The 141,512-nt window shown below is 37.3% G+C and overlaps 8 protein-coding genes across 11 annotated transcripts in view; 2 read left to right on the top strand and 6 right to left on the bottom strand.

Moving 5' to 3' along the window:
- Nucleotides 1-4,456: 4,456 nt before the first annotated feature.
- Nucleotides 4,457-20,866, bottom strand: LOC132118119 (H(+)/Cl(-) exchange transporter 5-like). The gene is made up of 13 exons (XM_059527677.1): nucleotides 20,549-20,866; nucleotides 19,345-19,477; nucleotides 15,694-15,842; nucleotides 15,522-15,621; nucleotides 14,313-14,500; nucleotides 13,028-13,150; nucleotides 12,207-12,413; nucleotides 11,753-11,833; nucleotides 10,061-10,624; nucleotides 8,933-9,119; nucleotides 8,235-8,633; nucleotides 5,964-6,180; nucleotides 4,457-4,590 (listed from the first exon to the last, which is right to left on the bottom strand). Exons 2-13 carry the CDS (start codon nucleotides 19,472-19,474, stop codon nucleotides 4,500-4,502), a joined length of 2,436 nt encoding a protein of 811 aa, XP_059383660.1. The 5' UTR covers nucleotides 19,475-19,477; nucleotides 20,549-20,866; the 3' UTR covers nucleotides 4,457-4,499.
- A 2,272-nt stretch (nucleotides 20,867-23,138) lies between these two features.
- Nucleotides 23,139-33,641, bottom strand: LOC132118111 (glycogen phosphorylase, muscle form-like). The gene is made up of 20 exons (XM_059527666.1): nucleotides 33,299-33,641; nucleotides 31,754-31,855; nucleotides 30,677-30,755; nucleotides 30,487-30,590; nucleotides 30,283-30,414; nucleotides 29,995-30,106; nucleotides 29,319-29,401; nucleotides 29,086-29,229; nucleotides 28,853-28,945; nucleotides 28,156-28,302; nucleotides 27,719-27,882; nucleotides 26,917-27,031; nucleotides 26,653-26,754; nucleotides 26,407-26,554; nucleotides 26,139-26,197; nucleotides 25,915-26,056; nucleotides 25,617-25,824; nucleotides 25,259-25,393; nucleotides 25,072-25,138; nucleotides 23,139-24,492 (listed from the first exon to the last, which is right to left on the bottom strand). The coding sequence occupies exons 1-20, from the start codon at nucleotides 33,539-33,541 to the stop codon at nucleotides 24,343-24,345; spliced, it is 2,529 nt and encodes an 842-aa protein (XP_059383649.1). The 5' UTR covers nucleotides 33,542-33,641; the 3' UTR covers nucleotides 23,139-24,342.
- Nucleotides 33,642-36,254: 2,613 nt separating this feature from the next.
- On the bottom strand, nucleotides 36,255-44,961 carry LOC132118099 (splicing factor 1-like). Of its 2 annotated transcripts, XM_059527643.1 has the most exons (12): nucleotides 44,576-44,961; nucleotides 43,678-43,806; nucleotides 41,845-41,920; nucleotides 39,778-39,930; nucleotides 39,585-39,674; nucleotides 39,296-39,479; nucleotides 39,048-39,163; nucleotides 38,848-38,955; nucleotides 38,536-38,722; nucleotides 37,729-37,942; nucleotides 37,347-37,505; nucleotides 36,255-37,262 (listed from the first exon to the last, which is right to left on the bottom strand). In XM_059527643.1, exons 1-12 carry the CDS (start codon nucleotides 44,826-44,828, stop codon nucleotides 36,940-36,942), a joined length of 1,992 nt encoding a protein of 663 aa, XP_059383626.1. In that variant the 5' UTR covers nucleotides 44,829-44,961; the 3' UTR covers nucleotides 36,255-36,939. The 2 variants fall into 2 exon arrangements, with proteins under 2 accessions (XP_059383626.1, XP_059383635.1); XM_059527652.1 differs by lacking the exon at nucleotides 41,845-41,920 and having other exon boundaries at nucleotides 44,576-44,753.
- Nucleotides 44,962-49,701: 4,740 nt separating this feature from the next.
- On the bottom strand, nucleotides 49,702-53,730 carry LOC132118076 (RNA-binding protein 4.1-like). Of its 2 annotated transcripts, XM_059527600.1 has the most exons (4): nucleotides 53,560-53,717; nucleotides 52,175-52,615; nucleotides 50,392-51,225; nucleotides 49,702-49,895 (listed from the first exon to the last, which is right to left on the bottom strand). In XM_059527600.1, exons 2-3 carry the CDS (start codon nucleotides 52,584-52,586, stop codon nucleotides 50,414-50,416), a joined length of 1,224 nt encoding a protein of 407 aa, XP_059383583.1. In that variant the 5' UTR covers nucleotides 52,587-52,615; nucleotides 53,560-53,717; the 3' UTR covers nucleotides 49,702-49,895; nucleotides 50,392-50,413. The 2 variants fall into 2 exon arrangements, with proteins under 2 accessions (XP_059383583.1, XP_059383592.1); XM_059527609.1 differs by lacking the exon at nucleotides 50,392-51,225 and having other exon boundaries at nucleotides 53,560-53,730.
- A 136-nt stretch (nucleotides 53,731-53,866) lies between these two features.
- Nucleotides 53,867-57,898, bottom strand: LOC132118085 (RNA-binding protein 4.1-like). 2 transcript variants are annotated; one of them, XM_059527623.1, is made up of 4 exons: nucleotides 57,756-57,898; nucleotides 56,716-57,145; nucleotides 55,250-56,010; nucleotides 53,867-55,058 (listed from the first exon to the last, which is right to left on the bottom strand). In XM_059527623.1, exons 2-3 carry the CDS (start codon nucleotides 57,125-57,127, stop codon nucleotides 55,268-55,270), a joined length of 1,155 nt encoding a protein of 384 aa, XP_059383606.1. In that variant the 5' UTR covers nucleotides 57,128-57,145; nucleotides 57,756-57,898; the 3' UTR covers nucleotides 53,867-55,058; nucleotides 55,250-55,267. The 2 variants fall into 2 exon arrangements, with proteins under 2 accessions (XP_059383606.1, XP_059383613.1); XM_059527630.1 differs by lacking the exon at nucleotides 57,756-57,898 and adding an exon at nucleotides 57,285-57,745.
- Nucleotides 57,899-59,341: 1,443 nt separating this feature from the next.
- On the bottom strand, nucleotides 59,342-61,569 carry LOC132118068 (RNA-binding protein 4.1-like). Its single transcript, XM_059527587.1, has 3 exons — nucleotides 61,110-61,569; nucleotides 60,375-61,023; nucleotides 59,342-60,028 (listed from the first exon to the last, which is right to left on the bottom strand). The coding sequence occupies exons 1-2, from the start codon at nucleotides 61,516-61,518 to the stop codon at nucleotides 60,404-60,406; spliced, it is 1,029 nt and encodes a 342-aa protein (XP_059383570.1). The 5' UTR covers nucleotides 61,519-61,569; the 3' UTR covers nucleotides 59,342-60,028; nucleotides 60,375-60,403.
- Nucleotides 61,570-65,750: 4,181 nt separating this feature from the next.
- Nucleotides 65,751-67,429, top strand: LOC132113969 (TRAF-interacting protein with FHA domain-containing protein A-like). Its single transcript, XM_059522068.1, has 2 exons — nucleotides 65,751-66,112; nucleotides 66,307-67,429. Exon 2 carries the CDS (start codon nucleotides 66,367-66,369, stop codon nucleotides 66,949-66,951), a length of 585 nt encoding a protein of 194 aa, XP_059378051.1. The 5' UTR covers nucleotides 65,751-66,112; nucleotides 66,307-66,366; the 3' UTR covers nucleotides 66,952-67,429.
- Nucleotides 67,430-94,502: 27,073 nt separating this feature from the next.
- LOC132118148 (proprotein convertase subtilisin/kexin type 6-like) overlaps nucleotides 94,503-141,512 on the top strand; it is a 75,963-nt gene continuing 28,953 nt past the window's right edge. The window contains exons 1-11 of the mRNA XM_059527751.1: nucleotides 94,503-95,036; nucleotides 100,546-100,650; nucleotides 105,733-105,843; nucleotides 109,713-109,856; nucleotides 112,321-112,397; nucleotides 115,377-115,465; nucleotides 120,550-120,722; nucleotides 122,166-122,378; nucleotides 125,533-125,633; nucleotides 129,625-129,728; nucleotides 131,512-131,629. Coding sequence (XP_059383734.1) covers nucleotides 94,881-95,036; nucleotides 100,546-100,650; nucleotides 105,733-105,843; nucleotides 109,713-109,856; nucleotides 112,321-112,397; nucleotides 115,377-115,465; nucleotides 120,550-120,722; nucleotides 122,166-122,378; nucleotides 125,533-125,633; nucleotides 129,625-129,728; nucleotides 131,512-131,629 — 1,391 coding nt within the window. The 5' untranslated portion in view covers nucleotides 94,503-94,880. The remainder of the gene's footprint in view (nucleotides 95,037-100,545; nucleotides 100,651-105,732; nucleotides 105,844-109,712; nucleotides 109,857-112,320; nucleotides 112,398-115,376; nucleotides 115,466-120,549; nucleotides 120,723-122,165; nucleotides 122,379-125,532; nucleotides 125,634-129,624; nucleotides 129,729-131,511; nucleotides 131,630-141,512) is intronic.

Genomic DNA, 141,512 nt, shown 5'->3' with positions numbered 1-141,512 from the left:
AGTAAACACAAATAAACAAACAGGACAGTTGGCACGGTGGAAAGCAGTGGCGGGATCAGCCCCCTTCTGTGAGACACTGAAGCTCCGCAATCATCCCTCAGGCCCATATCCTGTCTGAGACGCAGAAATTAGGCCAGTTTGTCACAATTTTTACATTTTATAAAAACAATTGCCCCCCCCCCCCCCCCCCCCAAAAAAAAAACATTTTGTTAGTGTGTAGTGTATTTGCATAGGCATTTACCTCAACTAAACAGCTGTTTACACAGGTGTTTGCACAACATCATGGTGTTGTTATATGGTTGCCAAGATGTTCTAAGTGGTTGCCATGTGGTTGCTAAATAGTTTTAGGTGGTTAGTGGCCCAAGCCAATTGAACTTTGTGTGTGTGAAGCTAGATCTCATATATAGAAGTATTATTTTAGTATCATTTCTAATCTATAATATAATTTATTAATATTTTAAATAGATTTTTGTATTTTAATTTTAAGTTTTAGCAACATTGTCATGTGCTGAAAATTTGATAAGGTTTTTAAGCTTTCTTTTTAATTTTATTTGTATTGAATTTCCCCCCCCTTGTTTGTAATTATGGAACTTGTATGAAAATTAGACATGTTGCCTTTTTACGCCTTTAACTGAAAGGAATAAAAAGATTTGAAGTTTAACTTTTGCATCTAATATTTATATTTTATTTAAATGAATGTAACAAATTGACACAGTTTTTGCTGATTGTTAACACTAACAACACTGCTCTGGAAGCCTGCTTGTGCCTAATATTTATTTAAAAAATAATACATAAATACATACAGACAGACAGACAAAGGTTCAAATCAGACCAAATAAAAGAAAAGGTTTAAAATAAAAGATAATGTGATATATAGGTGCAAATGTGATATTAAGTCACAGGTGCAGTTCTCTCACATTTCAAGATATAGTATCAGATTTTGAGAAAAATAAGGCTGAATTTGTTAAATATAAAGTTGCAATTACCTTTTTATTTCTACTCTGATGCAGAAACGGCTTCCATGTGTTACCCATCTCAAAGCATTAATGGCAGGGTAAGTAATGTGCTGAAGTTTAATATTTGAGGTTAGAAGTTTAGAACAAACTAAGTACACAACAGCGATCCTTGTTTTAAATGAACCTGAACTGAAGAATTAAGGGTGTTTTGTTCAAAGATCCATGTAAAATTCTTCTCTAAATCATCTGTGAACAACTTAAAAAAAAAGACATTATTATACACTGTTGCAACTTTAAGAAGCATTTGTGCTTTTTCAAAAGACAATATTGCTAATACAGTTACAAAGTAATAGTTAATAAAACATTGGCCTTCAAAAGGTGTGAGAAAGTCAAGAGTTCAGAAGCAATATCAAATAAGATGCGCCTCACAATCCTGTGGTGTTTTAAGAGACCCTCAGCAATTTCCTTGAAATACCACATTTAACACGAATCAGCGTGGGTCTGTTTCTACAACCAGAGCAATTTGGGATTCGAGGGAATAAAAATGCTCCAATTTCTGGAATTTTAATGTCCTGGAGTCTTTGATTATGCAAGATAAACCAAAACTTAAAACCACATTGATTCTTTATATATATCTGAAGCATAAACACATACTTTTTGACCTCAGGATGAATGCAGTCTGCGTGGAATGCATCATTCAGATTTATTCAGATGGACAAAAGTTAATTTGACAACATGATATAAATCACAGTCATGTAAAAATACTGCATTAGAAAACACTTTTGTGCAAATAAATACATATTAAAGTTAACAATAAAACACAACAGGTACTTCATCTCTAAAAAAAAGAGTTTTGGAATAAATTATGCATATTTCTTTTCCTTCCAAGCAATTTGGTAATAAACGTATTGCCTTTTTTACGAGCGAAATCACAGGTTTCTTTGGATATACCTCGTAAACATGCTCACTGATGCCTGTAAAAGCAGTTTACTCAGGTTTAACATTTGTCTTCGGCACTAAACAGTGTTTGAACAGAGAAAGGCATCTAAACAGCTGTTTACTTGCTGCTTCCTGAGTTGAAAAGTTAGAAGCGGCCTATGTTCTGTAGATAAGAAGATAGGAGGTCTCCTGTTTTACATTACAACATTTAATTTGGTCCCGGTCCTGGCCCAGCTCCTTCTGCACCAATCGAGTGTTGGATTACAGCGCAAAGAGGCTCAGCTCACAGATCCCTGCACTGACCAGTGAACACTGTTTAATTAACCTTTTCTCCTCTCCCTCCTCCCATATTCCCATGTTTTCCAAGGAAGCATAATCTCTCCTTCCCAACACCCTTACGGCCCCCCGCACAAATACACACACACACACACACACACACACCTTTTCTTTAATCAGGGCGCAAGAATTTCTTTTTTTTTTCCCCGCTCTATTATAACTGTTCAGAATTGGTCGTTGTTTAAAGACTGGACCGGAAATTGTCTTTCTAAGAGTGGAAGGCGGTCTGGGCTGCGTGACGGTGCTTGAGGAAAGCGGTCAGGGGACATCCTGGCGACCGGGAGCCCAGACGAGCAGGAGCGATTAGGAACAATAGCCCTCCACAACCTCCATGCTCCGAATCCAGCTCACGGGAATTACGGCGAGCAGGGAAAGAGAGTGCTATGAACAGGCATGAAGGAACTAAATGCCTTCAATAGGTCATAAACAACCTAAATTTCAATGCATTAAAAAAAAAAAAAAAATAACGAAAAAAAAAAAGGGAGGGTGGAGGTTTTAAAACACGGAGAGACAAAAAGTCAAACAAGTATGCAAAGGAAATGGACTTGAGTATGAGTTTAGCCCTTTCATTACAGGGAGGATCTCATTATGTCATGATCGGATCCTCGTGGACAAACGAGGGAGTTGCCTGGAGATGCTTCGCTGAGGTTGTCTGAGGACGTCAGTGCGGTTACAGGAGAAAGACAGCGAGTGTGATGGACGGAGGAATGGATTTGCATCTCCAAAGACAGCATGGAGGGACCCAGGTGCTCAATATGAGCATAAAGGTGTTGGGCGAATGTAAAGAGTCCCAAAGGTAATGACATGAAAGCATGCCGCAACACACCCAGCAAGCGAACCGGGCCAGCAATCAATCAGATGGCTCACAATGTCCAGAATGGCCAGTCTGTGAGATAGTGCCTCCTGGTGGTGCCAAGCGGGATCTGCAGTTTGGGAAGCTGAATGGAAATTGGTTGTTTGGCAGTCACTACAAACTTTTTGGAAAACATATGCCACTGGTAAGACCAAATAGCTTGTTGTAATAGCAGAACGACAGAGGGAGAACATAAGTATTGAAGGCTTAGTTCAAACAAGAATGAAAATTCTGTCATTTTTTATTCAGCCTCGTGAACACAAAAGAAGAGACTTTGAAGAATGTTAGTAACCAAGCAGTTGTAGTTGCTAATGGTTTTCATCGTATCAACAAAAATGCCACTAAGACACTCTCAAAACATCTTATTTTATGTTTCAAAGAAGAAAAGGGAGCCATACAGGTTTGGAAGGTCAAAATGGTGAGTAAATTACAGTATTTATGGACGAGCCATCCTTTTAATGCCCCATAAAAATCAACACTGGCTTCTGTCCGGTTGAAGTCAAATGCACATATAAACTTTTCAAAAGTGGCATGTTGTCTTCAAAGCCTCCTTCTCAAAGAGTGAGAAACCGAGGAACTGCACTACTGAAGGAGTTTTGCTAGTATGTTTAAAATGAGAAAGAGTAAGTGCATCTATGTGACTTCAACATGATACACCAAATCTCACTGCACTTCTACAAAAGAAGGCACATCTTCCCACAGGGATCGTTCGACACACGCAGGTTCTGACAAGACACCCTTAACGCACGTTTCCCAGATCATCTCAGGAATGTTCTCACCCTTCTGAAGTTCCTTTCGAGGTCAAACGTCACTCCAGGGATGGAAACCCTGCTAAAAAAAAATAGCTTAAACTACTATTAGATTGTTGGCTGGCTTAAAACGGTCTCATTCATACAGATAAATGCCCAAAACCAGTAACCCAGATCAGCCTGGGAGACTAGCAACCATCTCAAGCTAGTTCAAGCTATTTTTTAAGTAGAATAAAGCACTGTTAATGAAAAAAAAAAAAAAAAAGTACAAAGTCGTTGATCCCCATATATATAGGCAGGAAAAAGCATTTGGTCCACATACAGCAAGTCCTGATGGCAACCAATCAGATCAGGCCTGATGAGGTTCACAGGTGTGAGAGGACAGCTTTTTTTTGGTCTCTGTAGCCTCCAGACAGGCTAATCAGCTCCTGTTTGAACAGGTCCAGTGGTGGAAGGGTGAAAATCTGCCTTAGGCCACTCTCACACCACTGTATAATAGCAGTACCTCAGCGACACACACAGTCCTACCACCACCATCATCATCACCACCACAGGATGATTCAGCCCTCTGTGTGTGTGTGTGTGTGTGTGTGTGTGTGTGTGTGTGTGTGTGTGTGTGTGTGTGTGTGTGTTTGTGCAGGAGTGTCTATTCAGTCTTGAGAGTCTTCAGTTGAAGAGGATTGAATCCGGGTCTCTGTTGGCCATCTGCGCCATGTGTTTAAGGATGTCCTTTTTAGTGATGATTCCCAGCAAACGCCTGAAAAGAGAGGGAGAAAAAGGATTCTTGTTTTTAATTAATACAAATCACTGAGCTGTCAAGTCACACAAATCAAACAGACAATTATTGAACAGATGGTCCTTGTTAACATATGCATGAGAGAGACTGTGTTTGCATAGAAGTTCAAGGCCACATGTTCAAAGTGTGCGTGTGTGTTTCCAGTCTTCTTGCTTTTTATATTATGTCATTTCCTTTTATTGTGCTAGATAGACTTGAAGGGTGGATCACAGGAATCCGAGAAAGACCAACAGCCACGTTGATCTGCTTGACATCGGGACCTGATTAAAACACACACTTTAAAAGGCAAAACAACTCTAGCAAGAATCAGCTTCAGATGTTTTGGACAAATATGGTAGGGAGCGCGCTTATAAGAAAGGACATTTGTGAAAAGAAAAAAAAAGAAGAAAAAAAACAAACTCAAAATGGACTTTTATAAATGCCCTCATCTCAGAAGTGCTGAGATTATTTTATTTAATCAGTGCTACACTGGATATTTGCAGTGTATTTCTGAGGTCAATGTATTTGTATAGCGCTATTCACAATGCAGACCGTTTCAAAGCAGCTAGTGAGCAATCCAATGGCAAGAGTGCAGAGGAAAAACTCTCCAAGATGTTTATGTAGTTGTGGATGCAGAAGAAATCTTGGAGGAACAAAGACTTGGATGAGAAAGCCCTCCTGCTTGGGCTGGCGCATATTTAAACAAAGTTTAACAAACAGTCTACCTGCAAATTGTAGACAACAGCTCTGTTTCTTAAACCTAGTGAGCTAACTGTTGACACTGCGACATGAAAAGTCCTCAAGGCAGCATCGGAACTGAGCTAGAGCCTCATACAACAACACACAAATATGAGTTCATCACAACTGATTCCAGTAGAGAGTGACATTAGCATGTTGCTAAGCAAACATATATTGTTGTACCACAAAAGCGGTCCCTCAGTGTCATAAAATATACTCAACGTTTCTCTCAACTCTTGAAGTTTTGAAAGAACCTTAGCTCTTTGTAAGCTATTCTAGGTTTGCCTTATCACACTGTGATGCTGTTTTGTCCAAATTAGGTTATCTTAGAAGTTTGCGCACTGTGGCTGCCACATGTTTTGCCCTTAATGCATGGTAGCTCACCAGTTTTTGAACCAGAGCTAACATGTAACTTTAGGGGTGAGATCAAAATTGTTCAATCTGACCTGCGTTCCTAAATTGCGGTTTATTTCTTGGTGTCCTCGTCAAATCTAAAAAACATGAAAGCCTAAGTCTGCTTCTCATGGGAGAAAACAAATATCTGCTACACTTGTATCTCAGCTACTGCTTCAGACAGACCACACAGCTGTGCACATCACCCATGTCCACAGACTCACCCGTTATGAATGACGAGGCACTGCCGCAGGCCGAGCTTGCGGAAGATGTCCACTACGATTTCCATGGGCGTGTGCACAGTGACCGTAAAGGGGCTGAGGTCTAAGATGCTGCGCAGTTTGACTGCAGGAGGAGCACTGGGTGACAGGGGTGGATCACATTCAGTGAACAGGACGGGAGACATGCTGACCACACCCTCCTGATGCCGTCGGGCATTTTCTAAGATGAAAAAACAAAAACAGGGAAGTTAGCTGGATAAACTTCACACTTACACATCAGTTAAAACAAGGGTTAATTAGCAAAATTCTGTGGCAGCCCATGGACCGTTCAGAAACCATCATATTCCACACAAAACTAGAAAGAACTGGCTGAAATCACTGCGTCCAATCTGATTGGCTGGCCGCTCTAAAACGTCTTGGATTCAGTGTACACCAGTTTTAAATCAGTCATCCAGGAAACAAAGTTGCACTTACAAGGCGCCAGGCTGACAAAATCTCTGTGGTATCAACTCTTGGACTGATAATCAAGGGTTTTATTTGAAACATTTAGACGTAAGAAAATAAGACATCCTCAGGCACAACTTGATCTCCCTAAATATCAGGAGAAAAAAAAAAAACTACTTTGAGACTGTAGTCGGTTGCATCAGTAAGTTGGCTGGTTTGTAAGACTCTGGCAGTCAAACTGCAAGCAATTTCTACAGAAACAACGAGCAATATATGGACTAGAAATAATGTAAGAGTAGGGTTGTTTTTTTTTTTAAATCATACTTAACCCAAACATTTGAAGATAATGTATCACAATATCCACAAAAAATATTAAGCAGCACAATGATTTTCAACACTGATAACAGAAATAAATGTTTATTTGGGCAGCCCATCAGCATATTCAAATGCATTTCTGAAGGATCATGTGAAACTAAAGACTAGAATGAATTCATTTATCAATATTACAGTTTTAAAATAAATGCATCCTTGGTGACCATACGTTTCTTATTTTAACCTCATAATTTTTTTTATATTATATATATATATATATATATATACATACATACCCATACATACACACACACACAGTAACATTTTCATTTGTTTTACATTATCATTTATTCCAGTAATCTCAAAGCTGGCTTTTTAGCAGCTACCGCTCCAGTGTCACATGATTCTTCAGAAATCATTTCTAATATGCTGATTTGGGGCTCAAAAAATATGTATTACAATTAATGAGGAAAGTAGTAGATTTTGTAAATCTTATAGATGAAGTGAAGCAGTCAAGTTTACATTATTTAGTAAACTGATTTCCACTTTAATTAAAAAATATAAACACTATTCAATGTAACCATTTTAAAGAAAAAAGGTGTTTGATGTCACAGGGTTGGTTTGCTCCCTTGGCCAGTGAAGTAAATAAGCATTTCTTTACTTATTCAACATGCTTGTTTTGAAATGGAGGAAGACTAACTTTGGAGCCAAAGGTTGAACCCATAATAAGTGCAAATGATTATGCATTTGAGCAGAGCAATAATACCGTTATGGGTAGAAGTCATGAACCTTCTGGTTTGGGGTGAAGAGCTGGTCACAAACATTAAATGTTAACCTAGATGCTCATCCAAACACCCCTTCTGACATAATTGTGTGTGCATTTACTCAAGCCGGCATGAAAGATAACTATTTGATACTCACGCGCTGTCTGAGCTGCAGGTTGTTGCATGCACGTGCACAGAAATGATCCATCACAGTGCACAAGTACTGCATTGAACTCTCTTTTGCATTGTCTTGCACTTGAATGGCTTAAAAGACTTAACTGCTTAAACTGACAAGACTTAAAACATGTGAGAATGATAAGCTTTCTTGAAGAAGCAGCTCTAGCCCGATCGCTCCGATAGGTGATTAGATTTGGCGTCCTGTTAACAGCAGATGAGCTAATTGTATTCGCAAGTGAACATAAAATGTGTTGCATACCACTACTGGTGAGCGAGTCTCTGCAATGCAAATACTTATGAAAGGTCTCACATAACTATAAGATGGGACATGAACGATATTGTATTGAGCTTTTCTCTATGCCAAAACTTTGACATTTTGACGTTGGATATTCATTAAAATTATGGTGAAAACCAAAAACATTTAAAGTAGAAATCAGTTTACTAAAATGTAAACTTGACTGACTGCTTTACTTCCTCCTTAACTGTGACTTTTGTTCATACACCACTTGTTTTCTCTGACTGAGAAAACCCTGTAAATAGCATAAATAGGTGGAGTGACCAATAAAAAGACTCTCACCTAAAGATATGACCAGATCCCTCCTCAACACAAAGCCCACCAATCTGGGAGACTGCTGGGAGATCACCACAGGAAAGCCGCTGTAGGTGGTGTCTGCGATGAGTCTCTCCACCTCCTCTACAGTCATTTCACTCTCCGTCAGCACAGACAGCGGTGGGTCGCCCCGCCGTGGACGCATCACATCTGTGGCAAGAGTCTTGTGACGGAATTCTTCTTTGGCCTCCAGGAAAGGGTAACCGTTGAGGCGTATGTGGGCCTCGTAGATGCTCTCACGACCCAGAGCGTCTGCGACCCATTTGCTGGTCATGGCGGCAGCCATGAGGGGCACGATGTACTCTAAACCTCCCGTCAGCTCGAACATAATGACCACCAGAGAGACAGTCATACGGGTCACACCACCTAGAGTAGAAATGAGAAAAGAAAAAAAAGCTCTTGCTTGCTAATTTGGCAAGGAAGCATATAGCCTAATGTAGTGACTTAATAGTCTCTAATGCAAATTATAAAACTAAGAACACTCCATTAAAAATGCGACAGAATCAATGACTCTGCAAGGTCAAGCAATATTCCTGAAAGGCACCATTAAATGCTTCTGCATGAAAGACTGCACAAGGCAATTTAGTTGCGAGGTGAAAAATAAATCATCTGGAAAATTAATGTTCAAGAAATTTTCGCAGAGTTGCAGAAGATTCACCCCTCACCCAGACAGGCTGCTGCGCCCACCATGGCGTACAGACCCGGCGTGATGCAGTCGGCCCCTGGAGAGCACCAGCCTCTGAAAATGTCCTGTTCGTGGTGACGTATGGCCAGCTGCTCCATGCACACTCCAAGAAGTCGGCCTGCTATGGCCCCCACCGCCATACTGGGTATGAATAAACCTGAGGGCACCTGGAGAGAGAACAAGAGCAAGACAGAATTAAAAGACAGAGATGACAGAGCTCACTTGATATGCTTTGCCAACTTCTCAAAACATTTTTTAAGTTCTGTTGTGACTGGGCTGAATCAATACCACATTGTTGCCTTTCTTTCTTATGATGCCAACCTCTGGTACTGCGAGTATTAATAATAAATAGATAACCCAAGACAACAAACAAATAAATCTCAGACGATGATAAATAATAAATAATAATATTAATAAAATAAAATAATATAATATTTTAGAAATGCATAATTCTATACAGTATTGTTAATAAAATTGAAAACCATTAATAATGATTGTTTTCACTAATTGAAATAAAGTAAAAATATTAGATAAATAATTTATATATATATATATATATATATATATATATATATATATATATATATATATATATATATATATATATATATATATATATATATATATATATATATATATATATATATAATTTAAAAGTCTTGAATATTAAATTATACATAAACTTATTTATTAATTTACTTATTTAATACTATTTTAATAAATAAGAAATCGTGCCTCGCAATCAAATACAATTTTGAAGTTGAAGAACTACATTAACTCAAAATAAACCTGAACAGAAATATATTTACTAATTCTAAAACAAATAAAAACGACAAGTCACACAACAAAATGACTAAAGCTAAAGTGAAAAAATAAATAAAAACCAATTCTAAATATTTTAAATACTATAATAGTGTATAACAGTAAAACCACTCAGAAACTCTTGTCATGTGATAAAGCCAAGAAACAGAAAACTTTCCAAAATAATTTTGTACCATGATAAATCTGTGGTATTAAACTATTATTTATATTATATTGACTCATTTACTGGTTTTATCCTGATATTTGAATCTGTTTTGCCTTCAGAAAATACATCTGGGTCTTTTACCTTCATGCCAAATGTAACCACAGTGAAGACCATCTTTAAGACCAGAGCAAGAACTAGCTGCCACATAGCTGTATAGAGACCTGGCCCCGCCAGCCGAGCCCCCAGACCATTAGCGGCAGTGGCGTTAACGCTTCCTGATGTGCTTCCACCGTTGCTGGTGTAGCCGCAGAGTTTCGATGAGTCCAGCAGACCACAGTCATTAAACAGCTCTGAGATCAGTTCGCTGCTGCTCATCTTGGTGTACTCGATCGGGAACGCTAGCAATGCTGTTAACAGGGCGACCACCACAACCTCAAGGACAGGGTAGCGTCCAAGGCTGGTGTTCTTTCGGAGACGGCACCAGGCAATGTTAGCACGAATAAAGAATGCCCCCCAAAGGCCACCGAAGATGCCCAAAAGCACAAAAGGTATGAGTTCCAGAAGATGCCAGGGAGTGTGGAACTCCACATAGAAAAGGACCAATCGGCTGTTGCCGAAGGGATTAATGGAGCGAAGGGTGAATGCTGCGACCAGAGCAGCGAAGAACGAACGCCACAGAGTCTTCAGAGGAAAGTAGTAGCTGACCTGTCAAAGAAATGCAGGAGAAATATGTTCACTGGCTGATGTTAAAACAACATTCAGCAGATGTTTTCACAATTTAAGATTTCGATATTTAGTTTGGGGTCAGTGAACAGTCAACAGTCATTTATTCAGCAAGGACACATTACATCAAATTACACATTACTTCAGTTTATTACACATTAAATCAAAATATGAAATATTCTATTCATCAAAGAATCATGAAAAGAAGCGTGACGATTTCCTCAGACTGCTTTCAACATCGATAACATGCTGACACTTAACTTAAAACCTTTATGTGTAATGCATTATAACATTAGTTATCATACATTAATTATGCCTTGTAATGCACCTTATGCATAGTCATGAATAATCCTAACCACAGTTTAACACATAACACTTATCAATTTGTTGTTACACTATGTATTTTAAATTTGGTTATAATTATTTACAACAAGATATAATAGATTAAAACACACATTAATATAATAATTATAATGCATTATAATAAATATGCATTAGAGCCTTTAAAAACCCTTAATAATGAATAACACATCAAGGCTTTGAGGTAAGTTACCAATGTTTCTTGATGGATCCCTGATGGATCATGTGGCACTGGAGACTATATTTTAAACTATATTAAAAAACGCTTGAACAGTAATGTATATGTGAATTTTTGTGTCAATGGTTTCTTTGTCAGATTTTTTTGTCTTTCAAAATGACATTAACAATGCAAAACAAAGAAATTCAAAGGACAATCATAATGAGAATATATGATAAACATTTTTAATAAATAACGTTATATTAGGGAATTATAACCATGTTGAGTTCATAGTGAAAAGGCTTTTATTTGTTTATTAATTTCTAAAGTGAAGCAGCTTTGTTATTATAATTATGTTGGCCAAATAAAATCATATCATCATGACATGTATGCACACTGACTCACAGAGTCTCTCAGTTGGTCATGATTATTAAAAAAAACACTCAAAAAGCAGCCTATCTGGATTTATATTGGTTTCTTAAGCTGATTGTATAATAACCCCTCCAAAAGAAAAACAAATCAGAAACACAAGTCAGAAATATACATCTCTTTGTTTATGTATGTATATAACAGCTTAAATATAAAATGCTTACCTCTTCCAGACTGAAAAGCACTCCTCCAATAGGAGCACCGAACGCTACAGACACTCCCACTGCAGATGCTGCAGACAACACCTGATACACACACATTTATATTGACTTCTTTACATTCCAGTGCATTCTTATTTCCTAACTAAAATGCACAATAAAGATTATATTCACCCTACTAAACTCGTGAACAACGAATTACACAATAAAAGCCTAGAAAGTTTAGAAAAAGCCTCGTCTGTTGCTATTTCCATTACCAAATTGGCACTGGCAACTTCCAGCACATCAGTTAACAGAGACCAAGCCAAGAGGCTTATATCAATGTATTACATTACAAGTTTTGATCCAAGACACAAAATACTTTGTTACTTTTCCGTCAGTCTATCCCACACTCCCCTCTCCCTTATCTCTCCATCACTCCATTCCTCCTCTCCTTATCTCCCGCCCCAGTTCCTCTCACCTCTCGTTTCTTGGCCTCATTTCGACGGTATTTGGTGAAGAAATGGCACAGGATGTTTGCGCAGCAGCAGGCTACGTGAACCAGCGGACCCTCTTTCCCCAGACTGAGGCCGGACGAGACGGCCAGCACCAGTGTGATGGTCTTGATGATCAACGTCCACTTCCCCAGGTAACCCCGAATTATAAAGCCACTCAGGATGGTCTTAATCTGCAAGAATTCAGGATTCAAAATCATTCAAAAACTGTCCATTTTTCCAGACCATAAGTTGAAGAACGGTTTTTATTCACTTAAGCAGTTATTCTTGGCACATGGACATGTCTTAATGGATCATTTTAAAAAACAGCCATTTAAAATGTCCTTAAATCTCCTCTGACGACTCTTCCACATGAATTTAAATCAGCACTACAAATACAATAATCTAACATGGGGTTTTGTCAGACAGACAGTGTGACTTGTGTCAGAAAGCCCCTCATTGTTCTTTCTGCCAAGGTTAGAGAGCAGAAGCAATTGTGGTTGAACATCTGAAAACATTTTAAACATCTGAAAACAGTACAGAAAATTGTAGAACTGTCGAAAACTATAATAAACAGATATAATCTGTATCCACTTTACTCAGACAGCTTGGAATAGAAAACTGAAAGAAGGTATAAAACAGCTATTAAAGCCTGACTCACTACTGTGCACTTAACAAAGGGGTGTTTTTTTTAAATCCCATTTCAAGTGAAGCTGAAGAGACAATGTGATTGTACGGCTGGAGAAAAGCTCTACAATGAGTGGTTTGTCGGGAAAGAACTTGTAGGAGTGTTTGAGGAGCATCTCACCTCTGGTATTCCTGAGCCGCAGGCATAAGGGGCAAAGGCTCGCACCAGAATCACTGCGAGGAAGGCGAAGAGAAGAGCCCAGCACATATACATGAAATAATTCACCACATACAATCCGGGCCCCTGCAGGACACACACAAGATACAAGTGAAACAAAAGGATCTTAGACACCGGCACCCTCTACAGGACAAATTCATAGTTAGGCCACAATTATTTTTACATGCTAGTACATAGTATTTACTCACATTCTAAAGTCTATGAACCTTGATTTATCATTTTGAGTCTTAAAAAAAAAAGGAGGATTGTTCATCGATGAGGTGTGGGTTTATGAGTCTTTAAAATAATCAATCAAAATTTAAGAGACAGCATCCTAAAAATGATCTAAATTCAGATGTGAATAAATGTTTAAATTAAAAAAAAAACGCACGCTACCTTGTATTAACAAAAGTAAAAATATAATTAAATCTAAGATTAAAATGCATGTTTTATTGTCATTTCTTCAAAAACAATATTGTAGCATAGTCTTCATACCACAAGGGGGTGATATACACTAGAATTCAGAGGTTTGGGGTTAGAAATTAGGGGATAGAAAAGATTTTTATTTCAATTGAAACAAAAAGTATCACTTTCCACAAGATTAAGCTGCTTGATTGTCTTCAACATCGAAAAGATTCAATATTTCCTGAGCACCAAATCAGCAGATTAGAATGATTTCTGAAGGATCTTGTAACTTAAGACTGGGGTTTTTAAATCAGTGACACATTACATTTTAAAACATGTTAAAGTCAATCAGTCAGTTTCAATATTCAGTTGTTAATATATATTTCTTCAAATAAATTCATCATTGTTGATCGCAAAAGACTTGCTTTTTCAAAACGTTTTTCAAAATGTTACTGACCCCAAACTTCTGACTCTAAACCACAGTGAAGAAAGACACCTGGAACTCATTTCATTAGCCTTTGCAAAACACTTTGCCATACACTTATTTGGAAATCTTTGCGCTAAATAGGCCTGTAGAGCTTGGATTCTGCTAAACTGGAAACACTTATTACAACAGCTTACATCCTTCATCTGTCAACATGTCAGTAAAAATGGGATATTTTATGAAAAACATAACCACGAATGTTTGCGTTCTCTCATGTCACTGGAAAAATGAATGCAACATTTGATTCAAAGCAGTAGACAGCAACATAATGATGAAATGATTACAGATGTATTATTCACATCCTGGTATTACGGATCTCTGTCACACAATGGGAATGTCTGGGACAAATACAGAACTCACCTCACTGACTCCAATCATGAGTTCTGCCCAGCTTTTCCACTGAGGACACTTGTCTCTTTCCTGGAAAGTGGTCTCATTGGAAGCCCAGCAGCAGTGCTCATGATTAAACCAAAACCCGTTCAGACACACACCCTCTTTAAGGTCTGTCATCCAATGAGCAGCAATGTCTATACCTCCAGCCAAGGCCCCTGGGAGACACGGGACACAAAAGACCTTCATTTTTTTTTTTTTATACAATAATGATTTACCACTATTTTTACAATTATCTAAAGAGAATGTGAGTGGTGTTTGCTAATGCAGACTTGCCACCATAATGCTACGATGTTTTGGGAGTTTGTCAGATCATTGCTGTGTGGTTTCTACAGTGCAGTTTTAGCACATTGCTAGGTGTTTGCTTTTTGGCCCAAATCAAACAAGCTCATCCTCAAGTTTATACAATATTCTAGATATGATCCTAGTACTCTCTTCAATGCAGGCTTGTGTTTTTTTGTTTTAAATTTTTATGTTGTCCATCAGGCTAAAATCTTGTGATGAAAGTGATTAGTGATAGCACATCTCTTGTCAACATCTGAGGTATCATTGCTCTCCCTGTGTCACAAATAGTTGTGAGGAGTTGTGTACATTTCTTCATATGGAAGCCCATTTCTGACACACACACACAAACATGCTTTGGTAAATCATAATTATTAAGTCATAAAAAGTCAAAATTCTGAGATACTAAGACAAAAATGAGACAAAATTATTTTATAAAAAATGTATTATTGACAGTCAAAATGTTGGTCGTAACTGAATTATCTTATTATTACGACTTAATATTTCATAGATACAACATTTTTGTTATAATTATGATTTCCCAAAGCATGCTTTATCCTTAGATGATAGAAATATGCTTCTATGTAATATTTCCGACATGAGAAAAACAAACAAACACAATTATGAGCTAAAAAGTCAAAGTGATGATGTCATAATTATAAGAAAACGAAACCTAAAAAATATTTTCAATACAAAGTTATTATTATTTTTTGCTTATGAGGCAGAAATGGGTTTCTATACCTTAATGATGAACACAGCAAGTGCTGTAAAATTAAAAAAGCATTCAGCAGGGGCCATTAAGCAGGTGATATTTAGTAGGGAAAAAAGTTGTCTGTCAGCTATTAAGATATGCACGAGAAAACAGGAAGTAGGGAATCAAACAGGAAGTGGGCTGACCTGACATGAGTCCAATGAGAAGCATCAGAAGCCAGCCGGAAAAGGCATCACTGATGCTGAAGAGCAAGGCTACTGTGGACTGCTTACTCTTATTGGCGATCTGAAAGAACAATGAGGTGTTAAAGCAGGAACTGAAGGGTGAGGTTTCAGAAGCAGTTTTATTCCCGCTCACCTCTCTATGCCGATCTCGGTCTTTAGACTTCTCCCTAACCCAGTCGATGGTGTTGAAGTCCTCATAAGTGCCAATGCCAGAAACAGTGTCATCCAGTAGATCCATCAGCTTGGGACTGTTGTTTGGCCTCCATTCTGCTTTACAGTGGCCTACAGGGACAAAACAAACAAATTCTCATGGGAAACCAGCAGACACTCTGAATATTTGTCTGCAGCAGTGCATGCCTATGCCATTTTTCTATTGTGCAAACAGAATGCAAAGAAAATGGCAATTAATCATAGACAATCCCCATTGTGGTTTGAGAGGAATTACAGATAACAATCGGTTCACGAATGCATTGTCAGTCAGAGCTGTTAGCGTGTGTGATATCACTGGCAGGTCAAAAGTAATGCACTTTGACAGAGCCAGATAGAAAAGGGCTGAAGTTGACCTCAAAACGCTGACCACAAATAACACTGGATGATGTCAAAGTCAAAATACAAGCCAGTAAGAACAGTATACACAGTGAATGTTACACGTGTTGTTTACACAACACATAAAGCACTTTTATGTTGCTTCTACCGTGTTTACTCAGAAACAAGGACTAACCTTGAAAATGCTAAATCCTTCATTCCAAGAAGAACTATAATTTAAGTAACTGAATGCTACATTTCAGAGTCAATACTATGTGATCGGACTAGACGGGAATTGATAACTAGACAAGTTGCTTTGGGCACGGTCGTAAAAGAATAAGCTTTATTGCCTAGTATGTTCACAGAAGGCTGGGTGATGTGGCCAAAAAAAAAACCTTTCTCTGTATTTTGTACACTTTCTATTTAAATACAAAAAAAAAAAAAAAAAACATCCCGCACAATGTTGTCAGACAAATGAAATGCATATTAAAGGCTATGAATACAAATACAGTGAATGTAACCATGTAGGTTATGCTATATATTATGGGCAAAAAAGGGTTAAAATTACATTACATCATAGCATTGTTAACACTACAATCTAAACAGTTAAATAAGTTAAATTAAATTAAGTTAAATAACCAAAATTAAAATTTTTCCATGACTTGCTAACATTTATAGATGGAATATATACCTGTAAAATATAAGATATGCACACCACATCTCTGTCGGCAAATGGGGCTAACTGCTTTAAACTACACGTTAACTATATATAACAAGCTATTTTATCAGATGCGCTCGTATAAAATTAAGGTATATCGATATAAACGGTATTGCCTCCTCAGACCATACCAAACTTCATATACTGACCAGCCCTAATACACACAATGAATCTGTACTGATGACTAAGTGAAGTGAAACACGCGTCAAATGTTTCAGATCAAACAAGTTTAGCCGGTCTTAACACAAAGACACCAGGCCTTCAGACTGGTTCTGAAAAAATGTGATACAAATTCAAAGAATCAGGTTCAACTTGAAACAAGGCCTCTGAAAGCACAAAGCAAAAATTTGCAAAAAAGGCCAGCAAACATTTAAACCGACAACAGAATCTTTTTCAGTGCTTAATTATAGGTGCAAGAGTCATCTTAAATTGTAATTAGGTGGTGAACAAGTCATGTTGCAATCAAAACATTTGACATTCCTCAGCAAAGCTTTGTTTGGTTTTGTTTTTTAATCTTGCACTTGCATTTTTGGTTGTCTTTTTTCATGTTTGAATGTCTAAATCATACTCAAATAGGCTGGGTTAACGGGAAATTGAAGTGCTCAAAATAGATCTATGGGAAAATAAGGTTAAGGGAACAGCGTGGACATTGACCCATAAAGCTTTATTCAAGCCTGATGTACTTTGGAAAAACATTAAGGAGGAAAAGATGTTTAAAGCATGGGGGTTTAAGAGGAACCAGCAGCTCTGTAAAACAAGTCTGTGTGCTTCTATTATTATTCTATTCTTTACAGTCTCCTTCAGTTCACTTTGGTCTCATATGTTGGGTCTTTTTCTTATGATCCAGTTAAGGAAGAAAAACATTAATAGAAGGAGTAAAGACCGAGTAAAAGAAGGAAAGAGAATAGACATTTACCATGAAAACAGCAGCTCAACCTAAAAATAACTTTCCTTGTACTTCCTCTTAGTTCTTAAAATCTTAAAATCATTCTTAAGACATTCAATTATGCAAATGTTGATGGTATCTTTAAAGTATAACTGTGGATAATGTGACTTGATCTGTAAAAAGTATCATACTTCAACAATTGGTCAAATGCACATGAAGGCTGGAACTACTTTTCCTGGAAAAAGTGACTCATGAGTGTCTCGTACATTTATCAGTACAACCGTGTCATGCTTACTGTAAACCTCAGACAGAATAGAGTGCACACAGTTCGGTCTCCACGAGCTAGATTCTCCAAAATACTTGTCATTGATCTCTCCCCTCCTCCCTCTCTTTGTTTTCTCTTTATCCCTCAGTGTATGAATGAAAACAAAGCTGAAACACACAGAGTGCATGATGTTGCCCTAGGCGCACACACACAACTCATTAATATTTTGCCATTGTTTGGTCAAACATTGGAAAAATAAAGGATTTTCATGCTGAACACGCACACAAAACACATGCACACATAAAGAAAATTACACTAACATAATAGTACCATAAACGACCATGGTGCTCATTTAAGTTCCTTGGAACAGCACACATCAAGGCCGGAGCTTCAGCCTACCAGGAGGAAAAGACCGACAGAAAACATGAAGTAGACTGTGTACACCAGGAAAGTTTCCCTGCAAAATTTAAACAGTTTTTTAGTAAAATTCTTAAATATAAATCCAAATATATTGCACTTCAGGATGTGGCACATGTGTCTATTTGCTGTGAAATCTACACTGACTTTTGTATAGAAATTTTGAATGACTTTTGTATAGAAATTTTGAATGACTTTTGTATAGAAATTTTTAATGACTTTTGTATAGAAATTTTTAATAACTTTTAATTATTTTTTCAAAACTAACAATTTCAAAATAACCACACCTCGTTGTTTCCACCATGGGATCAAAGAAAAAATAAAAATAAAATAATAAAGGGAATTTGCAAATCACAAACTCAGAATTTTGAAGGAAAAACAAATCACTGAGAATTGTGAGATGTAAACATGAAAAGTTTATGCCGAGTATCTCACAATTCATACTTTTTTTTCTTGCAGTTCAGAGTAATTTTTGGATTCTGAATTCATTCTTAGATTGCAAGAAAATGTATGAATTGTGAGATAAAAAGCCAAATTTTCCTATTTTTTAATCCTTTTTGACTATCATTTCATAAATCAGGCATCACGAGGTTATGGTCAAACAGTCAAGAAGTAAGAGTGAAATGAGGAAGGTGGTGTAAATTGTGAAACGGACATGAAAAAGGAACTTCCTGGTATGATAACAGTCTGTCAGTGACATGACACACAGCATCATCAGTATCTGCACAGAGAAGGGAGTGATCTGATCCCACCGACACAAAACAAATGTGTGATACTCCATTCAAACTGTAGTCTATGCTTTATCCATCAGATATTGTTTGTAAAAACAAAATCTAAACATCAAAAAAGGGTTAATCTTAATCAGTTAATCTTGCCAAAGCATAAAGTACTTTGATAAAAACTAAATAAAATAAAAAAAAAGTACAGTGTCTAATTTTAGAGGTTAGTATCTTCTGCAGTGTGTGCGTCTTACCCGCGCTGTAATCTCGATCCAGAGGCGGGACATCCTCACTGAAGTCCACTGTAACTTCGGAAATATCCACCAGCTCATCATCACTGCTCCCACTATGATAATTAACGTCGCAAAACCCTCCGCTGTCCATCACCTTTGTCAGAGAGGAGAGAATATAAGGTCATAGTGGACTGAGGGGGAGTTAACAAAAAATGTTATTCTTCGTCCACTTGTCGTCTTCAGCAGACTGTTGCGAAATTACGACATCATTTCAGCAGAGCAGATATGAGCAATCATTAATAAACATGATACAAATCCAGTAAATTGTGTGTTTAACAAGATTTTAATGACTATACTGGACAAGCTGAGCGTTATTAATAAACTAAGAAAAAGTGATTTATACGAGTCTAGTGTCAGGAATCGGGGTACGCTGGTGGCGCTGTGTGTTTCTGATTCACTACAAAGAATCGGCTCATACGAGTCATTCGTTCAAGAATCGGACTACGCTGGTCGCGCTGTGTGTTTCTGATTCATTTCATAGAAGCGGCTCATACGAGTCTTTCGTTCAAGAATCGGGACTACGCTAGTCGCGCTGTATGTTTTGATCCCCTAAAAACCGGCAGATGAATCATTTGTTCGTGAATCGCTCTACACTGCAAAGCCAATGGCGGTGTAAGTATTAGTAGCCTTTAAGTCGAGTAAGTAGTGTAGGAATTTCATAAGAAGTTTCCAACCTACCGCAAAGTGGGGCATCGGTCACCCACATTTTGACTACATTAGGTTTCTGAAATGATGATAAAACTCACTCAGGTTTCAAACTCCACCACTTCCTTTATCTGGCTCCGCGAACATTCAACAAACCAACCAATATAATATTTCACAATTTCCAAAAGCACAACATCAACGTGTAAAGGCTTCTGAGTAAGTTACGTTAGTTAATACTGATTTTATTGACCACTTTTAAAGTCATCAGATAGTTTGTCAATTATTGCAGAGCTAGAGCAATAAAGTGACCTTGTTATTGATGATGTCCTCTATTTGAGTAAGTTAGTTAAAGTAGTTGATAACACTTTGCCCTTTGGAAGTGATAGTTACCACATCTAAACAACACAACTGTCATTTATCTAGCTATCTGTCACGCGACTCTTCTATCGTTCTTTTGAATGATTCGATCAGTCCAATTGACTCAGTTGGCTGGATCTAAGCAAAAAAGTTTGATACATACCACTGTGGGTCTTCAGGTAGTGGTCGCTATTAGTACTAGACTTTACGGAGGCGCCAAGTCTTGTGATCTGGATTTTAAAGTCCTTCGATGAAGCAATGCCGACGTAATCTTCCACAGCTGTCTGCCAGTTCCGTGCACTGGTGCGTCACACTTCACCCGGCTAAAGCATCTCACAGCCTCTCCAGCACAGATGCCTTCAGTCCGCCCTCACAGACCTGTAGCATGTGATAAAGTTGAAAGAGGAAGGTCTCCGTGCACCGATGCATCGTTGTGCATTCTGCAAGGTGGGGTTTAATTCAATACTGTTCCCTTCCTCAAAAACGTGAACGGCCGAACTTGACGTATTTGGAGGTCAATAGCGCCATCCAACGTTTTGGGGAGTTACTGAAATTAATCATTTTCTTCTCTAGAAGCACTCATGTTATGAAGTAGTGTGACAACGTCCTTCAGACACACAGTTTTAAGCATTTTTTTCTATTTATTTTATACAAATTAAACGATTAGTTGTTGACCTCATATTAATTGAAAGACGTTGAAAATCTTAGTATAAAAATAGTAGGTAAAGGTATCAAATGCAGAGGTGGGTAGTAACGAGTTACATTTACTTCGTTACATTTACTTGAGTAATTTTTTGGGGTAACGAATACTTTTCGGAGTATATTTAAAGATGGGTACTTTATACTCTTACTTGAGTAAATTTTTGGGGAAAAATCTGTACTTTTACTTCGTTACTGTGGGCGACGCTCCTCTCGTTACTTTATCTTAATGCAATAAATGTTATAATGCTTCAGTTTATTCCAAACGCGCCGTCTACTTTTCTCTGGGCAATGAGCGATGCCCATTCGTGAATGATTCATTCTTTTGAGTCAATTCTGTTCAAAGGCTTGATCAAACCAATTGGCAAACGAGTGAATTGGTTCATGAATCAGTTTGAATGAGTCGTTCAGTTCCCTGCCGCACGCGCTGAGCGTCTGAAGTGGTTCACTCGGAGTTGTAACGTTTAAGAACAGAAAGAGCGTTGAAAACGTGGCTGGAACTGCACTGAATTGAAATCTGCAAATGTTATTATTTGCTAGCGATGGAGATCCTTATTAGATGAACACCGCGTGTGCTGTCTACTGTTTAACAGGTAATAACTTGGGCTACATTCGATTACAGTACACGATACCACTGTGACATTAGTTTGTTGTACGTTTGTGGCTTATAACAGAGGGGAGTCAAGTTGAATGCAGCTTCCAAAAGACAAAAAATAGCCGATTAAGATTTTATTAATTTTAATACAATCACACTGGTGCAAGTACGTTCAGCGAGTCATATTATCAGCTGCTAAATTCAGATCTGTGATTGCTTGCTGGCGCTGAGCCAGAGATAGATGCGTTTATACAGCACTGCCCATTATAACAAATCACAAATGATTCTTTCAGATGAGTCATCGCTAAAATGCCGGTGCTTCCTTCACTCGCTCCTGACTGAATACCTCTTTCTGGCGAATTCTCTCGCAGGAACAACAAAGTGCAGATGTGTGTACGAATCTTTAATTAAGATATTGATTTCACAGTGTTAACAGTTTCAGTGATTTTAATGGGAGTTTCTGAGAGTGATTGAAATCTAGACTGTCAGTGAAAATTATCTTTAATAATGTAAATGTTATTTGCTCTCTTTCTGAACAATGAAAGATTAGTAGCAATATTTATATCACATTAACTTTCAATGTTAAATTCACATTTAATATAAAGTCAGTCATATTAAAAATATGTTATGGCATGACACCTATATCTGTTACTTAAGTAAACAGACAGGGTTTTATAATAAATTACATAAATTGGAGTAAAGGCTGATGAAATATATACATTTATACACGCACACATACATTACATACATTTTATCTATATATCTAAATAAAAATAGGCTCAGTATATATGACCCAAAGTAACTAGTAACTAACTACTTGAGTAGATTTTTTATCCGATACTCTTTTACTCTTACTCAAGTAACTATTCAAGACTAGTACTTTTACTTTTACTTGAGTAAATATTTCTAGAAGTACTTTTACTTTTACTTGAGTACAGTTTTTGGGTACTCTACCCACCTCTGATCAAATGTGATTACAATGCTAACTTGTTATTGACGTGTTAAACTTTCAGTTGTTGACTACGGGGAAAATTTATATATATATATATATATATTTCATTAACATTTGAAAAAAAAAAAGATTAAAATGCTAACTGGTTACAGTACACACATCCATTACATTTAGCATATTTCAAATATATATACCGGTAAGTATATATAATTTTTTAATAAGTTTTTTTATTCAGCAAGGATAAAAAATAAATTTAAAACGTATTTTTTTTTAAGATTTTAACATTGTTAAATCTGTTCTGAACATTCTATTCTAATTCTAAGAATTGTTTTCTATTTTGATAATAATCAATGTTTCTTGAGCACCAAATAAGCATGTTATTAGAATGATTTCTAAATCTTCTTTTGGATCTTCTTTCAAAAACTTTTTTTTAAAAATCCAAACTTTTGAGAGATTGTATTGTGGCATGTAAGAACAACATAATACTTGCAAAAAGCCGAAACAGCATCACTCTTAATAGCTTTATTTCATTTTGTCACTCTTCAAGGGCATCAGCAGGACTGTTTGGTGTGTGCTGTTTCCCAAAATATGGGCAAAACATTCAGAGAGAACAAAATACTCGACCACTGGAGGGGATGGTGGCGGCTGGAGCTGCTAACTTAATAAGTTGAAGGTTAGGTTGCAAGTCCATGTAGGGGTGGCATAAATAAACCACCATCCATTACCACTAAACCAGCAATTTATGCCTAGTTTAATTGCATATTTGCAATTCCAAAAGCACTGCACCATACATTCATTTTCTATTCTAAATATATAAGTCTAACACAATATAATATATCAGAGTAAATACATATCAGGGTCTTGAACACAGCCTGGTCATTAAAGATAATCACACTTCAGCGCTATATTAGTTTTGCTACCTCACTGGATTCAAGCAAAGTGTTCTGCAGGGCCCCATCATTCCTGCAGGTATTATTTTATGTGGTGTGAAAACCAGTCCAGAGTTACAACAATATATATGTGGAAAGAATTACAGTACAACACTTCATGAGGACAAAGGTGACAGATCATGCCTAAAGTGCTGAAGTGAGGAGCTCTGCGGGTGAAAGAGCAAGTCATGAGAATCAAGAGGCCAATGAAAGAGGTTTAGACCTAAACATACACAAACAACACTTGTATGGTTAAGCCCAAACTGTTCACGTAATAACTGCTTGTCAAAATTAAAATAGAGTATAAGTGATTCAAAACGCAAACATTTTGTCACAACACACACAAAAAAAGAAAAACTGGTATTTTCTGAAATTGTTTCCTTTAACAGTCATCATCATGCTGTGACGTGTGGCCAAATAAAAGTTTTTGTTATACTTTGCCCTCACAGTGTATATTCGGTTCTCCAAGATGAGACTGTGCTGTCCATCGGGCATGGATAGATGAATACTACTTCATAACTTTTCATAATATTTATAACATTCTTACACCAACACATACTGTATATTAACATGCCACAAAGCTAGATGCGCTGACAGCTCGTCACTAGAGCAGGGATGCAGAGAAGTTGTGAGGTATTCTGGCTGTCTGACGGCAAGATGGAGAAACATCTCCTATGACATGTCAACATTAAAAATCACATTTATACATCGTCACAATGGTAAATAAAACTGAATGTGGGAACAGCTACAACAAATGGGAGATTTTGATGCTGTGGAAGAACTTAGCGGGGGTCGTCTGGGGCTGCGATCTTCTCCAGACTGGGCTCCATGCCCCAGATCTCACGAGCGTACTGGCCGATGGTGCGGTCGCTGGAGAATTTGCCGCAACCAGCAATGTTATGGATGACCATTTTGGTCCATTCTTTAGTGTTCTGTTTGAGAATGAGGAAAAGGAACATGTTTGTGTGTTAAAGCTCTTTAAAGCATTACATTAAATCAGAAGGGAATTATATGACATGTTTCCAAATACACACTGATGGAACGGTCATCTTGATTTTAAAGCCCCACAACCTTTTTTTTTTTTTTACCCTCAGATTCCAGATTTTCAAATAGACCAAATCCTATCTTAACAAATTCTGCATCAACGGAAAGCTTATTAATTCAGCTTTCAAATTATGTCACATATAAACATTAAAATGTACAGTCTCCTTTAGGCAAAATGGACCAAATAAATGAATAACTCATCTTGTTCGCATACACTATGCCGATTTGGAACATGTATTATCAACTAAAACAGTGCTAAATTTGTGATACATTTTCTCAGAATGTTTTTAATAGATTTCTTTCAAAAACAATATGTATTACTGACCCCAAACTTTTGCACAAATGTATTTTCCTATTAATTATGTGGAAAACAAAAGCTTAGCCAGGCTGTGATTAAACTAAAGGCTTTTGGCTAGAAACTCTTCCTGAAATACGTTGAACCATTAAATGTTTTTTGTAATACAAACCTTAAACAGGGCACTGACTTTCTCCTGGCATTTAATGTAGTCTTCATAATCAGCAAACACCTTGAACCTGCAATCACATCAGACAACCAAAATAATTAACAATTTATATGATCACTGTTAAACTGTGGCTATGTAAGAAATGGAATGAAAAAGGTTGGAGTTATCCAAATATATTTGCTGTTCTTACCTGTCATGTTGCATCAGCATCTTAACAATATCTTTAAACTGATCAGGTTCTCCAGGGCTGAAGAATCCTCCAGAGATCTGATCCATGACTTGCTTCAGCTCTGGAATGCGGTTATAATACTCCATGGCATCATATCTGGAAATAAACCAACTTCAGCTAAGTCAAGCAGAGCTGTATTTGCAACCTTTCCTTCAGTGCAATAAAACAGAACATTTGAATTGTATTACTGTTACAAATTACTCTGTTTAAACAGATGAATGTTTGATCAAATAAATTGCTTTCTTAATCAAGAATGAATGCACTAAAACAAACAAATAAAATGCTATTCAGTAAATGGTTCATTGAAGCTTGCTGTCACCCTTTCTTGTCCAAAGCTTCCACATCCTTCACTCTCATGCCGAATATAAAGAGGTTCTCTTCTCCCGCCTCTTCTGCCATCTCCACGTTAGCCCCATCCATGGTGCCGATGGTCAGAGCGCCATTCAGCATGAACTTCATGTTGCCTGTTCCAGAAGCTTCTGTTCCAGCTGTGGAGATCTGCTCGGACAGGTCAGATGCAGGGATGACTGAAAAAGAGAGAAAGTAGCAGGCAGAGCAAGTTATGTAAATGAATTAATAAGACAGGAAGCTGATCCAATGATAAGTTTGCATCCTACCTTTCTCTGCCAGTGTAACCTTGTAGTTCTCAAGGTAGATGACTTTCAGACGGTCTCCCACCACAATATCATTATTTACCACTTCTCCAATTGCTGTGATAAGTTTGATGATCATCTTAGCTGTGTGATACCCAGGAGCGGCCTTGAAGATGCATGATTTAGCCAATTAGCATTTAAACTTAAGTAGAACAGAACTGATTGGTCAGAGAAGTGATCAGTCTAACCTTTCCTCCAATCATAATGGTCCTAGGAGTCCAGGCCTTGTTAGGCTCCTTCTTGATGCCTGATCACAAAAAACAGTAAAGTTAAAGTAGACTATCTTTAAAAAAGAGAATAAAAGTTAGCTGTTTAGTGCATAACGAACAGTACATACCTACTGAAATAAAAGTATTATATGTATCATACTAGATATGCGTGACTTGGTTTCACCATTAAATGGGAAGTTTGTAAAGCTGGAAAAATATTGAAAAACCTGAATTATTATTGACTTACGGTTGTAAAGGGTGACAATGTGCAGACAGTTCAACAGCTGTCTTTTGTATTCATGGATCCTCTTCACTTGAACATCAAACATGGAGTTTGAGTTAATCTTCACCTTGTATTGTTCTTCTAGATACACCGCAAATTTCATCTTATTCTCCTGAAACAGACAAAGCAATATAGAATATATATGGAAATCATGTTTATGTAGAGCATGCACTCGATTTCACTTTGACTGTGGGATATTTTCTGTCTCACCTGTTTGACCTTGGCAATGTCTCGAATTAAAGCATCATCATCCACATACTTTAGGAGGTTCTTCAGCTGGCTCAGGTCACGGATGTAGTCCTCTCCAATTCTCTAATGTTTAATATAAGACATTATGACTTAAAATGACTGACTTGGACTAAAATCAACTACGGTTATTGTACTTTTTGTTTGTTTTCTCAATAGTGCCCCTACCTGTTCATACATGTACTGCTAACTTTATTTATTTATTTTTTTATCAGCAATGTTCTTTACCTCAGCGATAACCTCAGCCAGTCCAGGGTTACACATGACAAGCCAGCGACGAGGAGTGATACCATTGGTCTTGTTCTGAAACTTCTGTGGGTCCACATCATAGAAGTCCTTAAAACTGAACACAGAATCAACCCAACCAAATGAGATAGAGCTGTTTTTAACCAGGGCTAAACACTACATGAAAATACTGTAATACCAACCACATTATGTTGATATAAACAGTGGCTTTTAAAAGTATTTGGACATGTAAGATATGCCATTGCTGTGGACAAGTATGCTTATGTTGTCTTTCCTCAAAATAAATATTCATATTCAAATGTTTGGGCTTTTTTAAAAGAAATTATACTTTTGTTAGATTTATTAAACTGATCAAACGTGACAGAAAAGACCTTTTTAACTTCTCAAAGTATTTCTATTTTCAGGCTGTCCACAAAAATATGGAGCAGCACAACTGTTTTCAACAATGATAATAATAATAATAAGAAATGTTTCTTGAGCACTAAATCAGCATATTAGAATGATTTCTGACACTGAAGACTGGAGTAAAGGATAGCAAAAAATTAACTTTGCCGCCACAGGAATAAATTTAAAATAAATAACAATAAAAAAAGGTTCGATTGAAATAATATTTTATAGTATTTCTGTTTATACAGAATTTTTAATCAAATAAATGCAGTCTAGGTGAGAGACTAAAAATCTTCCTGAACTTTTTAAATAGTAGAATACATTTTTAAATGTGATTTAGGTGTCCGAATACTTTTGGGGCCACTGAGCTGTAATATAAACACATTAAAAAACATACACAGTATCCTTAATAATGTTCGAGTGGATTTGTGCCACGCCATTAACTGCGTGAGACCCAACGATGCAGAGATGAGCCATGTTGATCTTCTTCTGTCCATACTCCTCAACAAGAGACATGCGTCTCAAACGATCACCATCACCAGGGTACAGAGCAGAGATCCGCTGAGAAACAAGACAGAAGATGGAAGGTCAAAACAGAGCATAACGGGCAATAAAGTACATGGGAAGTTTCTTGAGAATTTACTTTTCTTCATCTGCAATTTACTGGATGCTGAGTCATGTAGAGCAGATAAGGTTGTTTATATAACCTTACTGTGCAGTTTACTCCTTATTTGGAGTGGACACAGTCCTACAGTCCTAATGCAGTTACTGATCTCCCAACCCCTTCAAAATTTCAAATGCATTGTGCCATGAAGAGAACATCTGTTCCCAGACCTCCAGGTGACGTCGGTTAATTTCGTAGATGATCTCTAGGTGACGGGGCAGGAGGTTTTGGAACAGGTCAACAGGCCAGCGTTCCAGAGCTTCTGGTAACACAGTGTGGTTAGTATATGCGCATGTACGCACAGTGATGTCCCAAGCCTGAGAATAAAAAGAGAATGACAGAAAGTCAGGTAGTGGCAGAGTGAGAGAAAAACAGAAATTAGTACAATGTTATGGTGTTGGTCCACATGGGCAAAATTTAATGGGCACTTTTCACATTTCTGGGCTTCACAGAAGAGAAAGTCATAGTTGAGTAAACTTCTATGGTGGTGAAAGGAAACTACAAGAAATATTTTTTTGCGTTTCCACAAGAGTAAAAAGTGAAGTTAAGAGGTTGATAATGGTGGTAAAAAGACCAAATATCAATTTTGTCACCATCAAGGTAACACAATAAAAAGTATAGTATAGTTTTATAAATGTACATTAAAAGTAAAAAATTTAATTATAAAAAAAATGCAGAAATTATTTTATCAATGTAAAAATGTCATCACATTCATGTTATGTCCTTATATTATCCCTAATAATCAATTCAATAGTCCTGTCACATATATATATATATATATATATATATATATATATATATATTTCTTTTTTTTTTTCTTTTTTTGAGCATCATAAATGACAAAATGATGAGGATTTTTCAGCTCACCATGTCCCAGGACAGTTTCTCATCATCCACCAGTATTCTCATCAGTTCAGGGATGGCCATTGCAGGATGAGTGTCATTCAGTTGTATAGCAACCTAAACAAAACAGACAAAGGAAGGACCTCTTTAACAGTTTTTTAATGCATTCGGTTTTATTATTCATATGAATAAATCACCTCAGATATGACACAAATTGGATGTGTAACATGAAACAAAGAGCTCCCAGGCTATCTTACCTTATCTGGCAGTGTGGTCAGATCCATGCGCACCACCTCAGTTGAGCCAAACTTGGAGGCTTTGAACCTGCGGATAATGTCCTGGAGAGTCGCAGCCACCACAAAATACTCCTGCTTCAGACGCAACTCCTTCCCCTCAAAGAACTGACATATACAAACAGGAGGATCTGTTTACATTTAGGCTTGTTTGCTTCTTAACATGAATCACTTGAGTGGACTTGAGTTGCACTCACATTGTCATTAGGGTAAAGCACACGGGAGATGTTCTCAGCGAGATTCTTGTCCAGAACGGCCTGGATGTAACCACCAACATTAACTGTTTTGGGAGAAAGATCTAAGGCTCAAAGATACATTTCACACTTCCATTCAACAGTTTGGGGTCAATTAGGTATCTTTTTTATATATAAATTACATTTACATTTGAGAAACTGGCCACAAAAACAAAACCATGGGTTGATTTTTTTTGTTGAATTGGCTTGTTACGATAGGACAATATTTGGACGAGATACAACTATTTGAAAATCTGGAATCTGAGGATGCAAAACATATTGATATTGATAAATATTGAGAAAATTGCTTTTAAAGTTGTTCAGACTAAGTCCTTAGCAACGCATGGTTTTGTGGTCCAGAGTCACATGTACATGTAATGCTAGATATTTACAGAATGATAAATGAATGATAAGGCTTATAATGAATAGCTTCTAATCCATAATAAAGCTTATAGTGCTGGAACATTTATTGATTGAGTGGTTGATTGATTTGTTGGTTGATTGGTTGATTGGTTGATTGATTGATTGATTGATTGATTGATTGATTGATTGATTGATTGGTTGATTGATTGGTTGGTTGATTGATTGATTGATTGATTGGTTGATTGGTTGGTTGGTTGATTGGTTGATGAGAACTCACAGTCTTTGAGGTGGAATTCACATGGAGCTTTGGCAGACCAGAGCCTCATTGTGTTAACAATGTTGTTTCTGTATCCTGGGACAGGTGTGTCATAGGGAAGGGCAAGGACTACCTGGTGAGACAACAGGTACAGATTTAATGAGAAGATGTACACACACATATTTGTACAAATTTCACAATCTGGGTCATGCTTTGCATATTGGTTATTCTGCTTTAGGCTTTACCGACCTTCCTGATGTACACTACTGTTCAAAACATTGGGGAGGGGTCAGTAAGATTTTATCTCACCTGTGTGTCCACCCATTTCACTCCATCAGGGTGGTGTTCCACTCGACCATAGAAATGCACAGGACGCATGTATTCAGGCCGGGCTTTTTCCCAAGGATTGCCATAACGCAGCCAATCATCCGCTTCCTCCACCTGTCAGATGATGTCAATCATTTACTAAGACCCAAATGCACCAAGAGAGGTACTGTTGCAAGTATGCTTTACCTGCCAGCCATTCACGATTTTCTGATTAAAAATTCCAAACTCATAGCGGATTCCATATCCATACGCTGCCAGGCCCAAGGTTGCCATGGAGTCCAGGAAGCAAGCTGCAGAAAAAGATAAATTAAGCTCTCTATTACAACTAGCCCTCTATTAATCTTACAATCAGCATATTTAAAGAGACCAAGTTCACCTGCGAGTCGACCAAGTCCTCCGTTGCCCAGGCCAGCATCCTCCTCCATGTCCTGCAGCTCCTCCATATCCAGACCCAGCTGAGAAGAAACAGAACATGAGAGCAAGAGGGGCCAAAGAAGGTATGTAACCTCTGAGAACACAAAACATGCTTTGTTGCCTGGTTTCATCTTTCATCAAACACCTATTTACAATGCATACAGCTCTAGATCTCATCCATAAACTCTTTATTTATTATTATGCTATGACTGGTTGTGATGATGACTGAAAATGACCTCTTTAAAAGCGACGTGACATTTAGCCAAGTATGGTGACCCATACTCAGAATTCGTGCTCTGCATTTAACCCATCCAAAGTGCACACACACACAGAGCAGTGTTTAATTATGGTTGGAGCTACACACACACTGTGAACACACACCCGGAGCAGTGGGCAGCCATTTATGCTGCGGCACCCGGGGAGCAATTGGGGGTTTGGTGCCTTGCTCAAGGGCACATAAGTTGTGTTATTGCCAGCCCACGATTCGAACCCACAACCCTAGGGTTAGGAGTCAAACTCTCTAGCCACTAGGCCACGACTTCCCCAAAGGTTAAGTCAGCATAAAGGTTAAAGCATTGGGATGAATGGAATACTAACTGATAATGTCCCTCCTTGGAAAAATGAATAGTCCCACACCAAACACACACATCACTGGCTGAGCCAATGTTGTTATGTAGAACACAGTAGGACAGGGGTGTCTAAACCTGTTCCTGGAGGGCCAGCATCCTGCAGAGTTTAGCTCCAACCATAATTAAACACACCTGAACCAGTTAATCCAGATCTTCAGACTAACTAGAAACTTCCAGGCAAGTGTGTTGGAGCTGGTTAGAGCTAAACTCTAGGACGTTGGCAGGAAGTGGAACAGGTTTAATCACCCCTGCAGTACAGTAGGACCATTCACCAGATTGCAATTGTTTTTTGCGCCACTAGGGGTGCAGACATTTCAATTCATTCACATTTACTTGTTTGCAGATACTGCAAGGCTGACATATTCCTATAGGCCTTAACTCACATAAAATGTTTGTAAATATATCCTCACCTGATAGATGGCCTCGTCACAGGCATTCTCCAATGCTAAGTTTACCATGGTGTTTTGAAGTGTCCGTCCCATGTAGAATTCCAGAGAGAGATAGTACACACGCTGGAGGTGAGCCAAACAAGGAGAAATGTGAAAAAAAAATAACACCAACAGCTGAGAGCCATTTTGAGCAACAGTGAAGTAGGAGCCATAAAAGCCCCTGCTGCTGAGCAGGCTAGCCTATCTAGTGACATGCATTATTGTGACAGGTGCACAACACAAGCCTAATCTGTAATGGACGTCTGAGACCTCACCGACCGCCACTGCAAAGCATTTAGTCATTGAAGGTTGCACAATGACAACCATCATGGAGGATTTGCTAGTGCACAAAACTAGCTTGTAAAATTTGGTCTCTTGTCTATAAATGATAACAAAGGTTAGGACAGAAGCATGTCTGTGCAGTGTCTCTGATAGTTGCTCATGTAAAAATAGCAGCATTAGCTGTCAGCATTTAAGGTTTAACACTGTGCCAGGATGCCAGACAAATTCCGAATACACCTAAACAATATCCTAACCTTCAATTATTTTTTACTTTAAAACTGCACGTGTTTTAGCACTATTTTAGAATGAAAAAACAAACAAAACAGAAAATAGAATTTCACATTTCTTTCCTTTTTATAATAGGTTTTTAAAATAGTATTTTGGGATTTATGGGGAAAAATCAAATCTGCAGTTAACATTATTTCAAATTTAAGGGCTATAATTATGATGTAATATGTCAAGGATGTAAACTAGCTTCCTTGTGACAACTGGAGGCCTTCTCTCTCCGGTTTTAGGACTGAACCAATAACATTTCTTTATGCAAATAAACAAGAAAGAAAACCAATCACAACAATCCATGCAGAAATTAGGATGACAACAACATATTCCGTCAATTGAAGATTTGTAAACTTAAATCTAAACGTGTAACGGTGATGAAAATAAGAACCGCATCAAATTATGTAGAAAACATGTTTTTGCTGTTGTTGTTGTTTTGTAAATTCAACGGTTCAGTGCAGTAATTTTATTGATGTTTCCAGTTGTGCATAAGAGAAAGCTATTAGGTCTGCTTGTTTTAACATCCACAAAGATGTGCATATATTAATATTTTAATCGAACTTGCACCGTCGACAATTATAAAATAACAATTTGACCTGTGGATACAGTTGTCAAGGGCACACAGTGCAGCACTTTTCATACATTCGTGGAGTGCAGGATTCGTGTTTGATCTGCAGGAACATGAATGCAGTCGCTACTGACATCAGTCATGAAAAAATTATGTAATAGGTGAAAAAGGCATTGCCATCTGCCGAGCCATTAGCATTAAGCGGCATTTCCTGGTGCAATATAAATACCACAGTATTACACTTGCAAGAAAGATAAAAATGTTTCTTTTTGTATTATGCAGCTCTAGCCTGTACTGCGCAACATGTCGCCGGTTGTGCGGTTTGACCCTCCTCCCGTCTGTCGGTGGTGTACGTGCAGCACCGGACGGAAGGATGAAACTGCGGCATTTGAGTTTCTTACTTTAGGGTCTTTCTCGTAGTAATGCTGCTGCGTCCGGATCCATCTTCCCACCAAATGGTCGCGGACTGTGTGCGCCAGGGCGAAGTAGTAGTCGCGCTTCGTTGCAACATTACGGTCCTTAACCAACGTGAAGTGCAGATGGCGATTAAAATTGGTCTTGAGGTCTGCGACGTTTTCAACCCCGGCGAGACCTCGCACGGAAATTTGCTTCCTTTTCTCTTGGTCCGTCAGTGGCTTGGACATCGTGTAGACTGTTATATTAAATATTGTAAAAGTAGGTATGGCGCACCAGGGATACAGTGTACGTGATGCCTTCTGCGTGTGTTGCGACGCGCGTCACTGTGATCTCCAGCGGATGCTTCAGGGTCAAGCGCGCTCATTGGCGCTCACATTTGCTCACACTCCCCTCTATATATAAAGGGCTACTATATATTTGCAGGCTTGACGGGTCATAATTTATTAAACACTAGTTAGTATTGGTTAAGATTAAGTTGCAGTGGGATAACATAAGCCAGTTGCGTGACTGCTTACACAAAATAATGCATAAAAAATTCTTACAGAATGTTGATCACTCTGAAGGTCACTGAATGATTCTCACACTGCTAAGTGAGATTACAGTAGCTAGAACATTGTTCTTGACAATAGTCAGTAGTCAAGCAAAATGTGACAAGTTTGAGGGTACCAGTATCACGTGACACACAAAACGGTAAAGCCTATTTAAAGGCAGCTGCATATACAGGTGCATCTCAAAAAATTATAATATCGTGAATTACAAAATGTTATATTTTCATATATATTATATATTCGTCACATTTAAAGTAAAACATTTCAAAAGTTTATTTTTTATTTTATTTTTTACATAAATCCAGTATCTTAAAATATTTCAATACTGCCTAATATCAATCAAAAAAAAAAGTATTTGTAAAACAGAAAAGTTCAAGTGTTCTTTTATGCACTCAGTGCTTGGTTGTGTCTACTTTAGCACAAATGAAAGCCTCAGTGAAGTTTTGCATGGAAGCAATCAGACTGTGGCACTGCTGAGGCACTTGACAAGGCTCTTTCTCTTGAAAAATATCTCATACATTCCATATGGAGTTCAGATCAGGCATGTTGGCTGGCCAGTCAAGCACAGTATGGTCAGCAAACCACTTGGAAGTGGTTTTGGCTCTGTGGGCAGCGCTAAAGTCCTGCTGGAAAATGAAATCAGCATCTCCACAAAGATTGTCAGCAGATGGAAGCATAAAGTGCTCCAAAATCGCCTGGAAGATGGGTGCATTGACTTCGGACGTAATAAAACACAATGGACTTAGACCAGCAGACATCACGTCACCCCAAATCATCACTGACTTAAGAAATTTCACACTGGACTTTGGATTCTGTGCCTCTCCAGTCTTCCTCCAGACTCCAGACCTTGATTTCCAAATTAAATGCAAAATGTACTTTTATCTGAAAACAGGACTTTGGACCACTGAGCAACAGTCCATTTTTTTCTCTTTAGCCCAGGTAAGATGCTTCTGACGTTGTTTCTGTTTAAGAAGTAGCTTGGAAGCCCTTTTCCTGAAGACGTCCGAGTGTTGACTTTTGATACACTGACTCCAGCTTCAGTCCACTCCTTGTGAAGCTCTCCCAAGTGTTTGAATCGGCTTTGCTTGACTGTACTCTCAAGCTTGCGGTCAACCCTGTTGCTTGTGCACCATTTCCTGCCCAATTTCTTCTTTGCAGTCAATTTTGCATTTAATATGCTCTGATACACCACTCTGTGAACAGCAACCCCTTTCAGAAATGACCTTCTGTGACTTACTCTCTTTGTCATTGATCTTCTTCTGGTCCACTGCCAAGTCAGCAGTTTTCCGTTATTGTGGTTTCAAAGAACAAGAGATACCTGGAATGTATACCATAGGGATGGTCATTTAATGAAACTCAAATGTAAATATTCTAATATTTTGAGACACTGGATTTCTGATTTTTATGAGCTGTAAGCTCTAATCATCAAAATAAAAGAAAAAAATGTAAACAATTGAAATGTTTTACTTTACATGTAATGAATCAAGAATATGACATTTTCACTTTTTTTTTTTAAATGTTACAAAAATAACTTCACGATATATATTTTTAGATGCACCTGTACATGCATTAAAATCCTCAAATTCTGCATTGTAAATACATTTGTACAACAATTAACTCCTGTAATGAACCAATTTGATGTCGGTGTCCATCAAAAATCAAATTACTAGCTTACAATGTTTCCAGAGGAACCTTCTATGAGCTACCATGTAACTTGAGGTTCTTGTTTTTGTGGCCTCATATTTGCTTGTTCAGCTGCAATCCACATTCTCAGACTGTACTTTTATCTTATATACACTGTGCACAACATGAATATAAATTGACAAAGTAAATAGAAGCAACATCTGCTTCAAATTAAGTTAAAGCACCCATTCTTTTGTTTTGCAGCATGACATCATTTACATTTACATTTAATCATTTAGCAGACGCTTTTATCCAAAGCAACTTACAAATGAGAACAATAGAAGCAGTCAGGTCAACAAGAGAACAACAACAGTGTACAAGTGCCATGACAAGTCTCAGTTAGTCTAGTATAGAACGCATAGTTAGGTTGTCAAACTTGTATCAAACTTGTATTTTTAAGCACTGTGTTAAGCACAAGTAAACACCATGTACAACAAGCTATACAGTTAGTAAAAACCAAGGCAACTACCTGGGGAAAAAAAAGATGAAGAAGACCGCAAACATTCATGCGGTGGTGACCAGGAAAACAGGCCCTAAATCCAAAGAGAATTGTGAAAACTGCATAGGTAACTTACATTTTGAATCAACAACAAAACTGCTTCTATTTGAAAAGTTTAACAGTCTTTCAGAAGGGAAAGAACCCTCACCATCAACCACTGAATCGGAGTTAAGACTTGATGTTAGTATAACAAATGTGAGAGATGACAACTCAACACCATGCCAACTTTTATTTAGTTGAATGCTTCATTACAAAAATATTGAAATACATTTGGTGGAAGGTAATTACTGAAAAGTTATTTTAAATAAAAACCATTTTGAGAGGGATGGGATACCAGGTGAGCACAAATTATACTGACCACCTAATAGAGTAAGCAAATCATCTACAACATCTTAAAGACAAATGTCTTTTTGTACTATGCAGCAACAAATGCACAGCTGGTTAAGAGTGTAAATGGTTGTTTATACATGTGTTGGAATGTTGCTAACTGAATCTTAAGCAGACGTTACTTTTACTCACTGGAGAGAGGGTAAAAAAAACAAACAACAACAACATGAGAGCAGGCTGGTAGAAACAAAAAAAACACACACATTCCCTGTACGTCACCATTTTGAACAAATATTAAACCAACAGATCAGATACTACAGTTAAAAACCATTACAATTGAAGCAAATTACAAATTTACCACGATCTCGGTCTCTCTCACTAGCTCGATTTCTATGTCCAAGCATGGGAAACATATTTAAACCGAGGCCAATCAACAGAAAATAAACCTTTAGCAACTAAACAGCTAATCACATCAAGCTGTTGAATTAACAGAACTAGGTACAGTCCTGTGATGTATATTTTAGGCATTATTGCATGGTCACAGGGCCATAGAGACTAAATGGAGCCTTTAACTCTGGGGCGGAGGTGGTGGAGGTGCAGGGGGCATCCCGTAAGGTGGCATACCAGGAATTCCCATCATGGTCACATAGTTAGGGTCCATAGGTGGGGGTGGGGGAGGAGGTGCATACATCATGCCTGCTGAGCCAGGAGGAGGGGGTGGTGGAGGAGGTGGTGCACCAGGTGGAAGTGGGGGTTGGACCCCAGGTGGAGGCGGCACCATAGAGGGGGTGCCCATGGGTGGAGGGGGCTGAGTGGCTGAGGTGGCCGTCTGCTGAGGCTGTTGCCAGGGTGGCAGGTTTCCTGTAACTGGGGTGGATGTGGTGGTTGTATCTGGAAAAACAAAAAACAAGTCAGTCTGAGGCAAAAGGAAACCCTTTAAATGGCATCAACTGTGCACTACTCTAATGCACTCACTCTGTTGCCAAGGCAGTGGAGCGCTGGTTGCCATGCTGCTGGTGGGTGGTGGGGGAGGTGCCTGCTGTTGCCAAGGTGGCAGAGGTCCTGAGGGTGGAGGTTGGTTGTTGGGGGGAGGTGGAGGCGGGGGCATAATACCCATGGGTGGTGGCAATAAACCTGATCACAAGACAAGAGAAGGGAACAGCTTTAGCGTTCTGGAACAGTATGACAGCATTGAATATTTTTATACTCCAAAATCTGGATTTTTATGGGAAATGTTCCCAATATAAATGGAAGAAAATATCCAGTTATTTACCTCTATCCTTCCAGAGAAAAGTTATATGCTCCGTTAAGGAGAAATTATAGAACTGAAATCCTGAACATCACAGGTTATACTCACCCATGGGGTGTCCGGGTGGGGCTGGGCCTTGGGTCATTGGAGGAGGCGGCGGCTGCATCCAGGGTGGAGGCATACCATTGGGGTTTGGCGGCATAGGAGGGCCACCCATGTTTGGCATTGGTGGAGGAAAGTTGTGAGGTCCACCAGGACCCTGGTGCATGCCATGGTAATTCCTGTTATCAGTAGGGCCTGAATTCATCCAAGGAGGACGATTCTGAAAGGTATTTGAGAGAGGTTGATCTTGGGTTCCAAACACTAGTAAAACTTTTATTCAGTAAGGATGCATTAATCAATTAACAGTAAAGATGTGTACACTTGAAATAAAAGCTGCTCTTTTGAACATTCCATACAAAGAATCCTGAAAAACACATGGTTTTCATCATTAACATCATAATTTCATCACATCATGCATAATATATATATATATATTTTTACTTTAACAAAAAAAAAAGTGTCTTGATCAATAAATCAGCATATTAGCATGATTTCTGAACAATCATGTGACACTTAAGACTGGCTGCTGAAAATTCAGCTTTGCTATTCATGTGAATAAATCATATATTAAAAAAAAAAAAGTAAAAAGTAAAGAAATAATTTCTTTTTTGTTAAATTGCAATTACACTGCACAATATTGCTGTTTTAACTGCATTTTTAAACAAATAAACATAGCCTTGGTGAGCATAAGAGACTTCTTTCCCCCCAAAATAAATACTTTTTCCAACCCAAAATATTTGAACGGTAGGGTATGTGTGTACATTATGACGAAACTGGCTTCCAATAAGGAAAAATTGATGTGTTTGGGCTTACTGGTGGTGGCTGGTTATTGTTGGGTCCTGCAGGACGAGGTCCACTAGAGGCAGGATTGTTGTGGCCCCCACTGGAGGCAGGGATTGGAGCCTCTCCTAGCTCTGCCATGAGAGACAAGTACTCTTTATCCATACGGGCCTTATCCTGAGCAGACTGGGGTGGTTCACCAGGTCGTTGTGCAAAGGAACTGAGGAGCAAAGAAATACAATAAAGCTTACTGTGCTGTCTGAACTTTATTTGATAACCAGAAGGTGGTAAACTACTTGGTAGAAAAAAAAAATATCACTGCTGATCAATGGTGGCTGGGCTTACCTGGTAAACTTGCAATCTGATGAGATGTGACCTGCTCCACCACATTTTGTACACACAGTTGTGTTTGTGATGCTGTGAGGCTCAGTGCTCTGCCACGGGCGCAAGATTCTGAGAGGGAAAAAATGTACACATTGATGAGTATCAAACATCTACAACATTTACTCGCCTGCTGCTCAAGAAATTTGCATCTAGTTTCTCACCTGTTATCATCTTCTCTCAGAGTGCCATTGAGTCGTGCCAGCTCCCTTAGCTGCATCTTTCTCAGGTCGTTCTGGTCTTCAGGGGTCTCAATGCCCTGCTTGAGGATATTACGAATCTGTGGACAAAAAGAAAGCACTTAAGAGGCAATATAATGTTTTTTGAGTCTGACAGGTATTCATTTTCATTAAATGGAATTCTGAAAACCTGATTCGACTTCCAAACACAAGAATATCTGAAATGGACTCACCTGCTCTACAGCTTTCTTGACATTCTCCATGGTGTTAGCAGTGACCAGTGCATGAAGAGGTTCATCTTCTCCGGGAAGCATCTGTCCATCCTTACGGCCCACCTTTCCCTCCTTTACTGAGCCTTTACCACGAATCATGATCTTAGCACAGCACTCCTTCTCAATGTTTTTCAGAGTGTTTCCACTAAGAAAAAAAAAAACAACAGAACAAGAGAAAAGTTACTTTGACGTAGAGACTCAAATCGGCCAAAAATGAATAATAAATTGAGAGCTCAGCCTTTCAACTCACCGTGGCCCAATCAAAAGCCCAACAAAGTTGATCTCAGGATACTCATCCTGAGGAATCATTACCTTGTCACTGACACGAGTAGCTGGTGGTCTGAGAAAGAAGAAAAACAAAGAAACATTTGACAAATAAATATCTGACTCCACAACCAGAGAGAAGGTAAAAAGCAAAAAGTGTTCATTTGTGGAAGACACACTTGTAGTCAGCAGGGGGTTTGAATTCAGGGTTCAGTCCCACCATCTCTGTAATGAGAGAATGCCTCTCTTCCTCCAGTTTCTTACGTGTCCGATATTCACGTGTATTAAGCCTCTTTCCCTCACTGTTGTAGATGGGCTCAGGAGATGGAGATCTGTGAAAAAGAATGAACAACAGAAACATTTTAAAGCAGTACTTACAGCCTCAACAGTTTAACATTCAAATGCTTGCCTACTCTTGGCTGGCACTATTTTGAATAGTTCTGTGGTCATTTAAAAAGTGCATGGGATGCCCCAGAGTGCTCATGTTCTAATGGGAGAGAAGCTCACTAGGAAAACATATTAAACTGAATGTAAATGAAATGAAATGTAAATGAAAAAAAAGCGGAACAGACTCAGAATAAGAACATAAGCAGCTTCTAAAAATGACTTCAAAACTTGGCGCCAGAGAGTCCACTGAGTTTTCAAACGTTAATAAAATGAGTCTTTCTCTCAATATGTTGGAGATGGAAAAATAGGACAAGTATCGGAGACAAACGGGGCAACCAACACACTTGAAAAGCTGATCTAAACCTTCACAGGTTCTCAAAGAGCACTCCAACTGTTACCTTCCCCTTGGATGGTGCTGAAAACCTGTTAACCTGCACAATGAGGCTCTGTGCTTGAAAAAAGTTACGAGAGGGGGAATTTGGGTTAGAGAAAAAAATTTGGATTACATATTAAACTTCAACAGCTCTCAAACAAGACAGCCACACAAGAGTGACAGGTTCATGAGTGGCAACCCGAAGAGGAGAAAAGTGGGGGGAAAAAAGAGGGAAGAGTTTTCTGCTGGTTTTCTTTTGGACTGATATCTCCAGCGCTGACCTGAAGCACCCCCCCCAGCTTTCTTTTGCGAGCTGGAAGTTGATGAGCGATCGTTCCTAAATCCTGGAGTGGACAGACCTTTGAGAAGAACCTTTTTAGAGTTGGCGGTGTATAAACGTCAGATTAAAGATTCTGCTGGAGAACCTAAGGCTGTTCAGAGAGCAAGGGGAGTGGCTACTAGAAAGACACGCTCACGTCAGAAACATGACATTTTCTGCTATGTTGGATGCTTATGAAGTCTATGAGTGGCCAAAGTGATCAGTAATAAGGTTATGGTTATTCAAAAAAGAAAAGGTCAGAGGAGTCTCCTCCGAGCGGACTTCCAGTGCAGAAATCTGGAATACTGTGGAAGTTCCTGAACAAAATGGTTGTAGCCCCATTATGGAAAACGATTAATAACCATCTAATTAACCAACATTCAGATTTAGGGATTAAGGATTTGATTGTTTTCGTCACCACTGCATTTTAGAGGTTAGAAAGAAGGGGCATTAAAAATGCAACGTATAATCTAATAAAATTCAAAATGCATTTAAATGGATTAAATAACGGCTGAATCGAAACTGCTAACTTAGACTACACTGGAATCTTCACAAAAAAATTTATATACCAGCCTTTGATACAATTTTTTCATATAAAATTCATGCAATAATAATTTAAAAAAAAACTTTACAAGAACAGCACAGAATAAAATAAAATCTACTTGAGACAATCAAGAGTTCCGCTGCTTATATGATTGCACATTAGGCTTTGGTAGTTAGGTGCTATGTCATATGATACGTTCTGCAAAACAATTAATTTCAGAGTATGTAGCATTGACAAGTTACCTGCCAGCACTAACTGAATTACATGAAAGTCTAATCTTTGATATGACAATATCGTACCATAATAGCCTTCAGTCATAACTTTGCCTCTTTCTATAGAACCGATCCAAACGCCTCTCTAAAACTAACTAAGCATTTCAAAAACTAGTTAGGCATTTAACAAAGCCAATTTCATAATCAAGGCATTTAGTTTATTCTCCAACTAAAGAAAGGCAAAGATATGAGGTCATTTCAGAGCAAGGCATTTAGACTTTCTTCATTTAACAATCACTTACCCCTACATACACATTTGTACACTTACTTACGAACTGGCCTCACATAAAATGACGCATTAAAAAGGTAAAAGAAATGTTACTGTTGGTGGGTTCAAATTGTTATTCCGACCTGTCCTCAGGGTTAACAGGGATTCCCAGGTCTCCTGTACGCAGTTTACGTGTCAGGTCTTCGATCTGCAGTTGGACTGGAAGAAATCAGGTTAGGAAGAAAAAAAAACAAGGATGGAGAGAATTGTGGTTAACAACAAAAAAAAAAACCCACAAAAGCAGAAACTGTACACTGTAAAACTCAACATGACTAAAGTTCAACAATGACTAGAACACAATTAGCATGGCAATTGTCAGTTCACTAAGAATCAAGGTAAACTGAAGACTTTTGATCCAAATTTCCTGAATTATCGAAATCCCACCCAGAATTCTGGAAAACGCATTAATTTGTATAAGCCCATACAGATTTCCCCAAACATCTACAAAATTTGAAGGTCCAGAAAGCTGGAGGCATTTCAATAATTAACAATTTCAGAAAAAGGTTCATTGCAACAGGCTTTCTGTTTTATGCCACCAACCTCGAGAAGTGAAACTACTAAAATTCACATTTAAAGAATACATTTAAAATGTTTACTTCACATACCATAGTAATTTCAAGCTAAATAGGTGGCAAAACATGAAGGCCTGCCAGGAAGAAAAAAAGTTGGGTTTAAGAAAATAAAAAATCATATTGGCTAAGTGGCTTAAGTAACTGCATCCTCAATGAGATTGAAATGAAGTTATTTAGAGGATAACAGCAGTATAATTACATGACGGGACTGTAAATAATTTTAGCAACACTAACAAACCTCATCAGTATTATTCAACACTCATCAAGTCACCACAGCCACTTACCAGATGTTACAAATACTAATCAATTAGAACAACTGAGGTGCAGTATTTAGAAATAATCAAACAGATCAGCCTTTAGTGGATTGTGTTTTCTCTTTCATGCAAAAGACTAGATTTACATCAAAAACTGACCTGTAATCAAATTAAGTTTTGCATCACTCATGGAAGCATTTAATGGGTTTCCACATGCATTTCTCTATGACATGCTTAAGAGAATCAGACCCCATTGGTCACACGTTGAATGGTGCAGGTTGATGGTCAGTAAGAGACATGAGGTGTCGATAAAGGACTAGTTAAGCAGATGTAGGTCTAGGTCACATTATAGTTGAACAAACACTACACCACATGCCATTGCAAAACAAGTGCCTGACAGCAATGAGAAAGCAATTTACTACACACTGCTTTCAGAGACTGGGGATGGAGATGACTTTCGCAGTTCAATGTTGGACCTGCAGTGCTTTGCAGGCAAATTAGACTTAAGACATTTTGCATAGAAAACATGAGCAGTGATGGAGTCCTGCAGCTGGAGACAGATCACAGCAAGCAGCAACATCAGAAAAACACTGTGGGTTCTTGCTAATGGACATCAGATGGTACGCAGACAGTGCTACTAATACCTCAGTGCTTCCTAGACAAAAGAATCGTCCTCACTTTGCACATCAATGGAGTTAGTGCATTCTAGTGAACACGGGGGCAAAGTGCTGAATTTCGGTTGATTGACTTCTTTGAGAAAACCATCCCTATAAGGAGTCATTGGAGACATACAGAGATGGCCATTTTGCACTGAGACTTCAGATTAATGGTAAGCAAAGAACCAAACAGTTATCCCATTAACTGACCTAAATGATATCACCAAAGAAGTCAGACTAATGAAATTCAGCAATTACATCCTGCATGTGATGTGCAAACTGTGAGGAAATAATAAACCAACAGGTTTTGGGACAAAAAAAGTGAGCTGTCAGGGTGTAAAAAAGAAAAACCCTCATTTACAAACACAATGTTCTGCAACTTAAACTATATGACTTAGACACACATTTGAATAAGAGTAAAATTAGATATTCACCTATATAAGCTCGCTCCTGGTCCCGAGTCAGACCGGGAGGGATCACGGTGGGCATGCCTGGGATAATGGTCTTCTGATCCGGGGTCTCGCTGCTCCAGCGACTCCTTTTCCGTTTCTTCTGGCCAAAATCTAAGAGGGATGGAATAAGTGAGATGTGATTACATGCAAAGTCTATAGCTCTTTGTGTTTAACCCTATAAAGTCTTCAATAGCTTATCATACTTGATTAAAAAAAGAAAAAAGAAAGAAATCCTGGGGGAAATTTTTTTATAATTATTTACTGCAGTTTACTGGATAAGTAGCAGTAAGTTAAACTAATAACTTTTATAGGATTACTTGATTATCCATTAATCAGTTTTTTCTTATATGTCCAATAATTAAAAAATAAATAAATACCTGATATTTACACTCATTTTATGTTATTGTTAGAGAAAAAATATAAACCGATAATACTGCAAACTATCACAACTTCGCCTTACTTTTGGCCATAGTAGTAACAGCCACTGCATATTTTTGCTTAGTTTGCAAAAATGGGTCTAAAATGTGTTTTCCCCCCTCATTGAGTATGAACAAAAAATAAAATCACTTATTATATTTGAAGTACCTTACTTGATTATTATAAATAATTTGTCTACAATTTCAATAACTTCTTTCGTTTACAAAAAGGTAACCGTTATATGAATAAAAGACTAATCTAACCAGTGAATTGTTCTTGCGAATGCATGCAAATAGTATATTAAGTATACAAGTGCACTACACAACCTAAAGTTTTTATTACACAATACTCTTGAAAAAACAATAGGTCAAAGTGAGCCAAATTAAGGCAGCTCCAACTAAGGTTAACGTTATAAAGGGCCAGGCCGTTTGTCCCGAGTCTCAGGGCAGTCCACGCTGTTTACCTCCACTCCCCGCCTGAGACGGTAACGGTAGTCCTACTCCGACTTGGTTTGTCAGCGCAGAACTCACGGCTCCGGGGAACTGACAGAAACTTGGGTTTGATAATTGCGGTTGCTGTAAATTCTGCAGCGGGAAAGAAACCGCAGGCCCGGGCGGTGCCATTAACCCCGCGCCGGGACCAGACTCAAAGCCTCGCTTAGCGCCGATACTCGGGTGCAGCTTCCCCAGCGGGGTTGCGTTGGCTCCCGTTGCCATTTCTGGGCGTCAGGGTAGCGTATGCACAAAAAGTGTGTTTTCCTTTCTAAATAATATGAACGTACGTATCCTAACACGCAACCTTCTTCTATTACCCGCTGACTAAGATGGCGTACATTGAGATCGACAAAGAAGATATCATGTGCATTTAGAACTGTCTGATTGGTCGATTATTATGTCAATCTATGTATGGGTTACAGTCATTGGATCATCAAAGGTCTGTCGAAACATTTTAATGGCCTATCATTGGTCGTTCCATTGATATTCAGCAAGAGGCCCAACCTCCTAGCAGGGTAGGTTGGTTTTTTACAGCTACCATTCAAATGGTGAGATGCCAGGTCAAGACGAAAATGGATGGCAGCAGGATTTAATAAAAAAAATAACCTAACGAGAAATAACTTCTGTAAACACATTTTTAATAAAGTGTGCTACTAATGAGAACCTTAAGATGTACCTAACTTTGTATCTCAATTCTAAAGTAAATTGTATAGCTCCCTTAATCAACCCACTAATACAGATTTATTTATTAGTAGCTTATCAGACAATACTAATAAGATCACAGATTTCAGAAATTCATGTGATAAAGCATTAAATATTCAAGAGGTTATAGATTGCATAAACAGTCTTAAAGAAAATAAGTCTCCTGGAAGCGACGGGTTGACAATGGATTTTTAAAACTTTTTGTAATGTACTTGCACCCTTTTTACTTGCGGTTTTTAAAGATTCGGTTGATTTTAGAGAATTTCCTGCATCAATAAAACAAGGAGTAAGTTAATTACACTTACACCAAAACCTAACAAAGATAAATTATATAAAAATGTATTCACATATATTAGCAAAAAGACTTAATAAAAAAAAAAAGATAATTGATGAAGAATAATCAGGTTTTCTGAAAGGACGCTATATCTGAAATAATATTATATTAATTATTGATCTAATTGACTATAGATATTTTATTTCAGCTGAAAGTTTAATATTATTTACCCACTTTTATAAACCATGTGATACTATTGAACATTCTTTTATATTTACATTCTATGTTCAAAGTTTTATATATATATATATATATATATATATATATATATATATATATATATATATATATATATATAATATATATTATATATATACATACAGGGGGAACTTCGTCCCCCGCACTTTCTCGGGCAAGTGTGTTCGTACAGAGGTTTTCAAGAGCTGGTGTGAATAAATATAGATTTAAACTCAAAGAGACAGGATAGTCTGCGCATGACCTGATGTTTTTTTTCGGACCGAGAAGGCGAAATGAACATCACGGGTCGCTAAACTCTCCTTCAGTGTGTGTTTCATTCATCCTCGAAGCCGGAGGGCGCTCTCACGCAGAAAGTCCTATCAGGAAACTCCTAATATGAACAGCATCCAGCTATCGCTGGTTGAAACCATAGACATGTATAGAAAGGCTAGATAGCTTACCGGCGCTGAGAGCCAATGGGACCCGACGACGTCACACGGCGGCCATCTTAGGACAGGACCGCTCGTCCAGTTATAACATTAAAGTCTATTGTGCATGTAGTGCTGAAATAACTATATTTTGCTCAATTTTCAAACGGCTTGGTGTGTCATAAACTTCAGGGATGCGGCTATTTAACTGCATACTTGTGAAAAATTATAGCCACGGAGTTTATTAAGAAAATAGTATATTAAGTAGACTAGACAGGTAAAGTACTAGGTATACCCATACACACACACAGTAATGATGTCAATATTTATAAGGTACATGAAACATGAAAATAGTGCAATTTAGTTTATTACTAATATTTACATTATTAAATACATGTGTAAATTTATGTATAATATAAATCTGTCTCAAGTTGCCATTCTGTAAAATAAAGAGAAAAGAGATGGGTATTTGTTTTTTGTTTTTTTACTTAGGTCCAAAGGCACACAATTAGAAAAAACTTACAAAAAAAATATACAAAATATACAAAAAAAAAAAAAAACATTAAGACACAATTGGACACAAAACTCTTTCCATCAATACAATATAATCAATACAGCTCCCTCCCTCTCCTCCTCTCATTTTCCACAAGCATAATCAGAAGTTCTGTAAACAAAAAACCAACAAAGTAATCCAAATGTAAAGATGTTTTTACGAAACCAAACCACTTGGAAATCATGTGTAACTCAAAGCTATGTTGAAACGAAAGACTAACCCTGCCTCTCCCACCAATTTACAATTGCTTGGTGACTCACTTACGACCTCTTCACTGCTAGCCAGCAAATAAATACAACCACATCCACAAAATGACATTTAGACAAAAGATTAGGTTGTCAAGAAACGTTGTTGGTCTCAGGAAACCTGTTAATAATTGAAAATGTCGACTGTGGTATCACTTTAGAGTAGAGGGCAGCCATGAAACACACAGCTACGCTGCAATGTTAAGCGTTTCTCAAAACGTGAAGCTACAATTTAAACATCGGCATCAGCACAAATCATAGCCACGTTAATAAGGTTTGTAATAAACCAAACCGTTTGTAAATCCGTCAAGAATTCAGCAAGTTACGAGCATTTTAGTTGGCGTATGTCACTCACCTTCCGTCCACAGCAGCAGGGAGCAGCAGCGCAGTCTCCTGACCTAAGATGGCCGCCAAGTGACGACACAGCTGACTCCGCCTTGAGCCATCTAGCCTTTCTATACATGTCTATGGTTGAAACAGTTGTTTTCGTTTTTTTCAAGTCCAAAAAAATCTCCAGCAGGTGATAAATAAAGTATAAGAACAATGCAGTGCTAATTGACATAGCATTTATTACAGTATAGAAACGATTCTGCCTTATTAGGAGATAAAACGTGTTTGTAGTATATTAACTAATCATTATTATTTGTTATTGTCCAGCAGTTATAGATTTCTAAGCCAATTAAAAGCTAGAAATTAGAAAAAAATCACAGTTGCCTATAGTATCCACGTCCAGTCAAAAGTTTTTGAACAGTAAGCTTGTTAATGTTTTTTAAAGAAGTCTCGCCTGCATTTATTTGATCCAAGTACTGCAAATCAGTGAAATTTTGAAATATATTTGCTAGCCTATTTAAAATAGCTGCTATTTCAAAATGTTATTTATTGAGATTCCAAAGCTGAATTTTTTTGCATCATTACTCCAGTCACACAATCCTTCAGAAATAATTCTGATATTCTGATTTGCTTTTTGACAGAGCTCATAAATCTCACTATATATATATATATATATATATATATATATATATATATATATATACACTAAGCCTTTGAATGATATAGTGTCTAATGTAGCGAAAGCTTTTTATTTCACATTAATGCAGATTTTTGGATCCTTCTATTCATCAAAGAATGCTGAAAAAAATTTACTCGTCTGTTTTAAATATTGATAATCAGCATTTCTGATTAATGTGACACTAAAGACTGGAGGAATGATGCTGAAAATTCACCTTTGATCACAGGAATACATTACATTTAAAATATATTCAAATAGAAAACAGTTATTTTAAATAGTATTAATATTTCACAATATTACTGCTTTTGCTGTACTTTGGATCAAATAAAGGCAGACTTGGTGAGCAGAAGAGACTTACTGTTGACTAATAGGCTATGTAGATTACAGAAATGTTATATCGTAATGGTATATATATATATATATATATATATATATGTGTGTGTGTGTGTGTAATTTCTGTCCCCCTCACTTCTGAAAAGATGGCTACGCCCCTGTATATATATATATATATATATATATATATATACAGGGGCGTAGCCATCTTTTCAGAAGTGAGGGGGATATATATATATATATATATATATATAGTATGTTTTTCAAGAAGCAATTCAAACTCTTCATAATGGTTGTAATAGCTCAGTCCAGTTATCTCATGGTACTTGTCCTTTCCTTTTTTTTATTAGTTGCACAATTTTTGAATTTTCTGAGGTCTGTATCAATGTCAGCGGAAGTTCCAAAGAATGTTGTTAAGCATTTGGATAAGATTCTCTATGATTTCATTTGGGAAGAAAAGCTCACTACTTATGAAAATGTTTTAAATAATATTAAAGAATTTGGGGGCCTTGAAGTGTTACATTTTACAGACCTCAAAGAAGTATTTAAGATAAAATGGATAATTGAGTACATTAAAAAAAGACACTAAATTCCCCAATTTTATATTGAGTTCCTTAGGTGGTATTAATTTTCTTTTAAAATGAAAAATTTCTGTTAATAAAATCGCCAATTAAATTGCTTTTGTCACATTAAGAATTCCTTAAAACTTCCTGTGAAATCAAAGACTATGCTGTTATTATGGTACTACTTTGCACAATATTAGAAATGGAAAAGGTAAAATACATTATGGACCATTGTGTCACTTTAGTTTGGTTTAATGTTTACATTTTTTTATCCCTGGCATATTTATTTATTTTTTCACTTCTATGTAAATTTCACCCCCTTAACTGTTGTGAGATGTTTGTACTCAAATATGCACAGTTGCATAAAGAGACCGCATGTTTTACAACACATTTGTATCTGAACAGTAGTTTTAAAATACTCTTTTAGTTTGTATAAATGTAATAAATTGTAATCATAAAACTGTGGAGGAAATGTTGAAGAGGAGTAAGAGGAAATGGTTAGCATTAAGTCAAATGTGCTAAATCACAGGAAACAGGGTCAAAAGATGGTTAGAAAAGGTAAGGAAAACAAGTGAAATATTACTGCCAAGAGCTCTTCCTGCCATAGTGAGTGAACTAATAGTCAGTAAATGTTATTGTGCAAACATTTTCATGGAGGAAAAAAAAATGAATATTCAATTTTCCATACTGCACATCCAGAGCAACTGCAATACAAAAACCATTGCTATGATTTACACAAAAGAATAAGAGATTTGGTTTTAACTTTTATTAACGAGAAGAACATATTTACATATCAAAAAAAAAAAAAAAAAAAACAGCTACATAAAGATTAAGATGACAAAAGGAGTTTAGTGCCAGGAAGTGGGCCATGTGTACGGTCCTTGACCCAGGCAACGCAGGATGCATCACAACCTCTAAAATGATCCATGAGCAACCAAGAAACACCTGCAAAAAGAAAAGAATCATAAAATCATCTCAGTCATTCAGTTGTCTATTCTGTGGACTTTCATGTGCCCAAATCTGACAACATGAATTGGGATAAGACATTTTTTTAGGTAATAGGATGTAACCAAGTGCTTCAAATTGACAAATCTGGCTAACAATATCAATGTCAATCTTTGTCTGCTTGTATTTATGTATATTGGATGTGTAACCAAAATATCTATGATATAATATTGAAGATATGTTCAGCAGGACCTTACAAAATATGCAGATCCTCAATTAAATTAAACATTGTTAACAATACTTCACTGCCGTATGAAAGAACTTTAAAGGCATAGTTCACCCAAAAATGAAAATTCGGTCATCATTTACTCACCCTCATGTTGTTCCAAACGGTTATCGGAGAGGAACCAATATCCCTTTAAAAATAATTCCCCAAAAACTGCTTTCCGTTTGATCAAACTTAGCTCTAATCTTTATAATCCTAAAAAGATCTCACCTGAGTGCACACATGTATTAGGCTAGTAAGCATAGCGCGTAGCGGCATATGGATCCCGCGGTACGTCATACGCAGAGCTCCTGGAAAGCGAAGAGACAGGAGAGAGGCGCGACCGCTCATACGCATATCCCTCCGCCTCTAGGGGAGCTCGCCGGATCGGGCTCCGCTCACGGACATAGTATGAAGAGGTGGGAGCCTGAGGAGGGGGAAGGGGATGGCGCTCATATCTCACGACCGCCGAGGAGGAAGGGGTAGGAGGAACAGGAGGTGGGACCGCGCGTCTATCTTCAAAATAACTTGCTCCATACGGACGTGCCCGATATTTCTCGTAGAAGTCCACCACCCCGTACGGATCTCGTTCCTCATAGGGCGGTCGCCGTATTGGGTATGCAGGCATCGCACCACCATAGGCCACGCCACTGCTCCCATACACAGCCTCACTGCCGTATGTGGGGGCCATGCTATTATCCGCGCCAATGCTGTAGCCCGCTGGCATACCGTAACTCACTGCGCTCTCAAAACCCGCGCCCCTTCCATACCCTGGGACGCCGTACCCTGCTCCCCTGGAGAAGCCATGTGAAAAGTTGCCACCGAAGGCCGGTTCCCCACTGTAGCTGCGATGAAACCCCCGGCCACCACATTCGCCACCCTCATCGAACCTGAGGGGCCCATATCCTGCCGAGCCTGGGCCCTCTCTGTAGCAGCCGTTCTGGTCAATTGGGCATTCTTTGGACCAGTGGCCTTCCTGCCCGCACCGATAACAACCCGCTCTCTCTCCCATTCCCGGCGCGGTACGCAGGCGGCTAGTCGAAAGCTTCACGCTCATCAGTTTGCCTTAAGGAAAAGAAAGAATTTGCCATGATATTTCGATTTAAATTTTTAGCATGCACACGGATTAAATGTTCAGAAGGTCAAAGCAGCCATAGACTTCACGCTTCGTTTTAACAGTTATCGAGAAAAACACGGCCAGAATTAGAGTTAAATTATAAATGAATGTCAGTGTCAAACACTGTTCGCAACCCGCTTATTTTTTTTAATTTTTTTTTATGGCTGATAATTGATAAAAGGAAGTCGTAATACATTCTACTAAATTACTTAAAAACACTAAAATCTAAAATCAACTAAATTCATTTTTTGTACACTATGAGTGCATTTAGGATCATAACTTTATAATGTAAAAGTTTGAAAGAAAGATGGATAAATATAAATGTGGTTTGAATTAGAAAAATTAGGTCATCCTAATAATACAGTTCTCAAAGAGTTGCCAATAGACTTTGAATATTTACTATGCCACTATAAAACACTTTGTATTTTGTACAGCATATTCATTTGTTGAACTGAAGTAACAAAGGTTGTTGTACTTTAAGAAATTAATTTACTATTTTTAATGCACACAGCACAGCACCTTATGCAGACATTCACAAAAAAAGATTGATAACTAATATGGTGCTAATATTTTGTGCATAAAATATGTTGTTTAGCAAATAGGGTCCGTTTGGATTTCATGTTGACTTGAATTACACAAATTTATGCTCATTGCTCAAAAGAACTTGTATGATTTCCCTTGCTTTTTTGGATGAAAATAATTTCAATGAAGAACTGATCAGCTTTGTGGACATCCTCTATTGACCTCCATATAACAAATTAACCGTAGAAATCGAATTGTCAATTTTGCTCCACTTATCACTTACCAATTTTTCTACTTACCAAACTGAAATGAGGCTCACTTTTTGGAACAAACATGACAAGATAAAATTGAGCTAAAAGGACCATACTGGTTCACCTTGAAAGGCTGTGTTGTCCAAACCACTGATGGCCTCCATAGCATCTTCCACTCGCTCCATGTGAACAAATGCATAGTCTTTCACTATGTCACACTCAACCACAGGTCCATACTCCTCAAACTTGGCCCGGAGTTCTTGGTTGGTGCAACTACTGCTGATGTTTCCGACATGAAGTTTTGTAGAGGTCTTGGGCTTCCCTTTGCTCATCTCCACATTCATGGCCAAACCATTCAGCATGTAATGGTGAAGATTTCGTATGGCTTCATCTGCCTCTGCTTTGTCATCCATGTGCACAAAGCCAAAGTTTTTCACAATGTCACACTCAGATATTTTGCCATACTGAGAGAATAGAGAGCGGATCTCCTCAGCCGTAGTGTTCGGCGAAAGGTTCCCAACAAAGATTTTCACCATTTTAATAATGTAAATTCAACGCTCAAGCCCTGTTGTGAAGAGAGAAAAGAAAAAACACATAACATATGCAGCATATTTCTAATAAGAGAGGTAAGCTATGATGCCAAAACAAAGATACTACATATATATACCTACATCCATACATACATAAATACACACACACATATATATATATTCCTCCTGCTCATATTAGACAATAAAACACATGAAGGAGAAAAAAAACCGTGTGCATTCTTATCGCAAAACAGGGCAACTGTAATGTCTCATTTTTAAATAAGTCTTCTTTTGAATCGAACCTTCAAATGAATCGAAATAAAAAGTCCGAGTAGTTCGAATTAACATTGCAATGACTCATCGAACCTGATCGTATCTGAGCAAAAAAAAAAAAAAAAAAAAAAGCTGATTTTGGGGGGCAAAAAGTAACAAGATAAGCCAGAAATAAAACTAACTGAATGCCTGCGCCCAGAATATTTATCCTAAATTCTATGTTATATTAGGAACTGTCGATGCTATTTAGGGTAGTCAGGATGCACTTTGAAAAGAAAAAAAAACATGTTATTTAAACATCTTAGAGCATGTACAATCATGCCACATGGAACTGTATTATTCGAAAGAATCGACTCGCGAAGCAAGGCGGGCTTCCCATCACCAATAGAGGACAATGGGTAAAAAAAAAAAACACTTGCTATGCATTGATTTAGGAGCCGCGTGCCAGCAACACCTCGACGATCGATAGGAGTCGTATCAATAACTAAATAATCCAAAGCATTCATACTGCGTATATTTTAATAATCACGTTATCTTACAGTCAATCTAGCCCTGCAACAGCTAGCTAACTGGGAGTACGGGCAGAAACGCTGGTGAACGAATGAGACATCAATAAAAAATATAGGAAATGTAAGATTAGACATTAACCGTTCAGTTAAGAAAACACTGGGCCATTTTGATGCAGCACAAAGGATGTTTTCCTTACCTTATCACGATGCTTGCAGGAGCCGGTGCTAGATGAAATGGCGTCACTCTTGCGTCGCATAAAGCGAGGCTGGCTGGAGAATAGCGTTGCATGGTGTTAACGCTGCCCGTCCCCTTTTCTTTTCTCCAATCTCAAAGCCTGCTGCAATAGCTTGCAACTGGAGTTTTCGGAGATTTCAAAGCACCACGTGGCCAGATAGATCCGTTACGTAATCAAGCATTAAAATACCAAAAGCAACTTAGAAGATCAATTTAATTGAATGATAATCATGTATACACAGAGGATTCTATTATTAAAGACAGATAGATTTTTGTCACCAAAATACTGGTTTATTACAAAAGATAATTCATAAAACACACTCCTGACTTCTGTAGGAAATATACAAACTACAGAAAATCAAATTTATAAACATTCTCACAGATCTTCCCAAGGCACCCATAAAGAAGAATCGCCCATAAACACTAGCGGTCTCAAAAGGTGAATAAAGCCCTGAGTGAGAGTTGGTCAGCACATCTAATGCAAATGTCCAATTCACTCACATGTACAGTCCACCTTTCCATCTAGCTGAATCTTCTTACAATGTAACGATCTCCTGCCATAAACAGTCATTGGGGTGTACAGAACAGAAAACAGTTTGCATCTCACTGAAAGCTGGCCAACTATTTAGGTTGTATATCAAATCATATTTTAAGGACTATAACATCAGTTAGAGGGAGTAAAATCAAAACGAACTCAAAATTCATATCCAAACTTCCAAAACACAAAAACTCAAAAACATTGGTAATAGAAACAAGCTGGCCATCCTTGTTGAACATACCTATCAGATACAACACAATTCAACAGGCAAGTACTATTCACATCTGAAGAGTCTGTATATACCAATCACCTGTAGCAAATAATAAAAAGAATGTTGGAATGTTGAATTTTAGATTTTTTTTCCTGTAGAGCTTTTTGCTGGCCACAGGATTAATTTCAGATTCCCACTCTCCCCTAAAAACAAAACGCTGGCATTATTATCGCCATAAAAAACATAACCGGATTGTCCTCACGGAACTTTAAAAAAATTAAGTGGCAAGCCAACCCGACAGCTTCAGAAAAGGAGCATCAATTAAAAAAAACAAAAAAAACAAAAAACAAATAGTGATCAAATTTGACTGGGAGAAATTAGAGACAAAAGTACAATTCAGAATCTAACAAAGTGTCTGTTTAATTGCAGTTAATAGTTAAAATTATGCTGACATTACCCATCCTATCTTACCTCTGGAAGTAAGCGAAAAGCAAAGCAAAAACCAAAATTACAACCACTTCTTGAAATCATACAACGATGTCTCCATTGGAAAGGGAAATTAAACAGCAGTTTGTGCATTATTATAACACGAAGATCTAATAAGCATTGTGATCAATGTGCCCATCCAATCCTGCATCTTTAAAATCTGATGGAGCATCTGATTGAGGCAAAGTCATATAGATGGAGGGGAAGTCTCTTCACTTGACAACACCTAAAAGAAAAAAAAAACAGGAACAAATATTCTGTGAGATGAAACATTCGACAGGCATCACCTTCTGACTTTTGTACTTTTTAACCCGAGCAAAGCGGCTCCGCTACTGTACTCGAAACGCTTACGCTTTAGAACAGATCACGCTGACATCTCATCTGAGTCATCAAAGTTAACGACCCGCTATCGCTCACCTTAGCATGTGTGTGGGCTTAGTATGCGTATCGAACCCGCTCGGTGTAGCTCTCTCTGGCCCGCGGCACGGTGTAAGTCGATGAGCTCCTTGAGATCGGGGAAAGTCGCGAGCGCTCGTACGAGTATCCTTCCGAACCGGCGCCCACACGTCTGATTGGGCTACGGTCCCGCGAGAAGTACGCCGATGCCGTGGGAGGTGGAGGCGCCAGAGGGCGTCGCTCATAGGGATCAAGGCTGGGAGGAGCCAACCGCATCCTTGAGAAAGAAGAAGAAGAGGGAGGTGGGGGAGGAGGAGGGGGAATAGAGAGAGGCCTGCTATTGTCAAAGAAGCTAGAGCCAGCCGGACGAGCCCGATACTTCTCGTAATAGTCAATGCTTCCGTAGCGTTCTCGCTCATATGTGGACGACCTCTCGGGATAGGCGCTCGGCGGCCTGCTTAGGTACCGTTCTCGAGCATCCGCGCCATACTCGCCGTAGCTGGGACGCCGGCTCATGGGGGGGGGAGGGGGAAGCGGCCCTGCTGGGTAACCTCTACTAGGAAGACCTCCAGGGCCGCCCATGCCGTAACTTGGGGCGCTCCTTGGGGGGCCTCTACCGCCGGGGAATCCCCCCATGCCTCCACCATAGCTACCATTTTGGCCACGTCCGCAATCTTTGGACCAATGGCCCGGTTCTCCGCAGATGTAACAGCCAGTTTGGTCTCCCATGCCGGGCGCTGTACGGAGGCGACTTGTGGACAGTTGTACTTTGATCAGCTTGCCTTGTGGGAGGAAGAGAACACACGCAAAACAATGTAAAACTTTCTTCCGCTCATTTAAACTGTCATTTTAAAAGAGAATTATTGAATCATGATAGCCACAGAACACTTAAAGGGTCAGGTTGCCCAAAAATACTTGCCGTCATGTTGTTCCAAACCCATAAAACTTCTGTTTGTCTTGAAACACAAATTACGCTATTTTTAAAGAATCCTCTGAGATTTTAGTTCCTCCACTGAAAGCCTGTTAACTATATTAAATATCATCTATGTATGTGTGTGTACAATGTTTATCATCAACTTTCTGAATCAGCAAGGTTTGGTTACTTGAACTTTCAATGGAGGGGCAGAAATCTCTGAAGTTTTATTAAAATTTAATAAGATTATTAAAAAACAATTCTTTAAGAAAATAATATTAAAAAGGGCCTCTAAGACTAGCCTTCTCTATTCTTTTTCTATTCTCTGTACCCGTTTTATATACATCTAAAAATCTTGAGTTTTGGAACAACATGAGGGTGAACACAGATTTTTGGATGAACTATTCTTTAAATATATTAATATATCTGTTTACTGCCAATTATCTAGAAAATTAAATATCTTTAGCAATTACAAAGAACTGAAAAAGGAGTAGATTCAAATTCTAAAAAATCTAAGGAGTAAAATGCAACTCTTGGTAACCATGGATTTCGTCGTTTCGAGGTTAATGTTCACCTTGGAAGTTAGTGTTTTCCAGCCCACTGATGGCCTCCATGGCATCCTCCATTCGCTCCATGTGAACAAAGGCATAGTCCTTCACTATGTCGCACTCAACCACAGATCCATACTCCTCAAACTTGGCCCGGAGCTCCTGATTGGTGCAGCCACTGCTTATGTTGCTCACATGCAGTTTGGTGGAGCCCCTGGGCTTCCCTTTGCTCATCTCCACATTTATGGCTTGCCCGTTGAGCTCGTGATGGTGGAGTTTGCGGATGGCCTCTTCGGCCTCCTGCTTACCTTCCATGTGCACAAAGCCATAATTTTTCAGGACGTCACACTCTTTTACTTTGCCGTATTCAGAAAAAAGAGAGCGCAGATCTTCTGCGGTCGTGCCTGAGGATAGGTTGCCAACAAAGATCTTAACCATCTTTATTGTCGTTTTTTCCTGGACAGAGGGAGCATAGTTGCGAAATGCACGTTATATCAACAGATGATTCCCTACATTACTGCTGTGTTGGCTTACAAAACCATAGACAAAGTAATTCTATCAGAGATTTTAGTTTCGATTTAAATGATTTACGCACAACTCAGTATTAAATATGCGGTGTATGACACTCTCCAATCGGATGGAAGTGCTCGAGTGCGTAAAGTAGACGACCAGCTTCAGTTGTCGGACTTCATGGCGCAGATAAATTATCTCACGTTGTTAGGCCACGTATCCGCGTGACCACCACACCCAATGTATTAATTCCCTTAAGTTTTATTTGTCATCATTCAAGTGTTTGTTTTTAATGCCCGATACACGATTAAGAACGACCGATGAGCGTCGGTGGAGTTTTCAGAGCTGTAACGTTAGGCCAATGGTTTCGACTGTGTAATGCTGAGCTAAGTTAGCACGACTACATAAAGTTACACAAGGTAAACGTCGCCTTATTAAGAAACTATGCTAGTATACTACAGTACTACGAAATACTGCATTACCTTAATGTAAAATCTAAACCGTGGCACTCATTTAAAGTAATTAAAAGAGTTATGCAGGGACAGCATTGCCTTACCGTAGCGAGCACGTAATCTCACTGGCTGCGAAGATGAATGAAGCCTAAAATGGAGTCGCGCGCCGTCACCGACAGCACTTCCTGTCCACGAAAAAACTAAAAACCCAACACGCTTTCATTGGTCATTTAGACAGTGTATAAATCATTAGCATATTTCAAATAAGATAAAAAATGTACTCACAATCATTATTATTGAGGCACAAATCGAACTAAATACCGTATTTAATTATTTACAACAAATTATGTAGTGATGAATTATACTAGTAACAGTACAACGCAACGTTACATAACGAAACATTCAGTTAGTTTTAATCCTTTTATTTAAAAAAACACAACAATCTATGGATATTGCTGTTTATTGAAACTTTACATTCATCAGACCAAATGGATTTACTCAAAACATAACTTTGCTCCTTGTCACACACACCCATCGAAGTTCACCATCTTTTTTTACGAAATTTCTGTTAAATTAATTTACCTCATGTCTGTGATACCCTTCGATTTGAACTTCTCGCTTTTTTAAAAAAAATTCAGTCCGTTTGTCCTCACAATTTTTTTTAATCTCCTGACGATACATTTTATTATTTTTGGCAAGCTCAATAGGAAAAAAACTGGACGATTTTTATGTAAGGCCAGGAATTATTGATCCAGTAGGTGTTCAAATTACTTGTAGCTTTAAATGTAGTCTCCATTTGGGAGTGTAACCCTCTATTATAAAGATTAAGTAATGTAAATGTTTTTAAACATTTTATAAATATATTTATAATTATATATGATAAAAACAAAGCTTGTAAATACATACACATTTGTATTAAATGTTTTACTTGTATACATGCATAAAACCTTAGCCATATTCTTAAACATAACAAAGACGTTTGAATAGGAGGGGGTAAAGTTTTATTCGTTTATTGAACGTGCATTCACCTTAAATGGAAAATAAAACTTTTAATGCTTAGATCAATGCCAGAAGCAGCACATGCATTTGGTGTCCCACAAGTAAATGAACAAACAGCCATAAATGCACATTTTATTGTAAAATAAAAGACATAAATAAGAGATTTGGGGGGGGGGGTCATAAGTTAACCTAAAACTTACCCTCAGGTATGAGTTCATCCTAAAGTACATCACTTGCATGAGGAAAACATTTGGACCCAAATACATTTCACTGAGACACATCAGTCGGTGTATTAAAGCTATACCTTGAAACAATTAAGTAGTGAAAGGCATGCTGAGTAAAGAAACTAAATGCATATTAAAGTGACTTACCTGGCATAATCAAACTTAAAAAGGACCACTGATTGCAGTCTATTGGCTTAATGAATTAGAATGATAGGATTATTTGGACACCTACCAGAATATTAAGATGCCAATGGCTTAGGGCAAAAGAATAGCCTTGAAGACGAAGTGATGGAATAATCGCTTTAATTTCGCCGCAGAAGCAGTTCCATTCTCCGTTTAACTCTTAAACTAGGAAGCATGAGGTTATGGGTTTTAATTCGAATAAATGTATAAAATATATAGTTACTTTTATGCCTATTTAGGCATGTTGAGTTTAAAAGGTTGCCAAGAAAAGCAAAACGACGGACCATGTTCCAGTCTTTTTATTTAAACTTTCAAGTGTTCCTATGAAAGAAAAATTATACCAAGTCCTTTAACTTCGATACTCTGCAATTAAAATCCACACTACAGCACAATTTCAATAAAGCCAGTAGACGGAAAGGTTTTATTGTTGCGGAGATTGTATTCTTACTTGCATGCCGCACTATAACAAATAGCTTAGAGAGGGGGGAAAATATGAGAGAGAGAAAAATTGCTTTACACAAATGAATTTTGGGTTCAAAATCAAAGTTATGGAATAGCGCTTGTTACAGTAGTTTAATAACAAACGATATGCTCATTTCAGATTTTTAAGGTAAGAATGTAGAATGAGATACATTGAAGTGTTCTCTGAAAGAATTTTTATATGCGTTCCTTTCAGTCTTTACCAAACCACCAAGTTAAGCTAACTGACATGCTCTGGCTTAGTGCCTCTCTCACCTATCAAATGTTAAACAATAAAAACAAGGCAAAAAAAAATAAAGCAGAGTTGACAAATTAGCATGAGGACGATTTTATGCGTGTAAAAGCGGTAGTTTTATAGAATGTGCAGTCCGCAACAGAACTCTTCCACTATGGTGCGCCGGCGAACGAAACGCGCTCTGGCAGACAAAGACGTATCGCGGCACGTGCATCTGGAGACAACGACGACGACGATCTTGTTGAATAATTTACACCTGGAAAGAGAGCAAACCACATGAGTCAAACGGCTGCAGTGCCATCTGGGATTACTGAATCGACAAGTCAAGTTAAAATAAAGATTTGTATGAAATCTGTTTGATTTATGCGAAGTGAAAGTTTAATTTACCAGCAGAATTTACCATGTAAACACTTCGATACGAAGTTCAACGTTCCACGAGCAGTGCTTTTTAAAAGACCATAAGGCCATTAAAAATTTACGACCCAGGCACTTTGATACAAAGTTTACGTTACTGCTACTTGCGCATCAACTACACACGCAGAACAGCGTAAGAACGTACATTCTGGGTTCTATATTATTTGGCTTGCGGGACCTATTCTCACCTTGGATTACAAAAGCGCAGTGGTGCACTTTAATACGAGTAGCGCGGAGGTGGTGGAGGCGGTGCCGCCCTGTCAGCATAGGGGTCTCTGGCCCGAGGCACGCTGTACATCGGGTTCCGAGACATGGAGAGAGGGGAGAGACGAGATCGCTCAAATGAGTAACCATTCCCGGCGGGTGCCTGAGGGGGAGGAGGAGCACGTCTGATGGGACTGCGGTCTCGTGCGTAGTACGAGGATAGCGGGGGTGGAAGGGGGCGTCGCTCATAGGGGTCGAGGCCATTGCCAGCCAATCGCTCTCTCATAATGCTGGATGACGGGGGCGGAGGGGGAGGGGGGATGGCACCCGGACGCCGGTCCTCATATGAGGAGACGCCGTAAGGGCGAGCGCGGTACTTCTCGTAATAGTCGACCACACCGCGTTCACGCTCGTATGCTGGCGCTGCACGCTCTGGGTATGGGAGGCGCCTGGGGGGCATGGGTGGTGGAGGAGGGGGACCAGGGGGATACCCGAAGCGACCCCTAGGATAACCAGGGGGCTCAGGGCGGTCACCAGGGAAACGGGGTGGCCAGAATCCACTGTCTGGGGGGCCATAGTCTTCCTCCTCGCCTCTTGGTCGACTCTTTGAAATCTGCACATGAATTCGTTTGCCTACAAGTGTGAAAACAGTTCATATTATCAAATGTGATAAACATGCAAAAGGATATGTGAGGTAGTGACAAGACTGGATTTTTTACCTTGGAATTCAGCATTGTCCAACCCCTTGATGGCATCCATGGCCTCATCGGAATTGCTCATGTGTACAAAGGCAAAGTTCTTAACGATTGCGCATTCGGCAACTGTACCATACTCTTCAAACAGCGCTCTGAGCTCGTCATCTGCTCCTTTCTCCACATTGGCAACATGAAGCTTCACTGGGCCCTGGTTTTTGCCCCGACTCGCTTCGACGTTGATGGCCGTTCCATGCAACTTGTATAAATGAAGTTTTCGGATCGCCTTTGTAGCACTTTTGCGATCGTCCATGTGGACGAAGGCAAAGTTCTTGATAATGGCGCACTCCGTGACGGTTCCATATTGAGTAAACAGAGACTTTATTTCTTCTGCTTCTGCCTGTGGAGGCAGGTTCCCAATGAAGATCTTCACCATCTTTGCTAATGTTTTAAGCAGAGCCTGAAACACACTGTGAAGAGACACACTACAATTAGTTGCCAACAATGCAAAACAATTTAATCAAAGTTATTGTAATGGCAACATTTTGCTAAATCAATTCAGAAGAATGAGAACACGAAAACACATGCAGTGCTAAACTGAAATCGGAAGCTTACACTGCGAACTTCCTGAGAACCAAATCAAGTCAAACCAGTTTATGCAAAAACTTTAAATATGAGTTCCCACTACATACACGCAAATACGACAAAATGAAGAGTGATTACGTTAAGCAGAACTTAAATCAATAAAGTTTCGTACCAAGAAACGAAGATTTCTCCTCAGACGTTCTTATATACGCCACGGCCTCGTGTGGTTACTCAATTGTAGCGGTCTATAAAACCTCCATAAACATTCAGTTTATTCACAGCGTATTCTTTAAAGTGTTTATGTTCGTAAAAATCACGAAAACACAAATATAGCAAGTAATCGTCGATTCACGAGCTCATGGCCCGGAGAGAAAACGGTTTCTGTTGCTAGGTTTGAATAAGCTAACAACGTTAGCTTAGTAGCCGTTGCGCGCCGAGATAAACACGATATGTACTACTTTTAATTGTAGCCGATTCACAGAGTTTTTACATACCATACGAGAGCTACGTATATCAAAAGTGATTTAAAGTCGCTTGCTAAACCTTTATTTTAGTACTGTCGTTGTAAAGGTCAAATTACTAAAAACGATACTCACCGCCTGTTTCTCACCACAATGAGGGAGAGGGTCAGGGTGGGTCATTCAATAATATACTTCCTCAGTCCTGCCCATAAGGTTGAATAAACCAATCAAATACAAGAATATGGATCACGCGGAACATGACGTGTTAGGATTGTGTAACGTTAAAAGTGTTCTGAATATTTTTTGTATTTATATTTTTTTATACTTTGGCATTAAATAATAATAAAAAGAAACTGTTCTGAATGGATGGAAAGTGAATTTACTGAGATTTTCTTGTGCACAATGGGAGTGGAGGTAAATTTAGGATGAAATTAATGCAAGGGATGTAATTTAAATATTGCATAACAGCAGGAACTAAATCAATATTGAAAAAGAAATGCATCGAAATTTATAGCATGATTGGAAAGTAGAATCGCCTTCTTGGGTAAACATTTATCGACACATCTAACAGTGAAGAATCAAGATTTTGTTTTGTTAGGAGTTGTGTGGAAGAAAGGAGAGTTTGGGAATCCTAATAAAAACAGAAATAACAAGAAAATCTCATAATTATTTTTGCTGCCAACCACAAGAAACTTTATTCTGCTGGAGATACAAGTCTCCCAAACGATTCTTATCTCACATTGCCACTCAGACAAGTCTTTCTGCTTCTAGTGTTTTCCACAAAACAAAGTCTGCATGTCATGTGGGCTTTTAAATCACTATTACTACAGCTAAAAATGTAATTTAATTAGACAGAAATAAAAATATATAATATATAATATATATAAGAATAGGTGATACCTAGGCTATATAAAAAGACGATATAAAGATGTTTTTAGCATGAGGTAGCTGTTTCTGGTTCATTCTACCAGTAGGCTATGGAGGTCCAAACCTGCAGAAATTAAAAATAAATATATAGATAAATAAATAAATGTAATAAAAGGAAAATAAATAAATGAATAAATTATATATATATATATATATAATGAATGTAAAATAAATACATATATATAAATTCAGGATTGAATGTTATTACAAATGAACCATTTTTTTATCACATCATTTATTTATTTATTTTCCTTTTATTACATTTATTTATTTATCTATATATGAATTTATTAATTTTTTATTTCTGCAGGTTTAGTCCTCCATAGTAGGCTCCGGCCTGCGGTAATGCACCACACAAGATTATAGGCTAATCTTTAATTGTTTAATGTGATATCCGTTTTCACTTAAGTTTTTAAACTTTGATTCATAAGAATGTACAGTCGTGGCCAAAAGTTTTGAGAATTACATAAATATTAGTTTTCAAAAAGTTTGCTGCTAAACCGCTTTTAGATTTTTGTTTCAGTTGTTTCTGTGATGTACTGAAATACAATTACAAGCACTTCATACGTTTCAAAGGCTTTTATCGACAATTACATGACATTTATGCAAAGAGTCAGTATTTGCAGTGTTGGCCCTTCTTTTTCAGGACCTCTGCAATTCGACTGGGCATGCGCTCAATCAACTTCTGGGCCAAATTCTGACTGATATGGCGCTTTTCCACTACACAGTACCAGCTCGCCTCGGCTCGCCTCGACTCGGCTCTGTTTGATTTTCCACTGTGTAAAAGTTGTACCTGTACCGGCTTCCAGGTACTTTTTTTCGTACCACCTCCGGCGAGGTTCCAAGCGAGCTGAGGCGATACTATAATGTGACGTGAAAACACAGCAGACTGCTGATTGGTCAGAGAGAATCGTCACTATTCACTGCGTCATCATTACACGCGCCAGCAATAGTATCCAGATAGTATCCAGAATAACCCCGCCATTTTTAAAACAACGTTTGTCTTCTTGCTGTGAGAAATAGCCACATCCCGAGGATCAAAAACAACATGCACTCGATTTCCTCCATTGTCCTGTGTGTGTGGGTAGTGGGTGTGTGTCGCGTAGAAGATTACGTCAGTTTCCTGCAGCGTCGCTATGACAACCAGGTACTATTGTGGAGGTACTATCTGCAATGGAAAACGGAGCGAAAAGCGAGCCGAGCCGAGTCGAGTCGAGTCGAGCTGGTACTGGTAATGGAAAAGCGCCAATAGCAACCCATTCTTTCATAATCACTTCTTGGAGTTTGTCAGAATTAGTGGGTTTTTGTTTGTCCACCCGCCTCTTGAGGATTGACCATAAGTTCTCAATGGGATTAAGATCTGGGGAGTTTCCAGGCCATGGACCCAAAATTTCAACATTCTGGTCCCCGAGCCACTTAGTAATCACTTTTGCCTTATGGCACGGTGCTCCATCGTGCTGGAAAATGCATTGTTCTTCACCAAACTGTTGTTGGATTGTTGGAAAAAGTTGCTGTTGGAGGGTGTTTTGGTACCATTCTTTATTCATGGCTGTGTTTTTGGGCAGAATTGTGAGTGAGCCCACTCCCTTGAATGAGAAGCAACCCCACACATGAATGGTGTCAGGATGCTTTACTGTTGGCATGACACAGGACTGATCTACTTTCTGCAGAAGATCAATCTGTCCCTGATGTTTTTTTTGGAGAGAAGTGGCTTCTTTGCTGCCCTTCTTGACACTAGGCCATCTTCCAAAAGTCTTCGCCTCACTGTGCGTGCAGATGCGCTCACACCTGCCTGCTGCCATTCCTGAGCAAGCTCTGCACTAGTGGCACTCCGATCCCGTAGCTGAATCCTCTTTAGGAGACGATCCTGGCACTTTCTTGGACGCCCTGAAGCCTTCTTTACAAGAACTGAACCTCTTTTTTTAAATTGTTGATTTAGGTGCAATCTTAGTAGCAATATCCTTGCCTGTGAAGCCATTTTTATGCAACGCAATGATGGCTACACGCGTTTCTTTGCAGGTCACCATGGTTAACAATGGAAGAACAATGATTTCAAGCATCACCCTCCTTTTAACATGTCAAGTCTGCCATTCTAACCCAATCAGCCTGACATAATGATCTCCAGCCTTGTGCTCGTCAACATTCTCACCTGAGTTAACAAGACGATTACTGAAATGATCTCAGCAGGTCCTTAAATGACAGCAATGAAATGCAGTGGAAAGGGTTTTTTGGGATTAAGTTAATTTTCATGGCAAAGAAGGACTATGCAATTCATCTGATCACTCTTCATAACATTCTGGAGTATATGCAAATTGCTAATATAAAAACTTAAGCAGCAACTTTTCCAATATTTATGTAATTCTCAAAACTTTTGGCCACGACTGTATGTATTACTTTAATAGTTTTAAAGACCACACTGAAAGCTGAACAAAGATAAACGCGAAATGCGCATTCTTATTTCTTTACGCGTTTGAGTCTGCTTCCCGGAAAGATTATGTTGCCTAGATTACGTTAAAAGATTGTTATTTTGCTAGTCTAGCCTATATGATGACGAAACTGACATGCAATTGATTTATCATCCACTTCCCCGTGGGGGAAGTCAGGAGTTTTGTCAGGACGTTTTTGGTGAGTGACTGATAAGACATTGAAAATGATGACCATAAACGTGTTCTCAGTCAAGTTTATATGCTACTCCTCTTCTATCTGCTCATTAAAACGATGTCGTGTCACAAGACAAAGACTGGCGAGCGTTTAAAATTCAACTACGCAACAAAGGGATGTTATTTTTAATCAAAATGAAAATAAAGCGTGTATGGAATCTCCAGGTCAAATATAAAACGGATAGAATGTTTGAAATATAAACAAACATCCTAGCGAAAGCATAGAAGTCCGTTGCGCAACTCTGGGTTTTTTGAGAGTCACATGTCCCGAGTTGGAAGAGGTGGATTCCAGGGCTTCTGATGCAATGCACTCTTTGTTTGTCGAGCTCATCGGAGTAAAGCGATCTCTGCTTCAGAACTTCAGTCCGTTGCTGATCGTTGCAAACAGCTTCCGAAGGTAAGCTACTGTTTAGTTTTGTTAAACTGGTACAACAACTATTTAGCCTAAGTTTTATACTTCAGCATAAAGTTTTTCGCTATGAATCTGGACATTCTCACTTTAATTCAGAATATTACGTTTTGCTGCAAGATGGGCTACATCTGTTCAGTGTGCTAACACTTAACGAGTTGGTTCTTGTCGTTTTTCTGTAGGTTTAACTGTAAACAAGTCATCTCAACCCCACAGAAGTTGGGTCTCTATATTTTCACAGAATGAATAACAATAGCAAACTCGAGACTGAAGAACTGCTTACTTGTCTTCATATCCATCTCTTCCACCCTAACCAAGTCAGCCATCCACTCTTCCACAACTTGCCCCTAAATCAGCCATACAGAATGGACGCTGAAGATCCACTAAGGCTTGGTCGTGATGGGCAGACCTGCATCTTCTCCCTAAACGACACCTCTGTCTCCAGGAAACAGCTCTCCATGCAAGCGTATAAGAAAGCCGGCAGCCCGTTCTTGAGCTTCATGATCCAGAACATGAGCCAGAAGGTCAAGCTCATGGTCGGCGGGTCTGAACTGAGATACCTCGAAAGAGCTGAGCTTCATGACAAGGTGCTCTGCCGCTTTGGAAGATATGAACTGCTGATTTGGCAGGAACCAGGAGATTCTGAGAATAAATTTGAGGTCCTGTTTGAAACATGCAATGCATCCCCTTCACAGGAAGTGGGCATAGATGTGCCATGCAAAACACCTGTCATGGATACCCTCATGCCATGGAGAAACATTTTAGAGAATGGATCACCTTTAAGCCAAGAGCCACTGGAGTCAGATGAGACAGTTGTTTTAGTATAGATACTTTTCGGACAAAGCTCTGCAAGAAAGCAGACATCGAGTATTTAGAATTTGCATTTTGTCATTATTACTGACACTATGTTATTAAATCAGTATGCACATCTGGTAGGTAACAGAATTAGAGCTAAAACTATGCTACAAACATTGTTATGATTTCTTCTGCAATGCCACAGAACCAGTTTTGTTGCCTGCTTTCTTTGTGTTCCTTAGTACGTATTTTGCTGAATTTTATTGGAATTATTGTCACACACTTGCTTAAAAGGTGCTTTGTTTTTTCTCTTCATTATCGTATGTGTTCATTGCATAAGTGCTTTTAGCCAGTGTTTTAATATATTATATTTTTTATTGTATTGTATTGTTTTTGTATTGACTGTTACTTGCTAAAATGTATATCATAAGCATTTGAAAAAATGTGAAATTATGATTGAAGGGTTATTCATATATTTTCATTATATCTAATAAAATTAAATAAGTAAAACCTTTTGAAAATGTTTGTTTTTCACGTTTATTCTGTACAAAAGGCAAAGTACATGGTTATTACAAGATAATATATATATATATATATATATATATATATATAAAAATTTGCTGCAGTAAAATGACTATATAAAAGCAAGGAACAATGTGCTTTCTTTCTGTGATGGACTGGCCATCTGTCTAGGTGTTTTCCCTGTCTGCAACCCGAGACACTGGGTCAGGCTGAATGGATGAATGTGTTCACACTTGATACTTTTCTCACACATTAGAAATGAGTTTCTATGTAGCTGCCTTTGTGTTTTAGAAAAGGGGTCCCACAAAAGGGCATATAGCAGATATTTTACAGTACGTTATGTCAGTGGTGAAAAGACAAGTTCGAAACTGATGTAACTTTCACCAGGAGCGGCAGTATTAATCTTTATAATACATATCTTCATGTAGCCTATTATTAATAAAAAAATATAATATTAACTTCAGCCAAAGCTTGTTAAGCTAAAGTCCCTCCTGCATTAGATTGTACATAATTTTATGGCTCCGTATTCCAATACTTTTAATGCATCTACAATGTAAAAAATCATAAACTATTAATATTGTACCGTCCATATGTTATTGTGATTTTTAAAATGCTGCACTAAGAATGACTGACTTCTTAGAACAACATTGATTGACACAGATGTCTCAGCATCATCACATCACACTCACAGTCACATGTACAGACCCTAGTTAATGGGAGGTTTAGTGACGGCTTTTGGAGATTTTCCAACAGACACGCGTAGTACAACAGGTCATCATGAATCACAGTGATTCAAATCTTTCAAAGAAAAGTTCCCTACTAAAGGAATATAAAATGTGATGAGATGCAGCACCATGTGGAATTAACAGGAAGTCAGAAAGAACACTTTTTTCACTAAACAGTAATGTGAAAAGATTTTTGGACATTCGCAGTTTTAAACTGCTGAGAAATGTTTGAAATTATAGACCTATATACTCAAATGAAATGCACTAGACATTATTTTTAAGTATGTTACATGTTAAATTACACTAAATGTATTCAATAAACTATTGCACTTTGAAAATAGTGAACTATTAACATGGAGGATGCAAAATGGACTGGATTCAAAACGTGGGGAAAAAAGCAAAGGGGATGAAGAGACATAAAATAAAAGGCATGTATTTTAGCCTGTCATTCTATGTCTGCTTTGGATTTCAGGAGAGTTTGACTATAAACAGAATCACATTCATGAAAATGGACAAGAAGAGAAATATATAATTTATTTTGTAAATGAGGGATGCATTTTGTTCAAATGCTTTCTGAGTATTTTCTTTCATCTCCGCCTCAGCATAGAAGAGTAAAGGTGAAGAAGTAAATTCAGTTGAGAAAATGCTTTTGGTATTTTAACAGGAATTTGTCACTAAAAAGTCAATAAAGCTAAGCCAACTGAACAAATATAAGATATTTACAGAAGCTTCTTTTGATAAGCCCAGAATAAGAAGAAGAAGAAACATTACTGAACAATACTTGACTAATCTTCATGATTCATGACAAGAGTCAAGACATTATCAAATACAATGCAAACAGAAAAACTTCTGTGTAGGCCTATGGATTTACACTTGAATATCTTGAATAGTTTTGGTTGTAACAGTGATTTTAAAGACTTATGGCTAAGCTACAGGTTTTTATTTCTTGTAATAGTTTCTGACATTTGCCACATATAACCTTAGTTCAAACCATTCTGACACTTCAGCTCTCCTGCCATTTGACATCAGGCACACAGCAGGCCACCAATCAGCAGTCATTTTCTGCTCAGAGAACAGAAGCTCATTTTATAAATAAAGCCCCCACAGGCAGTCACATTTGAACCGGCTAATATTCAGTAAATTATTAGAAAAAAAGCACTTAAAATAAGATCACAAATAGGTATTCAAATACTAATTGCTCTCTATCTCATACACACAAACACCATTTTCTAACACATCTCTGCAGCTAGCAGCCAATCCACAATTAAGTAGGCCTATTACATTCCTTACTTTTCTTATTAACATGCTCTAGTTTTTGTAGGCTACATCTGCGCTCTGTCATTGCTATCATTAATACAGGGGAAAAAATGCATTAAATATTTTTTTTCCTGATTTGTAAGGGTCTTATCAATCAACAACATTTTTTTTTATTATTAAATGTCACAATTTCTACCCAGCTTCACCCAGATCGTTCAAATGCGTTTTATCTTCTCCTTTCTGTATTATTTTTTCTTCCAGATTATCAATTCCAGAGTCAATCTTGTAAAATAGATCGCCCAACATGGGGCTCGAACCCACGAGGACATCGCTGGTAAGTCGTGGTACAGCTACGAGAAGACGCACAGCGACGCGAGTTCGCGCCCCGCTCCCACCAGTGACATTTTCGTGGAATGTGTCCATTTGACGCTGTTGGTGCACGCGTGTCATCGTCGTTGCCCCCCCACCCCCGCACTTTAATTAAACATAAATTCGCCCCCCGAACTTTAACTTTAATTTCTCCAACTTAAACACTCGTTATGAATTTTTCATTCATACCGGACGCCGGAGGGCGCTCTCTCACAGAAAGTACTAACTTGACGCACACTCCAAAATAACACCCTTATATATGGACCATAGACTGTAAAAAAAGATGGACGACTCGCCTTCGCTCTCTTCCGTTGGTCAAAACTGAAGCCGCCAGTGTCCCGATATGGCGCTGACATCTTGGACTTGCGCCTGCGCAGATAGCGATCTAGGGACCAGTTCTGCGCAGTAGCTATGCGCAGTAGCAAGCAGGAAGTAAAGCCTTAAAGCCGCGAAATCAACGGCCCCGCCCCTGTGCCCCGCCCTCACTCTCCCTCGCAGAATCCACATACCGTAATCTGCACTGTTTTGGAAGTGGAGTCCTGCTCCTGTGGACTCTGTCTGCTCCGTTCCACTCCAATCTCATTAAAATAAGGTAAATACAATCTCCTCAGTCCTCCGAAGATCATGAAAAAAGCCTGTTGACGCTTCAGTGCCTCCTCGGCTCAGAGAGCTGTCAATCACAGCTGTCAATCACGACGTCACACCACCGTTTTTAGAGCATTAAATAACTATCTAAAAAACAACTTATTTTAAAAACGAACACTTGAATTTACATTAGCGTGATACAAACTACAGTAAATGACAAAAAACAGCTTCGGAAAAAAGATATTTGAAGGGTAATTTAATTGTTTAGTTGGTCTCGCGTCCCATTGAATAACATGGGGAGGCGGGGTTTATGACCTATACTAAGACCACTCACCAGGGGGCGATCGAGACGTTTTGGCTTAACTTTTCAGGGCTTGTGCGGCACGCTTGATATGGACAAAGGCATGCAGCTTGTCACTGGATAAAAAAAAGGATCAATTTTCTTAACAAAACATATGAATAACGCAGTGCTAAATGACACCTTTTTGACAGTATAGAAACAATAAATTATATTTTCTGCCTTATTCTGACTGTTACTGTATTTATTGTGTTTTATGTAATACTGGAAGACTTTTATTTTATGTTTTTACAGGTACAAATATTGTGAGAACACAAACAGGCACAATAACAATAATATGAAGGCAAATATTAATAACCCTTTTATTTGGATAGATGTTTAAGTTCAACAAAAGCATCTGCCACAGCAGTGCAATCAGTCCAGAACATTCAAACAATCATTTACCCTTTGGCACACTAGTGAAAAAAAAATAACAAACCAAAACAAACCTATCCAACCATTGCAATATTCCAATGTCAGTAAAATAAATAAAAAATAAATACAATTAATAATAATAAAATAAATAATAAATAGATAAAATAATAAATCAATCGATAACAAACCAAAATAAACTTTTAAAACCACAGTGCAATTCTGTCAAGGCATCTACTATTAATAACAAGAACAATAGTAATAAAAATTAAATAAATAATAATAATAATAACATTAATTAATTAATAAAAAAAAAAGAAATGAATAAAAATATATAAATAAATAAACAAATAGCAACCCAATATTACCATTTAAAACCACAGTGCAATTCTGTCATGGCATCTACTATTAAGAACAACAGTAATAAAAAATACAAACTTCTTCAGTGGTAATATAAGGGTGTCACGGTTGGTAAACCGTGATCTCTGGGTTTTGCACTTTGTGGTGAAGTCTGTGTGTTTTGCGTCTGCACTGATTAGTTTGTGGGCGTCTCCGTTAATTGTCATCAGCAGCAGCTGTCACTCATTACACACTCCCTATATATTGGCTTGTCTCACGTCTTGTGTTTGCGAGAACGTTGTTTCATGTCTGATCTCTGTCTCTTGCTTCTGTGTTGTTTGCGTTGGATGTTCGTGTCTTCCCCCGGAACCTCATCCACTCTCCGCACTTCCACAAAGCATCACGACTTACCTTCGGCTCGAATCCCCGCAGTTCCTGTGCCATCCTCTCCTGCTGCCTTCTCACCGTCACCATCCGGATTCCTCACCGCTGTCTTCGATTGTCGTCTTCCCAGCATCGTGTTGTACCCCTGTTTGTCTGTTTCATATTCATTAAACTGTTTAACTCGCACTTGTTTCCAGCTCCTCCTTCACCCAGTCGTCACAGAACGTTCTCACCATCATGGAAGCAGCGAGCACCAACACTCTAACAGACTTTATGCCCCACAGTGTCAAACGCATGGATCAGCAGCAGGAGAGCGTCTCTAACACCGGACACGCTATCCAAGCGCTGGTGGCACAGGTGTCCGAGCTCACCCAGCAGATTCATCAGCTCACTTCTCCCACTGCGCCCATCGCACCGCCTGCACCGCCCGTCCCCCGGGAGACCCCCCAGGACCACTTCCAGCCAGAGCCGCGACTTCCGGCACCAGAAAACTACTCCGGTGAGCCAGCTTTCTGCAGAACTTTCCTAAATAAATGTTCCATGCGCTTTGCCTTGCAGCCCCGCACCTTCGCCACCGAGGAATCTAAAGTGGCGTTCACGCTCAATCTACTGTCGGGCAAGGCCGCCCTATGGGGGACGGCGGTGTGGGAAAATCAACATCCGTGTTGCGCCTCGTTCCACTCCCTCTCGGAGGAAATGAGGAGGGTATTCGATTGAGCCGCGACCGGCAGGGAAGCCGCTCACCAGCTCTCAGACTTACATCAGGGAATCTCTTCGGTCACGGATTACTCCATTCAGTTCCGCACCCTGGCAGCCGCGTGCCAGTGGAACGAGGCGGCGCAGTGGGATTGATTCCTGCATGGGCTGGCCGACCGTGTTCAAAAGGAGATCTACCTCCTCGAGCTGCCTCCCACACTCAACGGTCTTATTGACTTAGCCTTACGAGTTGATGCCCGGATTAATCGCCTGGGTCGTCAGACCAGTCCTAAGCACCATACCATCTCTCCGGACAGAGCCAGCCCGGTAGTAAACTTGAGGCTACTATTGGGTGGGATCTCCGCTGGGAAGTCCTCAACAACATCATCGACTCTCCTTCCTGTGAAACTGCGGTGGGAGAATCAAACTCACGACTGTCACGCCCTTCTGGATTCCGGAGCTGAAGGTAATTTCATCAACTCACTCCTTGCACGTCACCTGAACATTCCTGTCCTGCCTGTGTCGCTTCCCATTCTTGTCACCGCACTCAACGGCCAGGAACTGCCTCACGTCACACACTACACAGAACCCATCACTCTGCTCACCTCTGGCAATCATTGTGAAACCATATCCTTTTTCCTCATGGCCTCCCCTGTAGCTCCCATTGTGTTAGGTCACCCCTGGTTAATAAAACATAATCCACGAGTGGAGTGGGGTTCCAACACAGTCACATTGTGAAGTGAAAGTTGTCATGAGTCTTGTCTGGTTTCTGCTTGTCCTGTTGTCCCTGTTTCTGTCTTTCAGAAGGAGAACATGGTTTTGCCAAACGTGTCCGCAGAGTATCTGGACCTGAAGGAGGTGTTCAGTAAGTCCCGTGCTGCTTCTCTTCCTCCGCATCGTCCCTACGACTGTGCCATAGATTTAGTGCCAGGTAAGTCTCCGCCTAAAGGCAAGTTATACTCTCTTTCTATTCCTGAGAGGGAGGCCATGGAAGAAATACATTTCTGATTCCTTAGCATCTGGGTTCATCCGTCCTTCCTCTTCTCCAGCGGGGGCGGGATTCTTTTTTGTGGGTAAGAAGGATGGTTCTTACCCACAAGAAGGTTTTGTTCTTCATCTCTCCAGGAACACGTTCAACATGTCAGACGAGTGCTCCAGAGGTTACTTGAGAATGGGCTTTTTGTCAAGGCGGAGAAATGCGTATTCCATGCACAGTTTGTTCCCTTCCTAGGGTATATCATCTCGTCCAAGGGAATACGTATGGACCCTGACAAAGTTAAGGCTGTGATAGATTGGCCATCTCCAGATTCCCGTAAGGCCCTACAGTGGTTTCTGGGGTTCGCCAACTTCTATCGGCGTTTCATTCGCAATTTCAGCCAACTAGCCTCACCTCTGACAGCCTTGACCTCTCCCAGTACTCCGTTCAGGTGGTCGGATGCAGCTGAGACTGCGTTCACTGACCTCAAAAGCCGCTTCGTTTCGGCTCCCATCCTTGTGGCCCCTGATCCCACACGGCAGTTCGTGGTGGAGGTCGACGCTTCAGAGGTGGGGGTAGGAGCAGTGTTGTCCCAACGTGCTGTCTCGGATGATAAGGTACATCCTTGCGCGTTTTTTCCCCATCGATTATCTCCTGCTGAATGCAATTATGACATTGGTAACAGAGAATTTAGAATACATTAGAACTGCCAAAAGACTCAATTCCAGGCAGGCTCGGTGGGCACTTTTTTTCGGTCGCTTTGATTTTACTTTATCGTACCGCCCGGGTTCCAAAAATGTCAAACCCGTTTCTTTATCATGTCTTTTTGATCCCTCCGCCCACCCGGTGACTCCCGAGTGTATTTTACCTGAGAAATTAGTGGTCTCAGCACTCGTATGGGAGGTCGAGTCGAAGGTCAAGATGGCCTTACAAGGGGTAACACCTCCGCCCGGTTGTCCACCGAACCGTTTATTTGTGCCGGAGGGGTTAAGGTCTGAAGTCGTCCAGTGGGGTCACTGCTCTAACGTGGCTTGTCACCCAGGGATAAGTCGAACTAATGGGTTGGTTAAACAACGATTCTGGTGGCCACGTATGGCTCGTGATGTCCGTGATTTTGTTTTGGCTTGCTCAGTTTGCGCCAGTGGGAAGTCATCTAACCAACCTCCTGATGGGCTCCTTCAACCGCTGTCTGACCCTTCGAGACCCTGGTCCCACATCGCACTAGATTTTGTTACCGCCCTCCCGTCCTCTAATGGCATGACGGTCGTTTTGACCGTAATAGACCGGTTCTCGAAGGCGGCACATTTCATTCCCTTGCCCAAATTACTGACAGCCAAGGAAACAGCAGTCACTGTCCTAGATCACGTCTTTCGGCTTCATGGCCTCCCGGTAGACGTGGTTTCTGACAGGGGATCTCAATTTATATCCAAATTTTGGAAAGAGTTTTGTAAATTGCTAGGAGGGTCAGTTAGCTTGTCTTCGGGTTATCATCCCCAAAGTAACGGACAGTCTGAGCGAGCCGACCAAGATTTAGAGAGGACGTTGAGATGTTTGGTCTCCAAGAATCCTTCTTGCACTCTCTGATATGCTTGTAGGCACGTACAATGACGTAAATCGTGATATTTTAACCCCCCCTTGATGTACAGGGTTAGGACAGAGAGCGCAGAGTTTTACAAAAACTGCCTCAACAATTCTGTTGCAGTCAGGCCACTGTGCAGGACTGTTTGCTCCAACAAAACATCTAAAAATATGAGGGAATGAAAACAGATTGCAGATTCATGAACAACTATGACAAAACATAAAAACAGTAATGTACCATCTAAGAAACAACACACAGTAGTAAGATTCAAAGGTATGTAAAATTTTGAACGGGGTCATTTTTATAAATTCAGCTATTATTTTGTCTTGTGGGTTATATACAAACATCAGTTATGTGAAATAGTTTATTCAGGGTAGTACTACATAAACAATAACATGCAATTTTCATGATTCCTCTTATTTTTTTTAAATTATTAATATTTTGCACATTCTGCAAGGGATATGTAAATTTATGAGCACAATTGTAATCACACTATTCAAGAAACAGATAACATTCAACAATTCAGACATGAATAAATATGATGATCTTCTGGTACTCTCTACTCCTGGTGCCACAATTTTTTTGTTAGCCCTAAACCGCCCTTTGTTGAGGGAGGACTGATGGCGTGCTGAGTAAACAATCCTTTCTTTGTCATAATCTGCCAACCCTTGCCACAAACTAATAATTTGTGCAGTTTCCTCTCTTGTCAAGGCAAGGCTGTGGTCCCTGAGTCCAACCGATGTCTCAGCTAACTTCTGGACTGCACTAAAGCCTTTAATGTTGTCAGGTCCAACAGAATCCTAAATAAAATGAAATAAAATAAAAATGTAAGATCATGTGAATCATGTGACACAGAAGACTGTAGAAAATTAAAATTTTGTCAACCCAGGAATTAATTACTTTAAAATCTAAAGTCTTATCTTAAAAATATGTATAATATGTTATTTAAAATGGTAAAAATCATAATATTACCATTTCTAAATAAGTCCAGGTTTATTAAGCATAAGGGTTTCTTTTCTTTAATTTTTTTTTGACCACCAGTGTATATAGACAAACAATGTATATACATGGAATTGATAAATAAAAAAGTAAAGAGAAATTATAAGAAAAAAAATCAAACAGACAATTCTATTTCTGTTTAAACAATCCAGTACCTACATATAATGTATGAAAAACCTGGATTCTTACATCAGGAAAAGCAGATTGCATTGCAGAGGACAACACACGGGGAACCACTGATGGTGCAGAGGACAACACCTGTGGATTCTCTGAGGGCACTGTAGATGGAGGAGAGGACAACACACGGGGAACCACTTATGGTGCAGAGGGCAACACCTGTGGATTCTCTGAGGGCACTGTAGATGGAGGAGAGGGCAACACGCAGGGAACCACTGATGGTGCAGAGGACAGCAAACAGGGAACTACTGAGGGTACAGAGGGCAACACCTGTGGATTCTCTAAGGGCACTGTAGATGATGTAGAGGGCAACACAGGAGGAGGCTTTTCTTCCTCAAATGTAGAGAGAGTTAAGTCATCAAAGTCCACGGGTTCCACATAGCTCTCATCTTCTGCAACACACACATCAACAGTCTCAAGTTCCTGAATTGCAGACATGTAGACCTTTGCAACCTCACCGGTCTGCTGGTAAAGATATTCTACTCCGATCAGTTCACCTAACACACAACAAAAGAAAAAAATGATTTGTCAGCAGTAAACCACAAATTTACAGTTCACAAATTTTCACAACTTTCATAATACAGTATAATAAAGACTAATGTTCAGTTAACTATGACAGACAACTTCAATGAATGTACCAGTATACTGATGTGGAGTAATAAATGGCACCAGCTTCTGTCCAAGAACATCTTCTCCCCGCACATTAGTAGCATGACGAAGGAGGCCACTGTATGAATGGTGCCCCTGCTTGCCCTGAGAGGTTGCAGCATTTGCTCTGTCTTCATTCCACCTGGCCAATCCATCCAACAGGTAGGCCTGGAAAAATGTATCACTGGCCAGCGTCCCTAAAATTTAAATGATAGAACACTTATGTTACAAACATAATACATTTAATCTAAAAGACTTACAGGACAGTTACTTTACCTGGAATGAACCTGTTTAGATGTAGGTGGAACGATTCTAAAGAAGTTGAACCTCTTGCACACCTATATGTTGGCAGAGTGTGCCCTCCCTTTGTCAGTGTTCCTGTTTGCACGTAGAGCTGTACACCAGAGGGATCCTGAATGCAGGCTACATGCTTCCTCTGAGACTTCCATATCTCAGCCATTCGAGCAGAATTGATGAGAGGCACACCCAAAGTGTCACGTCCCCTCTCCCGATCCGATGAATCGATCAGCTGGGAGATGAGATCTGCAGTCTTCCTTGTGCCACATGTTGTTCTTTTACAGTTTAGGGCCAGTACACTCTTACCAAGGCGACGCAAAACATCAGCATCTGAAGGTTGCATCAGCTGAGCCTCCAACTCTGCACACTTTGCCCTTATAAGCCTGTCCACGTCCTCCTGATCCCAGGAGAAAATACAGCGACTGAGGTGGGCCATGAATGTAGAATAGAGCTGATGAGAATCTGTTGTGCATCCTACAGAAATCCTTCGCATGAAATGCCAGATGTCCAGTCTGATTTCCATGTCCTTCCATTCCTCAAATATTTTTTTGAGGTAAGTACCCCCACAGCAGTCTCTGTCGACATACAGCAGTTCAGGTGGAGGTACTGCAGCATCCTTGTACCTTTTAATGATGCCACCAACCATGGGCAGCATGGGCTACATGCTAACACCATGATGCTAACGGGTTTTCATTACAGATTAGCGGCTGTAACCTGTTTCCATCAACAGAGTCGTCGTTTTTCACAATATTTTTTGCACTAAAAAAGAACCTTCATGTCATATTTCGAAAGACACATAAATCACAACCGATTATCAAAATGCAACATTTTTCAAAACACAACACTTTTTCCAAATGCTTGGACATAATACACATGAACCAAAGATCTTTTGTTCACTGAACTAAAATCACTGGTTCAAAATTACACAACTTATCATCAATTACTATTCCAAATTGCAACTTACACATTACATGATTGATTGATTGATTGAACTTTATTGTCCAGTCTGTTTTCACAGAGGAAATTATTCTTTGACACTGTTACATACATTCACTGCTTAAAAATCACATCACGCATCAACAGCACAAATACAAAAAAAATTCTATAGTTAAACACTGTAAGAAAGAAAAATTAAAAATATCGACAGACGTTCTATTGTTTCAATTAAAACACTGTACGATTCAAGATAATCACTGCCTTTTGGAAGAAAAGATCTTTTATAGACATTTTTTCTAGCCAAGGGAATTTTTAGTCTACGTCCAGATGGGAGCAATTCAAAAGCAGAGTGAAGAGGGTGTGTGTTATCTTTAAAAATTGCAATTGCCATTTTACCCATAAAATGATCGAACAAGCTCTGAAGTGGCTGTTGTTTTTGTCCAGTAATCTTATTTGCTTAATTAATTATTTGTGAGAGTTTGTTCTTTTGTTTTATTGTTAGATTGCCATACCATGAAACAATATTATATGTGAGAATACTCTCAATCATTGATCGATATAACATAGTTAGAGTCTGCTGACTAATATTGAAGCTTCTCAGTTTCCTGAGGAGACCCAGGCGTTGTCGTGCTTTTTTATGAATGTACTCCACATTACTTTCAAAATTAAGTTTCTCATCTATAATTGTACCCAAGTATTTAAAATTCGAGACCTGCTCTACAGTTTTTTCCTTTATGACAACTGGTTTATATTCAGATGCAGTATCTACTCTTCTCGACTGATTTCTCAAATATAGCTCTTTTGTCTTTACAATATTAAGATGTAAAAAACTACTCTCAAACCAACAGATAATACTGTCAATGTACTCAAAATATGAGGTGCAGTTAATTTCTTTCTGACATGAGACCAATGCCATATCATCGGCATATTTTATAAGGGTAAGGTTATCGTCATTGCACTTCAGTTCATTTATGTATATGGAAAAAACTATTGGAGACCGTACACATCCCTGCGGTACCCCAGTATCTAAAACCAAGCAATCCGACATAACATTATTAACACAAACTCACTGAGGGCGACCTTTTAAAAACTCCTTAATCCATGAAATCATCCAACTATTAGCACCTAACTCATAGAGGCGCTTTAAAAGAAGATGAGGTTGGACAGTATTAAAAGCTGATGAGAAATCCATGAAGAGTATTCGAACTCTTCATGAGTTATCTAGATGATTTTGAACCTTATTTAAAAGAGTGAGAGAGGCATCCACAGTGCTCCTATTTGCCGATAGGCACATTGCATGGGGTCTATGCATGTCTCGATTTGGGATAACAGTTCCTTTTCGATAACAGTTCTTTGAGAATTACATAAATATAAGTTTTCAAAAAGTTTGCTGCTAAACTGCTTTTAGATCTTTGTTTCAGTTGTTTCTGTGATGTACTGAAATATAATTACAAGCACTTCATATGTTTCAAAGACTTTTATCGACAATTACATGACATTTATGCAAAGAGTCAGTTTTGCAGTGTTGGCCCTTCCTTTTCAGGACCTCTGCAATACGACTGGGCATGCTCTCAATCAACTTCTGGGCCAAATCCTGACTGATAGCAACCCATTCTTTCATAATCACTTCTTGGAGTTTGTCAGAATTAGTGGGTTTTTGTTTGTCCACCCGCCTCTTGAGGATTGACCACAAGTTCTCAATGGGATTAAGATCTGGGGAGTTTCCAGGCCATGGACCCAAAATTTCAACATTCTGGTCCCCGAGCCATTTAGTTATCACTTTTGCTTTATGGCACGGTGCTCCATCGTGCTGGAAAATGCATTGTTCTTCACCAAACTGTTGTTGGATTGTTGGAAGAAGTTGCTGTTGGAGGGTGTTTTGGTACCATTCTTTATTCACGGCTGTGTTTTTGGGCAGAATTGTGAGTGAGCCCACTCCCTTGGATGAGAAGCAACCCCACACATGAATGGTGTCAGGATGCTTTACTGTTGGCATGACACAGGACTGATGGTAGCGCTCACCTTTTCTTCTCTGGACAAGCCTTTTTCCAAATGCCCCAAACAATCGGAAAGGGGCTTCATCTGAGAATATGACTTTGCCCCAGTCCTCAGCAGTCCATTCACTATACTTTCTGCAGAAGATCAATCTGTCCCTGATGTTTTTTTTGGAGAGGTGGCTTCTTTGCTGCCCTTCTTGACACCAGGCCATCTTCCAAAAGTCTTCGCCTCACTGTGCGTGCAGATGCGCTCACACCTGCCTGCTGCCATTCCTGAGCAAGCTCTGCACTGGTGGCACTCCGATCCCGCAGCTGAATCCTCTTTAGGAGACGATCCTGGCGCTTGCTGGACTTTCTTGGACGCCCTGAAGCCTTCTTTACAAGAATTGAACCTCTTTCCTTGAAGTTCTTGATGATCCTATAAATTGTTGATTTAGGTGCAATCTTAGTAGCCACAATATCCTTGCCTGTGAAGCCATTTTTATGCAACGCAATGATGGCTGCACGCGTTTCTTTGCAGGTCACCATGGTTAACAATGGAAGAACAATGATTTCAAACATCACCCTCCTTTTAACATGTCAAGTCTGCCATTCTAACCCAATCAGCCTGACATAATGATCTCCAGCCTTGTGCTCGTCAACATTCTCACCTGAGTTAACAAGACGATTACTGAAATGATCTCAGAAGGTCCTTTAATGACAGCAATGAAATGCAGTGGAAAAGTTTTTTGGGGATTAAGTTAATTTTCATGGCAAAGAAGGACTATGCAATTCATCTGATCACTCTTCATAACATTCTGGAGTATATGCAAATTGCTATTATAAAAACTTAAGCAGCAACTTTTCCAATTTCCAATATTTATTTAATTCTCAAAACTTTTGGCCACGACTTTCCTTTGTGCTCCATACATTTACACAGAATAGATGTGAGTGCGATTGGGCGAAAGTCTTTGAGAGATTTTGCATTAGGTATTTTCGGCACCGGGATGACAATGGAATTCTTCCAGGCTAATGGTACGAAACCATTGTCCAGGAAGATTTGAAATAACCTTGTACACACATATCCAAGTTGTGCTGCACATTCTTTCAGGACTTTCCCCTTCAGGCCATCTGGGCCAGATGCCTTATGCGGTTTAATTTTATGAAGCACTGTGACAACCTCCCTCTCCTGTATAATCATAGGCTGTGATTGAGTCATGGTCATCATTAATTCATTACTAACAGACAAATCATAATTAAAATCATTATCAAATCGTGAATAAAAAATATTAGGATTATTTGCAAGACAATGAGGGTCTTCATGTTATTGAACTCTTTTATTTTGTCTACCCATCATTGTATTCAAACCCTTCCATGTGTCTCTTATATTCCCTGTTTTTAATTTCTCTTCAACATTCTCTTTATATTCATTCTGTGCATCTTTTATCTTACATTTTACTGCTTTGTTTAACTCTTTTACTTTCTGCTGATCATTATGCAAGAAGGCAATTTTCTTCATGTTTAGGTAATGTTTCAGATCTTTGTTAATCCACGGCTTATTATTTGGATAGACTCTGATATTCTTTGTTTGAACCACTGAATTTACACAAAAATTAACATAGCAGGTTATTGTATCATTCAACAATTCATGATTACTACAACAGTCATCATCGTTAAAAAATAAGTCCCATTCAGTGCACTCAAAACAGCCTCTTAGCTTTTCTATTTTGTCCCTGGACCACGTTTGAACCTGCTGAACGGCAGGCTTGATCTGAACTGATGAACTGAATGTCTATTCATTTCATTTCATTACAATGATCTAACTGCCATTTGATACATCTGCTCAAAATGCTACATAACTGCTGCATTACTTTTGAAGCATAGTTCTTATGGAAAGTGATGAACAATATTGAATGTTTAGATTATGAACGTGAAGGTATCTTCAGGTATGATCAGTTTTAAGATGCAGTTGGCAAGACAGAAAAAAAATCCCCAAAAAGAGGGTTATAGAACTGGAAGCTGATGAAAACCATTAATATTTTTAAATGAGGCAGGCTTTGACCAGAATTGCAGTGAGTCCAGAATTCCTAGCGACGGCACTTAGAGCTATCATGGTTTCAGGCCCATCCACCGTTTATTACCTTGTATTTACCCCATACTCTACTTTCCTTACTGTACTCCTTACTGTTTTTTTATCCACGTGGAGGTGGAAGGTTCAGAATAAAGTCGCTCTTCTCCATGCCGTAGATAATGCATGTAATGACGTCGCAGGAGACCTAGAATATCAAAATCAACTGCGGGAGGCTGATCCGTTTCCTATTTAGGTGCCCATGACAGAAGATGCTGATTTTCCAAGATGTTTAGCTAATGAAAACATACACTATGATGTGGATGAGAACCTGTGGCCAAATCCACAAGCAGTGAGGAACTGCAGTTGACATTTTAGGCCTACTGTAATTTTTTTTTCTAATTTAAAGTTTTTAAAAAACCTGTTGTGAGTTGATTATTCCATTAATAATTTTCAAATTTTTTTTAATTATTCAAGTGTCTTTCGCAAATGTGTTCTTTAATTTCGAACAAATCATATTTGCATATTGCGTTCATATCTTTAAAAGAAGCCTTGCATTTGCATTTGTATTGGTTAAAAAAACTCCTTTATTATGAAATATCATAGGAACATTACTTTAGATCACCCACACACAAGATACCCAAAGTTTCATTGTGTAGTTTTAGTACAATCATTAAATAAAGTTGTAGAAAACATATGATGCAGCTTTCATTATGGTTTTACAGATTCCTACATCATTGTAATAGACTAAAGAGAAAAGTACAGACACTTGAATAATTAAACAAAATGTGAAAATTATTAATGGTATAATCAACTCACAACAGGTTTTTCCAAAAACTTAAAATTTGAAAAAATTAGATAAGAAAAAATTTAAGTAGGCATACAGTAGGCCTATAATGTCAACTGCAGTGTTCCTCACTGCTTGTGGATGTGGCCACATGTTCTCAAATATATATATATATACAGTACAGACCAAAAGTTTGGACACACCTTCTCATTCAAAGAGTTTTCTTTATTTTCATGACTATGAAAATTGTAGAGTCACACTGAAGGCATCAAGGGCTATTTGACCAAGAAGGAGAGTGATGGGGTGCTGCGCCAGATGACCTGGCCTCCACAGTCACCGGACCTGAACCCAATCGAGATGGTTTAGGGGTGAGCTGGACCACAGACGGAAGGCAAAAGGGCCAACAAGTGCTAAGCATCTCTCGGGGAACTCCTTCAAGACTGTTGGAAGACCATTTCAGGTGACAACCTCTTGAAGCTCATCAAGAGAATGCCAAGAGTGTGCAAAGCAGTAATCAAAGCAAAAGGTGGCTACTTTGAAGAACCTAGAATATGAAATATTTTCAGTTGTTTTACACTTTATTGTTATGTATATAATTCCATATATAATTCCACATGTGTTAATTCATAGTTTTGATGCCTTCAGTGTGAATCTACAATTTTCATAGTCATGAAAATAAAGAAAACTCTTTGAATGAGAAGGTGTGTCCAAACTTTTGGTCTGTATATATATATATATATATATATATATGCAGAAGAATAACAAGGAAAAAAAAAATAACCAGCTAACCATATTAAATGGAAATATTTCAGAATCTTCTTGAGCCAGTTATAACATTCAATTCTAATTATTTGGTAATTACTTATGTTACAGAAATATAACTTTTTGTGAAGATTAAAGTCAAAAATTCAAAAGAGGTATGTTAATGTGTCTGTCAACAATTTGTTTCTTCTCGTCAGTTTTAAATATGCAACTTTGCTGGCTAACCAATGCATAAATGCGACCAGCTTTATATAAACTAATGTAAATAGATGGTAACAATCGTGACATTAAACATTTGTGTTGGACTTGCGTGTTTTTGTCATATTGGTCTAATGTTTGATATGCTTCTAATGTTCGCGTCCTCTCAGCCTTGACCTATTGCTGCCCTCCACTAACGCAACATCTAGTCAACAACTTTATAATCATATGTAAACATATAATGTAGTGTACTGTATACATGCCGTTTCGTTGTCTATATTTTAAAGCTCAATGCGGCGCTTGTTTCTAAACAAAAACCACGAGATGTGAATGATTTCGCCTCTAGACGGCGCTCTCATACTGTATAATGACAACAGAGGCTACAGCAATGGACATAAAACCAGGAAAAACTGTCTATCGGTGTACATTTTTGGACAGTATGGCCTAAAATTAAAGTATAAAAAGCTTGCTGCATTTTTTTTCAAATTAGAAATTGTAATAAATTATTAATTATAAAGCACTTGTAAAATCTTGAACAGTCTTAAGACTTGAAAAGTCAAGTAAAAAAAAAAAGTAATTTAATTGTGCCTGTTAAAATCCACTGCATATTTGTGTTTGCACTGTGGAGAGGTTTTTATTTCAAATGTCTTATTAGAGAGTTGAGTGATGTTGGCCATTGCTGGAGGCCATTTTGATGGGCATTACCCCTATTTGGACAATAATTGTTTCTGATAGTAATGTAAGATATTTTCATAATTTACATGGGCTATTTGGTGATTTTTTTGCCAGCTAAATCTAGAATGTTGGTGTTTGAATCCTTTCTGACCACTGAGGAACACAACTGTTGCTTCACTGTATTTGCATCCATTTGAAATATGTACTTTTATTACTGAAATCCTGGACAATATTTAATCACCGCTCCACCTCAGTTGAAAGGAGAAAGAGGGAAATAAACAGTTAAACATTAGAAATGGGCGTTAAATGTTTACATAATATAGCCTTCAATTAGACTATCTACATTAAAAATGTAAACCAAGCAACTTTAGGTTTTCCGTATGTAAATAAGAGGCTAACTTATTTTCACACATTTTCATTTTAAATAAATAACATCCATCATTTTGAGTTAAAAAGAAATTCATTTCAGTTGTGTGTATCTTCCTAGTTTTATAATAAATAATCACAATCAATAGGTTATTAATTTCCTATTAAATTAAATTGTACTTATTTAATAAAAAATTCCAAGAACAGCCTACTAACGTGAGAACTACTTTCCCTGGTTTGCAGGATCATAGAACTCACTCCTCCTCCATGAATAAATCTCCATGAATGCATGAGATTCATCACTGAGGTGCATGCAGATTCATTTCACATGAGAAACAATTACAGTCCGAATAAATTAAAATTAAATTAAATTTATGCATTTAGCAGAGCATCTGTGACCAGATGGAAATGTGTGAATATCCTTATACAGAAAGTGTGACGAGTAGGGCGGGGCCCAGACCCTTGGGAACGGGGCGAGGCCGGTGTAGTGATTGAGAAATGAGCGACACCTGCTCGACCCACCGGTCTCGAGTCCCACGGAGGAGATGGAAGGATATAAAACAGGAGCGACGACAGTGAAGGACGAGAGAGGACCAGGCCTGGACTTTAGTTTGTGTTTAGATTTTTTTTTTTGTCTGTTTTGTGTTTATTTTATTATTAAAGCTTTCAATTTGATTTTCCGCCGTTGTTTTTATTATTTAGCATTTTTATTTTTTCTTGTTTTTCTGTTCTCTGTGTAAGCACCTTTTGTGAAGCTTGCTAAGGCGCTTTAAATAATGTGTAAATGTAATATATTGCGATTTAGTAGATTTGACACAGACAGTTTACCAGTCTGAATTTAAATTGCTTGCGTACAGGAAGTGAGTGGCCATATGTGATCCTGTCTACTGTGCGCTCCTGCTCCATTTCTGATACAGAAAGTTACAGACCAAGTAAAGCCTGGCTCGGAAAAAGACTCATAACCTCATAAGGATTCATAACTGATCCAAATCAGGTCAATGTCACCATAACTCCTGCACAGGACAGCCTGGTCAGTCTGGGTAAGAAGTGAAGAATTCTCATACAGTGACCAGAAAGATAATGTCATGGTTTTATAAATCAAATTATCAGATTAGGTGTCGAATACAAACAAATTCTGGATATTACCTCACAACTGTAAATTTCCTAAAGGAATAGTTCACCCAAAATTAGTTTCTTCATCAAAACAGATTTAGAGATTTGTTTTATTTTTTTTCTCTCATTCTGACAGCACCCATTCACTGCAGAGGATCTATTTGTGAGAAAGTGATATAATGCAACATTTCTCCTAATCTGATGAAGAAACAAACTCATCTACATCTAATGCAATGACATTTAGTCATTTTTAAATGTGGTTTACATGTGACCAGAGGTCCTGTGTATATTGGTTCTGAATGTTCATGCTTATGTGCACACATCTAATGTCCACGTTTTTGTCATCTATGTCAGGGTAATAGTACCCTGCTGAGATGCTGTGAACTTTGAAAAAGACTCCTGGATCACTATTACAAAGAATACTGTGCAGTGAATCCAGCTAGTGACATTAAGGTCCGAAACAGATGCAGCAAATGTCTGGTAGATCCTCGCTTTCCTGTTTGCAGACTAGCTTCTTTAGACTTCATCTCCCCCTTCTGGTGGCCTTTGAGTAGCACATGATTTCCTGCAGCTCTTTTTAAAGTCCATCTTGCAGACCTCGTCATGTTACAGCTGTCCTTACAGGAGGTCTTTTAGAAATCTTTCGATATTTATTCTTGTTTTATGTTGTATTTACATCATCAAGGGATGTTTTGTAGGATTTAGTTTTGGATTGCAATGCAAAAAAAGGTGGTTAATTGGCAATCTTGTTCACTTTTAATATGAGGGTGCAAGGTTAAGTCCCTGTTGTGAGGCAGTTGTGGACTAATGGTTAGAGAGTCGGACTTGTAACCTAAAGGTCAAGAGTTTGAGTCTCGATAGTGACAGAGATTGTAGGTGGGGGGAGTAAATGATGATCAACACCATGACTGAGGTGAGTCCTTTGAGCAAGGCACTGAACCCCACTGCAAAAAAAGGCTTAATTGTCCTATTATTTTTTACTTGTTTCTAGTCAAAATATGTGAGCCTGGGCAATTTGTTTGCGACTGAAAGCTGAATAAAATGAGCTTTCCATTGATGTATGTTTGTAGGGATGTTGTTATGATAGGACAACATTTGGCTGAGATACATCTATTTGAAAATCTGGAATCTGAGATGCACAATTAAATTAAAATCTAAATATTGAGAAAATTGCCTTTAAAGTTGTCCAAATTAAATTCCATAGCAATGCATAGTACTAATCTGGTGTATTTACAGTAGGACATTTTGTTGGCTATTGCTACAAATAAACCTGTGCTACTTCTGACTGGCTTTGTGCTCCAGGGTCACATATGTAAAAATTCTTAAATCAAGATGCATTTAGGCCTGCTAGATAAGCAAAATGACAAGTATAAGAGATCATTTTACTTTTTTTAAGCAAAATGCACTTAATTTAGACTCTTCCTGGCAGACTCTGTAATTGGGCTGTCATATGGCTGATGCTCTGTGGAGTGTGTGCATTATATACATTGAGCTGAGAAATGCTGTCTTATTATTTATGATCTCACTGGAGCATCTGTGAAAAAAAAACATGCTCTGTGGAGGTGAACCCACCCACACTTGGGGATTTTAGCTTAACAATTACAGGATATTTTATGTCTTTGACAAAATATGCATCTTGATATTTATGTTTTTGAAAAGTTCATTTTTATGTATTAAAGAGGAATCCAGATTTCCTCAGTGTTTATTCAAATCGGTGATTTCAAGACTTCAGAACAGTGACCTTCAAATATTCACCATAAACTTTAGTCATGATTAAATCAGCGCATCAGTCAACACATTGTTTAATATGCATGTGAAAATAAAGAAATGTTTAATGAGGTCTGGACATGTGTTCAGAGTTCTGGAACGGTGTGAACAAAACAAAATCAAGGGTTTGAATCTTTAGACAGTTTGGCTGTGTTCGGACTGTTGAAGACATGATGGTTGGTAACAGATAGATCGCTTGAACCTATTAGTATACTTGTCTTGATTTATTCTGGCCTCCAGTCCCAACACAAGGGCCAACAGATTTCACCTACCTGGGCACTGCTCAAGAGACTCTCTGTTACTGCAGGCCTGTTTGTACCATTGCCCAGACAAACTACAAATAAGTTTAAAGAGGGTCCAAAGAGCAGGAGGCTTCCAGGAAAAAAAAACTCTCCAGCAGTGTTTCACTGTTGCTCTGAGGACAAAACACTTGTCACAAGTGCTCAGTGCTTGGCTTGCTTACAAATTGTATCTTTTATTCCCAAAATCTAGCTACTATCACACTAGGGACATTTTTTTATCATGTTTATCTAAATCTAAAGAGACATCTGTGGATGTAAACAGATGTCTGTGTGATTGCAGGACTGACTTCATTTTATGACTCATTTGGGACGTTTGCCTGAAATGCTATTATAATTACGTGCAAAATAGAATTATTTAATTTTAATTCTCTCTCTCGTTCTCTTTCCCTCTCACACACACACAACTGTAATAAACACAATAATGTATATAAATATATATATGACGTTGATCACTTGTTTTTTACTTTAGTGAATTTCATTAATACGTTTAAACTGTAGGTGGCAGCATTCTCATAATTACAACTTGATTTCCTAAAAAAATATCAAATTCTGTATCACACACACACACACACACACACAGACACATCTATATATATATATATATATATATATATATATATATATATATATGCAATATATAATATAAACGTATAAATTATTTATTTCACATATATAATAATTTCTATAGAATAAATTATATTTGTGTAATGTAAAATATAGAGATTATATTATAATAATATTATTAAAAATTATATTTTTTAGATGCATGTACTATATTATATTATATTTTCCACTATGTCTATTATTTATGTTTAACTAATATGAGATACATTTCTTTCACTCCCTTGAAAGTTAATTAATTTTGCTTTTAAAAGCATCATTTACTAGCATGGTCCATTTACTATCCTGGGCTGCATTTCCCAAAAGCATCGTTAGCCAACTATGATCGTAAGTTCTATTGAACTCTATTGGTAATGACAGAACTTGCGACCATAGTTGCTTTTAAAGAAACGCACCCCTGTTCAGTGGGAGAGAATCACTGATAGTAGTTTTTAGTTGCATGGTTTCTTCTGTGACCTTCTGAAAGTACACTTTGGCATCAAGATCAATCTCAAGTTTCTGCACTTTTTCCATCAAGATGTACAACAGATGTGAGATGCCGTTAGATATGACATAACACATGTCTCTATTTAGTCAAACCACAGAAAAATCCAGCACACTAAATTGGATCTTATTTTTAATCTTATAATGCCAAAATAAAAAGTAGCCATACGAAGCTGATGACAACATACAGAAGAACGTTTATGCAGAAAAATGAGCAAGTGTGCACAGAGCACTATGATAAACAGGTTAGTGACAGATTGACATATCCACCTGTTAACCTCTTACACTAACATACCTGCCAGCACTGAAGAAACCAGGAGAAATTCAGCTGGCCAAGATCTCAGGAGGGACACGCAAGCCAACTCTACCTGCCAAAATCTGCTCTGTGGGCAGCAAAAAAACATTATGCAACTACCCCATTTGGAGTTTAAAGTGATTTTGGAGGAAAAGGATACAGGATAAAGATGTGCTTGCATTTAAATTGCAGCACATACAATGTGAAATCCTAAAGCCTTCCTTTCCACCCAACATATGGTGTCTAAGTTATTCTGGTTATATTTTACAGCTGTCTTGACTCAAAGGAATAGTTCACCCAAAAATGAACGTTTGCTGAAAATGTACACAGCCTCAGGCTATCCAAGATGCAGATGAGCTTCTTTCTTCATCAGCAGATTTGAAGATGTTTAACGTTACTTGCTCACCAAATGATCCTCTGCAGTGAAGGGGTGCCAATGAGAGTCCATCAGTCCATCAGGTAATGTCCTGTGAGGTGAAAAGCTGCACATTTGTAATAAACAAATCCATCACTTTACCCCGTGGTTTCTGATTAAAACAAGTCCACAATCCATAATAACACTGTGAAAAAGTGTCCTCTCATTATGCAACTACCCCATTTGGAGTTTAAAGTGATTTTGGAGGAAAAGGATACAGGATAAAGATGTGCTTGCATTTAAATTGCAGCACATACAATGTGAAATCCTAAAGCCTTCCTTTCCACCCAACATATGGTGTCTAAGTTATTCTGGTTATATTTTACAGCTGTCTTGACTCAAAGGAATAGTTCACCCAAAAATGAACGTTTGCTGAAAATGTACACAGCCTCAGGCTATCCAAGATGCAGATGAGCTTCTTTCTTCATCAGCAGATTTGAAGATGTTTAACGTTACTTGCTCACCAAATGATCCTCTGCAGTGAAGGGGTGCCAATGAGAGTCCATCAGTCCATCAGGTAATGTCCTGTGAGGTGAAAAGCTGCACATTTGTAATAAACAAATCCATCACTTTACCCCGTGGTTTCTGATTAAAACAAGTCCACAATCCATAATAACACTGTGAAAAAGTGTCCTCTCACATCAAAATCATCCCGCATATGTATTTAGAACTGTTTCATAGTGCTCGATCTTTGCATATTTCTCTCCTGATTCAGATGAGAAGACTTTTTTACTAGAGAAATCAATATTATGGATAGATGACTCGTATTATTGTCGAAAGCTAAAATATGCTTTTCACTTCACAAGACAGTAATTGGTGTTATTGTTATGTTTTTATCAGCTGTTTGGACTCTCATTCTGACGGCACCCATTCACTGCAGAGGATTTATTGGTGAGCAAGTGATGTAATGCTAAATTTCTCCAAATCTGTTCAGATGAAGAAACAAACTCATCTACATCTTGGATGGCCTGAGGGTGGATAACTTTTGGATAAACTATTCCTTGAATAAATGTCTTTAGCTAAAGGAGCCATTCATTTTTAAAACCTGATGAGCATATTAGCATTTTAAGGTATCTGCTTTCACTGCAAACTTTTTTCCAAAAGGTACACGATAAGATTAAACGGCCTTCTAAGACACATCATTTGGCATCCTATAGACAATCCCATAATGCACCACAAAATCTTAGTTAAAAATAAAAAAAATACACAAAATGGTGGGTTAAGCCATAAATTATAACGAAGATGTATAATAAACAATCAGAGGCTGAACCTCTGTGTTTTGTAACATTGTAGGCTATATTGCAGCATTTCTCATGTTACGCTCGGGATGGATCGCTTATGTTTTCCTCATTTTTTAGTCACTCTGGATAAAAGTGTCTGCTGAATGAATAACTGTAAATGAAATGTCATACGGGCCTCATTGTAGATCACAAAGGACATCTGGGTAAAGGTGACAGCGCGGTGCTTTCCCTCTGAGATAAAGTTTAACTTTAAGAACGAACACGACAGCACGCTTCAAATGACATAATGCTCAATTATTCCCCTTCATTGCTCGGGATGATCAAGTAAAAACTTGCTCAGTGCCAGCGCTAAAAGCCACGGCGATATTTCACTCTCTGCCAAATGATCGGCTTGAAGAATCAAATGAGCTCGACTCCGTCACGCCTGAATACCTCAGACGCGACACGACGCCGTTTTTCACGAGAAACTTGCATTTCTATTTTCAGGAAGACCGAGGCTGATCAGGCATGCATAATACCCATGAAATAAATCCAGACTGTGAAATGTTTTCCTTTAAAACACATCTTTCAGCGCAGATAATGCTCAACAATATTTCAAGGAGGATTGTGCCCTGCTGTTATCCTATAAACGTCTTCTGAGGTTATTATGAGGTTTAACGAGAGCTATGAATATATACAGTAGAGCTCTATAGAGCTTACATTCTTTTCTTAAATCGGCTCCTGCTACTGAACAGAATCTCATTTCAGGTCATCTGTTGTTTTATTAGTGATGTTTGCTGAGGCTGTAGCTACCTTAAGTCTGTAACTCATCATGCATAGTTTGTGCCGCTTCAAATCTTGCAGCTTGTTGAGGAGAGGTGTGTTATATTGCTTTTCCAAGCAATCAGACCTATTATTTTTGCTTGATGTAAAATAAAATAGGCAAAAAAATTATTCCCTTAGACTTACATCAAAGGAAGAGACCAAGAAGACATAACAGTTGGCTCTTTTGGATATCATTATGGTGGTATGTTTGGTCAAATTTAGCTGTGTTGACTGAATCTGGCAATCAGTGTCTAAATTTAGACTATTGGAGTTGTTTCTCATAAACAGAGATATCCTGATCGTTTACAAGTGGAAAACTGAGTGCATCTGGCCTTTTTTTCTAACTCTGCAGGAAAGCCACAGATGGTACGGATAGAAGAAGAAAAATAAAATTATATCACCATTTTTTTTATATATACAGAACTTGGCTTAATTCACTTTGTATCATTGCTGTTATTCAGCTTGATTTAATAAAACAGAGACAACAAAGAAGGACATAACAGACAAATCTTTTGCATGCATTATGTAACCATCATGTAGCCATCATGCAGATCATTTACAGTGGGATCTAAAGTCTGAGAACACCAATGAAAGTGCTTCTGTTTTGCATTTTCTAATTTAAATAAAGGAACAGTTCACCCCAAAAATGAACATTTGCAGAGAAATCAGCTCAAGGCAATCATGGATCCTCTGAATTCTGAATGGGTGCCATCAGAATGAAAGTGTCTTGTGAATCCAAAAATCCATTATTATTATTATTTTTTTTTTTTTTACAAACATGCAGCTTTTCACTTCACAAGGCATTAACTGATGGACTGGAGTGATGTGGACTACCTGAGGATTATTGTGATGTTTTTATCAGCTGTTTGGACTCTGACGACAACCATTAACTGCAGAAGATTCATTGGTTCTCTTAATCTGTTCCCATGAAGAAACAAACTCAACTACAACCCGAATTCCGGAAAAGTTGGGACGTTTTTTAAATTTTAATAAAATGAAAACTAAAGGAATTTCAAATCACATGAGCCAATATTTTATTTACAATAGAACATAGATAACGTAGCAAATGTTTAAACTGAGAAATTTTACACTTTTATCCACTTAATTAGCTCATTTAAAATTTTATGGGCAGCTTGCATGTTTTGGAAGGCTCTGTGAATGCTGAAAGGTATATAAAGGTTTTAGAGCAACATATGCTTCCCTCCAAACAACGTCTATTTCAGGGAAGTCCTTGTTTATTTCAGCATGACAATGCAAAACCACATACTGCAGCTATAACAACAGCATGGCTTCGTCGTAGAAGAGTCCGGGTGCTAACCTGGCCTGCCTGCAGTCCAGATCTTTCACCTATAGAGAACATTTGGCACATCATTAAACGAAAAATACGTCAAAGACGACCACGAACTCTTCAGCAGCTGGAAATCTATATAAGGCAAGAATGGGACCAAATTCCAACAGCAAAACTCCAGCAACTCATAGCCTCAATGCCCAGACGTCTTCAAACTGTTTTGAAAAGAAAAGGAGATGCTACATCATGGTAAACATGCCCCGTCCCAACTATTTTGAGACCTGTAGCAGAAATCAAAATTGAAATGAGCTCATTTTGTGCATAAAATTGTAAACTTTCTCAGTTTAAACATTTGCTATGTTATCTATGTTCTATTGTGAATAAAATATTGGCTCATGTGATTTGAAAGTCTTTTAGTTTTCATTTTATTAAAATTTAAAAAACGTCCCAACTTTTCCGGAATTCGGGTTGTACATCATGGCCTGAGGGTGACTTAAAATAACATCTTAGTATTTGGATCTTCTTTTGATTTCATCATAGCAGGATTCACAAAATGTTAATTTTCAGGACTATACGGAAGAAATCTCAGATTTTTAATGTGGTCTTTGGGATCTTGTATATGTTTGTTCATCAGTTTGGTTACGATGTGCTCTATTTTCATCAGATCTGAATATTGACAACAGGACGATGTCCATTGAGCTCTTGAAACACCAGAGTCAGAGCATTGTTCCTGTGTTCCAAACAGTCTCAACATAATTATAATTAAGGTGACTAAATGCACAAATCCGTTTCATATATTTTTTTTATTTATTTAAATTTTTGTGTGTGAGTGAGTTAGTGTGTAAAGTGAGATGCTAATGAAAAGTTGACAATCACACTTCATTATCTAATGCATTTAACTTTTTGCAAATAATTTTGGGGCTGTTGGATATAGTTCTCACAAGTCAAGGTCATATTTTATGCATAAATGAAAAGTAAATAAATAATATAATTATTATAAAATAATATAAATAATAAAACAAATATCTTTCTATCTATATGACTTGACAGGTGTCATGACTCATCTATAAACAGTTAGAATTATACTTGTACTTCTATTCAGTCATAATGAGAATTACCTGTGAGGTGTGAATCGGCATCTCAGCTCCAAGGAAACGATATGCATGCCTCATACAGTTACTTGCACGCCACTTGTCTGGATAAAAACGCCTTTATTGCCGAGTATGTGAAACACTGTGCCAAGTGCAGCGCGCAAATACTAGCCATAGACTCGTGCTGCTAACCTCAATAGTAGCGCGCACTCGTTCTGCCAGGCTTATATGACAACGCTTATATCGGCTGGCGTGCCATCTGTCGAGAAACGGGACAAATATTTCAGGTTTTCTGAACTAGAGCTCCCAAATGAAGCGATAAAAAGGGATGCAGCGTGGTGAATGGGAGAGAATAACGCGGGAGTAACTCAGGGATGTTTTGGATGTATTGCGTGCCAGGACTGAAGGTTTGATGCCCATCCACAGGCTCGTGTTTTGATGAGTTTATAGGCGATCGCTCCTGCGTGAATTATTTACTGCGAAGTTACCGGCTGGACTATCGACGAGCAATATGCGGTTGTTTGTTGGTTTTGTTTTGTCAACTTTTTGGGTTTGGGAAGCATCGCTTTCTCGCGTTTACACCAATCACTGGGCTGTTCGGATCCCTGAAGGACCAGTGGAAGCTGATAAACTCGCTTCAAAATATGGCTTTACTAATTTGGGTCAGGTAAGCATTTTATTTTGTGTGTGTGTGTGTGTTTCTAATTTATTTTCCTTGCTACCATAAACGATGGGAATTGGGAAGCACTTCTGTCCGTTCCTTGTCCAAGAGAATACAGCATCACGAGACGATTATCAAAAACTAACAAGCTAGGTCATGCATAAAGTAACGCAAATGTTTACGCTCTAAAATGCTCTGCTAAGGGCTTTGATGCTTCGCACGCAGCGGTTCGCAGGTGTATTGTTATTATTTTTTAAAACTGGTGGGCAGCGAAAAATCGTTGTGCCAAAATGTAAACTACTCAGTGCTAGAATTATAACTGTTTTAGCGCTTGGCTAATTAAATATTCATGAGAAGCAACTTTCGCGTGCATGTTTTTAGTTTCAGTGAGGTAATGGCGCACAATATTAAACAGTAAATTAAAAAAGGTAATTCGAATGACGAAGAGAGGATTATTATTATTATTTTATTTATTTACAATTTTTTTTTTTTTTTACAATTTTGCGGCTGCAAGTCAAGACGAACAGAGCGGACATGATATCAATACAGGTTGTGTGGCGTTGCCCAATCAACCTCCTAATGCAAATAAAAAGGTTTCCAAAGGGTTTTTAAATATTTATTGGAAATCTACAGGATTCACTTAACTCAGTGTAGGCTAGATAGTAATGGAACAAGATAACTCAGGATGGTTAAAAATGATTGAGTGTGCTTTTAAACAAATTGTTCTCAGCTGATTGTAGGCTACTTCAGGACCAATTTTTAAAAAATAAAGTAGGGCAAAACTGGTCACTGTACAAAAGTTAACTTAATTAAACATTGAAATTTATTAATATTACTATAAACTACATAGATTCAACAATATGTAAGATTATTTCTATTGACATCGACTGAACAAAATTGAATTGTACTTTGTGTTTTGATGGTTTTTGACTTGTGTGGCAGCCAATTATAAATTGTGATTTGTTTGATGATTGGCCCAAATCATGCAATTGAAGCTGTAGCTATTTAATGCAACTTGCTAATCCTTTGTATAGTTTTAGTCATGTGTTTTCAAGTAGATAGCAAACAAACTCTATCTGGAACCATTTAGTCATTTTGCTAAAGTGTGTGGAAATGTCCCTTCTTCTACTTGAAAATTGTTGATTTGTATAGTGGGGGGAGATTGATCAGCCAGTCAATGAGAAGCAAAATTGGATCTAGTTTCTAACACTGTAAGTAGTAATGTGACGTTCCATTTGTTATTTTCAAATGAAGGTGGGGGACTTCTGAGTTCTGAATGTTTGGAGTGCTGTGGAATGCTTTGGAAGATTGGAAATGGGAAATTTCAGCTTGAGTGTTCCTACTTCCAACTTGTCTGGATCACAGCATTACCTGCGAAATTAGACCACCCACACTTTCTTTCTATAAAAGTACAACCTATAAAAACATGTGCACCAACAAACCTGAACGCTTGATTGGCTAATACCTGTTTTTTGTTGTGGTTTAAAGAGTCCAGACATAGCTCAAAGCATACATTTCAGTGACATGCTAATTTAATGTGATATTACAAACATTTTATGTTGCGCCAAAAAGCCACTAGGATTTTTAAATACTTGAAGAGCCTTTGGGTTTCTCTTGGTTGTTTGCTGTATTGCTTCATATTCTTGCAGTATGTCCATAATTGCCCCTCTATCCTTAAATAAACTCTTCTTAACCATGTTTACATCGTGAGAACTTGAGAAATAGTACTGTGGATTGTTTGAACACGTTGTTCAGCTCTTGTTTCCCAAGTCAACCGCACTGTATGGAATGCACCTCTCTCTTAGAGGGCCTTCGGGCATCCGGAGGTGGTGTTTGCTCAAATTAAAACTGTCTAAGCTAATAGTATGCCTTTTCTCCAAGGCTTTAAGATGATCTCCTCAAGCTAACCTCTAAAGTCTGTGAAGCTTTGGTTTGAGATGATTGGTCATTGTCCCATCACAGTGGCAGATCACTTGTATTTTTTTGTTAAAAGTATAAAGTTGTCTCTCAAGGTTATTTCAAGTCCACTCTGTCACCTAATGCATGCATGCATCTCAGTTCTGCTCAGTGTGTCTTGACAGCAAGGATAATTGATGTGAGTGAGCAAAAAAAAAATGTGACAAGCTCCATGAAAGATAAACACATGTGCATGGATTCTTTTCCACATTTTTGGCTAAGGTATGTTCAATATTACACCCTCTCAAATGTCACAAAAAGAAAACCTTGTTTTCAAGATTAAATACTCTGTTCAGTGTGTCCTGACAGCAAGGATAATCAATATGAGTGAGCAAAGAAACATGGAGTTCATTTACAGACATTCATCCTGAAAGATAAACACATATGCATTCATTCTTCTCCATATTTTAGGTATATTCGATAATGTTTGAAAAGAAAACCTTATTTCCAAGATTAAATACTTAAATAAGTTCACATATAAAAAAAAACTGCCAGTTTTTCTACTTTGAAGTGTGTGATCTGTGTCAGAATGTCAGTTTTTTTTTTGGTCTGTGTGACTCCGCCCAGTTTACCCAATAGTATTTCGACACCCTGTGGATGCCGGCAAACAAAATGGGTCAGAGATCACAGATTCTACTTGACCTCTAAAGCCCATTCTGAGTATTCTTCTGAATATATCTGAGCAGAATCATAATGGAACACATAAAAATTAACTCATAAACTTACAGTTTAAGGTGCATTCCTGCTGTGCTGACTCAATCTGGCATTCTCCATGAACACTCTTTTGAATTTTGACTGTACCCATTTCAACCGCAAACTGTCATTATCACATACATTGATCCTGCACCTTTAAAAGAATAGTTCAACACAAATGATAATCATTTCATTATTTACTCAGCTTTATGTTGTACAAAAACCTTTTTTTTAACTTTTTTTCAATGACAAACAAAATGAAAACTAACACAAAAGAAAATCATTTACACAACACTTTTTCTATACAATGACAGTTCTTAATGATGTCAGCTGTCAAAAATACCATTAAAGCAAAACATCTTTCACATCACGGCCTTGACATAATTGATTGTCTGTAAGAGTTGTGAGACAATCAATCACTGTTTGCAGATACCATTGAAATTAATAAGAAGTACTGTAAAATTAATCTTTGCTGTTGCAAATAGTCTATGACTTCCCTTATTAAACAGTTTTTTATTGTTAACTCTAAAAACAGATATATAAAAAACCATGGTTTGATGTTGTTGACGATTAGTATTTTTGTGGCATCTTCTTTAAATGTGCATATACTCCCACAAACATACATACTACCAAACTCTCAGGAAAAAAAGGTACGAAAAGCTGTCAGGGGCAGTATCTTTTCAAAAGGTTTACCTTTGTACCTAAAGTATCCATATTGGTACCTTTACAGTACATATTATTAACTAAATTGTAGATATTAAAGGTCCCGTTCTTTGTGATCCCATGTTTCAAACTTCTGTTAGTGTGTAATGTTGTTGTTAGAGTATAAATAATATCTGTAAAATTCTAAAGCTCAAAGTTCAATGCCAAGCGAGATATTTTATTTAGCAGAATTCGCCTACAACGAACGACCTGTTTGGACTACATCCCTCTAGTTCCTGCAGTAATGTAAGGAATCCTTAACTGGACTGCTATTTTCCTCCTGGTCGGCGTGGTCTTGTTGCGTTCCGACGTAGAAGACAAAAAGTTGCGTTTGTGTTTGTCGCAATGTCGTCGAAAATTATAATCCACATGTAAAACTATGTGCAGCACATTTTGCTGAGGACAGCTTCCTCAATCTGAAAAAGATTAATGCCGGTTTCGCACACTGTAACGATAAAAGACTTCCTAGTCATCGGCAAGAAGGAGGTGGGAACCGGCGGACAATCAAATAACATTTTAATAATACAACATAAACACAAAACAGCGCACCAGTCGTCCGTGAGGGGCTCAAATAAAAACCAAAACACAACTTAAAGCCCAGGCCTGGTCCTCTCTCGTCCTTCACTGTCGTCACTCCAGTTTTATATCCTTCCATTTCCTCCGTGGGCCTCGAGACCGGCGGGTCGAACAGGTGTAGCTCATCTCCAATCACTCCACCGGCCTCGCTCCCACGTCCCTCGGCCCCGCCCCACTCGTCACATGCCGCTTTCAATATATTGCAATATATTGGAAAAAATAAATATATTTAAGAATATATGCCTAATATATTACATGATATTTTCCAATATACTGCAATATATTTTTGTTTCATAAGGGAAGTTGGTGTGTTTAACAGTTTCTGTAGCTTATTACACAAAGGGCAACGCTGTTTAGCTTTGTTAACTAGATGTTAGGGCTGTTCAAACAATCAAATGCGACTTTCATGCGCATCTCTTCAGTAAAGGCGTTCTGTGATAAGAAATACATCTCCAGCACGTGCGTTCAGATCAGGATTGCCAGGTTTTCAAAACAAATCCTGCCCACTTGCTTCTCAAAACTAGTCCAAAACTAGTCCAAAACTATCCCAATCACGTTTCCAGGAGGGCAGGAGGAATCAGCCCGTTTGTATGACAGTGAAAACAGCGGTATATAGATAAGTGAATTGTGTGAAAAATACTGTGTTTTTTTACACGCGAAACATGAACACATGTTATATTGCACACTGTAAACACAATCAAAGCTTCAAAAAACCCCATGAAAAACGTGACCTTTAATACCACAGAGGTACAGAAGTGAACCTTTTGAAAAGGTGCCACCCCAGTGACAGCTTTTGCACATTTTTTTTCTGAGAGCGCAGAACAGAAATTTGTTTAGAGCGTGGGAAAGAAATAGAAGTCATTTGCCTTTTTAGAAGTCAGTGTACCATCAGAATGATGTTGAAACTGATATTCCATGGTAAAAAATATTCAATATACTCAATATTCTGTCTTTAATCATTGAAATAGAATTCTGATTAAAAAATGACATCATTCCAAGTTTGATGTCATGAAAACTAAAATGCATTTGGAACATTGCAGTTGTGATGTGACAGTTTAAATATGTTAGGAGAATTCCATTTGCAATTATGAAATTTAAATAATTACATTTGTGTCTGTTCCTTGTGCAAGGGAAAATTATGGAAAATTATGGACTCTGATTGACAAAATAACAGCATGCAGGTTTGGAACAACATGAGAGTAAGTAAATACTAAACTATCCCTTTAAGTGTTTTTCTTAGAAGTGGCGTGTGTGATAGATGTGCTGCGTATCACAGTCAGATCTTGAGGGCAGTAGGCATGTGCCAGCTAGACTTTGCCTTCTATGGCACCACCCACTGTGTGCCATATGTCCATTCTACAGAGATTCACTTTGGCGAAAACACTTTTTATGTGGTTGGAACAGCAATCCATGTGCATGAAGCTTTTATACTGGAGTCTGTGTTGATATTGGTTCCTTTTGGGTAGGATAGCCCCTGCCAAGATGCAATTTCTGTCCACCAAAGCTGTCTGACAAGTTCATTTCATGGCTTTCTCAAACGTGTGACTGTGATTTCCCATGCTGTTTTTCATGGTTGTTTGTTATGTAGATCGGAGGACTTGAGCACCATTACCATTTCCATCACAGCAGGGTGGTCCGCAGATCCGCCTTTGCCACCAGAGGCGCTCACAGCTTCATTCACATGGACCCGAAGGTAAGCATTCCCTCCTGTGGCCACATTACTATCACCAATCCCTCCACCGATGACAAGAATGACACTTGAAATGCTTGAAAATTGATGGAATAGTTTACTTAAAAATGAAAATTTTATAAAAATGTACTTATCCTCAAGCAATCCGGTCTAATGTGTTTTCGACTACTTCTGGAAGTGGTTGAAAGTGGACAAGCTCAAAACGTTATACACCCCGTTATGTAGTGTTGCCCACTTGAGATCCAATCGACCAAAGCGATTCATCTTCAATTATGAACTCTATATAGTGTAGCTTGTCAGTGAACTACGGCTCCGTGTATTAACTGCTGCTCCATTTGAAAGCAGGTGATGGAGATTTACCACTAATCACGGAACCGGCTTTAATGACGAGATGCGCATGATCATATCATTTGATATATTGTATCACCAGATTATTGCCAATACACAGCCCTAAAACAAACTGACTAAAACAGATGGTGGAATTTGATGTGAGAGGACATCAGGAGATGGACTTTCTCACTGCAGGAGGCATTATTATTTATTATGGATATTTTGGCCAGAATTGAGGGTTTAAAGTTAAAAAGCTTAAATGATGGATTTGTTTCTTACAAACACACAGTTTTTGGCTTCACAAGACATCAGGCCTAACTGATGGACTGGATTGGTGTGGATTACTTGTGGATTATTGTGATGTTTTTATCAGCTGTTTGGACTCTCATTCTGACAGCACCCATTCACTGCAGAGGATCCATTGCAATGCTACATTTCTCTAAATCTGTTCTGATGAAGAAACTTATCCACACCACATCAAATAAATGCAGCCTTAGTGAGCTAAAGAGACTTTAAAAAAAAGATATAAAAAAATCATACCAACCCTAATCTTGTAAATGATAGTGCACGTTAACAAAAACAAAAGTTAAAATGAGAGTTTGCAGCTGGTGTCTTTATGAAAAGTATCATTTAGTTGATCTAAATGGCCTCAAACAAACCTACTGAATATATTTCAAAAATTTTATGTATAAGCTTGGCCCTGCGCAGGCCATCTGACACACGATCTTAGTCTGTGCTGCTGAATCATAAACACCCATTGATGCTGGAGGGATGGTAGTTAAAATTTACAGCTAAATGTTGCAGCATTTATAGCATGTTTCATTGTCTGCATGTCCTGCAGTATGCTGTGTTGTAGTGAATCTAAAAATAACTAAGCTTTATCTTTGACTTTGATCACATGGTTTTCAGAATGGTGCAGTTTCTGATGTGTCGTAAGTGTCAACACAGACAGAAGGAACAATGTGTCATAAGGAATGAAGCAAACTAAAACTAAAGATGTGAATGAGTATTCAAGAAGTCATGTAAACATTTCACAAATTCAGCTATTATCTAAGCGGCCTCATTTTCAATGGTATCTCACAGTCAGATTTTTTCAGCCTGGGGTGGTAAAAGCACTCAATGCTCAATATTGCATAATTAAGCAGCAGCACAGATGGACCCCCTCCCACCACCATGTACAATGACCGAAATTCACAATGTAAATCTATATCTGAATCATTATGGAAAGTAATAACAATAATATATATATATATATATATATATATATATATATATATATATATATATATATATATATATATATATATATATATATATATATATATTATATGTGTGTGTATGTATATATATATATATATATATATATATATATTTATATATATATATATATAATATATATAAATAAAATATATATAAAATCTATATTCATACTTTTTAACAACTTTTTTGCACCATTTGTTGCTCTTCTTTGCAGGACTTATTACTGATTTTTGTAGCCCAACATTAATTTGCACTGCAGTCGCAAGATTGCAAAATCCTGGATGGACTGGTTTATACATCATCAAAATGAACTTATACTAAACTGAAACTAAATGCAATTAAAGTATTAAAACTTTCACAACTATAATAACCTTTCCTAGGAGGTGTAGCAACCTTTGTATGGGGGACACGTTTTAGGAAATAATTATATTTTTAGACTTTACTAAGGGCAAAATTATTAGTCACATAGGCTATACAAAATATTTTAATAAATTTAAACTGTTTTTACAGTCCCACTACATCTAGTGCCTATTTACCATTGTTTATCTTTCGTCAAATCAGGTACTGCTGTTGAATATTAATTATGACTACTCAATGAATATTAATGAGCCAAGCTGTTAAGTTCTGTTACAATTGTGTCCTCCCTACTTTTCACATGGGCGTTCAGCCTCTCCATCTTACACGTTAGCTCACATCGGTCCCGGACGCATTTAATATGACGAGCAGCCGTGTTTGTCCAAGACTTCATTTGACAGAGCAGCCAGGCATTCAAAGTCAAGCTGTTTCCAGCATTTGGAAAGCGGCCCTCTCCCGCTAAGATTATCTCCTCCCGACAGCCGGCATCTCGGGAGTAATAAAACAGTCCAGGTCTATTGGAGGGCATCTGACGGAAGGCCTCTGATCATATCCTGCCCTGGGCTATGTGTACAAATGGTGCTGCGTGGCAAATGCCCAATAACCAATTTCATCAGTGTAAGGCAACAGGCAGAGGCCATGCGAGGCGGCGCAAAATGTTTTGTAACCGCAAGCAAAGAGCTGTCAAGCCTGAAAAGAACATAAAAAACAGCTCTTCCAATAGATGTGTTGTTGTCCTCACAAAAGCACAATGATTTTTTCTTTATCTTTCATATCTGACATGCAGTGTTTAACCTGCTGTTGTTGCCTTGAGATGAAAAACACCAGTTTTCAATAAGTAATTACACTATTGTTCAAAAGTGTGGGGTCAATATGATTTTTTTTCGTTTAACAGAGATGTATTACATTTATAATGTTACAAAACGTTTTTGTTTCAAAATAAATGCTGTTCTATACTATTGTTTCCAAATAGCTAAATGTGAGCAGCAAAACTGTTTTCAACATTGTTAATAAAAATTAATGTTTCCTGAGCAGCAAAGCAGCATATTAGAATGATTTCTGAAAGGATCATGGGACACTGAAGACTGGAGTAATGATGCTGGAAATTCAGTTTTGCATCACAGGAATAAATTACATTTTACAATATATTCATATAGAATATAGATATTTTAAATTGTCATAATACTTTACAATAGTACTGTTTTTACCGTATTTTTTTACTAAATAAATGCAGCATTGGTGAGTTGAAGAGATTTCAAAAACATATTTAAAACATACCAACCTCAGTGCGTTTTAAATGGTAGTGTACATTTAGTGTATAAATAATAATAATAATCATTTTTTAGTCAAGTAATATAGTTCAAAGATCATTCTATAAATTGTGCATTAATGCAGAATGTGCATTTACAGATATTTATATGGATTCAAATTCTCCAAATGAACTATAATTTTTATAATGCAACAGTACATACTTCTAATCAAGTGAAAAGCATAGTCTTGTCTTTTCTTGTTATTCAGTACATGAGTTCTTGAATTGGTATGTGACATACTATACTCAATATAAATCAATTTTAAACAGATTTGGATGTTTTTAGTTTTGTATAACTATAATACATGCCGTTTTCATGAATTCATATTTATTGAGACACTACTTTTCCTCTCTCATCATATTCAATTCAGCCTCCAACTCGCTGGAGATTCATTCATGGTTCAGAAGTTTTTCAGTATGATTCAGATATGCAAGAATCATGAATGCGACCAAATGTCATTTGGTACTGTTTATTTTTTCATTTATTTAATGCTTAGAACCAATTTTGAATAAGAATGTGTTCTTGATTCCTGAGCCATCCATGCATTTATGTTATAGCACTGGGACTGTAACAGAGAAAGACATAATTATTGCAGTATGTGATTTTCATTACATTTCCCTCTGGACCTTTTTAATGAAAGCAAGAAAGTGTAGTGCGCTAGTGATTTTAAAGTTAAGCTCTTCTGAGAGGAACCACAAATTCGGGCATTGCCACAGGACAGATAAATCTACAGGCATGGCTGGGTGACTTTTCTAATTAGAAGACTAGTGCGCATCCCTTATTTACAACAGATGATGCATTTCAAGGGAAGGATACAGAGATCTAGATAGATCTGGATGTGCTCAGTGATGCGCTAATCGATATGAAAGTCACATTTTTTAGACACACACATTCATTGTTGGTTTTATATGAAGTATTTGAAGGTGATATATGATTACACTAAGCATATGTAATAATTATAAAAGAGCAGAGCAAACTCCTTCACTACTGTTAAAAATAGTTTGGGGTTAGTAAGATTTTTTTTTAAGGAAATATTTTTTATTTGTTATCCATGCTCTTTATTGAAAAATTTATCAAAAGTGTCAGAAAATACATTTACGAAAATATATTTGATGTACATACTGTTTTTGTTTAATTAAAAAATCTTGGTTTCCACAGAAATATGACGCAACACACCTGTTTCAGCATTGAAAATAATATTTTTTGTTTCCAAATAAATAAATATGAGCAGCACAACTGTTTTCAACATTGATGATAAAAATTAATTTTTCATGAGCAGCAAATCAGCATATTAGTATGATTTCTGAAGGATCATGTGACACTAACGACTGGAGTAATGATGCTGAAAATTCAGCTTTGCATCACAAAAATAAATTAAATTTTAAAATATATTCATATAGAAAACATTGATTACAAATTGTAATAACATTTCATAATTTTACTGTTTTTACTGTATTTTTAATAAAATAAATAAGCATAAGAAACTCCTTTTAAAAATGTAAGAATTTCCCCAAATCATGACATCTTGATATGTGCTACTACATTTCTAATTGAACAGACGTATAATTCTTCTTGTGTTTCATAAAATGGAATTATTAAGAAAATCTCTCAATATGATTATATTTTTCCCACAGGCTGGATTGAGGGAAGCATGTCTCGGAGTACTGTATTCCCATTTGTTTCTCCTCAGAATCCAATGACTTCATAAGCCTCATGTAATGGAAAAGCTAGAGCGTGACTAAATACAGGCCACGCGTTTCATAGTGGTGTTTATGTGCGTGAAGGTGAGCCGAAACTGTTTAGTCTTTGATAACCTGGGCTCTTTCTGCAGGTTGACTGGGCGCAGCAGCAGGTGGTGAAGACACGAGTCAAACGCCATGCCAGGAGCGACCCGAGCTACATCCACTTCAACGATCCAAAATGGTCCAACATGTGGTACATTGTTAGTAGATATTTCACACATTCAGTCCTGTATTTCATATCTGCACTGTCTTTGATTGATCCTTTTTTCTAATGAAGTTATTTAGCAAATTAATCGTTGCCGTTTCCAGTGACTTCTAGAGAAAAGGGCCTGTGATTTGCACTTCATTAACCCAGCTCGTTTGTGAAGCTCCTGTTGTTTTATTTGTTTTATAGCAGGGCTGTTTCCTCTGCCCTTGCCTCATAAAAACCGAACTGTGTGAAAGCAGTGTATGTGCACCAGTTTGTTTCCCTAACAAGCTTGATGCTATTGAAATACAAATGAATTTATGTTGTTGGTTCCATGAAGTCGGGAGGAAATTTATGAACTATAATGTTAACGCTGGCACCCATCAGGCCAAATTACAGTCATAAGCATAATTTCATCATTTAGTTGTTCAAAAATCAAGAATTCCCTTAACAACCAGTGTTATTTCAGCATATAAGCTCTGTGACCAACAACAGTTTTTGATTCTTTAAAGTTTTGTTTGTCAAGAACATCTTCATAAATGAATGCAACTTTTATGGATTTTGAAGCCTTAATACAACTGGTTTTAAAAAAAAACTACTCGACGATTGCATGACTTTTACATCAGCAGACGACAGCTTCTGATAACACTTTCAATATTTATTTAAAAGAACACGTTTCCTGATCTTGAAGCTTGTTTCCACCATGAGATAAAAATGTAACTGCAACTTTTTATCTCTTTTCAAAATGAAAAAAGTCTGAACTGTGAGATATAAACTTGCTATAGTAAAACAACATAATAAAATGCAGTCAAACTAAAAATAATTCAGACACCATCAACATTTCTCACATTATCACAGTTTATTTGCTATAGTTTAGAAAAATGTTTATAAAATATGACAAGAACTTAGTTAAACTGTGTCAGAACAAATTAATCTTGATAATGTCAGGTAACTTAGGAAGATATGTAATGGATAACAATCAACCAAAAATTATTCAGCTGTTACATTTAAGTACACAATTAGATAATACCAATTTAGGTCAACCAATTACCAAGCAATGCTTCATTTTGTTCAGTCTGTAGTGTAAAAAGGTTACATTAGCAACTAAAGAAAAAACACTTAAAGGGTTAGTTCACCCAAAAATGAAAATTAGCCCATAAATTAGTCACTTTTTATTAAGGATGGGTGGATCGCTTTTATTTCACTTCTTTTGGACTGATGCACTGCAACACCCGTTGAGTGCCATTAAACAGCTTGGAAGATCAAATACATTTGTTAAATAACTTTGACTGGATTCGTCTAAAGAAGAAAGTCATATACACCTAGGATGACTTGAGGGTGAGTAATTTATGGGCTAATTTTCATTTTTGGGTGAACTAATCCTTTAAGCAAAACATGGTCAGGTAAATGTGTCTGAATAATTTTTGGTGCCAATGTTTTTTTTTTTTACTGGTAGTCCACTGTAGTAAGAGTAATTGAGTAATAGATCATATTAATTATTATTAAAAGATAATACTACAAATAATTCTACTACCATACTAATAATATACAATGCACTATGGATTGATGAGCTGCTGGGTTCATGAATATTAATCACGTTGTCTGCGTTCGATCGAACTGATTTGCTGAAATCAAAAAGGGATGGTAATAGATCAGCGCCAGCTAAAGAAATTTCCATTTGTGCATTGGCTCCGGCCACTACCGGAGAAACCGGCATATCTTATGCTTGTTCTAAAAAGCTAAATAATTCTAAATGAACTCTATTATTTTGACAGGAAAATACAACAAAGAATATAGTTTACATGTAGCTCGTCGATTCAGCGTTGTAAGACTCTCTCTCTCTCTCTCTCTCTCTCTCTCTCTCTCTCTGTGCATGTATGAGAAACAGTGCTATCAGCAAAGCGACGGCGAGTCATGCGCCTTCACACAGAGTTTACAGAGCGTCAGATACAGGTGTACTGTGCGTCCATTGAGATGAAGTGAAAAGTACAGATCGCTTGATTGAGAGCGAAACTCTGAAGCGCTCAGTCAGTGTTCAGCGAGTGAAAATGTGCTAATCTTATAATAGCCTTGAACACACACACTGGCGAGTAAAATCTAAGAATTTATTAGCCAATGGGTAACAATAGACATAATTTAGTAGCATAGAGTAAAATTTTGTCGCATATGCCAGTGATTTACTCGCAATGTAGAGGGTTGTAAGACCCACGGAAAATGAACGGGTGCAGTAGGCGCAATGATATTACGCATCGCCTAAAAATGGGCTATCCTTGGAAGTTAGCTGGGGATTATTTTCAGGCGTTGCGTAATATCACTGCACCTGCTGCACCCATGGTACGGCAGCAAAGTTCCTTGATTATTACGCCGGAATGAGAGAGTATAGTTCCTAGCCATATCGGCCTAGAAAATCTGAACTTTTCATTTTCCGTGGGTCTTAGCGCATGATGTAACTACAGAAGGGTCAAGTTTTAAATAGGAAAAATATCGAAACTCTTTGGTAATTTTTGAGCGAGATGCTAATGGTCTAATCAGATTTAATGATCTAGGCTAAGCTAAGATAAAAGACCCGGAGATCAGCTGAACATATTCGAAAATGGTAAAATTTAACTGTAGGGGAGTTGGAAAATTAGCATATTTTAAAAAATAGAGGAGTGTTCCTTTAAAATCCACCTCACTGTGTGATATATTTTAAATATTAATGTTTATGCTCTACAATTTGAAAAACACTACAATTAAAAAATACTATAAAAAAGGTTTGATTTAGAATAGCTTGCAAGAGTGCGAATATTAAAACAATAAGTCTGTAAATATGGACTAGTGTAGATGAGGTTACATCAGAATAATGTCAAGTTAGAATTGAAACACAGCCCTCTAAATTCTTCCTTTTTCTGTTTATTGTCTGCATTCTGTGCTGTTTACTCTGTGTGAGTCTGGTTTGGGAGCAAACAGGTAAAAAACTGTGTGAATCGGTTGAATCTACTCAAACTCAGATTCAGTGATTGGTTTATGTCATATTGGAGTTGCATCTGCTCTATGATGATCCAAGAAGCAAGATGGGGGTTAAATTATTCATAAAATGAGAAAGCAGAGGCCGAACAGTCTTTACTGAATATAAATCTTTTCTCTTTGAATCTGAGCTTTCCAAGTCAAGTCCTAAAAGGAGAAACACACACACACACACACACACACACACACACACACACACACACACACACACACACACACACACACACACACACACACTCTTACAGGCAAAAGTAGCTTCATGAATTGTCCTTCTTCGTTCTATAATGTTTATGTTTGCGCTGTACATCTGCTTTTATTTCATCAAACTTCACACTGGTTACTGATTGAAGATTCATCTTGAAAAAAAATATTATACTCTTTGTTATTTTTTCCTCTCCAAAGCGTCTTCGAAGAACTGTAGACCTTGTCAATTGTATGCAAATCCTTCTGTTCTCCATATATCAGTATCAAACACTAGACGATTAATGGTTAATCCATTAGAGCTGATGTTTTCAGACATTATTAAAGCACATTCTGTGTTTATTTGCACTCGTATGATTAATATTCCAGCACAAAGGAATCCTCTGAAGTTGACTTCACACTGGGACGTCTTTGTTGATCGTGTCCTCAAAGACGGCGTTGAAAAGAATCTTAAACGAGACCCTCAAGGACATGCAAACCTCTGCTGCTGAATAAACATGAAATGCCCCGTTTAATTTACAGGTTCATGCGGCCGTTTGTTGTGACATATTTCCTCACAGACGGATCGAGTCATAAGGTTACTCAAGTAATAAAGGCTTGTATTAATGGAGAGCCGAGAATAGTGCTTCGGCCCCATGTTCACGTTGATTTTAATGACCTTTCACTGTTTTCCAGCACTGTAGTGATAAAAACAACCGATGCCGTTCAGAAATGAATATCCTTGCGGCCTGGCAGAGAGGCTATACTGGTCGAAATGTGGTCATCACCATTTTGGACGACGGTATTGAGAGGAACCATCCGGATCTGGCACAGAATTATGTGAGATTATCTTGATCTCCTGTTGCAGATCATTGATAATTATTGTAAATGCATTTTATTGTTGAGATTCGGGGCTTTTCATAACTTGTCTTCTTTCAGACAAGTCACACCTAAAATACATTTTAAAGTTATTGTATTATACTTTATCTTTGTTGTTATTGTTGTAGTTGTCTGTAGATTTCAGTTATATAGATGTCTTTAAAGTCTAAAAATGTTAAAACAAAACAAGAATTTGAAATCTGGCTTTATCCAATGTTCAGATTTCTGTTCTGGAGATGTATGCAAATGCATATTTAAACAGATAATACCTAATTTGTATATTTAAACATAACCTTTCAGAACACCTTAAAATGTTAAACATGACATTTCCGAACACTAAATTTGTTTGCAATTTTTGATGAAATCAATCAGCTGTGGAAGATTGTGATTAAGTTAACTGATTATTAGTTAATTTTTATTTATTATTAATTTTTAGTTTTACCTTGGGGTGTCTTGACTTAAGTGTTATTTTAATAACATAAATATAGTAAATGTATTAACATTTTTTGCTTTATTTTACATTTATAATTGAGTGTCTATAGTTTTTATTCAGTTTTAGTTTTGTTATTTTCCATTTTAGCTTTAACTTAAAATTGTAAAGATATCCTTGGCAACTACACTGTAAAAAAAAAAAAAAAGTTTTTTTGAATTTGTAAATATAAGACGGATTATTGGAGTAGGTTTTACAAAAAAGGACTGTTTCGTTAATTTATTTCAGTGTGTAACGATAAAACCTTCATATTCATCCGGAAGAAGGAGGCGGGAACCGGCGGACAATCAAAAACATTTTAATAACAAAATAAACACAAAAACAGCGCACCAGCCCCTCACGGACGACTGGTGCGCGCAAATAAAACCCAAAACACAACTAAAAGCCCAGGCCTGGTCCTCTCTCGTCCTTCACTGTCGTCGCTCCAGTTTTATATCCTTCCATCTCCTCCATGGGCCTCGAGACCGGTGGGACGAACAGGTGTAGTTCATCTCCAATCACTCCCCCGGCCTCGCTCCCATGTCCCTCGGCCCCGCCCCACTCGTCACATACCCCCATCGCCCCTCGCAGGCCGGGGGGTACTCCCGAGACTGCGCTCTACTCCCCCCCCCCCTCCCTCCGGGAGGGCCGCTCCCGGGGACCTGCGGGAACCTGGGGGTAGGACAGGCGAGGCGAGAGAAAAGGAGATGGAAGGAGGAGCGACAGAGACGAGAGAGGGGAGAGAGGAAAAAAAAAAAAAAAAAATTCCGGTTCCCAGACGCACCGCTGCTCGGCCCTCCACCAGCTGGGTGATCTCCTCCGCGGTGCCTGGCAGTGGCACTGGACGGCCCTCGGCGGACGGCACGACACTCCTCCGCCGCCCGGTGGACGGCGACGGCTCCTCCGGTTTTGGGCAGCCGGCAGGAGTCCCCCGTTCCCTGCTCCTCCCCGTTCCGGCGGAGGCAGCAGGCTCCGGCCACCTGGCGAACGGCGCCGACTCCTCCGCTCCCTCACGGACGGCAGCCGTCTCTCCACATCGTGGGCGGCCGGTAGCGAGCTCGCCCGTCCCCGGCAACTCGCTCCAGTCCACCGCCTCGAGCGTCCATGGCGGCACACTCCTCGCCTGCTCCATGGCACCGCGGATTCACCACAGCGGCGAGGGATCTTCAGCAGCGCGTCCCTCCTTCTCCCGGGCTTCGGCACCACTGTAACGATAAAACCTTCATATTCATCCGGAAGAAGGAGGCGGGAACCGGCGGACAATCAAAAACATTTTAATAACAAAATAAACACAAAAACAGCGCACCAGCCCCTCACGGACGACTGGTGCGCGCAAATAAAACCCAAAACACAACTAAAAGCCCAGGCCTGGTCCTCTCTCGTCCTTCACTGTCGTCGCTCCAGTTTTATATCCTTCCATCTCCTCCATGGGCCTCGAGACCGACGGGTCGAACAGGTGTAGTTCATCTCCAATCACTCCCCCGGCCTCGCTCCCATGTCCCTCGGCCCCGCCCCACTCGTCACACAGTGCATTACTTGCTGTTTTTTTTTTGTAATCGTTAAATTTACTGGAAATTTTTACAATAATTTTATACCAATTACTTAGTATTTTTACTTAAAATCTTCTAATTTAATTCAATGTTTCTTGACACTTTTTGTAACTATTGGTGAAATTTACTAGTTATTTTTACACCAATTTTGATTCAGTCTAATATTTACTTACTTTTTTAAGTAAGCTTACTATTTTTTTACTATTTTTTTTAGTTCCTGTAAACGTTTTCAATAGTTTCAGTTTTAGTTAGCAATATTAACACTACTCAACACTGTATGATTTGTAAAATTATTGTTTGTTATATATTTTAGCACTGTAAAAGATCTTTAGAGTAGAAAACGACATTTTAATTTCACTCTATATTTCTCAGATGATTTATACAGTGTGTTTTGTGGGTTATTTAGGACCAGTTAGCGAGCTACGATGTGAATGGAAACGACTACGACCCGACCCCACGATACGACTCCAGCAACGAGAACAAGTGAGTCCTAATGTCCTCAAAACTACACTTGTGTTCAACACACCTCATTTGCTGCAAACAGGTGTGTGTCTCACTTTGAGTGATCATGCGGTGGGTAAGTGAGAGCGTCACATCCTGTAAGCAGTGAGATTATCTAATAAACCCAGTGGGGCTTCACAATGATCTTGTGTGGAAGAAAGTGAGCTCTGAAAATCTCAGTGTTATTTTTGATCTGTAAAGGTAAAGATGTGTTTCATTTCTGTGCCAGCTGCAGACTTGAAATGTTGACTTCACGGAGTCTCACCTGCAAGCTGGAAAAGCTTGAATATTGATTTGAAGTTTGAAGGTTATTAAATTTGTGTAGGTTAAATAACTGCTTCATCTGAAGAAAGATTTGAAATTCAGTTGGTGTATCAAAAGGGGTCATTGTTGTTACATGCTCACGTGCCATTGCTATGCTATGTGGTCACGAAAACGTATCATTTGCACATGTTTTTAAGCAGTGCGGTCTAAAAACAAGTGATTTTTAAGCTGTTGAAATTCAATCAGCACAAAAGAGAACTCATTTTGATGTATGCTCGCGCTGTCTGAGAGACAGTTTCTCGCACGCATGTGAAGATGTTGCTCATAGAGTACGGGAGGATTGAACTTATTTTTGCTGCTTTATAGGCCTTGAATGCTTAAATACACACTTATATGTGTCAAAATGCTCATCTTTGCAAGCATTCTTTTAAAAACAAAATCTTGTTACGGTGAAATAAAATTACTCATATCGTAATGGTCATATTGCCCATCCCTAGTTGTTAGCAGTGATGAGGGTAATTAATTTAATTACAAGTAATTCAAGTTATCCAATCAGATCACTTTTTTCAAGTAACTAGTATATTTAATTGCTGAAGTAAGAGTGTTGAACTTTCTTCTCCTGCATCCTACTCTTCTGCGAACCAGAATGGCTCCTTTACTCAGTTCACTTTACTCATTTTTATTAAAAACAAACAAGCAAGCCCTGGCCAGATGAGAAAAAGTATTGCAAAAGTAATGCATTACTTTCCATTAAAGTAACTAAGTTTTAACACAATTAGTTACCTTTTTAGTGGGTAACAGTATTGTAATGCATTGCTTTTAAAAGTAACTTTCTTCAACACTGGTTGTTAGGATGTATTAAGGCACTGGCTATTTTGGACTGCAATAGATAATGTTATGATTAATAGAGCAATGTTTTGATAATCTGGCATCTTCAAGAGCTGTGATATTTGGAGCCATTCAAATAAAGGCATAACGACGGACTCGTGTTTGGCGTGTCAACAGAATGAAGAGGATTTCTTTTGTGGCAAAGCACTGAAACCAATCCAATCCTATGAGATTGAGGCTGGTGTGGATTTAATTGAAAACGTCTCTGTTCTTGATAAGCACCTGATTTAATGCTTGTTCTCCACTCATGCTGCATGTTTACCAATGAACTCTGCCAAGAGCTCAGACAAAACTTCAAAGCGATGTTTTGTTAATACTCATCAGGACATTTGAAACCGGAAAACAATGCGACGTTCAATTCATTTCTGAAGTGCAGGACATGCCTCCCAGAGCAGAAACGTAATTGAGTGAAGACAGAAAAAAAAAAACTATTGAAAGAGACTTTGGTAAAGAAGTGCACCGAGCGAATGAGAGTGAGTGAACAATGCACAAGATAAAAATGCAATTAATGCATTTCTAATGCAGCTGGCAGCGATCTTGTTCTCCTGGATCCACTTTGACAGTAGTGGAAGCAGGATTGACTCAATATCTGTTTTAAAATGTGTCTTCAGAGTCCAAATGTTTTTTGCTTTTGGTTACCAAAATGAAATCAAATGTTCACCCTATTTACTTTCTTGCATGATCATGTAACACTGAAGACAGGAATAATGATGCTGAAAATTCAGCTTTGAATTACAGTTGAATATATATATATATATATTTAATATAAAACTATTATTTTAAATTGAAAGAATATTTTACAATCATTACTGGAATTTATCTTTTCTTTTTTTTGTATAAAATGCACTAAAAATGCAGCCTGGATATGCATAAGAGACTTCTTCTAATATATATATATATATATATATATATATATATATATATATATATTTGAAAAATATATAAAATATAATATACTGGGGTGGGTGATATGGCCAAATGTGTTATTTTATGATGTGAGGAATTTTCTTTCACAGTAATGATGTATATAACAATAGATTTATAAACAATTTTATTTTAGTATCATTGGAAAATACATTTTAAGTTAGTTTTTAAGAATATTTTCCATGTTTTTTTCCATTTATAATAATTTTTTTATATTTCTATAGTTTTTATTTATTTATTTTTTCAGTTCTATTTTTGTTGCCCTGAAAACTTGCTGAAATTAAATATTTGGGTAAATGTTTTTTTTTTTTTTTTTTTACGATTTTTATGGATGTAGTTTTAATTAGCTATAAAAACCCTGACTGTAAATTGTAATAATACTTTATTATTATTGATGCATTTTAATCAAATAAATTCAGCCTAAGCTCAAGAAATTCACAAAATCATTAAAAAATCTTACCGACCCCAAACTTCTGAATGTAGGCCATAGACAATGAGGCAAATCCCTATGGCTTGAATCAAAGGCAGTGTCTTAGTGTATTTTTTTGGCCTTTAGCAGTGTGAAGAGGACAGAACAAAATGTGACCTTCTCTGTGAAAACCCAGCTAAAGTCATTTTCATTTTCAAATCATCCTTCATAAGGTAAAGAGCATTCTGTGAAAATATAACCTTTATATCTTTAGTATTGACTGAGTAGGGCCATGTCAAAGACTGAAATTATAGTGAAATTAATGGTTGAAATCAAACTTTGATGCTTGTTTTCTCATAATTAGATTTTGAGACTTTAGTCTGGATTTCAAAATTATGATCAAACTCAATCTCAAAAACACACACTAACATATTAATTCTATGTGTGACTTATGCTTGTATTTTTTCTCTTTCCAGACACGGGACACGATGCGCAGGTGAAGTCGCTGCTGTAGCCAACAACTCGCACTGCATTGTGGGTATAGCCTACAACGCCCGCATAGGAGGTACGCATGAGTCTGTTTACAGTCTGCTTACTTCCCCGCTTGCCTTATTTTCTCTGAAATGTCAGATGTTATTTCAGTTTGAGACCCGCCGCAGCAGCTCTCAACGCACACACAGATCAGTAAAACTGACCAATTGCTGCAAGTGGCTAAACCCTGATCGAGCAACAGGTTTCAGACACAGTCGGAGCAGATAAGACCAGATTATTCCGCATGTGTGCGCAGGATTTAAGCGGTGAGATGCCCGCGCTCCTGTCCGCCTCTGCTCGGAGAGTTCATTAATTTAGTGGACAGCGAACCGCCTGACATTCATGTGCTCATAAGCAATTAATCCTATGAAAAGGCCGATCAGTTTTAATCAAAAAGCGGATTTCATGATATGCCATCAGCCATCTGGGACCGTTTTGTTCAGGCTCACAGCTGCGCTGAAAGACATGAATATTTCTTTATTGTACTCGCAGATGGCAGGACTGACAAATGCATCCTTTGCTCGGACTTGGCGTGGTTTCTGTCCGTCTTGTTCCAGTTGCACCATATGCCAAATGCGTAAAGTTTAGCGATACAACTGTGAGTACAGGATAGGGCAGCATATGCAAGGCTCTTTATTAGGAGCCAAGTTAGAGTTGCATTCATTTGCTTTCATTCATTGTACCAGTTGGCACTGGAGCCTGTGGCAGTGAGACTTTTACACCAGATCTCCGTCACAATCAAATAATTTCATAACCCACAGTTTGTGGACCCACTTTAAAAATATTAAAATCCACAACAGATAAGATATTAAGAGTGTTTTTTAAGCTGGTGCTAAAATATTATACATTTGTCTAACAAACTTATAATTTTAAGCACTAATTTGGACTGTTGAACACACAAATTAGGTGTTGATAGAGTCAATTTAATGTTTACATTCATCTAGTCTCTTCAGCACAAACCACAAAAACCTCTACATAACAGAAAATCTTTTAAATGTCAAACATAACAGCATTGAACACTAACAAGTGTTTCCCTTCACTAAAAAAACACTGGATTTCTACATTCACTCTCCTTATCCAGTCCTACACAAAGCATATGGGAACTAAAAATCCACTGACTGATTTCGAAGTTAACAAGACAATTTGATTAAGTAATTACAACTTAATTTAAAATCACTAAATGCACAATTTTAAAGTTTACATTCCACTCAATATTAAGCTAATGTAACCAAAAAGGTTTAATTAAGTGAATAAAATAGAATTTTAACCTGCAACTAGGGATGCATGATGGCCGATAGCCGATACCGATATATAATAATTTTTAATTTTGGTTAGTTTTTAATAAGAACTTATTTGTTAGAATTAAATTAAAAAATAATAAAGTTATTTAATAATGACAATATATTGCAGATTTGAAAAACTGTAAACAAACTATATTAATCACTGCTTTATGTAAAGATGCAGTGCTAACCTTAACATTTTATTTTATGATTTAACATTTGTTAATGGTCTAAAGTACAAATTCTTTAAGAGCTCATCATTTGTTCAAAAAATATAACGTATGACATATTAATGAAAAAAATCGGTATATATAAAATTATTTAAGTGTCATGTTTGTGATTTCTTTTCATGCAAGCTATAGCTTCTGACCTTTAAATCAAAACATACTCATGATTTATGGCATCAACTACTTCTTTATTTAATCAGAAACACAGTCTAAATTTTATTTGTGTATTTTGCTTTAATTTTATTAGAAGTAGGCCAAAAGCAACCCCTACAGAATTAAAACTTCTTACCGAACATGCGTTAGGACCGGGGGAGGCTGCCGCTGCACGTCTTATCACTGTTTACTCTATCATACACCAAATGAGTCATTCTGTACGTGCATTCTCAGTTTAAATGCAGCGATCAAAACAGTGAATCCAATTACCATTCAGGCAAAACTTTGCATCAAAAATGAGCCACAATGCTGATGGGATCTAATCACTCTGTTGACATGATCTAATCGCTAGCACACACTGAGCACATGTGAGTTAATATATTCCTCTTGGCAAGACATCAGAATAATTTTTTCATATCGGGCTGATGCCAATATTTACATTTAAACCCCTTATCGGTCAATTCCGATATTGGTCCGATAATATTGTGCAATAATTTAGCTGTCAATACTTCTCCTTCTATAATTTACTGTATTTTAAACAGTTTTAAATTGCTGGTTAATTCACTAGATTTGTCACAATCTTGGATGCAACACACATTGTTTTTTCGCTACTCCACAATTTCTCATCAAATGGGTCTGATGTTAATGACAGACAAAATCTGTTAAATTAATTTTTTTTAAAGCATCCACATTTTCTTAGCTAAGTTTTTTATATTTTTTAATAAGTTTTAATTTATTTTTAAAGCTTTTTCCCTGGTCAAAACAGCCCTACTTTTTCTCATACTGTATGAGAGAACCGAGGTGTTTATTTACTACACAAAACTATGGTGTAGTATTTACTTTGAAACTATTTTCATTCAGGATTTGTTAGTAAATTTCACAAATAATAACAAAGAAGCGGCATATAACATTGAATCAAGCATTACATTTTGAAGTAGAAAGAAATAGTATTTTCTTGGAAAATATACTATAATATTCTTTTAATTCATATCACCTTTTTTACGATTATATTATTATTATTATTATTTTTTAAATATAGTGATTTAAACTGCCTATTTTTTTTTTTAACAGTTTTTCCCATGTACATTGTTACATTGCATTTAAATATTGTTTAGCCTGGAATAACATGTTTTTATCACTAAAATACAGAAACTTATTTTTAAAATTGGATTAATCAAAGAAATATCCAACACATTAATTGATTACCAAAATAATCATTAGCCGCAACTGTTGTGGTTATTGTGTACTGGGATAGAAAAGTGTTTGTTGACTGGATTAGCAACTTTTTGCACAATTTATCATCTGCCAGGTAAAAGTCTGTTTTCCTCAGTAAGATGAATGATCTGAGGATTTTAGGGTTACATGCCATTAATAACCACATTTTGAAGTGGACAGATGATTGACTCATTCCTCATTAAAATGCTGGCTGCACATCTTGAAATAGATCTCAATTGCAAAGTCCTGTCAGCAAAATATTCCTCTTAAGAATTGCGGAGTGATGTTTTAAAGAGAGTTGGTCATTTTTCCAAGCCAGATACAGACAGATTAGTACAATGAAAGACGTGCTTTAGGTCTTTTGGCTCAGCAGTTGACGTTTTCCCTGCTTAATCACTGAAATGCCGCCAAAGCTAATACGTGTCAGATTCAAGCCAATGACTTCATCGCCTTCTAATGACATTTCTAATCTGAGCGGCCTCGCCTTGGCTGCTGTGTAGAACTTCACGTCCTTTAACCGTAATTAGAAATGCAGAAATGATTCATTCTTCTGCTCTGCGGTTCAGAAAAGTGTTTACTCGATGCTGTTTGAGAAGTCGAGAAATCAATTTGAGGTGTAATGCAGCTTGTTAGAAGTGAGAGGAATGATAGAGAAGTGTTGAGCCTCCTGCGTTTTTTCAGAGGTGTTTCAAGGAAGGAAAACTCTGTCACGTACAGCGTGTTGTGCATATGGTGTTAGAAATAATAACACACACACATTCTCACACTATAGTGCATTGGAAAACAAACACACACATGTTTGTTATTATATTATGGCAGACTTATTGACTATCTGAATTAAGCTTATTCATTATGCCTGCTCATTTCAGAAGTCCATCAAAGATCTTGGCTGGTGTCTAAGAGGTTGGAGGTTTGAACCCAAACTATTACCATTGTGCCATTAGGCAAAGCACATAAAACTACACCGTAAAAAATTATTTTTCAAAGTTGTAAACAAAGATCATTGGACTATGTTTTCCAAGAAAATACTAGTTCAGTCTTTTTTTACTTACAAACATCTTGTTTAATTCATTGTGTTACTTATGGAAGTTCATTTATGCCACAGAATAATTCTAAATTCTGACTTTCTTGCAAATCTGTGTTTTTTCCTTGGAGTATTTGAAATAATTATGTTTGTTTTCACCACAAAAAAAATAAAAATACCCTTTATCTCACAATTCAGACTTTTCTTTCTAAGAATTGTGTTTATTTCTCAAAATTGCTAGTTATAAGCTCACAATTACAAATTTATGTCTGATAGTTTTTTGTTTATCTCACAGTTCTGTTTTTTTTTTTAGTATTGCAAGCAAAAAAGTCTGAATTATGAGATAAATGTTGCAGTTACCCTCTTTAATTTTTTTTATCTCATTGTGGAAACATGCTGACCTAGATCATATATCAAGATAATTTCTTTGTAATTATTTGTGAAATGTACTAGAATTTAAAATTTTTGAGTAAAAATTGTTTCAAGGTAAAATGTAATAAGTAAAAGGCTTACTGTAGAGGCTTTGGATAACATTTTCAGCTAAATGAATTGCATAGCTACTAGACTTTTTTTTAACACCTATTCTCTCAAGTTATGAAAAAAACCCCACAAAGGCTTTCTTCTTTGAGAATAAAGAGCAAGTAAAGGAAATTAAGCTGTAGTTAAAAAAATGGAACGAGGTGAAAGAAGCATCTCATTGCTGCAGAGGACAATAGACTTTAATTGCAAATTTTGTTCGTTAGTGAACATATGGCATATGATTCTTTGTTTGTTTGTATGTCAGACCTCATTTGCTCTGTTGCAAATATAAAAAACGTCACTTTCAGATGAGTCACGCCAGGTTTAAAGCCCAGACACTGTTGGTTCTTGCATTTTGGACACTAAATGGCATGTTTTGAAAACCTGAATAGCTTTTATCTTTGTAAGAGGTCAGTCTAGGAATTCAGTTCATACTAAACTATAAAATGGCTCAGTGACACTTGGATTACAGTGCACAAATCCACTAGACTAGACTACTTTTATGTCACTTTCATGGTGTATTTTGGATCTTGGCAGTGGAAATCACCATCTGTTTACATTGCATGCAAGCTTGGATCTTATTCCTAACATCTCAATTTGTGTTTCACAGAGAAAAGAAAATAATACAAGTTTGGAACGACATTGGCTTGATTATACAATGACTGTATTTGTTCTTTTTTGGATGAACTTTTTCTCCAAGGTGTCCGAATGCTTGACGGAGATGTGACTGATGTGGTGGAGGCCAAGTCTCTGGGAATAAGGCCAGACTACATCGACATTTACAGTGCCAGCTGGGGCCCCGACGATGACGGGAAGACCGTGGATGGGCCGGGGCCTCTGGCCAAACAAGCCTTTGAACTGGGAATTAAAAAGGTTGTTGTCTCAAACTCTCACACAAATTGGAATTTAGCATTGAGTAACTTTCATTGTCAGGTTTGTTAAATTTTGTGCCGTCAAATGATTAATCACGATTAATCGCATCCAAAATAAAAGTTTCTGTGTACATAATATATGTGTCTGTGGATATTTATTATGTATATATAAATACACACGCATGCATGTATATATTTAAGAAAAATATGTTTATAAAACAAATATATTTATGTATAATATAAGAAAATAAATATATAAATGTATATACCGTATTTTTCGGACTGTAAGTCGCACCTGAGTATAAGTCGCATCAGTCCAGAAATACGTCATGATGAGGAAAAAAACATATATAAGTCGCACCGGACTATAAGTTGCATTTATTTAGACCCAAGAACTAAGAGAAAACATTACTGTCTACAGTCGCGAGAGGGTGCTCTATGTTTACAGTCAGAGACTACAGGAGCACTGAGCAGCATAGAGCGCCCTCTCACGGCTGTAGACGGTAATGTTTTCTGTTAGTTCATTTCTCTCAGTTCATGTCAAATTCATTTTGATGAATAAGTCGCACCTGACTATAAGTCGCAGGACCAGCCAAACTATGAAAAAAAGTGCGACTTATAGTCGGGAAAATACGGTACATGTAAATATTTAAATAATATATATTCTCTATGTGTGTGTATTTATATATAGGCTACATAATAAATATACACAGCACACACACATATTTTATGTACACAGAAACTCTTATTTTGTATGCAATTAATCGTGATTAATCATTCGACAGCACTAGTTAAATTTAAGACTTAATTGAAACCACAATATTTGAAGGGTAGATGTTGTCTAAAGCTGACCTGGAGTAGGATGTCTAAGTCTTATTGTCATTTTTATATTACTATTACGAATTACTATTATTACTTATATTACTATTACTATATGAAAATATCATCATATGTGACCCTGGAACACAAAACCAGTCATAAGGGTCAAGTTTTCGAAATTGAGATTTAAAAATCTGAAAAAATACGCTTTCCATTGATGGTTTGTTAGGAAATGACAATATTTGGCCGAGATACAACTATTTGAAAATCTGGAATCTGAGGGTGCAAAAAAATCGAAATATTGAGAAAATCACATTTAAAGTTGTTCAAATTAAGTTCTTAGCAATTCATATTACTAATCAGAAATTAAGTTGTGATACAATTATGGTAAGAAATTTACAAAATATCTTCATGGAAAATGATCTTTACTCAATATCCTAATGATTTTTGGCATAAAAGAAAGATTTAAAATTTTGACACATACAGTGTAATTTTGGCTATTGCCAGAAATATACCCCAGCGACTTAAGACTGGTTTTGTGCTCCAGGTTCACATATTGTTATTATTTTAAAAAATTAATAGAAAATAAATTATGCCAAATTAGCGCTGGTGTTTTTTTCTGCAGGGCCGTAAGGGTCTCGGCTCCATCTTTGTTTGGGCGTCTGGTAACGGGGGCCGGCAGGGCGATCACTGTTCCTGCGACGGCTACACCAACAGCATCTACACCATCTCCGTCAGCAGCAGCACGGAAAACGGCAACAAGCCCTGGTACCTGGAGGTCTGTTCCTCCACCCTTGCCACCACGTACAGCAGCGGAGAGTTCTACGACCGCAAAATAGTTAAGTCACATAGACATCTGTTAGACCACAACAACAAAGCTCATTTGTTCCTGAAAACCACTTATAATGTTATTCAAGGCTTTTCGGAGCGGTACTAATTTGACTATTAATATATTTGATTAAGGTTAAGCCTCTTTAAGCTGACCAAGGCTGCATTTTTGTTCAAAAGACAATAATATTCTTAAATATTTTTACAATTCAAAAGGACCATTTTGTAATTGAATACATTTAAAAATGTTATTTATTCCTGTGATGCAGTATATATATATATATATATATATATATATATATATATATATATATATATATATATATATATATAATTTTTCCTCTTTCATAATATTTTGCACATTGTTGGGCCTGTGCATCTCATGGTAATCTGTAAAACACTGCAACTGAATACTATTTAGGACATTTTGTTTACTTTTGTACAATAATCAATTTTGTTGCTCTATTGTGATGCTTCTTGTGCCCTGAGGCAAAACAGGTTGAGATGCACTAGAACAGATTGAGCTTTTCAATTTCAAAAGAGCACAAGAAAATCTTGTTTTTCAAGATATGACCCCTTTAAGCGTGTATCCCTGTGTACTCCATTTGTCTTCTCCATCTGTCATCTACTCAACCTTTTGTCCTCATCTTGCTTTCGGCCTCGTAAATATGTTCTCTGCTTTATTGGCTCATTTGCTCTCTTGATGCCACATATTGTTTCCTACAATTCATCTCAATGATTTCTGACACATTCTCCATTTTTTCCTCCTTCACCCCTTTTTTAAGTATTAAACATCAGACCATTTATCTAAATAGATGTGCTGTTAGATTTAAAAGCAGGCAAATGTGGTATTTTGTATTTATTTTTTGCCTTATGGCTGTAAAAAAGATTGAGAATCCCAACAATAACGCAGAGATCTATCATCTTTTGACCAGAAATGTTGTATATGCATGTTACCAGGAATTTGCCAAAACTCAGTCATCTTCTGTCCCAGATCCTGTTGCTCATCCTGCTAATACAGCCGAGCTCTTGTTGTTTGGCTCTTTCTACAAATATCTATTGATGAAATGAGATGGTTGGAAAAAAGACTGGGACTAAATGTTTGGTCTGGCACCCATACGCAGGGAAAACCACTGGGCGCTATCAAGAGGATAAAGAGAATCTTTTTTTTTTGTGTGTGTGTGTGTGTGAATTCGCTTCCTTTTCCAGGAGCACAGATTATGACATTATCCTTAAGAATGACTACTGTGGGTTTTTGCTTTTCTTTTGGTGTTTGGTTAGTAGTTGAGGGCTTAAGAGCTCATTTACATTTGCATGACAGGATGCTTCTTTTTTTCCTCTCACATAAATTTTGTTTAGTATTAGAAATGATTTAGTAAACATTAGTGTTATATGGCACATTTGATACCCAGTTGCAATTCAAAGTGCTTTACATAAGTTATTTTAAAATATTTTATCATAGCAAATGATAAAGAAATAAAAGGAGAAATAAGAAATAAATAATCATTTATAATATAATTTCTATGTCTAGATCAGTAAGTGTTTTCAACTCTCAGATGATTCAATCACAATTTACTTTTTCCCTTTGAAAAACGTACTATTCAGTGGTTTTAATGATTTTCAATGATTTTTTGATTGACTTTTTAATGATAATTCATCTTTGAATTTTTTTAATGTCTTAAATTAATTCAGATGAAGTGGTTAACAAAAGGTCTGTTAATACTTTTCTCACATGTCTTGAGAAAATGTTAAAGTCTAGTATTGTGTTGTTTATTTCCTAACCGCTGTTTTAAACATGGAAATAAACCCCTGACACGCACACATATTGTACACGAGCATATGTCTCCAATCTCAGCATCTTCCTCGGGACCCCGTCGGTGGCACTGACCCCATTCATGTTTGTCCTTTTGAGAAACAGCAGTGTAATCAAGCTCATGTTTGATTGAAGACACACTCGAGCGCTCGCTTTCTCTGCCTGCGGGCTACCAGAGCAGCTCTGTGGGTGACCCACTGTTTCCCAGAAAACCAGAACGACGAAATATTTACAGAGCACTTTGCAGAAAACCGCTCGTCCCGTCACAGTCACGGAAGCACATTCTTTCAGACGATAGCTCAAAGTTTTAAAGGAATAGTTCACCCACAAATGACAATTCACTGAACATTTACTCACGCTCAGGACATGTAGATGTAGATGAGTTTGTTTCTTCATCAGATTTGGAGAAATGTAGCATTACACCACTTGCTCATCAATGGGTGCCGTCAGAATGAGAGTCCAAACAGCTGATAAAAACATCACAATAATCCACAAGTAATCCACACCACTCCAGTCCAACAGTTAATGACTTGTGAAGAGAAAAGATGCATGTTTTTAAGAAACAAATCCATCATTAAGATGTTTTAAACTTTCTCCAGTGAAAAAGTAGTCTAGCCTGAATCAGGAGAGAAATCTGCACAGATCAAGCAACATTTACAAGCAAACAAGTTCAAAACAAATATGTGGGTGAATTTTGATGTGAAAGGACTAAACGAGGAGGGCTTTTACACTGTTATTATTTGTGTTTAGTATTGTCCTTTTGCATTATTGACACACTGTTTTCCTCTTTAATACTGTAAAGCTGCTTTGACACAATCGGTATTGTTAAAAGCACTAAATAAATAAAGGTGACTTGATTTGAATTGACTATTATGGATAATAGACTCACATTTTGGCCAGGAGTGGTGGTTTGAAGTTAAAACGTCTTGATGATGGGTTGTCTCTTACAAACATGCAGTTTTTCACTTCACAAGATGTTAACTGATGGACTGGAGTGGTGTGGATTACTTGCTTTTTATCAGCTGTTTGGACTCTCATTCTGACGGCACCCATTCACTGCAGAACATCCATTTGTGAGCAAGTGATGTAATGCTACATTTCTCCAAATCTGTTCTGATGAAGAAACAAACTCATCTACGTCTTGGGTGGCCTGAGGGTGAGTACATTTTCAGCAAATTTTCATTTTATTTAGGAGGACTTGACTTTTTGCCTAAGCAGAAAGCATGTAAATCTAGAAGACCTGCTGTACCTGTTAATGAGATTGAAAGGCATAAATGGGAAAATCCATGTCCACTTTTCTGCATCTAATCTAAGTTGTTAACTCCTTAATGCTTTGTGTTTCTGGTACCAGGTGACCACAGACCTGCGGCAGAGATGTACTGATGGACACACAGGCACCTCTGTATCTGCACCCATGGTGGCGGGTATCATCGCTCTCGCTCTGGAGGCAAAGTCAGTTTTCACTTTCAACAATTTTGACATTATTTTTCCATAAAACAGATGCAGAGAGCTGCGCTGCTTCTATATATCCCATTTTTATATTTAATGCTTTATTGGAGAGACATTTCTGACATTTAATCACCCTCATGTTGTTCCAAGCCTGTTTAAGAAGATCTTTTGAAAAAAATTCATGAAACGAATTTGATTCAGCCGTAAAGCTCAATTCAATTCAAAATTAGTGCTAATCTGATGCAGTCAAATCTGAAGTAGAACTGAATATGTAGTGTCTTTCACATTTTGTTTGGTGACATCTTAGATAAATGATGACAGAATTTGTATTTTTAGGTCAACTGTCCCTTTAACACTTACACTTCATAATTACTCCTCAGTTCTTCTGCAGTGGTGTTTTTAGTGTCACATCTGTCTGACTGGATTTATTGTGTGCATCTTTAATTGTTTAGACATGTAAAAACAAAAGGTTTTGTAGACAAATATATAACTATTATTATTATGAAACCCTAGCAACTGTCTTACAACATTTACATTTGTGACCCTGGACCACAAAACAAATCTTAAGTGTCAATTTCTTTTCAAAATTGAGAATACACTTTACACTATATGAATAAATACACTTTCCATTGATGTATGGTTTGTTAGGATAGGTAAATATTTGGTCGAGATACAACTATTTGAAAATCTGGAATCTGAGGGTGCAAAATAAATAAATAAATATTGAGAAAATTGCCTTTAAAGTTGTCCAAATGAAGTTCTTAGCAAATGCATATTACTAATCAAAAATGAAGTTTGGATATATTTATGGTAGGAAATTTACAAAATATCTTAATTGAACATGATCTTTACTTAATATCCCAAGGATTTATGTCATAAAAGAAAAAATAGATAATTTTTACCCCTACAGTGTATTGTTGGTTATTGCTAGAAATATACCTGTGCTGCTTATGACTGCTTTTGTGCTCGAGGGTCACATACAGAGCCGATCAGCCCTATACGCTCACTACGCAAGCTGCGTAGGGCCCCGCAAATTACTCAAGGCCCCGCCTCCTCCTCGTGTCACAGCGCGTCACGTCACCGTCAATTAATGTTTACAATATCCATGACAAAATGAAGCGAAACTATCCTCTGGTCACGAAAAGAGGAAAAAAAAAAAACCATGAAAGTGAACTGCGGGAACAACAATCAGGTAAACTTGTCTTCTCTCCTCTCTAAGTTTGAGGTCAGCAAAGTAAAGTTTATACTTGAGTTTATGTGCATTTCTGTTGTCTTTTTTCGGTCTTCCTAACCTAGCTGGGCAGGCAGGCAGTGCATCTCTTGCATCACTTTGTGCCTGACAAAAGTGAGAGTAAAATACAATTATTTATTACGTTTGTTTTTGATAAACGACAAAGTGCAACGGTGTTTGTTTACTGCAGCTCGGAAAAGATAACCGCGTCGCGTGTTATCATGCGTTCATATGCGCATGCACGAAATGAAATGCGCATTTTTCAAGCAGAAATATATGTGGAGACCAGACAGACTGTACAATATATGGGCGAGAATGATGGCACTCCTCATCAAAAGTGCACATTATACATACATACTTTTAAAACAAGACACTGATTATCTAGTCTCAGTCAATGTGTAGTTAAAAACGCTATACAACTGCACTGCACTAATTATGCAAGATGGAAAGCAATGTATTGATAATTTGACAGTGATTGACTTGATTTATAGGCTATATTGAATTTAAAATGTTGATTAGCTGGACATACTGGTCAATGTGTGAATGCACATCCCTCAGTTAATAATAACCATAAATCAAGAATTGCTTCACCATATATATTACAAAAATAAAAAAAACCTTTAACATGCTATGGCAAGCCATTTTAGCTTTTATTCATTCACAGCTTATGCATTTTTGATATCAAGCATTACATTTTTTTACTATTTGCAATGTGAATTCTTGATTATTTTTACTAATAGTTAGTCAATAATAGCTAATACTAATAATATTAATACTAATAGCTAATAGTAATACTTAGTTTCATTTTTATCTACCAATGTCTATTTTTGATATCAGGAATTACATGTTAACTTGTACAAAAGTTCATTCTTGATATCAATGATGTCATCACTCACAGGGATTATTGATATCTGCATAACTAGTTCACTAGTTAAATATTACAAGAGCCAAGCCATAGTATAAATAGTATTTTATATTTGAAAATGTATAAAAGAAAATTGGGAGCCAGTTTGAATGGGTCTGATGCAGCTTATAAAACGAGTTATCTATAATTTGCAGGTGCTATGCTTAAGTTTGTCAGTAGAGGAGATGCTGGACCATCAGCCAGTACAAGCACAGACTCAGTTGATACACATCCAGCCTCAGCCAGTACTAGCACAGACCCAGAACAGCCAGCTTCAGCAAATACAGTACAGCCGTCTTCAGAAAGTACGAACACAGTGACAGACCCAGGTGAAGTACAGGCAGCCTCAGTCAGTACTAGCACAACCAGAGGTGTACAGCCAGCAGCAGATACAAGCAGCTCAGACCCAAATAGAACAGTTGCCGCTCCACCAAATGACCCAGCAGATTGGCCCCCCGTCTTAACAGACTTTATGAGGACTGAGTTTTATCTCTCCTGTTTCTGTAAGATTATGTAATTTATAATAAATGACTTTATATATTTTGAGTATTTTATTATTATATAGTTATTATTATCATCAACAACCACAACAATAGTAATATTAATTATATAAATTTATAGATATATAGATATATAGATATATATAGATATAGATATATAGTTATATAGATATAGATATATGATTTTTCCAATTTAGTTTTCTTCTTATTTATGTTTACGTTAATATTCACTTACTTAATAATATTCACTTGTTATCTTAATATTCTATAGGAAATACTCTATTCAATAAATATTGTTTGTTTGAACCTCATTCTGTTCTATATTGTTGTTATATATTGTCGACTGTTTTGTTTAAAGGAGGGAGGATTGTATTGGGATCACTGAAGTATCAGGTGTGACTGTGTGGCAATGGCAAATGGTTTACATAGCTCACGGCGTCACGGGTCAGTTAGAGGGCCCCTTAGCAGAATTTTGCTTAGGGCCCCAGGGAGGTCAGGATCGGCACTGGTCACATATATGCATTCGCAATGCCCTCATAAAAAGGAAGAACTTTTCATGCTTATTTGAAATTCAGTCTTTTTCATCTGCAAGAGTAAAGTAAAACAAAATATTAAGGAAATCGAATTTGAACTTAATTTTCCATTGGATTCCTTTGTCTTGCTTTCTGTCTGGATCCTCTGCTTGTGAAGGCTTTCAGGACTGCAATTCAATTTAGCATAATCATGTGTGTGTATATTATGGTTTCAGCTCTCAAGACTATATTTACATTTGAGGCGTGATGTGTGTATTTTATATTGTTGAACAAAACTTCATGTAATGTTAGCCACAGACTTTCAAAACCGCTAATCTATTTTAAAAGTATCACATAAGCAGGAGAACTTACTGACGTGATCTTTCCATCTATTTATCTGTGCATTTACATTTATGCAGACACTTTTTTCCAAAGAAACTTAAAGTGCATTCAGGCTATACATTTATTTTATTTTTTTACTAGTATGTGTGTTTCCTGGGAATCGAACCCACAACCTTTGTGCTGCTAACCCAATGCTCTACCACTGAGTCACAGGAACTGAGAGTCATGAGATGGATGACAGCAGAAGTGAAATAAAGCGATGGTATTATAGAGAGGTGCTGGGATAAAGTTACCTGCTAGGATGCAGTTGTTACACTAAAATAAACGAGGGTCCCAAAAGCCCCTACAAACAGAGCCTCTCAGATGGAAAGCAAAAATGGGACTCAATCCAAAACTCCCTTAATATTTGAAATTGGAAAAAATGAAATAGCTGTTGTTGTTCAGAGGACAGTAATTTTCAATAGAGCAATAAAACTTGAAAGGCTCATAAAAAGTCTTCTTTCAGTCCTCTGATAACCTGGAGAGATGTCCAGCATCTTCTCGTGAAGACGTCCAGACAGGCTCACCTCAAAGCCAGTGACTGGAGAACCAATGCAGCCGGACACAAAGGTGAACTGAACCTAAATTACATATCTTTATGATATTTACACTGTTTTAATGTAGATGTGTGGTGTATTATAATTTCTTCTTCTTTTTTTTCACTCATGATGTGATATGATAAATTAGATTTTATATAATGGTACATTTCTGACACAAATGTCCAAATGCATGGTAATACTATGGAACTTTTTAGAACTCTTTATTTTTAGTGGAATAGAACATCAAGTTGTTTTTTGGAATGCATGAGCATGGCCGTAGCCAGGCTTTGAAAATTAGTGAGGTCCAGGTGGTTTCTATTATAACCCCCTTATTATAGAATTGTGATATAATACAACTATATATACACTAACACTTGAAAAGAGACAGACATGTAGATGATTTTGGAGGGATGTTCATTTTTAAATCATACCCTATTTATTGCACCAAAGTATTTTGATACTATACTATATTTATGGGGTGTGTAATTTTATCAGTTGCTTTTTTCATGCAAGTTGCAACCATACATATTGCTGTTACAGATTTTATTTATAACCATTATATACCTGCTAACTTTGTCTAGTGCTCTTATGAATGTTTATAGCATGATTTGTGAAAGTTTAACTACTGAATGACTTAGCATAGACTTCTTAATGGCCAGTGTTTGCATATCTTATTTCATTCTGTACTCTAGTGCAGAGATCTGTAGAACAAGTAACTTAGTGTTAGACCAAATATTTTGGATATTACATAAGATAAAGTTATTGCTGACCCTAAACTGCAACTTCCTACTTTATTAAATTTCTAAAGTGTCAAATTAAGTGGAAAAACGAGTCAAGAACACTTATAATAGCTGGATCTAGCAACACGGAGGCTGCGTCTTGTGCTCTCGCTCACAACTCTCCAAAGACTCTTTCACTTCAGAAGCGTCTCGCAGCGATCATTTTCATACCACAGATGCTAACCATTCTGAATTATACATGCAGACATTCATATGAGGAGTCTAGCACCAAATTAGTCAATCAGAGAACAGATTTTATTTTCGAACATGAAAAATTTACAGAGGTCCGGACCTCGGTGACCTCATAGCTGGCTACAGCCATGTGTATGAGATTGATCCAATATTTTTTTATTCGTTATTTTAGTCTTGTTTTCCAATTTTTAAATGTTCATAAACCAACATTAATTTAAGAATTATTTATTTATTTATTTTGTTAGTTATTGTGTAAGATAATAAGACTTAAAGGGATAGTTCACCCATAATTGAAAACTAAGTTATTTACTCACCCTTAAATTGTTCAAACTTGTGTGAGTTTCTTTCTTCTGTTGATCACAAAAATAATAAGTGAAAAAAAAAAACATTAAAAAGCAAAAAAATATTCATAAGAATGTTGGTAACTAAACAGACATTACATTTATCCATACTATGGAAGTCAATGGCTCAACGGAAGAAAGAAACTCGTTAAGGATACATTTAGTAAAAAAAAAAAAAATTGCCAGTGGCTTAAGAAAAATGAACTTGATTTAAGACATTCTCTGTAAAAAAAAGTGCATTTGTCAAATAATAGTTCTTTTTTAATCATTTTCATATTTGCTGTCTTTAAAAATGAATGTGTTGTAACATATCAACAACATCTGCTTTGCACTCTAGATATTAACATCAGCATTAAAAACCCATATTGGTGACACTAGTTAATACAATTTCAGCATTAATGTTTTCTGAATAAGTTCATATAGTCTTATTTGAGTATAGACATTCTGCTGACTGTGAGATCCGTACCTGGTTAATATTTGGTGTGTGTGTGTGTGTTTGTAGTCAGTCATCTGTATGGCTTTGGTTTGGTGGATGCCGAGGCCATGGTGGTGGAAGCCAAGAAGTGGAGAAACGTTCCTCCTCAGCACACCTGCAGCAAGACCTCTGACCGCAGAACCCGGTGAGGAGATACTCACTTAATAAAACTCGCTTCTACTCAATATTTGAAGGAAATTAATACTTATATTCATCAAGGATGCATTCAATTAATCAAAAGTGAAATTAACAACATTTATAATGTTCCAAAAAAAGTCTTGTTTTCCATTAAACAATATCCATAAACCAACATCAATTTACTTATTTATTTTTATTTTTTTTTTTTTTATTTATAATTTTTAATTAACTTTTTATTTATAAAGCACTACTTTGTTTTCAAAACTGACAATAATAGGAAATGTTTCTTGACCAGCAAATCAGTATATTAGTATGATTTCTAAAGATCATGTGACACTAGACTTGAGTAATGATGCTGGAAATTCAGCTTTGCATCTCAGGAATTAAAAATGGTTATTTAAACTTGTAATAATATTTCATAGTTTTTCCATTATTTACTGTATTTTTGAACTAAATCATTATCTGCACAAACTCAAAGGTGTGTAGGGTTTCTGCAGGTCTTATGCCCTTCCATTAATTAAAGCCTTAAAAAATATCTTAAATCAGAGAATAAAGTCTTAAATTCTTGAAGTCATTGCATCAGTTTTGTCCTTAAATATTCTTTAAATTGACATTCATAAACCCTGCAGGAACCCTGATAACAAATGAATGATCCATCACAAATGCTATAAAACATGCGTTAAAAACAGAAGACAGAAACCATATATGTGAACCTGGACCACAAAAATAAAATCCATCATTTTGATGCATACAATGTTTTTTGGCTATTGCTAAAAATAAACCCCAGTGTCTTAAGACTTTGACAACTTTGTGGTTCAGGGTCACACACACACACACACACACACACACACACACACACACACACACACATATATATATATATATACTCAGTGTTGGGAAGGTTACTTTGGAAATGTAATAGGTTACAGATTACAAGTTACCCTGTTTAAAATGTAATAGTAGTGTAACTTTTTCAATTACTTTATTAAAGTAATGTAACTAATTACTTTTGAGTACTTTTTGATTACTTTTCTAAATTTGTGAAAATTAAAGAATAATAAATAAAAGCATATACATCAACTTAAATACAGTTATCTATAAGCATGTGTCGTATTCTGTGTAATAAACTCCTGAAACATTGGTGTTTTTTTAAACTGCTGTCTCTTTGTATATGATATGATGATAGTTTTCTCAAAATAAGTAAAATGCATATGAAGTGACACAAAGCAGTTCTAGAAATTATGTTTATGTGCTCGTGTACTCCTATACTGAGGCGGCAGAGGTTGAAAACACTGCGAGCTTCAGTAGGCCTATGTGTAGTAAATGAAACCATGTCTTTGCCATTAATTTACAGGAGGGGCAGACTGGGAAAAAAATTCAGACTGGAAAATCCAAACTCATACAAACAAATTCATGGACAAAACTATTTTTGGTATGGACCTGACATAAAAAAAGGTTTAAATCTTTAATTTGGGGACATGCAAAATAATTAAAAGTTATCTCCTGAACTGCACCTTCACTTCCATTTTTCTCTTCAGTCTCTTTATTTTGTCCTGTTATCCATCTCTCTCATGACTTTAATACTCAAGATTGAACAAAACTATACTTTACAATACAATACTCTACAATACTACAATATCTTTATAGAAAAATCCTAATACTGTACACGAGTCATGTTTTTCCCTTACAAAAAATTACCATGCTTTTATTAGCCTATACAATAACCTTGTTTTGTTTTGTTTTTTGCAAATGGATTTGTATTTATTTTTAAATAACTCAATTTGTAAAATCATTTAAAATTTTTGGTTACCACAGTTAAACAATAGTAACTATTTTCTCTGGATTTATAGTAATATATTAAAAAGTTAATTTTCGTAAGGGTTGTGTTGTTGTCTGTCGTAGCTCCCCCTAAACCTATAAAAAAATCTGATTGTTTTTCAGCTAAACTACTACTGTAACATTACTACAGATAATAATGATGTCCTTTATATAGTATCCTATTTTGAGTGATGACTGATGAGCAACGTGCTGCTGCTTGATTAAATAAATAAAAAAACAAAGACAAAAAAGCATCTTTACAGATGAAACTGACCTGAAACCCTGAACAGTAGTTCTGTTTCTCTGCTCCAGCTGTGCGCTTCCACACTCCATTCTCTCTCTCTCTCTCTCTCTCTCTCTCTCTCTCTCTCTCTCTCTCTCTCTCTCTCTCTCTCTCTCTCGCATTGATTACTCGGAGTCTGATCCAAACCGTTTGGCGGAGGCGCGGAGAGCGTGCGAGTCATGACTAACAATTCATGACTTATTAGAGATTTAATTATCAAATGGCGGATTCGCAAATGATCGCTTTGGTACATTCGGCAGGCTATTATAAAATAATGATATTAAATAGTGGGGCAAAATCGGCTGCCAGGCCACCGGGAATTGTCCCGGTTCTCCCGGTGTCCAGTCCGCGCCTGATTTCCACAGACACGCAGAACGTGCAGGAGTCATATATTGCATTTTTGGGGCTTAATATTCACAGACACTAGTCCATGTCATGTTTTGATTCAAGTGTACTGACCTACTTTTGATTTAGTCATCCAAAATGTGGCATATTCCGTCCGCATTAGGCATTCCGTTTTTATGACTGGATTCTACAAACTAGACTTGTGTTTCCGCATCCCGGAAATTATTAGGGCGGTATGTCTCAGAATAGTCAGTGAAATTTGGGAAAGATATCAGTTAAATCTGTATGTGGATGTGTGTAAATATTCAAATGTAATCCACTTTGTAATCGTTCAAAATTTCATAAGTAACTGTAATTTAATTACTCATTTATTCTTAGTAACTGTAACTAATTACAGTTACAATAATTTTGTAATTAAATTACGTAACGCCGTTACATGTAACTAGTTACTCCCCAACACTGTATATACTGTCATACCACCCCTCCCAGTAACTGTCTCATCTTATTAGTTTAAAACACCTCTAATAATGTGGAAAACACCCCCAATCTACTGATCCGTTTCCATGACCCAGTTGAATCTGGACATCTCTGCAGCAAATCCTTCTTTTTCATTTCCAGCGATATCTGATTCTGATGGGAATAATTAGAGGCATTTATTTCCATCAGGAGGGCAGTGGCGGGAACTGGAGCATGTCTAAGCGTTGTTAGCTCATAACTTGAATCATCATCGGGCCTCAGAGTGGGACGGCATGTCGCACTGCTTTGAAGAGCGATGTACAATCAGCAGACGTGTTGAGACGGTCCACTTGAGCACCATGAATCACTTACGCATTCAGTGCAACACTTCAATTCTCAATTCAAATCCCGCGATATAACCTGTAAGAAAGTACTGAGGTATTGTGGCAAGTTACTGGGCTTTATGACAAAGTCTCCATATTTCCAGGAATATCTCAATTTGTCAGTGTGGTTGCCTATTGAGCAGACACCTCCTGCATACAAAGGAAACACAGGAGATGATTTATGCAAAACTTTACTAATTTTTGTTAGGTCAAACTTGTCTTTGATTCAGTACTATTTCTATGTCGGTTTAGGGAATTAACCAAAATTAGTGACACTGTTTTATTTTTATACAGTTTTATTTATACTACTATTCATTACTGTTTTGAAATGACATGTATTATTATTTTAATTTGAGTATTTTTATATACTTTTATTATTTTTACTTCTATATATCTCTAATTGAGTTTTTAGTTTTAGTAAATTTATTAATTAAACTTATTTTGTTTCAGTTACTTGCCAGGGGAAACATTCATTTTCTTTTAAATTTCAAGTTTTTCATCTAATATTTATATCTTATTTTAGCTTTAATTCAAGTAATGGAAATGTTTTTAATAGTTTATTTCAATTAACAATAACAATAATAAAACATAATATTTCTTATCTAGAATATAAATAAAAACCATGGCTTTATAAATGTAGTTTACATTTACCAAGTTGTGTTTTTTATGTATAGTATTTATTAATGTTATAACTTTTTTTTTTTTTTTCATTTTTAGTATTATTATTATTTATGAAATTTCTTTATAGGATTTATTTTGTAGTAATTTTAGTACTTAAACTTCATTTAAGTTAGATGTCAAGGCGACATTTCAGTTTTTTTGTTTTATTCTATTTTTCAAAGTTGCTTAAGTTTAGGTTTATCATCTAATATTTATATTTTAGCTTCATTTAAGCTAATGGAAATGTGTTTTAATACTTCTGGTGAACAATAACAACTTTTATTACTGTGGTTATTGTTTTTTGTTTCTATCATTTCAAATATTTATAATTTACTCTTTCTTTCTTGCTCTTTGTATTTATTTCAGTTTTAGTTTGAGTAATTGAAATACTTCAGTATGTATCAGTTGTTATGCAGTGCACTTTGTGCTTTAGCTGGAGTGTTAAGTTTTCCTGTTTGCATAAACTGTGTTTGTCTCTTTGTGTTTTGGATGGTGGTATTATTTCACGCAAACACAACTCTGCCACACTGCCACCGTGTTAGCACAGAGCCGGCAGATCACGGCCCGAGCGGGAATGTGTCGGTCACACGGACCCCGGAATGTTTGGCGTCGTTTGCTACAGCATTGTTCTGAAATGGAGTTTGAATGCACGACTGTTCTGTGTGGCCTAATTTGAACTGTGATGTCCCATGCTGGCACGTCCAACTACTGATGTATATTGAAAGGGATTTTCTCTCCTTTCATATCTGGCCTCAGAGGATGTGCTGTCTCTGCATTGAAAGGCAGATTATGGTGGTGATCTGTTGAAAGGCATGATGAAACACTGTGACCTTAAAGCTTTATACCATTTTGTTTTAGTACAGTTTTAGAGAAAAATCAGCATTTTCTTTTCTGGCTTACTGCATTGCGTATTTCCTTTAATAATGGATGTAATTAATAAAATGGTTATCAGGAGTGTTTCATCCCTATCAGCAGCAAGTACAAACTTGATTATTTGTGAAATCTAATTTAAATAATATGGGGGTGGAACACATTTGCATCCAAATGGTAATTAATTTGCACGGAGTTTGAAACTAAAGTGCTGCTATTAAGTGCTTGATCGACTGAATTAGATTTTGTGAAAGGGTTAGTGTAAGTTACTTTAAAAAAAACAAAAAACTCTTCTGCTCCCAAAGGTTGTGTTTATTTGATTAAAAATGCAGTAAAAACTGTAAGATTTTGAAATATTATTACAATTTAAAATAACAGTTTTCTATTTTAATATATATTGTAAAATGCAATTTATTCCTGTGATGCTAAATTTTCAGCATCATTACTCCAGTCTTCAGTGTCACACGATCCTTCAGAAATCATTCTAATATGCTGATTTACTGCTCAAGAAACATTCACGATTATTGTCTTATTTTTTTAAGCTCAGAAGTACAGCTTTTTTTTAACAAATGTCTTTTACTTTTCATTTTTGATCAGTTTAATAAAAGTGAATAAATAAGAATATTTATTTATATAAATTAATTTTTTCGCCCAATTAAAAAAAATTATAGGTAATGCATTTTAATTAAATATAGTTGGATATAATGCAACACTTACTTTTGGCCCACTGCCTGTTTGTTTACGACTCAAACTGTGATAAAACACAGTCTATACTTAAAACCAAAACACTGTGCAAAGCAACACAATAAGAAAACACTGCTAGTAATAATCAGAACATACTGGATGCTGAATATACTGTTGTGTAGATCTGCATTTCACTGAACTTTGCACTGGTTGATCAGTGTATTAATCTTGTGTAGTATCAACACATTCGAACTTGTATTCAGACCAGGGCATTAACTGATGCATATTATTCACATTTTGATGTATATCTTTAATGTATTGTGTCGATGACATCATCTGCCCTCTATCAAGGACGCCACGTGGCTTGATTTCTCTTCCTCTGTATCCAAGTTCACATAATTTGCAATGTGCGTTGAAAGAAATCAATCATCAAAATGAAGCAGCAGCTATTGATCGACTCTGGGGCCCCGTGTCTGACCCAGCTGATGGGATTAAAGACCTGTCAGCACATCTCTCCATAAACTCTTTAGACACATGCCAAAAATGTTGACATTTGCCAAGAATTGCCCCAGGTTCGACAGGTAGTTATATATATATATATATATATATATATATATATATATGCTGCTTGGTGCTCGAAATGTTTAAAAGTGATAGCAGAAAGGTTTGGCTTGAATCTGGCAGGAGGTGATGGACCACTGTGTGTGTATATATATATATAAATGTTATTTTACTCATCCTAATGCTCAAGGAAGTTATGAACAACATGAACTTTAAATTTGTATCTAAGTTCCATGAAATTGTCAGCATGATTGATTGTCAATGGAAGAAAAATGCAAATAAGCTGAAAATGTACTCATTGTTACACCATCCAAGATGAGTATGTTTTTTTCATGGGAAATGAATGGGTGCCATCAGAATGAGAGTCCAAACAGCTGATAAAAACACCACAACAATCCACAAGTAATCCACACCCCTCCAGTCCATCAGTTAACATGTTGTGTAGTGAAAAACTGTGTTTGTATGAAACAAATCCATTATTAAGGCATTTTGACTTTGTGGTGTTGATTGCTTGTGGATTATTGTGATGTATTTATCAGCTGTTTGGACTCTCATTCTGACGGCACCCATTCACTGAAGAGCATCCATTTGCGAGCAAATGATGTAATGCTACATTTCTCCAAATCTGTTCTGATGAAGAAACAAACTCATTCACATTTTGAATGTAGACTTTCAGCAAATTTTCCTTTTTGGGGAAACTATTATTTCAAGTCAACTGTTCCTTCAAGAAGTCTTACTTTTAGGAATAAATCACTAAGTTTAAAGCATTTCGGCAGGTCCTATTTAAAAAAAAAAAAAAAAAAAAACATTCACCGTGTCGCATGTTTCATTTCTGTTGCAGAAAACACTTGTTCTGAATACTTTCAGATGGACTACACATTTAAAAGCTGGCAGGAATCTGTATAACTGCAAATCATTGTAAAAAGTCTCTGTTTGAATGGTATGGGCTTGATAGGCACAAATATTTGGGTTAGACCAAGATGACCATGATAAAAAAAAAAAAAAAAACAGGCCAGGTCAAAGATGTTCTGTTGGTTTCCGTTAGCTTTATTAATTGCACAGTAATTCAACATTTGAAATCTAACACAGGTTTCTAAAAGTGAGCGTGCTGTCAAAAGTTTAAGATAGTTGAAATTAATCTCTCAGGTGGCCAATAAAACACACGCATGTATTTAATGAACACGAATGTCGTCATGTGCGTAATCACTCAGATGCACAGCAGATGTTTTCTTACCTCTCCAGATTCAGAGGAAGCGTCAGATGTAGTACAGTATGTACTGTACAGTGCACAGGGTAAAAACTACAGCCCACCCGCGCTTGTTAACTTTAAAGGAACAGTTCACCTCGAAATTTAAATCATTTACAAACCATCATTTACTCTCCCTCATGCCTTTCCAAACCCAAACCGCTTTCTTTTTTTATGTGGAACACCAGAGAAAAAAGGACACAAATCATAAATCTACATTAATGTTATATATGCAACATGGGGGTAGTGCGTTAGAGTTTTCTCTCTTTTCCTTTGCTTGTAAATAGCTTGTATATGGGTGGTTCATAATAGAGTTTTTCCCTTTGCAGCAACCCTAATTCGTATTTTCATATATTGTCAGTTTTCATTTGGATTTTATTTGGTTTCAGTAATTTTGTGTGCTTGTATGTTAAGACTTTTTTTTAGTTAGTTTTCAAGGCAACATTTCTAATTTTCAACTTACGTTTGTGTCTAATATTTGAATAGAATTTTATTCCTACATTATTTGATGAAAAACTAAATATAGTTGTGGTTTAGTTAACAACTGCAACATTATTCAGAGCAACTTTAATGAAATATACCATATGTTCAATTTTATATTATATTAAGTTTTTGTCTGCTATTTATACTTCATTTTATTTCAGCTTTCTTTCAAATAACAAAAAATAAAACAACAATTAATAGTGTTAGTTAACAATTACAACATTGTACAGCATGGCTTAGAATGAAATATATATTTTCTATATTGTAAATATATATTTAAGCCTTGATATGGTATGTTACAGAACTGTATGAACAATTTTACACAAGTAAGAAAGTAATACATGTTTGAAATATACTGTGTGTTTTTTGGATAAACAGAGCAAATCACAGCAAAGCAAATTTTAAATGTTTGTTATTATCAACTAAATAAAAGTCCAATAATAAGACAAACGCTGTTCTGACTGTATGTAACTTGATCAGGACATGAGATGTGGCTCGCAAATTCATGACATCTGGTCACTGGACACAACAGAAGAACATGTTGTTTTAGCAAGTTCATCGAAACATGATGAACTTGATAAGTTTAATGACAAGTCCATCCTGTCTAAACTGTGTTTGTGTTGTAAAGATGTCAGCCTTTTTTGTTTGCAGCCGTTCCTCTGAGAGCGTTGCCCTTAAAGCAGCAGTTGTGATGTTGTGACAGGTTACAAAAGTTTCATTTAGTTTTGCTGAAAAGTCAGATATTGTTCTGTCTAACACACCTTTTTAGCTTTCCCTCCTCTGTCCTATATCTGGTGATTAATCAAATGCACAATTTACATTGTTTTATTAAGGTTAGTGATCTTAAAATGTGACTTGCTGCAATAAAATGTAGAAAACTGTATCGTATATGATACAAACAATCATTGTTATTTTAATTTAATGTTGATGCAGTATTATAGAATTTATTGCTATTGTGATTTAGATTTCATTTTCATTTTAGTTTGTTTTAGTGATTTTGTTCTATGATTTGTCTTTTTTTTCCATTTTTTTTTATATTTCTACTTACAGTAGCTTTATATTTATTTATTTTAGTTCTTGGCTTATTAATTTTATTACTTAATTTTTACTTTTTTATTACGTTTATACGCCAAAGCAAGATTTGTTTGCAAAAACAAAAATTTTGTGTTTGTTTGTTTTATTTTTGTTCGAGCTTTATTTCAATTAACAAATTGGATTAAATTAGTAGTTGTAGTTTTACAATGTAAAGAACGTGATAATAAAATATTAGTAATTTAAAATGTTTAAAATATTACTTTAAACTTTAAGGTGCCAGAAAACACATTTCTAATGTTTAAATTTTTAAATTTGTAATTTTTATAGACATGTTAACAGTAAAAATAAAATTTTGGTTTGGGTGTAAAGTAAAACATTCTCCTGTCCAAAAAGCAAATATATCCCCCAAAATCCTGCTAATAGATTAATTACATTCATTGCAGTTTTATTGCAGTCAGTACCTTTGAAATGGGACTTGCAATAAAATGTTAAAACTGTGTATTATTTTCCTGATGTTGCTCCTTGCTCTCCCTTGATTTTGTTCATCAGAAAAATGGACAAACAGCCTGATAGCACTGAATGAAAATCCAATCTCCTGCTGTGCTGGCTTTCTTTAAACCATTAAAACACCTCTGGTCTGTGTGTGTGTGTGTGTGTAGGGCTGGCTGTATGCTTGGCCACTGATATTGATCATAGATTGGGTTTTATTTACAGCATCTCACGCTCGGATGGCTATTGAGAGGGAGTTAGCCTGCGCTTCCAGTCTCATTAGCTTGGCTGCCATCTATCGATTTACAGACTCATTCCTTTGGCTCTATGAAGGGAAAAATGTAATAGCTGAGTGCCATAAACAGTTGATGAGTAGATGCATTGTTTGCACTCGTTTGAGTTGTTTTGTTGAACCCATCAGTGCTTTACGTACAGAAATCAGGTGTCAAGTATCACCGTATGAAGTGTGATGATGATGGTGGCTATAAAGACTGAGGCTTATAACTAGTCTTATTTGGCAAAAAAAATAAAAAATAAAATGTGTGTTTTTGTGTATACATACAAACACATGTGTATG

This window comes from Carassius carassius, chromosome 3 (genome assembly GCF_963082965.1).
Source record: "Carassius carassius chromosome 3, fCarCar2.1, whole genome shotgun sequence".
Taxonomy (NCBI): domain Eukaryota; kingdom Metazoa; phylum Chordata; class Actinopteri; order Cypriniformes; family Cyprinidae; genus Carassius; species Carassius carassius.
The sequence above is the reverse complement of the archived record's forward strand: the minus strand, read 5'-3'. Positions and strand labels throughout refer to the sequence as shown.

Coding starts and splice junctions, on each gene's coding strand:
- LOC132118076 (XM_059527600.1), bottom strand. CDS start 52,586: ATGGTGAAAATCTTTGTTGGGAACCTTTCGCCGAACACTACGGCTGAG. Junction 51,226..52,174: donor GGACAACACAGCCTTTCAAG/GTGAACCAGTAT, acceptor CTTTTCCTTAAG/GCAAACTGATGAGCGTGAAG.
- LOC132118119 (XM_059527677.1), bottom strand. CDS start 19,474: ATGGACAGCGGAGGGTTTTGCGACGTTAATTATCATAGTGGGAGCAGT. Junction 15,622..15,693: donor ACCGAGATCGGCATAGAGAG/GTGAGCGGGAAT, acceptor TTGTTCTTTCAG/ATCGCCAATAAGAGTAAGCA. Junction 6,181..8,234: donor GGATCTGGTCATATCTTTAG/GTGAGAGTCTTT, acceptor TTTTCATCTTAG/AAAATGCCCGACGGCATCAG.
- LOC132118085 (XM_059527623.1), bottom strand. CDS start 57,127: ATGGTTAAGATCTTTGTTGGCAACCTATCCTCAGGCACGACCGCAGAA. Junction 56,011..56,715: donor GGAAAACACTAACTTCCAAG/GTGAACATTAAC, acceptor TCCTCCCACAAG/GCAAGCTGATCAAAGTACAA.
- LOC132118111 (XM_059527666.1), bottom strand. CDS start 33,541: ATGTCCAAGCCACTGACGGACCAAGAGAAAAGGAAGCAAATTTCCGTG. Junction 26,198..26,406: donor CATTGTCACCCTTTACAACC/GTAAGTCAATAA, acceptor TTTTGTGATCAG/GCATCAAGAAGGAGCCTAAC. Junction 25,825..25,914: donor GGTTACACTGGCAGAGAAAG/GTAGGATGCAAA, acceptor TCTCTTTTTCAG/TCATCCCTGCATCTGACCTG.
- LOC132118068 (XM_059527587.1), bottom strand. CDS start 61,518: ATGGTGAAGATCTTCATTGGGAACCTGCCTCCACAGGCAGAAGCAGAA. Junction 61,024..61,109: donor GGACAATGCTGAATTCCAAG/GTAAAAAATCCA, acceptor TCACACTTGTAG/GCAAACGAATTCATGTGCAG.
- LOC132118099 (XM_059527643.1), bottom strand. CDS start 44,828: ATGGCAACGGGAGCCAACGCAACCCCGCTGGGGAAGCTGCACCCGAGT. Junction 39,931..41,844: donor CCTGTTAACCCTGAGGACAG/GTCGGAATAACA, acceptor TCTTTTTCACAG/ATCTCCATCTCCTGAGCCCA. Junction 37,943..38,535: donor ACAATAACCAGCCACCACCA/GTAAGCCCAAAC, acceptor AATACCTTTCAG/AATCGTCCTCCTTGGATGAA.
- LOC132113969 (XM_059522068.1), top strand. CDS start 66,367: ATGAATAACAATAGCAAACTCGAGACTGAAGAACTGCTTACTTGTCTT.